This window comes from Thunnus albacares, chromosome 21 (assembly GCF_914725855.1).
Source record: "Thunnus albacares chromosome 21, fThuAlb1.1, whole genome shotgun sequence".
In the NCBI taxonomy this organism is placed as follows: domain Eukaryota; kingdom Metazoa; phylum Chordata; class Actinopteri; order Scombriformes; family Scombridae; genus Thunnus; species Thunnus albacares.
In genome coordinates, this window is record NC_058126.1 from 22,641,624 (window position 1) to 22,785,802 (window position 144,179).

Here is a 144,179-nt window from a genome sequence, read left to right on the forward strand (position 1 = left end):
CACCCTTCTTATAGGAGGACGCATTGCCTGAGCAAATTTCAAATTGGCCATCTGTTGAGACTAGGGTTTGGTTATGATAGAGTGTATCCTTTTGGATCTGGTTCCGCATTTGTAAAATATCTGGATTTGTTGTTTCAAATTGCATGTACAGTTTTTGAAATGATTACAATTATTTATATTTTTCATATAATTTTCATCCAAACCAAGGCAAATATATTTCATTATAATTCTGGTCTGTTTCTGTTTCACTCTCAACACACCTCTTTTTTTTTAACCACTTAACAAGTTAACATTTCAACTGCTGTCACTGCTTACATACCAACAGACACTTCAACTGTTTACACTTCAACTTTCCCCTGCACTTCAGCTTCAGCTGAAACTTCAATTAGTCTTATGATTTACAGCTCACCTGAGATTTCTGTTCTATACACTTTTGACTTTTTGATGTACCGATGTGCACGTTTAACCGTAGTTATACGTGTAAGTAATGGTTAATTAATTAATTAATTAATGGTCAGTGGTACCAAATGCTTTTGCATAACTATCCAGATTGCTTTCTTGACAGTTTTCTTGATAAGCACATGGCTTATGTAAGTATTGTAATAAAGCTTTCTTTAAATTCATCTTACTATCCTGTGGTTGTCTTGCACACCAGAGTTTGGTTAGAACCAGACCAAGACCCACCTTTTCAACTGGTCTCTGTGCAGTTGTTTAGTCTACATTGAAGTTTAAATGATAGCTTTCCCGCCAGCCTAAATAACCCTAAACTAAACTAAGCAAACATACCACAGTTAGTTTAAATCACACACAACAGGTTTGGTGTGAAAGCACCCTGAATATCATTCTTTGTGTTTTAGTTCATAAATATTAAGTAATTTCTACATTTCTTGAAGGGATTTGAAAGAATCATAGACAGTATATAAAGATGGATGTAGCAAGGTGTGACGTCACATGTTGGTTTGTATTGTTGCCAGGTTGAAGCCCAGAGTTACTGCTTATGGTTGGCACCATCTTTCTGTTGTACCCAGGACCTTCCAAATAAGGAGAGCGGGGTAGGTGTGAGGTTTAGACTGAGGAGCTCTGACTACTGTGGACCTATAACAAGTATTTGTTTAATGTATAGGCCTAATGCTCATTTTGTCCAAGACGACAGGTCTTACACCTGCATTACCCTTCAGTAGTAGACTTATCTAAAGATATAACTAAAAAATGCAAGTGTGTGGATACTTGGTTGTGAGAGGTCCTATCCACAACATACATAATCACAACAAGGAAACTGCAATGGCTTCAACCGTTTACCAGTCATAATGTATTTATAGGCCCCTGTATTAAGACAACCAAACACACAAACCTGAATTTGAACAGTTTTGTATTTTTGAGCAGTGGTACTACATGTGTAACAGATTATCATTCAAGAATTTTCTTTGGGCAGTGCAAAACAACAGTTTTCACTTTTATAGTAGCCTAAAAATAATCACAGTGTATGTATCAACCAGATTTGGGTTTAAAAAATTGACATGATATATTATACATACTTTATATTATACTATATTTATTATTATACATACCGTATCAGCCACAGGTGAGCCAACTGTCAGTCACAGCTGTCAATCAATACCTTCAAAGCTTCAGGCTCTTCAAATCTTAACAGAGCAGTAATTTCCAAAATGACCACCAACATATTTATTAGAGGGCCTGAATTTAGCGAGTGAGACCAGAATGACTCGTTGAAAAAAAAAAAAGACTTAATATTTCTAGAGAGAATTGATGCTTTTTGAAAAGGAGTCAGTTGAAGCCAAGGGTCTTTTGGAGCCAACATCGAACGGCTGTCAGTGGCATTGCACTGTAAGGTACTTCCACATTGGCTTCTGCCTCAAGTCTTAGTAGTTGCTGCTTGGAAAGAGCCCAAGTTTGATGAGTGGATTGGATGCTGGATTCATATTCTATAAAACGCTATCAAATCCCAACCCTTAAAACTCAGCATACCTGTCCCTCTGTGGCTTTTCAAACGTCGTCTCAGCAGTAAAGCAGCAACTCCATATTCAAATCTGCTGAGTTGTCACTGACATATTGCGAAGAACATAGTGTTTCTGAACACACCATTTTTACTCTTAAAGGTCAAAGGGCACATAGAAGAATCTGTTTGCTGCGTACTGAAATCCCATCATGTCTAGTAAAAGACATCAAACAACATTGCAAATGGAGTTTTAGCCTCGGTTTCCCTCCCTCAAACTCCCTTTATGTGTGCATATGAATATCTTTACCTTTCATTCTCTACCCCCCTGTCTGAATTTATGGCCGTGGAGCAGAGACTTGGGCTCTGTTATGTGTCTGCAGAGACAGCATGGCCGCACGCACTGGATCCCTCCGCCACTCTCTCGCCAGACAAGACGGATATCTATCCTGAGGGATGCCATAAATCTGAAGTTTATTTCTAAGAGAGCTGTGAAAGAGCCTAGAGCAGAAGATGAGCCCTGCTAATGCTTCTTTCTTTCTTTATTTCTCTGTGTTCTCCCTCTTTTCTGAGAGACTTTTCCAACTGTGGAGGTGATGCAGCCATTTAGGACATTTCTCCTAGCAGACCTGTCGGGATGCCTTTACGCGCTAGAGGTCATTTTAAGTGCAAACATGGACTGTCTGGAAGTGTTTATCTAATAATGACCCACTGACTGGCTGCACATGTGAGCTTGTCCAGGCTGAAATAGCATCCACTTTGAATGTGGAGCTGACTGAACATCTGGGGGGATGATTAGTGGAGAGGTGTGGCTCTGTTATTATGATATTAAACATAACCTGCCTGGTTCTTGGTGCTGTTTAATTTCATCATCCCGAATGCCTTTCTTGCAGTGTTTGACATGTTAGCTTACGATATATTAGCCTGATACTGACATTGTTATTAGAATTATCATTATATTAACAAATTAATATTTGACTGATTTATACACTGTACAAACTGACACTTCAAATATTTACAGTGTGCACTCTTAAAGTATCTTCGGTGCTTTAACCTAAATTTAATTTTCAAATGCTTTTATTGTTTATAGTCCAACTGACACCTTTTAACTGCTTTCATCTCACTCTTACAATGACAGTTCAACTGCTTTCATCTCTTGTTCTTTAACTGTTCAACCACATTCAGTTCTTATGTACAAACTAAGAATGTTACTGCTTGCACTTTCAAATACTCAGTGAGCACACTTCAACTTATGTTAACTGCTTTCAGATTTTACAACTTTATCTGATGATTCTACTGCTGTCAGTGCTTAGATATCAGCTGACATTTCAGTTCTTTTCTTGGCTTAGACATTCACTGATGGTTCAGCTGCTTTCAGCTCTTACTTTTCAAATGCTAATTTAACTATTTTCAGCACCGACATACAAACTGACACCCTAAATGCTTTCATGTATTACAGTGATTTCAGCTGCTTTTAGCTGTATAACTGACACTTCAAACCCTTTCAGTACTTCAATTTGAACTGACACTTCAACTGCTTAAAATGATGTATCATGCACATTTTCAGGTCTATATTTATATACTGGGGCTCTACTGGAATATCTTTGGATTTACAGTTTAAAATTAAAAAAAAAAATCCTTATTTATCTTATACTGGTCCTTTTTATGAAGGCCCTCAGTTCAGCATCTGTCTGAAACAGGCTGTTATAGCTCCTGTTTGAGGAGGCCCCCCTCCTGGTGAGCCCACTCTGTTCTGATTGGTCAGCTCCTGGAGGCTGCCCCTCAGCATATATACTTCTCACATACATAAATACATACATACATACATGGTAGAGCCTGAATCCAATCTGAAATATTCGAATGGGCAAGGCAAACAGCCCGTGGAACAACCAAAGCAACAAAAGCTACAGAACGGACAGCCAATTGTGGACATGGGCAAACAATCTGTCAGTTTCTTGGGGAAATAGAGGAAAGATTGCACATGAAGCACCCAGAGCAAGCTGAGCCCTGGCTTTTGACATGAAGTTGGCATTTTTACATGCTCAAGTTTTGGAACTTTGATTATGTTTAACATAGACATCTGACATAATAACAGTATATAATTGACAGAAATTCACAAAAAGCATGTTAGGTCCCCTTTAAGTGTTTTAACTTACGTTATAACTCTCATTCAATATCTAACATATAAACAATTAACATTTTAAGACATTTTCAGTGTAAGCTGTAGTTGTATGTTGTGTTTGGGAAGTTCAAAAAATTAGGTTAGGTTAGGAAATCATCAAAACACAGTTGAATCCCACATAAGAATGCATGAATGTATTGCTTTGACCTTTGGTTTCAATGTTTCATTTTATTGTCACATCATCTAAATGTTGTTTCAAAGACTGAAAAGAACAAAAGCCTGGGGCAAACACTGAATGCTTGCATGTACTGGCATGAAAATTTCACTGCTAAAGCCTTTGAACATCAACATAAGTTATTGTCAACTGGCAGTTTTAACCCAAACATATTGGTACTGTAAAGGCCTATAACAACAAATTAATATTTGACTGATTTATACACTGTACAAACTGACACTTCAAATATTTACAGTGTGCACTCTTAAAGTATCTTCGGTGCTTTAACCTAAATTTAATTTTCAAATGCTTTTATTGTTTATAGTCCAACTGACACCTTTTAACTGCTTTCATCTCACTCTTACAATGACAGTTCAACTGCTTTCATCTCTTGTTCTTTAACTGTTCAACCACATTCAGTTCTTATGTACAAACTAAGAATGTTACTGCTTGCACTTTCAAATACTCAGTGAGCACACTTCAACTTATGTTAACTGCTTTCAGATTTTACAACTTTATCTGATGATTCTACTGCTGTCAGTGCTTAGATATCAGCTGACATTTCAGTTCTTTTCTTGGCTTAGACATTCACTGATGGTTCAGCTGCTTTCAGCTCTTACTTTTCAAATGCTAATTTAACTATTTTCAGCACCGACATACAAACTGACACCCTAAATGCTTTCATGTATTACAGTGATTTCAGCTGCTTTTAGCTGTATAACTGACACTTCAAACCCTTTCAGTACTTCAATTTGAACTGACACTTCAACTGCTTAAAATGATGTATCATGCACATTTTCAGGTCTATATTTATATACTGGGGCTCTACTGGAATATCTTTGGATTTACAGTTTAAAATTAAAAAAAGAAATTCACAAAAAGCATGTTAGGTCCCCTTTAAGTGTTTTAACTTACGTTATAACTCTCATTCAATATCTAACATATAAACAATTAACATTTTAAGACATTTTCAGTGTAAGCTGTAGTTGTATGTTGTGTTTGGGAAGTTCAAAAAATTAGGTTAGGTTAGGAAATCATCAAAACACAGTTGAATCCCACATAAGAATGCATGAATGTATTGCTTTGACCTTTGGTTTCAATGTTTCATTTTATTGTCACATCATCTAAATGTTGTTTCAAAGACTGAAAAGAACAAAAGCCTGGGGCAAACACTGAATGCTTGCATGTACTGGCATGAAAATTTCACTGCTAAAGCCTTTGAACATCAACATAAGTTATTGTCAACTGGCAGTTTTAACCCAAACATATTGGTACTGTAAAGGCCTTCAAAACCTATATGGGTCTCACTCTAGTTTCTTGGAAAGCTCTCCTTAAATGGATATAGTTTTCCTGGGATATATCCGTTTCACCACTTTGTCAAGTTGTGTAGTTTGCCAACAGAGATGGCTTCAGCTTTCATTTTTATTGACCTTTGATCCAGTTTCTGGTCTCTGTGCTTTCATTCCTCTAACCATTTTAGGCTTGTCAAATGTATAAGCACTTACACAAGCAAATGTATATCAATTCCCACAGAGTTCCTAAATAAAGTCTATGGTCCCCTTATGGAAAGGTTTGTCTGGGGTTAATAAGATGCATTGGATTTAAAGGATCTCAAATTGTTAAAAAAGGAGTGTTTGAAAGCTCCACTTCACAGCCAAACTCTACCCAGTTAGATGTAAATTTGCACCATTTGTTTTCAATTGCACAGTTAATATCAGGGCCTCAGTTTGTTTGCAAATGGTTTCCTGTTTGACTCTTTGGCTGTGATGTGAAGCAAACGTAATCCCTCTTAATGCAGTACCCCACATGCTCACATTCCTCATACCTGCAGCAGCAGAGTCGCTAATTGTCACTCATTATGTGAGCAAAGGGATGAATGCGAAATATATAGTATACCAGTTATTTTAAGTCCACTTGCTTGTTTGCTTATGTCCATGTCTTTTCTCCGGGGAGCCTATATTACTGTCTGCATAAATCCTACAATCCACCACAAAGATTAGAGAACAAGAACAGCGTTACATCATTGCAGCAACCTGTAAGGTCTTGTCCATCCTTAGCAGTAAAGTCTCATCATTGTTAATAACAGGGTAGTAACCGTGGTTTTGTAGGTCTGATCTCATCCCTGTGACAGATGAGTCAAAGAAACAAACATTACCTACAAATCAGCCGGCCAGATGGTAGACGGTGGTAGGTGCAGAGGCGATGATGACAGCTTGGATTGTAAGCCCTGCTTTGGTTTGGGTTTACTTAAAATCATCAGTGATCATATTTTATGCCATTAAAGGTGCTTCGTCAATCATTTTGCCACCCAGGGGTGAGAGAATTGGGATAGAAAAGATGACAAAACGTATTGCTGCCACATAAAATAACATTTTTTAAAGATACTTTTCTGTACTCCAAGTATAGTTTTACTGCTCATAAAGGCTTATGTCTTATGAGGAAAATTTAAATGTGCTTGTCTTTGCTGAAGAGATGCAAACAAACCAGTGTAAAAAAGTTAAAATGTCTTAAAATGTAAATTCTTGCATGTGAAATATTGTATTTTGGAGATGTGGTTTAAGTTGAAGCACTGAAATAGTTTGAAATGCATAAGTGCATTTGCTGAAAGTTTTGCATTTGCTGAAAGTTTTGAGTTTAAGCCCTGTTGGTAGTTGAGTGGTCAGTCTGTAAATGCCCTGAACAAGTAACTAACACTTAAAACAGTAGGAGATGAAAACAGTTGAAATGTCAGTCTACATGTAAGCACCCAAAGCAGCTGAAATGTCAACGTAAGTGTCAGTTGGTATGTAAGCAGTGACAGCTGAACAAATGTTAATAAAACGTTAAATTTAATGAAAAAAATACCAGTTTCAGGCTATTAGGATGTATTATGAAGCTAACATGTCAAGTGTTAGAAATTTCAAGTGTAAATCTGATGCAGGTGTCAGTTTATATGTTAAAGCAGTTGAACTGTGAAGTATAAGAGATGAAAGCAGCTGAAATGTCAGTTGAAGTTTAGAAGAGCAGGAAGAGCAGGAGATGAAAGTTTTTGGACAAAAAAAAGTTGAAATTCAAATGTAACCATCAGAAAAGGTAAACACAGGTTGTCTACATGAGCTGCCTGTGGTGATTGGTCACAAGCAAAAGTTGTGTTAAATGGTTGCAAGCCAAAAAGATTGAATTTAACTTTGCAGATAGAGACAACTCAATATGTCCTAGACCACCTCTGGACAGCACCATCAACTCAATCAGACCAAACCAAATTATAAACAATCAGAAAGAAAAATATATTGCATATTGGAAAGAAACAGCCAAAATACAGAGTAAATTACAATGTTATCTGGCCCTCAAAAGAGAATTCACATTAGCAAATTACCTAATCACAATTAAAAACTCCTAAACTATGAAAAGTCTGGACAACTTACAGAGTCAGTGAACAGCAGCCATAGACAGAGCTGGCTGCCAGAGGAGGAGAGACTCTGCTCCCAGTGTGACACAGGACAGGTAGAGACAGAGCTACACTTTTCCAAACTTTAAGGGAGAAACATTTCCCAAATATAACCAAAATATATCCTGAATTTGAAAAGTTGAAAGTTGAATTGAATTTTGTTCTCATTTATTTACATCAAAACAAGACCCATTAATAACTTATTTGTGATAATAATCATGATTATTATTATTATTTGTTCTTTTAATGATTATTTCTTGCTTATATACACACAGATGCAAAATCACACACTTGAACACACACAGAGCAAGTTTTAATGATACTGTGCTACTCTTTTCTTGTTTTATTTTATGAAATGTATTTATTTTGTTTTATTGATTCTTGATGCTTTGGCAATATTGATGTTGTGACATTCATGCCAATAAAGCAAATTTGAATTGAATTGAATTGATATACCATTTACAAACTACTCCAATTTGCATTAAGCACCAGATAGACTCAAATGATAATCAATAACTACACATTACATTATGAATCATCTGCTGTGAGTCTGACTATAGTTTGATGATTTACGCTGTTATCCCTCGAAGGCTTGTGTTGAAAGTAACAGAGTTATAGTGTTGCGTGCAGGTAGCGCTCTTCCCGTCCGCTCACCCTCGGTGTGAAATGACAGGTTTGTGATGTATTCTCTATGTGTGTGCATAAGTGTGTGAATGCACACAGTTCACATGCTGAGCCAGATGAGCTCATCTCAGAAAAGGATCCAAACATGCCATCTCTGAAGTTTACACACCCCAGTGAGTGAGTCAGGCAGGCTGCATCTTGATACACCTGGGTAGCCCTTGATGGTGAGGCTTGATAGATTTATGAGATTTAACAAATGTTATGATGTAATAAGTCTGTTCTGCGTTGGTGCTTTTGAAATAGTCCAACAACCTGGCTCACATTTATAGGAAGTTTAGAAGAAGTCCGCTGAGATCAATGTTTTCTGTGTTTCTCTGACTGCTATTCTTGTCATTCTGCAGCCACCGAATTGACAACCTGACATTTGCGACTACTTCTCTCCACTAGATCTGCTTTATGTTGATGCCTGCATGTTTGGCGGTGACAGGTTTTTCCCTCTGTATGCTGCAGAAAGATAAGATACTGCTCACTGTTTTCCCAGCAGTGTCTGAAAAACAGCGTCGGGCTCTGCGCCAGCCTCCCTGCAGTGCCCTCTCAGTACAATGATAAACGCATCATCGTCACATTGATGCATAGGTGAAGTGTGTGTGTGTGTGTGCATGTGCTCGTGTCTTGTTCTTGGTGTTCACTCGCAGCATAATCACACTAGGAAATGGGTTTATACACACCATGACTCACGGGGAATATCGGTTTATGTGTGCTTTGGGACGCGCAAACACTTTTGATGAGTGTGTTAAAAGGACTGTCTATAAATCAGCCTGTTTTTCTTCCCCTTCTACCCCTTTTCAGCTGTTCTAGGAAGAACCACAGTGTTTAGCATATTGATAGCGTTACTCCTAAGCAGCTGTACCAGAACTGGCATTCTGTTTCCCTCATTATCGGTGCATGCTCCCTCTTGCTGCATTGGTTTCACTATTGCTATCTTTCTTACCTTCTCTTTGTCCCTCCCGCCTCCTCTCTCTCTCTCTCTCTCTCTTGCTCGCTCCCTCTCTCTCTCTCTCTCTCTCTTTCTCTCTCTGTGCTCTGTTCCTTTTATTTTGTCCCTTCTGAGAGATGACTGGAATTTCTCATCTTGCTGAGAGGGTCATTTTAACTTTCTCCTCTCCCCCTGCTCACTTTATTTCCACTCCCATCCACCCACCCTGCGCACTTTTCTCTCACCGCCCATGCCACCCCCACCCCCCACCCCCCCACCCCCCTTTTCTGATGCTCTGCACCGGTTTCTTTGGCATCCCGCTCGTGTGTGTGAGCCAAGGGAAGGCAGCACTCTCCTGGGACACTCACTAACTATCTCTGTCTCTTAAACACACACACAATCTTTTTTCCTTTCTCTGTGTCTGTGAGGCTCATTCTGTAGCATGCAGGACACTTTGCTCCAATCTGGTAGCATAGTAAGGATGGGGGCCTAATTTGCTTGTCTTGGTTAATGAGCTTACCCAGTTCTGAGCAGCTTTTAGCCCTGCAGGTTGTTGTTGTAGTGGGCACTGGTTAGCTCTCGTCTAGTGAGAGGAACCAGAGCGGAGGAGTGGATATCAAAGGGGCAGAGCTGCAGCCACAGCTTCACCACTCCTCTGTTTGCCTACCAGGACCACCTCTGCTTGTACCAGCACTGCGGCTGGGACTCACTCTTACTCTCTCTTGCTCTCTCTCTCTCTCCTCCCTCCCTCCCTCCTCTGACTCTCTCTAACGCTACCTGACTCCCTTCTCTCTCCCTCCCTGCCTGTCCCAGAGCACTGACAAACTGCTTTTGTAGCTGCATCACCTCTTGCGCAGCTGCCTTTCTGCTACCCTTCTTTTCTACCCTGTGTTTCCATCTCCTTCACTTCTTTCCTGTCTTATCCTCTCCCCCTGACTTTACTGCCAAAATGTACCGGAACCCGTGGATCTCAAATTACCTGAGTCACGTCAAGTTTTGCAGCCAAGGTAAGAGCAGAGACTTGGGACTCTGCAGCTTGGGGCAGAGCTGAGATTTGGAGCTCAGGCTGAGAGCTGGGGACAGGTTACTCGTGTTGTGGAGCTAGGAATCTGAGCTCTTGGGAGTTGGCAGGCAACAAACTGCAGACTCCCTTCCTCTCTGCTCACTGTCCTGCTTTCCAGCCAGCTGTCCTTGCACTGCAGCTGTAGCCTCCAAGGACACAACGAAGCAGAGATAAGGGACTCTTAACAGTTCAGGCTGCTGTTTCAGGGAGGCGACTATTTCTGAGCCCCACAGCTACTTGGACTCGGACTTAGTTAGGAAAGTGTAGATGCATGTATGGATGTATTCTCAGACTTTGTTGCCATCATGGCTGTGTATGTGTGCACTGGGGCTGGATGAGCGACATTATGAATGTCTTAACGACCTACATTTACTCTCATTGCAGTTTATAATAAAAAATCTAAAGGACTTGTCACACCAGTTTTTTAAAATGGCGAAAATTGGCAATGAAATCTGTTAATTTCAATAGTTTGACTTGCGGGAACAAAGTAATTCTGAAATTTTTGCGTCAGGTTCAAGTCGACAGTCCTGAGTCCAAAATGCTTAAATTAATGAACTTATCGTAGCTTGTTAGCTGTGTCGCACCATCCACTTTTATTTTACCCCCACTCCACAAAAGAGGCATACTTTTAGACAGTTAGGAGACAGGAGCAAGCTAGCTAGTTTCACCCCCTTTTCAAAAACTCTCCATTGAATGAAATGATGTAAAATCCTGAGAATAAAATGCCAGGGGAGAGTAAATGGCGCACTAGAAAGAGGCCAGGAGACTTACTGTGACTGACTAGCTTATTCTCGGTTTGCTAGCATGTCGTTAGCTCAACAGCTACAGTAATTCATAAACTAGCCCTGCGAGTAGTCCCTGTGTCACCGAGCTTTTAGAGCTTCTATTTCATGAAGACACGCCAATTATTTTCATTCATTACATTCATTAATCAGAGCAAACACATCAGAGGTGAGTCAGCATGAGAAAGGAAATATCATGACTTCATACTTCTCCTTACGTTAATGGTTACTGAGATAAATCTAACATCATTTATCTGTCATCCAGCCCCAGTGTAACCAACATTTCTGTGCGTCTACTGATTATACAGTGCTGACTTGCCACAGGTCCATGTCTGCTTCTCTGTAAATGCTTCTAATTCCCACCATTCTCTGTAATATTTTGTGAGTGAGAAGTGAGTGTTGAGATCTGGCTTCTCCATGCTTAACTGGCTGGGAATCCACAACAGGTGGCCCACAGTTCCAGGCTTTTATGTGAGCATGGAGACCTTTTGGGGGAAGGGGTTGTGTATTGAAGCGTGTTTGGGAGTTTAAGTCATAGCTACGCCAGCGTACCTGTCCTTTGCCCTGAGTTTCCTCCACAGGATTCAGTTTGAGACTGAGCTGCTTGTATACTACTCATTGATATTAGTGTTAAAGACATAATTGGCTTATTGTCACATCCTTTTGTTAAGTCCACTGTTTGTAGTCTTGGTCTTACCTAATTTCTGATTCCCCATCTGTTTTTCAATGCTTTACTTCTTAAGCCTCTCTCAGTGAGGCTTTAGTCACAACTTGATTCTCCTAGAAAGCAGGGTGAAGGCAGAGTAGGTGGGCAACTTTAGGAGTAGTAGAGATTTACGCATGCACAAACACAAACACACACACACACACACACACACACACATACACACACACACAGCGTGATGTAATGCAGACGGTTAAAGAGTGACACATTTCCTTTTGGGCCTGCTGTAATCCCAGGCATCGAAGTTAATCCTGTATCTCAATTTGGACATATGCTCAGCCCCTGATGCCTCTTTGGTTACCACTCTGGGTGTGTTTGTGTGTTAAAGGACCAGTGTATAGGATTCAGTGACATCTAGCGATGAGGTTGCAGATTGCAAGGAACTGAATGCCCCCACCCCACCCCACCCCACCACACCACACCCCCAGCCGCCCACCCCTTCCAAGCATACAGGACAACGTACAGTGGCCGCAAACCTTGCGAAAAACGTGAAAGGCCCTCTCTAGAGCCAGTGTTTGGTTTGTCCATTCTGGGCTACTGTAGAAACATGGCGGTGCGACATGGCGGGCTCTGTTGAAGGAGATGCACTCCTTATGTAGATATAAAGGGCTCATTCCAAGGTAACGAAAACACAACGATTCTTATTTTCAGGTGATTATATACTAATTAAAACATACTTATGAATATTATATTCCATTTCTGCCAATTCCGTTCTGCTAGATGCCACTAAATTCCACACACTGCACACAAGACGTTGGAGTAAGCCTCTGTGTTTGATTGGTACTTACTCAAATTTTCTTGAAATTTGGCCCCCAGTTATTAATAATGCAGTTAACCTGTTTGACCTTAGCTTTAAGTGAAAGTTGAGTTTATCGGAGCAGAGCGTTCCCAAAGACAACTTTGTTTCTTTGTGTACAGACAGTGTAATACATTCTTTGTGCTTCACACCTTTGATACCATCACATAAAAGGCTTTCCTCACTTCAGAGCCTGAATGACCCTCCACTGAATCATTAAATCATTTTATCCCCATATTTTATCAGTGTCAAGCCGCTTTTACAGCCTCATCAACACACACCAGGGCATGGTGCAGAGGAATTCCTGACACATTCCCTCGCAGCTATAGCAACCATAGTTTTTCTGTAGATTACAGCCAGCATCAAAGGCTCTGCGACATCTGTGATCATTGTGAAGGTTTTTATGCCTGTGTCTGGAATGATGAATGTATTGGGGCACTTGGGCTTTTTGAAGGGTCGCCCCTGATGGCTCACATGCCGCTACATATAGGCTGTATGAGGTGTAAAAGGAATACAGGTCTGGGTTTTGGATAACGTTAGACCTTACAAAAGCCTCAGACAGCTGCCCCCCCCGAGGGACAAATACTTTTGTTATTTTGACACTAGCAGCTAATTAACCTTTACTTTGGCATCTGGTTTTGTTTCACACTCAAATACCAATTAAAGGGACATTCTGGTATTTGCCAACTTGTGTGTTGTTTTTACATTTTTGACATTTATGAGTATTGGTCATGATAACATTCTACTTGCCACCTGCATTGTAGAGATCTGGGAAACACGGTCTCTGGCAAGGAGCACGAGCCTCCTACCTCTTATCAAAGACCTTTTTAATTCAGCAGAATTCATATCAAACACTCTTTGAGTCCTTTTACCAGAAGTAAAGAAAGTTATCCCCTGGAAAGCTTTAGCTTGAAAACTGCACAGCAATTGCATCTTAGTTAGCCCCAACTGGACGTCTTCATTTATTGTGTAATGGTTTAAAAACTGTATATTTTATCATTGAATTTTTGCAACTTTGAAACTTGCAAACAAGAGACATCTTGTTGCCTCTGCTACTTCTCTAACAAGCACACAAGCTATATAGCTGCTTCACATTAACATAAACAGACCGGTGTGCATGCATGAAGGCAGGTAAATCACCTGCTAAGTTGTCAAGTAAGTGGATCCGTTGTGCCTATACTAACTTCAAAGCCTATAAAGGTCATGGCAAGTGAAATGTTATTGTGACTAATTGTTATAATGGCCAAAAATATGAGAATTAGAAACAGATTGACAAATACCAGAATTTCTCATGCAAGTCTGCTTAGGTCCTATTTTGTCCTTCAACCAATTTGTGTCAAAATTTGCGAGAATCAGCGTGACTTATTCTTTCTAGTTTTAGATCTGAAATGTCAATTAAGGATAAGTAGATACATTTGAAATATTTATATTTGAAATTTATATGTTAATTTATGCAGAGTAAGTTTTGTTTGCCCGGGGCTTATGAGACTCATTCTGGTAGCAGATACTTTTTTTCAATTCTTAGTAAGACAATTCCTCACAGAGATGAGATTTTCATCTGTTATGAACACATGGGTAAGTGTTTGAGGTTGCTGCGTAATATGTTGTTGTCTCAGTTAGAAAAGATGTGTGCTCAGGTTTTCTCTAACTTTTTTTTGTACTTTGAAATATCTACTAGAATGGTGTCAACCTAATCTTTGGATCGTTGTCAAAGGAAAACACAATCAGCTTAGATAACCAGGATTATCATTCAAGGCTTGCAAGGAATGAGCCGTGTTTTCACCAGCTATATTCCACCCAGCTGAAACAATACACGACTATCCCCAAACACATCCAGGCATACTGCTCTCTCCAAATAAGCCTTCTTTCTTCTCAAATTATGTTTTGCTTAAGTAGGAGGGATTTAAAGCATCAACCCAAACATCCTTAATAAGGACTAACAGATCTGGAATGGGGGGTTAGGGGTGGGCAGCCTCGGGGGAGAGGTTAGGAGTTTGGGTGGAGCAGTGGGGGAGCTGGGGCGTCACTCGGCCCTGAGGTGAACTTAGAGGGGATGGAAGTGGGACCACATGTTTGTCCCAAAATTGCACAGCTATGGCCATTCTTAGGTCCAGGGCAGCCAAAACTGCACGTTTGAGGTTTGGAGTCAATAAGTAAAGCAGACGCAGACATTCTTTAAAGAGATATTCTACAGAACCCGCATTCTTTGCATGACTGTTTATGATGCTTAATACCCACTAATGTCTTTTTCTTGGTAATGAGGCTATATTTCTCTGTAGGCAGGTGTTTATGTCCTGTTTTTTCTTCGTTTACTGACTTTGGCCGTTTTCCTAATAGACACCAGACTTTAATAGGTTTGTTAACTCTCGTGTCTAATTGAGATTTATCACATAGCTTCATAATAGTGTGTTTGTGTGGTTTTAGGAATTGGACAGTATGGTTTCTCTGTCTCTTCATGCTGTCCCCTATCTGTATTCATGCCGGGTATAGAAGTGCTGCCCAGCGACAATGATGTGCTTGGCTCTTCCTGGCATCGTCCCAGCTGCACTGCAAGGCAACCTTGACGTGTGATCAGACTTTACAGCGCCTGGACACACAGACAGTCACTCCTCTATCAAACGCTTTGAGCTATGACCTCATTCACGGCACATAGACTGATACTTAAGATGGAGACAGTCAGTGTCTCTGGATGTATGCGCAGTAATGATTTGTGTGTCTGTTGCAATTGTGGGGATGGGTGGGGGTGGAGGTTGGGGGAGCTGCAAGCCTTTTAACTCTACAGATCACTTATTGTTTGATCTGATTCATTAAGGCAGGCAGATTATTGTTTTCCACATCATTTGTTTTCTCTGTTGAAGTCCACTTAATTAATGTGGTTCTGTGCCAAGGACCTGCAGACAGACTGGCTGGTTCACCTTTAGATGCTGAGTTGCAGTGTGTGTCTGGACAGCAGCGCCTTCAGTTTCAGGTTTTAATGAACAGAGTTGGAGTCAGTCAGTGAGCAGTGTGATGTGACTAAATATTACACTCTTTTCTTGTGTTCTCAGGACTTGGGAGTGACACCCCCATTAAACTTGGCAATCCCAGATTGCTACAGAAGAGAGCTCTGAGGTAAGATGTTCAAAAAGACATGGTTTTTACACATTTCATCATGTTTTCATTCCTTTTTTTTGTGATCAACTTTTCTATTTCTCTTTCTCATTTTGGTGAGGTTAAAGGAACAGAACCCAAAAGAGACTGAATGCCCCCATACAATGCACTCAAAAAATTTATATTAGCATACAATCTCATCAAAACACAGATGAGATGGCTCAACATCTCTGTCCAGGGTCTTGACAATATCGTAAAAACAAAACAAAAGACTGACAAAATTGTACACATGGGGGCTTTAATTTTGAAATGTTAGTCTAAGCACCATAAACGGATGAGATGAGATCATTTCCAAGAAGGGTGACCCTCTTTTACTGCCTTCTCTGTATAAATACATTGTGTGGCAACTGATGTGACTGGGTGGGGAATCTGCTGAACAAAGAACTAGAGATGAGATTTTGAAGGCAAAAGATGGAAAGGACATGAAGAAAAGGACGATCAATGTCCTGCACAAACCAACCTAAAAGTCTAAGAGGATCTTGCAAAGGCGGATAGTGGAAGTAAAGTAAAGAGGGGAAGAGAAAACAAATGCACCAATAGTAAAAATGTGTATGTGTGTATGTATGTATATATGTATATATATATATAGCAATACTTAGTAACCTTTGCCAGATAGCAGTCCCTGTAGCCACAAGTGATAAAGGATAAGTGGTATGGAATAATGGTAAATGCTTAACACTTTAACAGCAAACCCTTGTACGAATTGAACTGAGGGTACGTTTTATTGCTTATGAACTCAGCATTTTATTTGTAACATAAAGAATGTGCTATTTATTTTTCAAAAGACACATAGTCTCACTTTAAGGCTGATTTCCTTGACAGGAATAAAGTTCTATCTGGGACGAAAACAATACTGAATCGAGATATCTGTTAAACACATCCTTACTGTAATACTTTGACTGCGGAAATAAACAGACAAGGTATCAGACAAAGCTTGGGTGCTTTGAACAGGTCAAGTGTCCAAGCTTAGTGAGATAGTAAAAGATAAGCTCACTTAGCTGCTTGCCAGTGTAAAACCGCCCTGCTGCAGAATTAGCAGGATTGCTCAGCATCATTTTGTTGGCTGGGTGTCAAACACTCCACCAGGCCTACATGTTAGCCTCTAATCTATGAAGTTTCCTTTAGTAGCAGTGAGGACATCAGGCATAGTGACTCCAATTTGATGCCAAACTCTGTGAGTGTGTCATGTAGGAATCAGATGTTGGAAAATATTTTGTCATGAAAACTGATTCTGTTATGATAGAGAAGGATCTACAATGTCTTTGTATATCAGTGTGTTCACAACTCTGTGGTTGCTGGAATGGACAAAACCACAAAGTCATATTTTCCCAATTCTTGACTGTTTCTTCACACCAATAATCTACTGCCAGTTCTTTTTTTTATAGTTGTCTTGTAACATTGTGGTTTTGAATTAAATCCATAAATGACTTCAGTATGTTTCTGAGAGAGAGAGATTTGTTGTGCATCTGTGTAGGAGGGTGTATCAGCATTAAAACCTCATAATTTCTAGATAAATATTTGGGGATTCAAAACATGATGAAATTTACAGATTGAATACCAAAATGTATTGTTTGTATGATTGATTGCTTGTTTTTGTAGCTTCCTCCATAATCTATTGGATGATTAACTAGATTCTTGACTGTCATTTAAATTATCCTGTTTCCAAGCAGAATTTTATTTGGACTATTTGATCAAATTCAGATTGATTCAGTGAGCCCTTTACAACTGCTTACACTGTCAGTCTATAAACAAACCCAGTTTCCCACAGTTAAGCCCTGTTCTCAATAACAGTTGGTATTTTTCCTGCACCCCTCAGCTTCCAGAAAGAATTCTCCTTTGACGAAAAAGACGACCCAGCCAAAAGCACCAAGGATATAGATGTTAGTCTCTTGTCCAATCTCCCCAAAGGTGAGTTTGTAAGTTTTATTTGTGCTTGCTTGCAGATGACCCTCACCATGTCACCTTTCTCAGGGTTTATGAAAGTTGCTGTTGTGCAACAGCAGCCTCTTTGCCAGGTGGATTCATGTCCAGATTTGTCTTAAATCACTTTTTCTACAAGAACAGTCCTCACATATTGTACAATATGACTGCAGTTTTTATTGTCTTGACAGGCTCTATCTACTAAAGGAAGGAATCTCTGTCTGTATGTCTGTCTGTATGTATGTCCTTCACGTATCTCTTGAACCGTTCATCCAAATGACTCCACATTGGGCTGGGGACTCAAGGGAGTGCAGTGTTTTGGTGCAATTTTGACACGTGATGCGTTTAATATTAATAAACTTTGAATAAACCAGTGATCAGCGAGCTGCTCTTCTCTGTGCAGTTGCAGGGCGGAACTTCAGGGCTCTGCCGAATTAAACAAGCATGTCAGGGAGAGACCAGAGACGAGGCGTGACACAAGTCAGAGAAAAGTGCTCTAAAGAGAGAAAAGTAGACAGCAAAAACAGAGCTTTTGATCAAGAATGGACATTCTTACCCCATGTCTAGACAGAAAGCATAGTGTTAACAGCACATTTAGCAGATCAGCAGCAAGTGATTACATAGGAGGAGTTCAGGTGCATTGTGTACAATGACTGTAGTCACGGAGCAAATACTTTCCACGGGCAGTTCAAAACCAGTTTGTCTCATATGTTCCGAGATTGTGGTGATTGTGAAGTGCCACTACAGACAAAGCACAAATATTTGGAGCAAACATGGTGTGAGCAGCATGTTTAGCCAATCAGCAGCAGCAGCAACAAGTGAACTGCTGGCTATCTAAACTCTGGCTATCTACTGATACCAAATACCATTTTGATACCAACACTCTCTTTTCCAAAATTTGAGATTTGTATACTTCATTGCATGGAACTTTTTGGAATTGTTTTTATGTGATGTAACATGACACAAGGGATTGCTGTGTCCCTAAAAACTGCAACTGAATGAATGTAACTGATGGTGGAAACTTAATTTTATAATGACACTGCTAAAAAAGGTGTATTTAATGTGAATCCATGCCGTCATGTCGGATACCGTTTTTCTTAATAAGTATCATTGAGTCCTTTGGGCTTCTGCGTTATTGGACCCATAGAACATACACAGAAGAATCTTCATCTGGCTTATTTTTGGCCAGCGTGTGTCATGTGACCTGCAATACTGACTGTGGCCACTTCACCAAAACTATACCCCAGTGTTGTTCCTGGGGACCGACTTTGTGGTTCAACTTTAATCTACCATACTTTCTATAGTTGTGCACACTCATGGTTTTACTGAGCAATGAAGGATTATTAGCGTTGTTACAGTTGTGCTCACCTTCAGGTTTACCTAAAAATAAGGTGGTTACAAAATCTGGCTAAACTGCTGGCTGTTTTACAACCTGCATTATTGTGAGAATGCCTGTGCTTGTCACCTGTGAATACCCATAATTGTCTTTTTATGGAACATTATTTTTATTTTCATAAGACAGCACAGCTGAGAGATTGTTTTTGTTGTTTTACTGACAGAAGTATTTTATGTATTCTCCCTTTAGTCTCTGAGTTGAGGAAACGATTTGAAGGCATTACCACAAGCGCAAGTGACTGGGAAATGAACAGGTGAGGTGATGATTGTGTATAAAAAGGCTGCAAGCGTTCTTGATAATGATAATGTTAAGGAGGATAATAACATGTCTGAGGCTGACTACTTCTTCCTTCCTGCCTGTGTGTGTGTGTGTAGAAAGGAGCGTATTGCTCGACGCTTGGAGGGCATAGAAGGCGAGGTGCATCCATCTTTGCTGCCTAGCTTGGTGGCCAACCGGCTTCTGGAGGAGGATACACCACGATACACCAGGGCCTCTGACCCCTTTGAGCCCTGTGGTGGTGAGACATGTAGAGTAATGAGGCAGTATTTTTTATTTATTTTGTGTGCTTGTATAGGAATAACCAAATTACTGCTTTCTGTTCTTTTGTCTGCCGTATAGTCACAGTCCAGCGGTATGGCATGGAGGGATTTGAAAGCCCAGAAATGCAGGTGACTGCTCCAGAGCGACAGTCCAGAGCTCGATGCAGGCCCGATCCTCAGTCCTCCATCCACACAGAGCCGGTCTACCGTTCAGGCTCCACCAACAGTGCCCCGGAGCTGGAGTCCAAGGCCGAACGCATTGCCCGCTACAAGGCGGAGCGGCGCCGGCAGCTAGCTGAGCGCTATGGTATCTCTTTGGATCACGAACCAGATGTGGATATTCCCTCCCGCTACACTCGCACCCAAAAAGAGTTTGAAGGCTCAGAGAGACGTAATAGAGGGGAGTCAGTTGAGGAGGAAGGGAGAGACATCACCCTGAGTTCCTACAACAGCACCTCTGCCACTAGCCCAAGGGCAGGACGCACAGTGCCCCAGCAAGGCCACTTTGACCCAGGCTATGAGATGGGTAGAGTAAGAGTGGACTCATTCTCAGAGAGAGAGAGGTTGATGAACCTGGAAAATCAACGCAGGGCTGCTCCTCCTGAGCTGCCAGCCTCTTCCTCATACATGGATGTGACATCACAGTCCTCCACTGCTAGGGTGCCTGCTAAGGACTATTCAGTCACAGGGGTGCCACCCAGTTCACCGAAGCTGAGCAGGCATGCTTCCCTCTCCTCACCTAAACATGGTGTGTCTCCTGGGGACCTATTCATCGAGCAACAGGCCCACAACATCCTCAGCAGACAGGGGTGAGTGGTCTTGATGCTTTTTTCCTTTCTGGCCTTTTTGACCTTTTTTCATCTATAATTGTCCCCCAAGTAGTTTTCTCTGTCTGGCTTTACAAAATCTCAAACATAGTAGAGTACATATTAAGTCTTTATGGAAAAATGGTCAGTCCTCAATTTGTGTATTTGATATCTCATTAGCAGATCGTTTTTGTTCTAGGGTCCAGGCCCCAGCTTCCCTTCAAATTCATATACACAGGGTTCAAACATGGTTTCCATGTGGACCAGAACACTGCTGTATCATTGTCTTTTAAAAGACTGACTCGCTGTGACAGCGTTATGCGTCTGACTGACTCACCCTCCCATGCTCTATCTCTGTCTCTGTCCCTTTTCTCGGTCATGCATGTCCAAGGTCAACCTGTTGGCAGGACTGTGGTTTCATACCAGGTCAGGCAACCTGAGCTTGTTCTGGAACTATCCTTGAGTTAGGCCAAGTCCCACTGAGATCTACAGCTGGGCTTGCAGAAAACAGGGAGAATAATACAAAATGTTTGTGTTTATACATAAAATAAAATAAATAATAAAAGGAACTCTTTGCTAAGAGCTATTTCAGAGGCTGTTTGGATGAAGTAACTGGCTATGGAGTTAATCCCACATTCTGAAACAGAATTGCTCCTCAGGAGTGTTCAAACCTGTAAGTGGTTTGCTGTGGTCTGAATCAGTGGATGAGTAAACAAAAATATTCAAGCAAAGCAAAATGCAGGACTGAATTCCACATGATAATGTTCACTCCGGTCATTGGTTAGTTGTATCTGGGGTGGGAATAAGAATGTAAACACTGGAAGAAGGTTCTGAAGAAGGTCCTATCAAGGTAACGTACTTGGTTGTTAGTCCAGTTCAGATTTCGATTCACTCTCTGGCTAGCTGCTAGCGACTACAAATTTCGCTCATCCATATCCCAGCTCATTTGCATCTGGCTACATGAGCCTTTTAGCTCAAACTTACAGAGAAGGCCTTTTAGTTGGGTCAGATCGAGGTTGGATCGTGTTCTCCCTACAGACAAACCACTCCAGAATTTGTTTGTATCCGGACTGAGACCACTTCCTCAAAAGGGGCTTGTGTTTGTTTTGGTCCGCACCCAAGTATGATTACGGTGTCCAGATCTGGCCAAACAAATCACACCAAGAAGGAAAATGAACAAGAGTCCAATGCAACCGGACTAAACAACACAGGTCTTACAACACCTACAGACTCCTTGAAGTTCACCAGTGCTGATCAGAGCACTAAATGCTACCTTAGAGAATAGTTTTAGTTTATTACAAGTTTAGTCCTGTTTGTGTAGTTTTTATTACCCTGGTTCAACTTTGGCCCTGGCAAAAGCCACACAGTTTCCTGAGCAATGAGAGATTAAATCTAAATTATACTTAGCTCACGCTGACAAAGAGCCCTTGCTTCATACTTAGTAGCATCTGATTGTGGCATCGGAAAGACAGACAGCAGCAGATGTTTATAACCGTAAAGGGATTGTATGAAAAAGTAAGTGGTGTTATCTGCTGCAGAGGATGAGTACTAAGGAGTGTTTTGGCTCCAGTGCTGATAATACATAGTATCAGCACATGCACCTCTTTACTGTATATCTCTCTTCCTTATTTTTAATGCATCAACCAGCTGGTCGAGCCCAGGTCAGCTACAGGCTATGGCCTTATGGTCTGCTGTTGCTAACGAACAGATAAGATGTGTTCTCGACTCTACACCCGACCAGGCTGTCATTCCCTATCGGTCTCTGTTCCTGTATGCATCACCCCCACTCTCTCTTCCTCAGTCCCTCTCTCAGGTTTCAAAACTTGGCTGGGTGTGTGTCGGTGGTGCAGGAAGGGTGGCTCAGTGTGACTCCACGGTCACATCTCTGACCCACAGCTGGGCCTGATCAAGCCCAGTGAGGCCTGAGGGGAAGAAACAAATAGGAGAGAGTTCCGTTTTTTGAGGGTATCTCCTGGTCCTTAACAATTTTCAGTCTGACAAGTCTGACATGAACGGTTATATTTGAGCAATAATAAAATGTCATGAACAAAAGTCACACTTTTGCCCTCGAGTTCCTAAGCTCAATCTTGACCTTAGAAACAGCAGTTGACAAAACAATCTCACCTCAAAGTCCATTTATTAGCTGTGTAGTGTAATTGGGTAGATCCAGGCTTTTTTTAGAAGCAGTTGCATGCACAGAATTAAGAGTTTCTAGGAAAAGAAAAGCTCTCCGCCTGGAGACTGTAGGTCATTATCGTTACCCTGATATTTTAAAAGCATAACAAAAGACAGCATGTAGCATGCATTTTAAAATTACTGGTAGAAACTAGTCATAGAAAAGATCAAACAAAACCTTTTTATTGCTTTATTCAGTTATGCTCACATGATGTATACCTTTTGGTGTTGTTTGATTTTAATTTGGTCTTAAATATAAAGTCCTATATTTGCCATTGTGAAATGCAGATATAATGCTTCCTCCCAGCACCCTCTTTCTGTACTTATGGCAGAGGACCTTTCTCCTTGATTTTGTTGAACCCAGGCTTGTGCAGAACAACTCCAGCTATTTGTCTTTATACAGCATCAGAGGCCCAGCATGACCCATCTGTCTTTTGGCTCTGGTGGTGTTAGATGGCATTTCCTCTGAATATCTGCTTCAGTGGATAAGACCTCACTCTGACTTTAGTGAACATTTTTTCTAGATATAACGATGCACTGATAACATAAGTGCAGTCTGTGGCCAAATCTGATGTAATATAAGTAAACTGAGATATTGTGTTTTTGTAGCCATTTCTCTTCATTTAATAAACATTAAACAAGAGATTTATTATTCATATTTCATTGCATGTGATGCCTCTCCCAACACCACAATAACAATGAAATGTCTCACCAGAGAGTTGAACTTGTATTCTTAGCAGGATCCTGCTGGTGGCCAAGCCTATTCTCATTCTGGTCAAGCTCAATGTGAAGTCAGTGGTGTGTGTAATGCAGTTATGTGTCTGTGTGTGCACCAAGAAAAAAAAAAAGCTGAATCTAAACTATTACACACACTCACTCACTCACTCACTCACTCATATAGTCACTCACTCACATCTCCCACCGGGTTTCCATTGGTACAGTGCCAGAGCGAAAATGAACACTGATTGGTTCCTCCAGACTGATGCTGAGGGCGACACCCACTCTCTCATCAACTGGCCGTCGAGGTACAACCAGGCTGGTCGTGTCTCACCCCAAAATCACTTGCCATGTTCCCATTCGGCTGGATTTCGCAAAACCTGTCAAGCCTTATGAGCAGTGCTTCTTAAACCACAGATCAGGACAGGACCCAGTACTATTCCCCACAACACCACCATCTCTCTTTTAATTACCTTATCTTTTAGGGTGAAAATACATTTACTGAGTCGGGGGTCCTGAGCTGATTGAAAGACATGCGTGTTTAAGAACCTCTGCTTTTGAGCTTTGACAGTCAGCTGACATTATCCTCATCCTCATTGTCACAAGCTCAACTTCCCTTGGCTTCAGACCATAACTTAATTTCCCATGCACATGTTGCTGTGTTCAATTTAATCCCTGTGTTAAAATTTAATTTAAGCAGCATATCGTATTAAACATAATGTAATAAACGCAGGATAAAACAAATAGTGAAGTTGCTGTGTTGTTTCTTTTCCAAGATTAACAGTGGCTTTATATCATTGACTGTAGTTTTGGGGCTTGTGCTTAAAGTATGCATCTTCCACTCTGTTCTCTTCTTTGATTCTCTTCTCTCTTTCTCTGCCACTCATTTATTTATCAAGAATCAGGTGAGGTAGATGCTATCTCAAATACGGCTGGGTGTCATTTAAATATGTTCAATACCAGTGCTAATACACAATGAGCTTTTGGTACCTAGGCCGAAATTCACTTGTTTCAATTATAGCTGAAAATCATCATGTTTGGCAGTTTCTTTCAGTATCAAAAGTAATGCAGTTATAGTTATCTGTACATCCATGGTTAAAGTGCAAACAGGAACTGCCAATAGCTAATTCAGCAGCCTTTTCAGGGTGAAAATGTTTCAAAACTTGAACAAATATGGGCTAAAAAATACTGTAGTTCCAAAACTTTGAGTATGAGTATCCCAAATAGAAGTAAGCAAAGGAATAATCAACAGGAATAAGAAAATTCAATAAAATTATCTGTTTTTATTGGACTATTTACTAAGGCTTTTGTAGCCTCAAAAAAGCCTAGGATTCTAAGGGAGTTGATTGACAATGAAAATAAAAACATATTTTTCTACCAATTTTTGCAGTGCATCAGCATTTAAAGATGCCCTGTGGAGTTTTCTTGTAAACACTTAGTTTAGACTCAGAAAAGTTAGGATTTAAATCATTGTTTGATCAAACAAGGCTAAAAATCTGACCAAGCATTCAATGAAAACTTTCAGTATTTCCCCTTTGAGGCAGAATTGTGGTTTTGGGCTGAATAAATAAAATTGACTTGACTTGACAGTTCTTGATACTCTGTTCTACAGATGCATTACTGATCTTACTCAAAACGTATTGAGGTTCAATACCCAGCTCTAACATCAAACAAATCACAGAATCAGTTCCCCTCTTCATGCTAATAGGCATAATAACAAGAGATGGTCAAGAGTACGAGTTGAGTGCTGTGTTTTGCTCTTTTTTTGTTTTGTAAGCCAATTTTGATTGTAATCTTTTTGAGTTGAAGACAATTAAGCTGTGTATGTTCATGTAGTACAAATGTTAACCCACACTTTGTCTCCCTGAAGAATCAGAGTTAGGGAGAGGTTTGTGAGGGAGGAAGGTCGCCAGAGGAGCCCAGAGCTGGGAAACGTTACGGACGCCCCAATGTACCGCAGACAATTTCAACACCCGTCCCAGACCTCTACACGCTACCACACAGACCCTCCAAGCCCCCAGCAGGTCTACTCTCACCACCAACCCCACCATCACCCCCAGTCTCAGATCACCCGATCTGGGCCACCAGGAGGACAAGAAGTTGGCGGTTATCCCAGTTACCTGTCCATGACCTCTGGAGCTCCAACCAGAGCCGGGCAACAGCAGGAGGAAGAGACTGAGGAGTCAGAGGGTGTGAAGACAGAGGGCCTTCTGAAGAGTAGGAAAGCAGTGCTGCCCTCAGAGATCCGCCGCAGGGAGAGGAGCATTGACGACCCACGGAGAGGAAGGGGGGAAGAGGAGCTGGGGATGTCCAGGCTGCAGGCTGAGACAGAAGATCCTGTAAGAGGAGGACGCAGAGGCAGGTGGGAGGAAACAGCTGAACCACCCAGGCACACAGAGCACACCACCCATCTGCAACCAGCGGAGAACAGGCCGAGAGAGCGGGAAAATGCCATTTATATCCACAAAGGGGTCGCCACCACCCACATCCAACCCAGAGCGGCACATGCAGGCCAAGGAAGCTCCACCTCCAGCACAGTGTTGAACCGCTCTTTGTCAGATGCTGGAGGTCCACGAGCGCCCAGTCAGAGGAACCTGCATCAGCAGACCCAGGATCCCCGAGAGGTCAAGGAGGGTGAAGGTTACAGTAATGGAGAGAGTCACCAGGACGCACGAGTGTCTGTGGCCCAGCTCAGACATTCCTACATGGAGAGCACCACCACCCCCCCAACCAGCCGCAGGTCCGAACTGTACGTTGCAAAGTAAGACACTGCACCTCCGATGCTCGCTGGCTGGCTGCTGTGGAACTCACACTGATGCTTGTTACCTAACATGGGCTGCTACTGAATGACTAACAAGCAACCAAGTCTGGTGTTACGTTAACATCAAAGCGCAATGATTCTATCAGTTGCTAATCAGTAGAAATGGCATTCATGCATTAATTGCCTAACTCTAAGCTTCCTATGATGTTTGTTTTTTGTTCTTTACTGGCACTGTGACTTCTCTGGGAGGCCAGTGAACATGCACATGCCTTAACCGCTAATAAATTTGCTTGGTCATGCTCACATACTTGACTTAAAAACCAGGGGTGTGACTGAATATTCAAACTTTTCACCTCTGTTTTTTAACAGTTCCATTGTTGTTACCCATCTCTCTCTATCTCTCCCTCACCGCACTGTATTTTCTCTTTCCTTTGGGTACTCTATCTGTTGGTCTCTCTCCTGTGTGGGCTCTCCAGTGAGATGGAGGGCGACAGGGCACTTGCAGGCTACGAGGCCCCATGGAGAGGGGAGAGGGACAAGGGGCGTAGGCCCCGACAGTATATCTATCCAGGGGAGAGTAGAAAGACTTCAGAGAGGTTTAGGACACAGCCCATCACTTCTGCTGAGCGCCAGGAGACTGATAGGTACTGCTCTGGATTCAGGAATGCATGGCTGAGAGTGAAGAATGCTATAAAATGTCCATATGATCATGCATGTCAAGGAAATCATCACACAGTGGTAATTTTAGTATAAATGTTTGCTTTTTAGTATACAATAAATAATTCTATAGTATGCATTAAGTCCGTAATCAGATTAATCCCACAAGCTGGATCATAGTTCACCACAGGCTGATTGCTGTGACACACAAACACACACACACACACACATACATACACACACACACACACACACTCACACAAACATGCACACAAACATGCATACATATATGTACATGGACACACTCACTTTATCCTTGATTTTGCCCCTCGCTTTAACAACATTAGCAAACAGGGAAGCTTAAAGGCCAAAGGTCCCTCTGATTGGGCCTTGGCAGTGGTCATCACATGTGACCATACCAATGAAGCATGAATTGGCCTTTGTTGGTAATCACTCCCTGAGACCATGGAGCTGAACAGACTTCTGTAATGCTGTCTAATTCTCAAGCTTAGTCTGCTTTACCGACTGTTTCCCTTTTTTTTTCATTTCTTCTCCTAACACTCCATACTCCAAACCATAAACGACTGCTTCTTACTGAAACTCTTCAGTTCTCTCTGTGCCCTAGCTTTCTCTCGCTCCTGTTCCTAACAACTCGTCACCCTTTGATAATAATCAGGTATGTATTGTTGCATGGATATTTGCAGGTTTTACTGATTATCTTTTTCTTTTTTTGCACTTTTTGAAGGTCCTGTGTGAGTTCAGAGTTTGTTTCCACTGAAGGTAAGTAGTTTTCTTTTTACTGTGACTCGCAAAGATTTGACAGTTTTAGGATAGAACTTGATTTTCAGAATATATATCTGTAGCAGTAAGTGGACATAAAACACTAACACATTGACATAAATAGGTAGAATGCAAGCATATTTTTTGGTTATAGACATTTAGATTTATTGCACCAAACACTTTTTCCACAAACACATGTAGTGTACATACATCAAGTAAGAAGTACAGATCATGAGCTGCTGTAGCCTCCCTCCTTACATGTGTGTTAAGTAATGGATTAAGTACAGCTAGCTTTAGTGGAATTATTAGCATTACTGTTTTATGTGTTTGACCAATCAGATTGCAGTTGCATAATGGAGGGTGGCATATTTATAGCAGTGAAAAGTGCTACAGTTATGTTTGGGGATAGTGAATCATATGGGGAGTATGTTTTTAGTTTTATGGTATAATTTTGACTTATGAGCTAATGCTAACAAAAGCAAACATTCACACTATATTTAAGTTCTTTTAAAGGGTAAGAATGTCACCAAAACCCAACTAGAGGAGTCGTAACTCTCAGATATTACCACAGCTCTCTGAGAAAATTGAGTTTCATCAGCCCTTTGTCTAGAGTTGATGAGATCACGGTGATGTTAAAAGCATCTCATTAAGTTTATGCTTCAGTTTTGTTGCTTACCACTTACTACTCTGAATCATACTCGCAGTATGTCAGGGATATCATCTGTTCAAAGGTCAGTACTTCAACTACGCTGAATAATATCTAGATTGTACATTTGCCGATTAAAAACAACATGACTGACATGATTATCTTGAGCCTCACAGTTAAAGTCGACCACAAATGAATAAAATGTGACTTTCCAGCAGCCTTATATCAAAGCTCCACAAATAGACTTGAGGGTTTAGGCCAAATGACTCAAATCTCCTTTTTTAAAGCATTATTTTTTTTAACAGGAAAGCACAACATTTGTAGTGGTGTTTATAGAGTCATTACTGGTGCTCACAGTAGCATAACAGCGCAGCTCCGCAGAGGGCAGAACCAACTCATCTGCTTTTTATAAGCACACACTCAGCCGGGCCGCTTTTTGTACTGAGAATTAGAGGGGGCAGAGCTCAGCACAGCGGCGTCAGTCAAAGGGAATAGTTGTTTGATGATGTCATGTCATATGTCTTGCAGAGATGTCTTGCACACACAGAGTGAGTGTGTGTGTGTGTGTGTGTGTGTGTGAGTGAGAGAGTGAGTGCAAGTGCAATCGTGCCTCTCACACCTGTCTAGCTCTGCATAGTCTCCCCAATGACGCCAGTCACAGGTTTGGTGGTTTATCTTTGCTCCCAGCTATGAAGCCAGATGGTGTCTAATGATGAAGTGAACACAATGATGGTGATCAGAGGTTTTTTTTACTACATTACACTTAACAATTGTTGCTCAGGGGAAAGAAAGTCTTCTTGTATCACAATAGATTAAACATTTCTTGCACAGTTGAGGTGCAACACTCCAAAATTCATTTGCTGTTATGTATTGGTATAATTCAAGTTGCCCAAAAGAGGGTGTTACAGTTAAAACTTTAAAAAAAAAAAAATTAATAAATGTATTGTGTCTACTTGTTATAAAAAGTTGTGTTTTAAGCAAGGAGTATGCACTGTACCTTTTTTATTTGTATTTTAAGGAGTTCTCCGGAGATTTGGTATTGCACCATCCATAATGTCGAGGAACTCACAAGACATTATCAAAATCAACACCGTGGAGGCTGAGATTTTTTTTTTTTTTTTTTACAACTTTGACTAATCAGAGCAGGAGAATGGACACACTTCTGCACATACATTACAGCTTCATAATTAAATCATAAAACAGGGACAAAATAAAAAAAAAAAAAAGAGATCACAAGACTTATAAGATCAAGAGTTTTTGTTTTGTGCTCTGTGCGTTTTGGTTTCATGCCTCCTTTCTTCTCTGCCTCTCTCTCTCTCTGTAGCTGATGAAGAGAAGCTAGATGACCGGGCCAAGCTGAGCGTGGCAGCCAAGCGCTCTCTCTTCAGGGTGAGCTTCAGTTTCAGCCTGGTTGTCCTCTCATTTCTTTGACCTTTTACGCACATGCATACAGGTGGTGAGTGAGCATTCCTCTTCCACCGCATACAGTATGTCAGCTGATCACATGCTGGTTCTGGACACTAAGCACCAGAAAAATGTGCTTCTAATCAAGGACTGATTTTTCTTTTCTGCCCTCTCGTCACTGCGAGGAGCTAAAAACTTGGAAACGATTAAGTTTCATCGCAAGCGTGGATCGGACTACAAGAACCATACAACAAGTGTTTTATTGGAACACTGCACATGTGTGAAATCGACCCCAAGCATGCTCTGTAGTCCTGATTGCTTGAGCTCAATTCAGTCGATACTTAAATTTCCAAACAGCTTTGGTAACAGATGTGATCTTAATGCGCTCAGTCATCTGTCTTTAATCACAGTTATGCAAATTTTTTGACACATTCATCTCCTCTAGAAGCCAATTCAGTCATCAAACCCTCTGTCTCTTTGCATGCAAAAATTCCCTTGTCAAAAGTTTGTACTCATGTTTCAGTGTTGACCCAACCACAGAGCAACTGAGTTAACTCTCCCCCGGGATTATTCTAGGGTTAAGGTGAACTTAGATATTCCAGTGATTTATAATGATTTTCCATGTTTACCCCAACATTCCCATCCAGGAGCTGGAGAAGAGCATCGATGGTGGAGCTCCTAAACCACGGTCTAGGAATGCAGCGGTGGACAGGAGGCTAAGACGTACACAAGACCGATCCAGAACTCAGCCAGTCACCACTGAGGAGGTGGTCATCGCTGCCACGTAAGTCTTTTATTTAATGCTGTTAAGTAAGTTAAAGGAATAGTTTGACATGTTTGGAAATTGGTTAGCTTAGTTTAGCATAAACACTGGAAAACTGGAAGTCAATGGCCTTGCCAAAAAATAGATACAGCACGTAACTCCTGATCAGTGGTGGAAGAAGTACTCAGATCCTTTGCTTAAGTAAAAGTACCACAATGTCAAAATACTGCAATTTTACAGGTAAAAGTCCAAGTGTTGTATTTTATAAGCTTAACATATTTGTTTTTAATATAAAATCTTAATCTGAAAAGAAATAGCTATAGCTATCAAATAGGTGTAGTGGAGTAAAATGTACAATATTTCCCTCTGTAGTGGGAAATGGCATAAAATGGTAATACTCAAGTAAAGTACCTCAAATTTGTACTTAAGTGCAGTACTTGGGTAAATGTACTTCTTTTTATATTTCTGGTTGTGTATCGGTTAAACAAATGAGACATAACATCTGAATTAGTGAGCTTTAGAGCTAGTAGCCAGTAGGTATATTTTTGAACTTTGGACAGAGTCAGGCTAGTTGTTTCCCTGTTTCCAGTCTACACTAAGCCAATCACTATCTCTTGTCAAGTGTATTTCCCAAAATGGCAAGTATTCTTTTAAATCAAGCACACCTATGGTGCTTTAAAGGGGTCAGTTCACCAAAAGAAAAAAATAGATATTCTAGTTAACTGGTATCTAACCTTCCAGATTGGTTTGATTTTTAGTTTTCCCAGATTACTCATAGTAAAAGGTGACACTAACTGTGGAAAGACAAGTTGCTTTTGATTTGTTTTTCTACATAATCTTTCAGTGCAGTGAGCCAAAACCTTTCCATTCACCTCCATTGTATTGAGATGGAGGCAGAAATCTAAGACTAATAAACTATCTGCAGTGACTAGACACCAGTGGGATTAAGGGAGACAAAATGTTTTTTATAATTTACTTGAACCTACCCTCCAAGTATTTGAAACTTTTATGAACAAGCTCTTTGATGTAGCAACATTTCCTCACTTTGTCAACCTGAAACATAATCCATCACCCTTTCTGTCCTGGAAGTGATTCAAAGTTTCATTTTTGTATGAAATTCTCCATGAATACTGAAATGAAATTTTTGGTTTAAGCCTCCAGCCATCTCTCTGAACACCTCAACATCCTTTTATATTCTTGTGTCTGCTTGAATTACCCTTTTTCTTCATCACCTAGAGGTCATCTGGTTCATTCCCTCTGTCACCTGTGTTCTCTCTGTCACCTATCTGTATGTGTGTGTGTGTGATTATGTCCCTGTCCTTGACTATTGTAGCATCCCCTCTCACGTGCCACAAACGGTGACTGTTCACACTGCTGTAGCACGCGTCCCTAGCCCCACCCTAGTTTGCAGTACTCTCCCACCAAACAGGTACACGGCACATGCGTGTGCACGAACGCTCACACCGAGCTACCAGTGTGTGACTAACATGATTGATCTTCCCTGAATGCTGCTCATTCACCACAGCATCGTTGTCATCCCAGAGTGGTACTGATGTATTATGAGGTTTTCCTTTAAGTAATGAATAGAGTCCTAATGCACAGTTTTTTGACGTTTTGGTGCCCTCCTGTGTGACTGGAGGAAACTACATGACCTTTACACCAATATGACTTCAACTCTACTTGATGTCACAGTTCTGTTTGTAGTGGGCATGACTCATCCTGCATGTGTAACAACATATTTAAGCTGAAGGTTTAAACTTCTGTTAGATGTCCTTGTCATAATTATCTCCACAAAGCTGCCTGATACGCAGCATGCCACTTGCTAGCTTGCATGAGCTTACCAGAAGTCTCCATTTCTTCTACCTCTTTGTCTACTGGGTGTCATCCTCCCCTCAGCCTGCAGGCATCCTCGCAGCAGAACGGCGCAGCCAGGGAGCAGGCGCGGGAGGCCCGGCAGGCGCAGGAACCCCAGGAGGCTCAGGGCTCCAAGCAGGTGTCCAAAATGGAGGGAAAAGACCAGAGTCAGGGTCAGAGTCAGGGTCAGAGTCAGGACGAGCCTGACCTCTGCACCCTCAGCCTGGCAGAGAAGATGGCGCTGTTTAACCGGCTGGCTCAGCCTCCCAGCAGGGTTACTCGCACCAGAGGGGACACACGCCAGCGCAGGGCCAACGCTCGCTACCAGACGCAACCTATCACACTGGGAGATATGGAGCAGGTGGGGCAGAAGCAGGATGATTAACAGTTTTCTTTTCTTTCCATAGGTATGTAGTTTACTTGAAGTTTGAATCTAAACTTACTCATGGTAATTCTGTGTACCTTAAGGCTGGGATATGCTTGAAACAAACTACTCTGTACAGTATCATCTGACCACATCTAACAGGAAAGTGTTTATAACTCTCCACCCTCTCACCTCTATACATATGGCCAATTGCTGTGTAAAATGGTCATGATTTTCTGATTATCAGTTTTTGAAAGTTGCAGTAGTAGCACAGAAGCACAGATAACTACAAAAGTCTATTAAAGGCTGTGTGCATAAGTCAGCCTCAAGATGTGACACTGAGAAGTTCTCCCTGGCATAAATGTTTACTCAACATAAGTGTGACAGAGCATCGACATTTCACTCTTTTCTTGTAACAAATGTCAATATTAAAGCCCTGAAACATTAGGGAGCAGTGCATCAGATATTGAATCCTGCTAATTAGACATTTTTAGCATGCTTAACTAAAATAGTGAACATGGTTGACATTACACCTGCTAAACATCACCATGAGCACTGGTATTATCATTCTGTCTTGTTGTTATTTAGCACTTCTCATGAACTTTATCCACAAAAGGTTACAAGGAATTTTGTGGTGCTGTAAATTAGTAGTTGTGGAATGTTAATTTTTCTTTAAAAGAAGAAAATATCCTTTTAATTAAATTGATAATAATAGCATGTTACACTGTTTGTCTCTGAGTCAAGAGTACAAGTGGATTGTGGTCTGAATATACTACTGTGGTCAGTGTTATCCACCGTCACAGAAGTCTGGTGGGAGTGGGTTTCAAAAGCCGTCCCATGAACCGATAAGCACTTGATTTGAAGCATACTGACACCTTTGCACTAATGTGAACATGTCTCTTTTTCTTTTGTTTATAAAATTTTAGGGTCATTTCAACATATTGCTGCATTTTGTGGCCACAGTATGTCTTTTTATGCTGTGTACACTTGGCTTTACAACTTACTGTACTCCATGTCTTTCTTTAGACTTTTCAAAAAGAAAAAGAAAGAGAAAAGTCCACAATAAGATAAGCTCACAAAAAAAACTTTAATGGGGGGAAAAATGGAGACATGGAAAGAGCAATACAAGAGGGATCTCTTTTCTACAACAGACACATGCAATAGATATGTACAGACTAGACAGAAGTAGCTATGGTAACTGAATAAAATATAAAGTAAATAAAGTGTTGAATATATGATAAGTAAATGTGTACTAAATTTCAGGCCGGTACAAAATAATCCGTTCCTTTTATCAAGACAGAAAATACATGAATCAAGCATTGTAGCGTGTGCGTGTCTCTGCTCCAGGAGCCCTCAGACATAGACATCAGAGATGAACAGGAGCTATGTGAGAGACCGGTAGAACACCCACAAGTAAGGTTCCTCTGAACAATCGCCATGCACTTGCCTGAGACACAGGAGGCTGACGCAGCTGCGGCACTTCTCAGAAATGGCCATACATTTCTGTGAACATCACGTGCTGTGTGTATGGCATCTCATGTTTGGGCCCATCTCCGCGTTGTGTGATTTCATTATGAATGTACAGTGCATGGCCCGGCTTCTGAGTGAGTTGTGACTCAGTGCTCATCATCCCGCTGTGTCAGTGAGGAGGCTGCGGGGGGTTGTGGTGGAGGAGAGGAGAACAAAAGCAGTCCAACTCTTGTTCACCACCACATGGACTGAAAGCAGCTATTTGTCATTAGCTTATTGGAAACCAGCAACTGTTTGAGGGAGAGCAAGCATGAGGATGAAGATGGAAGCAAAAGTTTAAAGGAGTAAAAGGACTCTACAGTATTTATATAAAAGATATTGCAAGATTTTTCTCAACAGTTTTGCGCTTTCCATGGATGTTAAATGTTGCTTCTCATTCATTACTCAACAAGAGTGTAAGGTTAGTTCACGTGTATTTAATGTAAAGTCATTTTCAGACTGTGTGTTTTTAGGCTACAGCTGGATGCATTGTGTGTAGGGGGGTAAGCTGGCATGGCTTTGTGATGTGGGCTGATGCTGACCGGCAAGATAGGCTGCCCTTTGATGCTCAGGAAGTGCAGTGAGTCAGGCAGGCGGTGATTAGTCAGCATGATTCTCTGCAATTTTGTGTGTATGTCTGTGTGCACTTTGCCCGAGCTGTTTCTCAGCCTCTGTGGCCGACTGACCCACTTCTTTCCTTGTCTGCGTCTCTTTACCTCCCTGTTCCACAGCTTCAAAACAGTGCCGGTTCTCGGTTTGGACATCTCCCCTCTTCATCATCCTCCTCTGCTCTGAGAGCCGGAGGCACTGTCTCTACTGACCACGCCGGAGACATCCACATACCCCGAGCAGCAGCCCGGGTTGAGGCCGCCCCTCCTAGCTCTGACAGGTCTCTGCCCCCTCCCCAAGCAGACGGCTCGGCCTGGAGGCCCCAGGAGTCCGCGGAGCAGCAGAAGCAGTCTTACCAGATAGCGCCCCAGGAAGAAGAAGGAGCTGATCTGGGAGGAGGGAAGAGGAAGCTGGCCTCTCCTGAGGGAGCGATCAGGCAGGCAGCTCTGCCCCAGCCTCAGTCTGGAAGAGAGAGGAGGGAGGAGGAGGAGGAGGAGGAGGAGGAGGTGGTGGAGGTGGAGCAGTGGCTGGCCAGACAGAGGGGAGACAGAGCCTTGCAGAGCTCAGAGAGCCACATGGTAGAGGAGAGGCAGGAGCAGAGGGAGTATCTGAGGGAGGAGGCACACTACCCAGCCAGGACCATCAGTGGAGGTGAGGACAGAGAAGGGTGTCAGCTTATAGAACAGTATTTTTTTGTTAATTTACTTCATTTACTTTTTTCTAGTTTACTTGTTCGCTGTGAACAATTGTGAACTATTGATATCTCTTTGAGAGTTTAACAAATTGCATTATTTGAAAGTGATATTCCGCTTTTCCACTAGTTATTCAATATCATCTCTCATCAGTCTCACTTTGCAGACTTATGAACCACAGTCACTATTACAGCATCAGACTTTGACACTAGAAAAAACAACACTGACCTAATCTGTTTTCAGATTTAGTCATTGTTGATCTATTTGCAGAAGTTCTACATTTATTTTTAATGTAGCATTCTTTTTTTTAATATAGATTATTATTATTACTGTTATTATACATTATTGCTTTATGCATATAGGAAGATGTTTTTAAAAATCTGTTTTCATGTATCTGCAAGAACAAATCTTTTGAAATATGTCTGATAATTCTCTAACTTTGGCATCCTGACACACTAAGATAGTAAACATGGTAAACATTATACCCACTAAACTTTAGCAACATTAGCATTGCCATTATCATTTTTCTCATGTTAGCATTTAGCTTAGCATTTAAAAATCAGATTTCTCATGTATTTTATCCACATAACGATACAAGGGTTTTTTTTTTTCATAATATTGGATGCTAACATGCTAAACTAAGATGGTGAACATGTACCTGATGAAAATCACCATGTTTTGTGCTACGTATAGCAAATGTTAGCATGCTAACATGCTATACTAAGATGACAAACATGGTCAACATGTTGGTGTTGTCATGATCATTACTGTCTTGTTAGCATTTAGCATTTATATATCAGGTTTTTCATGTAATTTTTCCACAAAAAAGTACAAGGAATTTTGTGATAAATGGTTGCAGGATGTTAGCTTTCTTTAACGGGACAAAATCTTAAATTTAAAAAAAAAAAACAACCCAAAAAACGAAACAAAAACAACTGAGATATGTTTAAAGAGGCGACTGTAAGACTTAATAAACACCACAGTTAATTTCAGTCGACAGTCAAAAATTTCTCATTCAACCACATTTCCTGTCTGTGAAAATGTTACATTCAGTTTGTGGTTTTCAGGCTTCCTTTTCGTCTGAGCGGCAGTTACTCTGAACCAAACGCTTTGATTGTGTCTATATCAGTGCACAACCTGTCTGGGAAAGCACAGAAATCAGTCGGATGAACAACAAATTCAAATCTGTCATTGCTGGTTTATGGAGTGGGTGATGATAGAGCAGAATAGATGAACAGACAAAGAACAGGCAGTTGTGCTTCAGCCAAAGAGCTCCACTGTGGGTTATTTGATTACAACTGTGGAAGGGAGGTTTAAAGCTGTGAAAACTGCTTCTCACAGGCCGATGAGAGCCTCTTGGTAAGCATGAAAGATGTTTGCTCCCACGCCGTTTTGTGCTGCTTAGTTTGCACTTTGAGAGCAATGACTGTACTTTTATGCAAAGCCCCTTAGTTATGGAATTTCTGGAATATTGTGCTTTCTAGAGGGGTTTACCCTAGACTGGATAGATGAATCATTTTACAGAATAATAGCATAATGTATTTGTCTCACTTTTTTTTTTCTTCATTTCAGCTCTTCCTAATGTAATTTCACATCTAAGCCACTGTGGGAACCTTTTTATACAGTTGCTGTCCGGTTATTGATTTTGCTCACTCATACTCGTCCTATGTGTGTCTGTCTGTTGTAGAGCTGCCGGAGCCCACTGTGGTGACACCCAGAGCACCATCTGGTTCACCCAGGAGTGTGTGTCAGCCTCCGGCAGCGGACACACACGCGGACGGTGGTGGACAAACAGCCAGCCTGTTTCAGCCTGAGTTGGACGACGAGCTAAGCGACATGATGACGGCCAGACACATGTCCATCAAAGAGAGGTGAGGCTGGTGGTGTGGTCAGCAGTCATTGATTTGAAGCTTAATTGGAGTGGGTAGAATTGGTGTTTTCTTTACATATTGTGTATTCAGGATGTTGTTTTACTGCACGTATGACTATGTGCAAGTACCACTCAACTTCTCATTTGATCTGAATGCAGTTTACATCAGCTTGGCTTAAAATATACTCCTTTTTGGATCAGCTGGTCAGTAAATAAAGCCAACGAAATCAAGGCTGAATGAAAAGGAGAGTCACTTTCATTGTCTTGGCTTGAAATGTGGGTTAAATGGGGAAAAGGAAATGAGATCATGAGGAGGAGACAGAGTGAGTTAGTGGGTTTTTAGGGCTTGTTATTTTCAGCCATAACAGCAGCACAGTGTACTCGGGATCTTAAATCACAGAGATGGATAGAACGAACATTTCCATTCATACTGAAGCTCTTGATTTGCTATTTGGACTCTGATGCATGAGGTTCAAAAACTAATTTAATATAATAATTAAATAAATAATAAATTTAATATAATAACATCTCACAGGCGGTCCTGTGTGCCAACACAAGGGATGACACATAAACATCAAAGCAAAGCAAAAGTTTCTGCGCTTTTTAAATGTGCTTGTTCATCATTTCAGTGGAATCCAAGTTTGACTTCTAACTGAAGCTCAGTATTGGATTCCCAACAATGAAAGGGTTACATAAATCAAGTTATGTCACATTTTGTAGCCTGCTGGTTCCACTGGTAAACACACCAGATGGTGATGACATTCTATATTGATTGATGACATAATGGAAATACATGTAAACTTGCGTTAAAGGGTGTATGCTGACGTCTTTGAGCCTCTCCCATTTTCAAATGATTTTACTAGATGCAGTATCTGTATGGCAGATACAATTGGCCACTTCTATTCAGTGTCATTTTCATCCTGTTTGTTGGCATTGTAATGGAGCCCTCGGGGTAGAACAGGACTTTCCCTCACTGGGTCACAGAGGAGTGGTTGTGAGAGGGTCAGAGGGCACTGCCAGCACCCAGACCCCTCCCCTATGGGTCTTGTCTGCTGCCCTCTGAGACATGAGAGATTCATAATTGAATCTCTGTTCTTGTTGCACCACACTTCAATATGTGGTTTCATAATCCTCCATGTGCTTTATATGTAATCACAGTTTTCCACAACTACTCATTTAAAAGACTATAAATCAAAATATTCCTCTTGCATCACTGTTCTGCCTAAATTTACAAGCTAAAAATTACAGCACCTTTTTCTATTGCGTTAATTCCCTGTTTAATCCAAAGCCTGTCAAATACAGTCTCAGCTCCATTTACACCGACTGACATCTCCAAGTGATGATTACGTCTAATTGTACTCTGGCTGTCACCAATCTGTTTATCCATTATCCAGAACTGAACATTATTTCTAAGTGTGGCTGCTAAATGACACACTGGCTGCCTCTGCTTAGTGTCTTCACTGCAAACACTAGATGAGACTGAAAGGAGGCTTGGAAACAATACTGTTTGTTGTTGTTCAGGGTTGTGACAGGTTGTGTTAAAAGCTTCAGGGAAGCAAGGCTGAGGCACTTTCTAACCTAGCAGTAACCTTGTGCCGAGCACAGTCTGTCTTATTTTATGCACTGTTATATCAGCTCTACACCAAAGTATCTGAGTGTGATAACAAGAGCCCATTTTGGAAAATAAGCTCATTTGCTTTTTTGCTGAGTAGCCCAAGATTTTACGTTTTGGTTTGTGTACAGATCAAACAAACAAGAACAATCTGTTAATTACAACATTAAGATTTATAGGTGCTGTTAAGTATATGAGATTTTAATAGTTTGGTGAGTTTTATGGACACCAAAGATCTTTTATAGGAGTTCTAGAAGTTGATTGTTGGTGTAACTAACAACAGATAACAACAACAGATTCTTTTTCAATTTGGAAATGGCTCACGTTATTACATTGTCATCGTCAGATAAAAGCCACAAAAACTATGTTTTGGCAAAAATGAGGTTTGCATTGTACGTCTTCCCTGTTCTCAAAAGTAAAGCTGTGGCTTACTGGAGTGCGGGGCTCAGAAAAAAACTCATCATTGAGAAGCTGGAACCAGTAAATGTTTTTCTAAAAATAAGGTTAATTAATTGTTTCAGTTCTGTTTTATACACATACAAACAGACAATGTAAATAATTAACTCACTGAACATTGCCACTTCTGTAAATGTAACTCACATAAGCTCAGTAATAAAAACAATAATAATAATTTGGTTAATTTAATATTAATACATTTTACTTTTAATCACTATTTAATTTAAATTTTTTATGTGTTTATATTTATTAATATTTTGTTTGAACCTCTTCCCTCTTCGCTTTCTCTCCCTCCTCAGAGTGGCCTTGTTAAAGAAGAGCGGCGAGGAGGACTGGAGGAACAGGATCAATAAGAAGCAGGATGTGGTGAAGACTGCTGTGGGCGAACAGCACGCTCAGCTCTGGGAGGTGGAGCAGAGCTTCAAGAAGAAGGTAACCACCTGACCTGCACACTCACTGCTGACTGAACACATCAACAGACAAGACACACAGTCGTCTGCCTGTGGCGGTTATGTTTTCTCACGTCATGTATAGTTATGGCAGTACGCTGCATACAGATCATGTTGAAAAGATGGTAGATATGTTATTTACTCCCTGCTTATCAGGAGCAACCAAACTGTACTTTAGACTCAAATCATTGCATCTTCAAACAAGTTTAATCACATGAACCTCCAAGGAATTACTTTGAACTGTCAAGTCACACCAGCATTTTATACCCATCAGAGTTGAATGCAACACTAATACAGAGGGAGCGACATGCCACTGACAGTGTGGCTTTATAATAGCAAGTATTTCCTGTATCAAGTTTTGGAGGTGTTCTTGATCTTTTCTGTGGCTGACATGTAACTCTAGAGGGATATCAGAAGACAATCAGAAGCCAATAAATAATAAGCTTTGAATATCTCTAAACAGAGAGGTTGTGTATTGTCAATGTCTGTATCTTTTGAGCTCTTTGTCTCTTTTCTCTGTTCTGCCTGATAAACATCTGTTGCATGTTTTGTGCTTGGACTCTATCAAGAGTTTTTCTGCATTTATTCTAGTCATGGCTGTAGAATAATACTGTAGTATCTGGATCAGTTGCACATTTTTTATGGTGCACACTGTTTTCATTTGTATGGAAGTCTTTGGCTGTCAAAATTTAAATGACACAATTTAATGAAACTGAAAAGTTGTTTTCCATTCCTGTCTGCAAGAAAATCACATTTAGGTCACAACTTAAAATCCAGTTTCTGCATTTGCATAATTACTGCCAAAATTAATGTAAAATTCTGTTACTGACAATGATAATGTAAATGAATGTGAAATGGACTTAATTTAAAAACTGGAGGACAACATGCAACCTAAACTTGAAAATGAAATGACAAACTGGACTTTTGCTTTGAATTTGAATTACCTCACAATTTTAAGCTAATTTCTAATAACAGTTCAATTCATAATGTGGCATCCATGACACATGAGAATGAAAATTGAAATTTTATTATTTATACATTTTGTTCATAATGCACACACATTGCACACATTGCATTTACACACATTTTTATAATTTACACAAAAAAAGCTGAATTACCATGTTAGACATCCATTCTTGTCCTTCTCCATCATAAAAAAATATCCAGAATCTATGAAGATGCAAATATTTTAAATTTCAAAAGTACTAGAGTACTAACTACTAGACACAAGATATCTCCTATTTCACTGTAAAGTCCATTATCGATGTATGTACGCTGGGGTATCAAGTTTCCATATAACACTTGTATAAGTTGCATACTGGACCAAACTAGTCGTGACAAATGGACAAAATCATCTTGTATGTACACGTCTTAAACTTTTCTCCTTCAGTAGATGAATGTGAAAACTAACTGCACATATTTCATTCTACATGGTAAAACATCCAAGTAAAGTAACAATAAGCAAAACATATTTTTAAATTGAGGGGGGTTTAAATAATTTCATTTATTGGCAGCCATAAACTTCCATACATAGCAGCTTTATTTGTCTCTTTAGTATCTGATGTATATTTGTTATGGTTGTTTTGAGACAATCAAGATTTGAGTACATTAAGCCAAACTTTAAAGCCTAATTCTGCCTAAATTACACACACATTGAGATGTAAAGTTTAGTTTAGTTAATTGCTGTATGTGCACCTTTTGAGACAACAACTGTTCAACCAACTGTCAAGTGTCAGTGACAGTAATGACTAACTGTCTGGTGTCTGGCTTCAACCTTTCTTTCCACTGAACTGCATGTTACATGTAATCTTTCATTCTTCTGTTTGCCTTTGTCTCTGTTTGCATGTCCCTTTCCTTAAAAAAAAAATAAACCTCATTTCATCCTCTGCATGTGGAACGTGTCTCTATGTTTGCATCCAGGGTGTGTTTTTAACAGGGGTTGGGTGGGACGCTACACATACCTCTCTGTTTAGACATATTCACAACAGCTACTATCCAGCTGTTTTTATTTCCAGCTGCTTATCAGAGTTTGTTCAGCCTCACTCCACAGCTCTGCCCATGCATATTCTCATTTTGGGTTTTCAGGTTATTTAAGGTCAGGAAGAGCTTTGCTTTGATTTCTTTGATACCATTTTGAATGGTCAGATCTGCTGTGTTTCAATTGCCCTTTCTGTATTTTTTTTTTGCACAAAATATCAAATCAGGAAAAACAAAAGTTCCTTTACTCAAGTTGAAAGGCTGGCTAAGTGGAGGTCAGGGGGAAGGACAGTTGATGTTGCTCGTCATGTTTTCATCCTCCCATTCATCAGTCCGTCGACACAATTCAGTCAATTTCCTGTTTTTGATCAAAGAGGTGCAACACTAAAGATCAGGCAGAGCCATAACTGCACAGTCAAGCAAATGCCAGCAGCAGAACACATAAAGACTCCCATTGTTCCACCCAAGGACACTGTTTTTTTGATGAAAGTGCCGTTCGTGTTACACCACCCATGCTGTAGACTTGATATTTACCCGAAAAGTACCGTCTCTGGAGGGAGTCTTGAAAGGAAGGGAAGTTTAGAGAGGTCCAAATGGTGTATCAAAACTTCAAGATATGATTGTCGCAACACTTGAGCCTTCAAAAAAACATGTCCCTTCTCTCCTGCGGCTGCTTGTCTGCAGGACGATGAAGCACTGATGATGATTGATGACTTTGCTGTTTCCGACCAGCTATGGGTAAGGCCAGTGTGCAAGGCCAGAATCACACACACACACGCTCAGCTGTGGTATTTATCAAGTGCATTTAAATTGGATTAGTGATCTAAATTTTACATCCTTAACTGTGTTTCCTGGCTGCTACAGTAACACGCCCTCTTGATAAATCCACCCTGCAGCAAACTGTTAGTGTGTGTGTAATGTGGTGGTATTGGTGGTGGTACTGTGTTTGTCTATTTTACGATCATGGTGATGGTGTGCTGATGGTGTGTGCTTCTCTAATCCATCCCACCTCTGCTCGTTGGGTTTCAGATTTATGATCTCACAATCTGTGAATGTGGTTTTTTTATGTGTATATGTTTTTAAAGTTTCATTTTTGGTTGTGCAGTTTAAACTTAATTTGTCTTTAATCAACAAGACTCTGCCAGAATGATTTATTGGTAATGTGAGAATTCATTGAAAGTCAGAGTAGGGCTATACCACTTATCCCATTTCCGAAATCTCAAGGTCTAAAATTGTAGTTGATTAATGACATTTGGCACACATCTCTACTCTGCTTCCCGTTTCCTCTCCATTCCAGCTGCTCAGGGCCACAGCTACTGTTGAGGACACTTGGGTCATATCCTCTGTAATATTTCTGGAAATTTAGGGTGATATAAAATTTGACCTTTTTTGAGAAAAACTAAATAAATTAAAGTGGCACTAAGTGATATTTTATATGAAAAATGGATCAAATGACTATGTGTAATGTAAAGCGGGCTGCTCATAGTGACAAACCCAGAGAATTATCACCTGACTCTGCAGTTCCTCTCTCATAAACCCACTGTACATTACCTGGACAGCACCAGACGACAGACAGACAAAGTAAGTAACTAGCTGGTGAACATAGTGGAGCACTTAGAGCAGCTGAAGAACCAGATATTTTTCTCAGGAGACTAAAACAGCTATAGGAGCATGAATATTGGACTTTGCATTTGTCAGGTGGACAGAAGCATGACTCCAAATGAATGCTAATGTTGTTCTGCATCTGCTGGCTGTGTAAATAGGCAGTTGTTTGCTAACACATTCACCATAACAACTTAATGGCAAATATGTTACAAAATGTCAATGTTCTGTTCACAACTTGTTTCGCTGCCTCAAGATGGCAGGAAAAAAAACCATTGTATTCTGGCGGGATAGACAAGGCTTTAAAAACCACATTTGCACCAGTTTAACCAGAATGTAGGGCGATACTTTAGATAAACTATAAATGAACAGTGAAAAGAATTAATAAAATGTGATTGTTTTGAAGGGGTTCTATGATTGTGAGGAAAGGTCAAAATCAAAGCAGCAGGAGATGTCTTGACATTTAGTTCCTAGCATGAATAAAGCTTCAAAACCACTGAATCCTACACTTCCCATAATGCAACTCTATAGTGTCTTTCATTAAAACCTCCTGGCCCCATAACCTCCCGGTATATAATGGAGGCTTGTTGATCTTCATGTGTAAAATTGGTGAAGTGACCCTTTAAAAGTGCTGAAATATTCCTCGCTATTTCTAAAATCCTGGCCGTGGCCCTACAGCTGCTGTACACTTGATTATGTCCTCTGTCTTTCCTCTGCTCATGGCCGTGCCACTATAGGAGCCAGTCTTTTCCTCTACTTTCTCCCCTCCTCCTGAACCTCCTTTCCATACTCCTTCCCCTGATGAGTCAGCCAGCCAGGTAGGAAGTTGCATCAGGTCTTTGCTGCCTTCACTGCTTGCCCTTTGCCCGCCTACACACAAATCACAAACCCCTATTTTTGAACATGCACAGTCATTCATTGATTTTAAATTACTAGTTTATGGAGACTCTGTAGCCATGGCTGGTGGTTAATCGGCACTGTCAATACTGTGTACAGTACTCTGACAAAGCCCCATCCCCCATCCCGCACCCTCTCATGTTAAAGAGCCCTTCACCTCAAGCCTTTCTGCTTTCTTAGCTGCCACAACAGTTACAGCAACAGCCATTCTGCTCCTATTTCATATCACAAAATATTCACCCCTTTCCCAAAGCTTTGTCACTTAGTCAATTTGTCACTGCTAGCATAGCAGCCGCTGCAGCTTCTAGCTCGTGGAGAGTTTTCTACTGTCTCATCATTCAATCCTCATCTCTTCACCTTCAACCTGTCTTACTTTCCTCATTCCCTCCCTCTGGTTGTGAAGGCCACCAGATCTCCCAGACCCATGCAGGTGGATGAGAGACACCCCTGGAGACGGAAGGTGACCCTGTCAATACTGTGTACAGCGCTCATGCAAACCCCCCCCCCCCCACCCTCCAACCCCCTCACCCAGTGGCTGCCTTTGCACACTTTACAGCTGTATTTTGCTCCTCAGAATTTGCACCAAATGAGTCACAACATAGTTGGTGACTAAACATTTGTCATCGTCTGCTATTGTTCTTTTTCTTTGGTTTCACTTTAACTAATATTTCTTTTATTTTAACCTCATGGGTGACACATCTCTGAAGTCATGTGCACCCACAGTCAATCAGTTTTGCTTTGGATGTTAGTAATGGGTGTGTTTTCAATGTGAGGCAGGGATTAATGTGCTTCATGTGTATTAGTTACCCCCCATTGATGTCCTTGTTTTGCTTGGCTACTTTGTCTGTTTGTGAATGTATCCCACTGTTAAAGGAAAAGTCCACTTTAAACACTTTAACACGGTTCAAAAAGAACTGTTATCAATGTAACATGCAGTCCTGATTCTATTTTGTGAATGTTGGTGGTGCATTTTTCTTTTCCCTGTGGTTAATTGGTCAAATATTTCCATGATAGAGCTTACCTCATATATGATGCAAGCTCAAGATTCAAGAGTCTTATAAAGACAAACGAATCCCACAAAAATCAGAGAGACAAGTTTGTTTTATGTATTTTTGTGCTTCCTGCCCATGTCAGTTCAGGAAAATTCTAGATTAAATCACATTGCCTACTCACAAATTAATTCCTGGAATGCATCTAACATCACAAACTGATGATATATTACAGTGTACAAATTCCCTTAGAGTGGATTGTTCCTTTAACATTCAGTCCAAATGAAGAATTCAGAATGACTGACATAACCTCTCTGTCTTCTCTTCTGTTTTTCCAGAGAATTGCTGAGATGGAGTGTCAGCAGATCGATGCTCACATGTCCATCCAGGAGAGGAAACAGCAGATAGTGGCCCAAGAGGAGGCCTGGAAAAGTAAAGGCCATGGAGCCGCCAACGACTCCACCCAGTTCACTGTGGCTGCACGCATGGTGAAAAAAGGTCAGAGGACAGCACACACACACACATACATAAACACAAACATATACACATTCTCTACAGTCCTCTTTCTCCATCTCTCATAAGAGTTTAGCCTTCAGTTCAGTCTCAGCTCTGTACCCCAAATCCTCCAAAGCCTCTTTCTCAGTGAGCAGTTTGGGGAAAATGACTCTGCTTTTCCCTCCATCAAGCCCAGACGCATCGGGCCAGAGTAGCAGCTCAGAGGTCTCTGCTCAGGCAGAAAATGATTTAATGGTTGCTGTTTTTCCCCTATTAGCTGGTCCAGAGGGGGCTGCTGATGGAGGGTTTCCTTTGTGTTTTGGTGAAGTCGGTGGGTTGGGCCAGATTATAGCTAATGGAGAGTGGCATGGGAAGGATTAGCATCCTTAAACTAGCTTCACAGATGTCTTACAGTGCCTCTGTAGCTTTGGCAGCCTTAGAGGCTAATGATGACACTAGTTCCACTGAGTCTTTACTACATCTTAACTACAAAATTGAACATAAGGAGACTTTTACTACTGTGGAAGTGCCATCAGTGAGATAGTGTCTCATTTATAGAGCATATGACACCTGTTGAAACGCACAAGGTGACATCAAGACACGCCACTGGCCTTTTTACCATCATCGACACACATCAATGCATCAGAGAAGAAACACTGGTACCGCTTTATTTTACAGGTCCTTTAATTTTGTATTAATTTCCTGGAAATTTCCTGAGTAATTTGCAGGTATTTAACGATTAATCTTTAGGGTGGTGTAATTTGGTACAAATTATAAGAAATGAGTGGAAAATAATAATAAATAAAATTAAAGGACCTTTAACATAAAGTGTTACTGAAACATTTTATCACATTTGCTCTCTGGATTGGCACATCCCACTAATGCTCCATGACTACTTCATCTGTCTGTACAGGCCTAGTAAGCCTAACGACAGTAATTGAGCAGCAACACTTGTCTGAACCAGTGAAATGAAACTGGAGAATCAGTAATGACATATTTGGATATTTCACATATTGTAAATGTACCAGATAGAGATCAGAATATCCATGTTATGCTTTTTGGGCTATGGGTGGTTAATGCCTTTCTGTTTTCATGCATCAGGTTTGGCCTCCCCCACTGCCCTGCAGTCTCCAGTGCTGTCCAAACCCAAGAACAGCAGCCCTGCCATCTCCAAACCACAAGAAGGTCAGTTCTGTCCTGCTGTCTCATTCCTTTACTCTGCTTTATACTCTATACTCTCTATATCTACTTTTTATACTCCCTTATACTCACTACACCCTTGTATCCTCTTGTTACCTGTTATGTCACATTGCTATCATGTGGAGCACTTAAGTTCATTTGGCAGGAGTAATGAAGACTAGAGGGCTCAGCAGTAGCAATCTGATTTAGACTTAATGACAGTGGTGTACTGGTCATAGGGCGTACCGGGACAAATCCCGATGGGCCACCGCATTGGTGGGCCAGTGGACCGTCAGAAAAATCCATAGAGTATTCACCGGCCCTGTCTGTCTCCTTACCAGCCCTCTCTGTGTGCCCGGGGTGCACATGAGAGCATGCTGCGTGCGTGTCCCTGGACTGGGCTCACGGCCGGTCCCAGCGAATAAGTCAGGGCTGAATTTCTTTCTCAGTACACCCCTGCTTAATGACATGACTTTCATACATCCTTAACTGTCACAAACATTCTCCAAAACCAACCGCACATATGGTTAAATAACTGAAATTTTGGAATGTAGTTGGATTCTTGTGTATAATATAATATCTGATTCTGAGTCACTGAGCTGAAGGTTTGTCCATTTGGACACTGTGTAATTGATTGTCTTTGCTTCTCTTTCAAAAGACATGGACGAGATGTCTGATATCGAAGGTGTATTCCCTTTTTTTTTTTTGGTGTTGCACTCTGCAATGTCCATCATCATCAAAACCACAAACATCATCAACACTAATGTGGCTGATGTTGCTGTGATTCTTCTATTAGGTCAAAGCCTAATAGAATATTAATCATGGGATAGTGTTTACTTGGATGCAAATGCATGAGTCTGAAGTGCAGAAGAATTAATATTTAGTGGCTGTTAACTGTTGAATGCTTGTGACTGACAGCTGTGGTCATGAATAAATATATTCAGGTTAGCTTCATTGTGACCGTTCAGAGTCAACAACAGCATCAGTGGTGACGTGTGTGACAGAACCTCAAGCTGCTCTGCCTGTCCAGAGATGGGATCTGTGCTAAAATCAAACACAGTATAAATTTATGCCTCTAACAGCTGTGTGTGGGTGTGTGGGTGTGCGATTGTGCAGAGATCAAGGCCGTACCAGATCTGAACCTGGAGTCAGACTTGAAGCTGGATAAACTGGAGTCATTCCTGGGCAAGCTCAACAGTAAAGGTCAGTCTTGTTCGGCACGCTGTCTACAAGTTCACCATACTTCAGCTTGGCACTATAGTTGCTCACTGGGTGTGGAAACGGGCCTTTCACACACATGATTACATGATGAGGAAAATGCTTCCATCTCTTTCTTAACTGATGTGTTTGCTTCTGTTCTGATCCTTAAAGCTGCACTAGTCAGTAATTTTACATTAACATTCATAAGTGTAATGGGAAATAGCATTAGCTATAATGACAGTGTCTGAGCTTCTCTCAGCTCACTGTTTTCATTTTATGACTTACAGCTAACTGTTTTGGGTTCACTCTCATCACTCTCATTAACCTTCTTTCCAGACAAACCTGGCAGCTGTTGTGGTGATAAAACACTAATAAACACAATGTACGCTATGTGCCCAGCACGGCAAAGTCTGCAAAAGGTGAACCTATTGGAACATTTGGAAGCTAAAAATTCAGATGTTTCCTTCAGGAGTTGGTGGAGACCCAACCAGAGCAAAAATGAGAGAGAATCTTTAACTAAAGCACGACTCCAAATGAACACTAATGCTGCAATAAATAAGCAGTTCTTAGTACTTTGACTTCAATACATGAGCCCAGTGAGACTTGCACAGGCTTTGGAAAATAGTTCATAGAAGTAATTAGAATGTATTCTTGATTATGTCTGATCCTGACACTACCCTGTCTTGTCCCTCCACAGTGCCTGGACTGCCAGAAGCTACCATCACAGTGACAGAGAAGAAGGTAAAGGAAGTGATGAGCCTTGAAGATGAAACCTTCTCCAAGTTCTACCGCCACGTGGAGGAGCTGCCCGCCATCACCAACAAGGTGGAGATAGACGACAACTTTGATGCCATCTTTGGTCCCCAGGTGGCAAAGTAAGCTCTCCCTGCCAGAGTTTTTTTTTTTTTTTTTTTTTAAAGCAACAACCCTGACTGAGTCATGATTGTGTGAACTATAACCCATCACCTCTGGCCTCCCCTCAGGCTGACATCAGAGATGGTGCAGCACAAGCGAGCGGTGCGCCCGGCGCGTAACGTCCAGGCATCCAGGAACCCTCTGAAGATGTTGGCTGCCAGAGAGGACATCAGACACGAGTACACAGAGCAGAGACTCAACATTGGCCTGCTGGAGAGCAAGAGGATGAAGGCAGAGAAGAGTGAGTGAGGATGATGAGGAGCCGGAGAGTGTGTGAGACGAAAACACTCAGGGATACAACTCTTTATATTATTAAACCTATCATGTGAAATCTGTATGCTCTCAAGCTATGTGTATTCGGTCCAATTTGTGTAAAAGTGTTCAAATTGTTGCTCCCAATCTGGCCAATCACATGGAGCAGTTTGCACATTTTCACTGAACTGCTGTACACGCTTCTGTGGATGTGACCCTGCAGAAATACAGTGATGAACAGCTTGAGCTTCTTGTGACAGCAGAATGAGAATCATTGTAATCACTGAGTGCAATAAATTTCTGTCTTTATGATACTGGCATAAAGATGTATTGACCCTTCATACTGACATCCAGTGTTTGGAACTAATGGTTTCCACTTCCACTGTGAAATAGGGAGGAAGAACATATGTCTTAATCACAGATACACAAGTAACTGTCAATGATATCACACAGCTGTGAATTAACTTACACAAGCTACTTTGGGACTTTGCAGTCCCAGATGTAGGTCAGGTAGACAGTTTCCTGCCTTTGTAAAGAGCAGTCTTCAAAATCTATGCATTGTTTTTAAGCTGCACGTAGTCTGCAGCTTGTTTTGAGAGTGACATCAGAGAACCAACGAAGTTACTCCTCTAACTTCCTCCCTCGTGGTGTCTGACAGCATGAAACCACTTAAACTATCTCTGGAGTGTTCTATATTAGTTGCGGTTATATAGAGACCTTTAGTGTCGGAACTGGAAGGTCATTTACACAATGTGTCTGGCTGTTGTCTCCTTACTTATCTGCATATAGGGGTTAAATGTAATGAATTACAGTACTGTATGTCCTGTTCTTTCTGTCTCATGTCCCTTCTCTCTGTGCTCTGTTCTGTTCACTGCAGTGAATAAGAACTCTGGTTTCTCTGAGGTGGCCCTGGCTGGTCTCGCCAGTAAGGAGAACTTCAGTAATGTCAACCTGCGCAGCGTCAACATCTCCGAGCACATGTCCAACAACAGCGCTGTGCCTTACAAGAAACTCATGCTCTTGCAGATCAAAGGTCAGTTGAGTCAATAGGGCCTCTCTGACCATACACAAACAGTTGGTTGAACAGTTGTGGTTGTTGTCTTATGAGAGATTTGTGTATTCTGTCTGTGCTCGTCTCACTGGTTTGAAGTGGGTTCAGCTCAGTGGGAAAAAGATGATGTCACGCACAGTAACTCCACATACCGCCTATCAGGATTTGGCAATATTTAAATCCTGATGAAGCAAGTTATCTGAGTGTGAAACTCCTATAATAATACATTAGGATGTTTTTTTTTCCTTTTTATTGTTTCTTATTTTATACCATTATATATTATCTAGTCTATTTTAGTTATGGTTTTAAATTTTGCCTTTTAATTGTAATTGTTTCTCAACTACCTCCATTTGTTTATTGTGATTTGTAAGACATAGCTGCTGTAACACTGAAATTTCCCTTTGGTATTAATAAAATACTCTATCTCCAGTAGACAGTATATCTATATATCTAATAATCAAGACCAGAGACTTTAAAATCAGTCAAAAAACATTAAAGGTATATATACAGTAGTTAATAAACTCAGGCTTATTCTGATTTTACCACAGTTTTTACATAACATAACATAACAAGTCAGTTGGCGTAATAAAAAGAACAGCTGCTTTTCTGAAAAAGAGAAGTCATCGTCTAAGAAGGTTTCAAGCCGTCCTGTACTTCACTGCATAAAAGATATTGAATTATTTTTAAAAACTGTTGTAGTGTAAATAAAACCACATGTAATCCATCCTGTTATACTGCAGCCATGTTTTGGGATGAGGTAACACTCACTACTTACTCTGCAACAGGTAATTTAAGGTTCTTGCTTTTCAAAATGTCATTATTGAAATAAATGTTTGTGACCCACCAGTTGGGAACCACTGGTTTAGACATCGGCCAGATGTCAGACAGGCACCTTACAGAACACATACAGTGGTACATGTGCTGTCTGGTGGGGAGCTGATGAGCCTTTTTTCTCAGAGAGTTCATTCTGAGGCTATCATATTATACCTTGATGCTGAAAGTGTTCTTAGAAAGTAAAACTGAAGGGACCTTCCTCCAATACAAACACTTGAGGATACCAAGCCAAGCAGAAAAGTACAAAACCTCAGTCTTAGTCTTTTTTCTAATCTTTTAAACTATCATGTTTGTTTTTTGAAGACATACAATCTGCCAGGTGTCTTCGGCAGCAGTTACATTCAGTTGTGCAACAGGTTGTAAAAACAAATAGCTATCGTTTTACACAAAGCTTTGGAGGATGCTGCTTCAGTGTTGTCCTTTCCAGAGGATATCTAAAATGGGAGACGAGAGACGGTCTATTTTGGTGTCTTTGCACCTCCTCCATGCGTCTGTTGGTGACAGCTGTGGTTTTAAATCATTCTCCCCAGGTCACCTCACGCTATCCTGGGCTGATCCTCTCCTCCATACCCCACTGTGTGTAATCCAGACCAAATCCACTAAAGCAGGGGTACTGCTCTGTTAGGAGGTTAACTGTTCCAACCTGACAGTGTTGCTTTTAGAATAGCTTCTACTGGTTTCTTCTTGGATCACCTGAAGAGCCAATGAGATCCTGAGCCAACAAGACCCCTTGAGTTTGTTTTTAGACAAATTTATGATAAACTGCTGCTAAGCTGTCCCGGCTCCATTCATAAGTTGGAAATCAAGACATTTTTAATACAAAGATGTTGGTACGTGACAGGGCTGATGCATGTACATATATGTCCAGGGTTAAATGGTGATGGCTGGCACATCGTCACCACCGACACCCCTAGCATGATAATCCAGGCATGCTGATAGTGATAATCAGAGCTGTCAATGATAAGTCACCTGTCTGTGTGTTTGTGTGCGTGTGTGCGACACCAGGCCGCCGGCACGTCCAGACCAGGCTGGTGGAACCCAGAGCGTCCTCCTTGAACAGCGGCGATTGTTTCCTGCTCATCACTCCTCACTTCTGCTTCATCTGGACCGGAGAGTTTGCCAACGTCATCGAGAAGAACAAGGTGAGTCTTGGCTCTGGAGCACCGGTTCTCGACAACAGCTGATTGGAGTAAGGGTGCTGTTACATGGGGCAGGCTTCACGTGCAGGATGTAAACACAGCGTTGGGAGGAAGCAACAGTGGCACAGCACAGGAAGAATTGTGTGAGGATACAGAGGAAAGGAGTGTGTGTGTGGCTAGAGGTTGCTGCAGGAAACTGACACAAAACAAAGCTATTGTTCAAAGCCCAGACTGGTCTGATGACCTTTAATTGGCCGAACAGAGCGCTGACCTCAATCTGACAAAAAGAAAAGCTCTGAGTCATGACCCACATTACTTATTGAGGGCTTGTTTGTTCAGCTCATTACAAAGTTTTGTCCCTTGGTTGACATAAAGTTTATGCAGACATTCTCTTACTTTAGAGATACTGAGAAATGTATTTCCCCCAAAATTATATTTAGGTTTCAAGAATCTGATGTGTTTTTGGAATAAGATGAACAGAATTCATCAGTATTATGTTGTTCTTTCAGGCTTCAGAGTTGGCCAATTTCATCCAGAGCAAGAGAGATTTGGGTTGCCGTTCTAACTACGTCCAGATCATCGAGGAGGGCAACAACACGCACAACCACACCGCCAAAGAGTTCTGGAAGATCCTAGGAGGCCAGACGAGTTATCAGTGTAAGGGTTAATATCTGATATCTAAACAAGCTGATGCCTATCTAAATGCCAGTATAACAGTAGTTGCCTCTGTGTCATTCTCACTGTAGCGGCTGGAACACCAGATGAAGATGAGCTGTATGAAGGTGCCATTGTGGAGACAAACTGTATTTACCGTCTGATGGATGACAAACTGGTCCCAGATGATGATTTTTGGGCCAAGATGCCCCGCTGCTCCCTGCTCAACCCAAAGGAGGTCAGAATCCCTCCTTCTCACTTCTTACTAAACAAAAGTCTATTTCAAAATAGACATTCAATATTCATCATCGTAGGTTGAAAACTTTCAATTTTTTCTGTGCAGGTTTTGGTTTTTGACTTTGGAAGTGAGATGTACATATGGCACGGGAAGGAAGTGACGCTGGCACAGAGGAAGGTGGCCTTCCAGCTTGCGAAGCACCTGTGGAACGGCACCTTCGACTACACAAACTGTGACATCAACCCACTCGACCCGGGAGAGTGCAACCCACTCATTCCTAAGTATGGAAGCACATTCACAGATTAAACTAATAACATTAACAATATCTCAGTTACATTTAAATGGCCCAGGAAATGATGATGGTGAACCAACATCCACAAACAGCATACACCCTGGAACTGGCAAAACTAAATAGGATGCTGCTATTACAAATCTCCTTACGTCTGTGCTTTTCCTGTTATGCCAAGGCAAAATATGCTGTACAAAAGGTCCATCTTCTGCATAAGCCTCAATATCTCAATATCAAACATCTATACAAATTAGCGCAAGATTTATCTGTAATGTATTCAGTGTATTTGTACAACACTGGCGCATTTTGATTGATTAGCTTTAACTTAAATGCAGTTATGCATGCAATAGTTCACCCTACAATTGAATAAGCTGGTAAAGATGCTGCTAAGCCACTCAAAAGAATGTCATTAGTCATTAGTTTTAGTGTTTCAGTCACCTTTGATCTCTTTTGATATTTGTCCTTTGCAAGAAAATACTACAGATAATCACTGAAACTAGAACAGTGCAGCAAGAACATTGTCATGGATTGAGTTACTGTTATTGTGTTGTTGACTTGTTGTTGTTGACTTGACATTGTATCTTCACCTGCAGGAAAGGCCAGGGTCGTCCTGATTGGGCAGTGTTCGGCAGACTGACTCAACACAATGAAACCACCCTGTTCAAAGAAAAGTTCCTGGACTGGAGCGACTCCAGGAAAACACCCAGCCCCACAAAAAACATCAATGACCACATCACTGATCAGAAGGTATCAAAAAGTACTTCAGTACCATAAAATATGGTATTATAGTATTTTGCACAAAGCTGTCGCTTACTTCTGCCCTTCACTTTAATCCTCATCCCAGGAGCAGTCCACCTCCGATCAGCCCCGTGCGTACGACGCCTCCCTGATGCTGCCCCTCCATCAAGCACCAGTCTGCACCATATTGGACGGGTTCAATGTGGGGCGAGGCTATGGCCTGGTGGAGGGGGAGGAGTGGCGGAGCTATGAGGTCAGCACGCTGGCGGTGGAGGTGTGGCACATCCTGGAGTTTGACTACAGCCGCCTGCCGCGCCAGAGCATCGGCCAGTTCCACGAGGGCGACACCTACGTGGTGAAGTGGAAGTACATGGTCAGCACGGCAGGTCAGTACTGAGTTCCTGTGTTGTACATGGGATATTTTCATGTATGCATTGTCACTTATACACATTCTTATCAACACACACATTTGAGGATCCCATTGCTACATGTTGTTTTTAGTCTCCTCTTATGCTATTTGCTTATGCTTATTTCAGTCTTTAATGACACCTGTTGTGAACTTTACAGGGCTGGGTTTTAAACACACTGCAAGCCCAGCTGCAGTGAAGTATAAGAATAAGAAGATACAAAATATAATGTACAGTATATAACATTATTATATTTTTTTTCAAATTTAAGGAATGTTTCTGAATGTCAACAAATGCCATGAAATGACCAAACCATCAATGAATTGATCTACTAAAAAGTATTGTCTGTATAAACAAAGCCTGATAAATCTTATTCCCCTGTGCCCTGGAGCTCCAAAACTATTAAAACACTGGAACACAAAATGTGTATTAATCCGCAGCTGAAAATAGTCCCCAACAAATATACCATTTACTCCCGTCTGAGAAATGTTTGCTAAAAACTACAGTGCCCACCTGTTTTAGGATAACATTTAGCCTTTTTAAAAAATGAAACTTTATATTTGTTACACATTTTTAAAAATGTATGACTTCAGTAGGAACATGTTGGTTTTGATCTTTTTATTGGATATTGGTCAGTGACAGTAGGTCCTATCCTTTTGAGAGGAAATTTGAGGAAAATGTTGAGAGTTTGAGTGGTTAATTACAAAACATCTCTGTATTCATCAAGCGTTAGCAGTTCATTGACTTAGATTGACTATTGACTGTTTTAATTTTCTTGACACCCGTGCCTTGCCACTATAGACACAATAAAATAACTAGAGTATGCAAATCTGCAGAACAAGATTTCAAGAGTTATAGTCTCTTACTTTAGTATCTTTCTTACAATCTCTCTCCATCAGTTGGGAGGAGACAGAACCCGGAGCAGCTGAAGACGGCGGGGCCTGGGAAGGAGAAGTGCTGCTACTTCTTCTGGCAGGGCCGCAACGCTACTGTCAGCGAGAAAGGAACATCGGCATTAATGACAGTGGAGCTGGATGAGGAGCGGGGAGCACAGGTACATGAAAGCGCAAGGCGTCTCTTCATGTGTCCATATCTGTCTGTACATAATTCTGTAAGCTTCACTTCTCCTCCTGCTTCTTTCATCATCCTCCAGGTTCAAGTTCAGCAAGGTAAGGAGCCTCCATGTTTCCTGCAGTGCTTCAAAGGAGGGATGGTCGTTCACTCAGGGAAGAGAGAAGAGGAGGAGGAAAACTCACCGAGTAAGTCCACAGTACTGCTTTAACATAGTCCTCAATATGACAGATAAAGGCTGTGTGTGTTCTCTGCGGCTCTTTAGTGTAGCTTAGATGAAGAATGATGGAATTGGATGTGAAGAATAGAAACCATCTGAAGGGATAAACACATCTTAGGCTGCAGGTCTTAAGTTAGGCAGTTTTCTTCCTCTACATTTGTGGATTTGAGCATCAGCTAAATGCCCAAAAATTCTCATCTCCTCTTCTTTCCAGATGACTGGCGTCTGTATTGTGTGCGGGGCGAGGTGGATGTGGAGGGCCACCTGCTGGAGGTGGCCTGTCACTGCAGCAGCCTGCGCTCAAGGGTCTCGATGGTGCTGCTGAGTGTCAGCCAGGCCCTCATCTACCTTTGGCACGGCTGCAAGTCTCAGACTCACACACGGGAGGTTGCGCACACCGCCGCCAACAAGATCAAAGAACAGTGAGTTTTATCCCAAAAAAGTATTTAGTGAGTACAAGAGGGTTTTCTTTTTTTTGTTTTGTTTTGTGTTCATATCACCATCATCATCAATCAGTGTGACACCTTTGTCTTTGTGCAGTTGTCCTCTGGAAGCAGGTCTCCACAGCAGCAGCAAGGTGACCATCCGGGAATGTGATGAGGGAGCAGAGCCCACGGGATTCTGGGAAGCCCTTGGGAGGAGGGACAGAAAAGCGTATGACTGCATGCTGCAAGGTGGGTGAAGCAAAGAGCATCAAACTCGACTCAGTTAACTTTACCAAAGACCTGTTTTACATCAGAAACTTTCTTATTTTTCAGTAGTTACAAATTTCTGTTTGACATCTGTTATTTGGGTTCAACAAATGATCAAATTACGTTTTATGGCACTGAGTACAAATAGTAGCACTGTATGAGAAGCATAAATCTAACTTCAAAATATTCTTACGTCTAACTTCAGTCACAGACACCTCAGCTGTGTATCTGTTCTGTAAAGGCTGTGGATGATGTAATTAACTAGTGTCCTTGGTTATGTGTTTGACTCTCAGACCCAGGCAGGTTTAACTTCACACCTCGTCTATACCAGCTGAGCAGCAGCTCTGGAGAGTTTGCAGCTGTGGAGTTTCTCTATCCGGCCAGAGAACCCAGGCAGGTCAACAGTATGCCTTTCCTGCAGGAGGACCTGTATGCAGCTTCCCAACCAGGTACATAGTGCAGATGTGAGTGTGGTAACACTTTACTTTATGGGTCTGTAATTTCCAAACATTTCCTGGAAAGAACTATAAAATTTGGTACTAATTATAAGGAAAATGGAGACTGTATTCAGCACTTCTGATTAATTAGAAGCAGTTAATTGCTAGTCTAACTTATAACTGAAAATTTATAAGGAACCCAGGAAGAATAATGAATATATTTACTTGGTTTAAATGGATTTATTTCAAGGAAAAACATGTTGTCCCTGTGATTACTACCCCATTTCTTTTCAGGAAGCTCCCTGCAAAATTATTTGAAAATTATTGGAAAGCTATGGACCCATAAAATAAAGTGTTACCATGAGTAAGATACTCCAACATGCTTTTCACAGCAAGCAAAAAATGAAACAAGACACTTATGTCCCATTGACTAAACCAGTTTCTTAAAACTAATCTTAATCTTAAAGAAATTAAAGCTTTTGGGAGGATTTGTTTTCCATAAACCCTCAGAACTACATAATTATCTCCTACCATAACCAAAACAAATTCTAACCATAACGTAGCCACTTAAAAAAACAAATGAGAAGCCAATTAAAACTGAGACCAACAGAAAGAAGGGAAAGAGCACAGACACACAATGTTTGTCTCTTAGCTTTACAGTGTCAAAAAAAAAAGAGAAAAGAGATCTCTATAAACCTTAAAAATATGTTAATCTACTGTATGTACAGCGTCATTATCTTGTTTTCTCTGTCCTCTGTTCAGCCCTGTTCCTGGTGGACAACCACCATGAGGTGTACTTGTGGCAGGGCTGGTGGCCTCAGGACAGCGAAAGCACCGGCTCCGCTCAAATCCGCTGGGACTCAGACAGGAAGTGTGCCATGGAGACAGTGCTGCAGTACTGTAGAGGTATTCCACTTCATTCTTAATATGACTTGATACACACAAGCACTATTTTTGCTGCTCTCTGTCACTGATGAATAAAACATTGTAGTTATTCCTTCCATGACCAGTTCATGTTAGATGTGGAACATTCTCAGACCACACCATGATTCATGTTGAAGTGTATTGCAAAACAACTACAGCAATGACCAGACTTGAATTTTTTTTAAAAATTAATTAAAAAAAGACAAAATCATTGCTGATTTACTGATCTGCTCTTGCTTTGTTTCCACAGAAAAGAATGACAAAAAGCCTCCCAAAGCGTATCTGATCCACGCTGGTCTGGAGCCACTCACCTTCACCAACATGTTCCCCAGCTGGGAGCACAGAGAGGACATCGCTGAGATCACTGAGAGGGTGTGTGGTAGAAATTCTATTATCTGATTACTCCCAGCTCCATAATCTGATATGAAGCAGTGTCTGCTTGAAGCCATCAGTATACACTCATACACGTGCACTTACAGTACAGTATTGTGCAAAACAGAAGACTTATTATTTTCATGAAGTACAGGTCTGCCCAGGTGTAAGCCATTATCTCTTATTGGTTTTCCTAATTAGATTTATTATCTACTATCCAACTCTCTGCATGCTTTTTCTATTGAAACCGTGTTGTGTGTGTGTGTGTGTGTGTGTGCTGTCAGGAGGCAGAGGTGTGTAACCAGATTATCTTGGTGGAGGATGTGTTGGCCAGGCTGTGTAAGACCACATACCCTCTGGCAGATCTTGTAGCCCGGCCGCTGCCCGAGGGTGTCGACCCTCTTCGCCTGGAGGTCTACCTGTCTGATGAGGACTTTGAGGTAAGAACCTGAAGTGTCTCTAATGTGACTTTAAAGGTGCTACATGTTTCTCTTTAACACAGATAATCATACATACATGTTTTTAGCTAGTAAAATGAAGAGACATTTTGAACAGACACAGCAAAACACTACTGATTATGTGGGAATTTGCATTTTAAAGCAGCATAAATCAATTTTTTTGTCCACTTGGAGGTGACCATTAAGTTGTAAACAGAAGTGACATTATTGTCATCTTTATAAAGTTGTTTTGGCTTACGCGTTAGCAAACAGTTTCCTGTTTACACATGAAGCCGACATGGAGCAACATTAGCATTTATTTGGAGTCGTGTTTTTTGCCACATGTAGATCCACTATGTACTTTCAGTAGTTTTTTGATCTAGCGCCAACATCTCACCATCAATTGGATATTAGAAAACATTTCTACATGTGATATATTATTTTAAAAAATGATACGTTTGGCACCTTTTAAAGGTTAAGGCTGGTGTTATTCTGTATTTTCTTATTGCAAATAATCCATATCCTGTCAGACACCCAGCCCTAAACTAATTTGTTCCTACTGAAGACATACATCTTTAAAATTGGCTCACGAATATAGTTTCATTTTGTAAAAAGGTTAAATAATTTCCTGAAACAGGTGGGCACTGTAGTTTTTAGTAAGCGTTGCTCAAACAGGAGTAAATGGTGCATTTGTATGGGACTCTTTTCAGCAGTGGATTAATACTCATTTACTGCTCTAGTGAGTGTTTACTGCAGCAGGACAGTGTTTAAGTCAAAATAAACTACAGTGTGTGTGCTCATGGTAATGAAGAGACATCAGTCACCCAGTGAAACAGTGTCAGACTTTATGGTGTTTCTCTGTCGCTTTCTGGAAAATCTCGTATGTTCATTCGAACTTGTATTAATCATTCAGCCTTCAGATTTCCTTCTTTTTCATCCCTCCCTTCCTCTTTTCTTCATCTTGTGCAGACGTTTTTCATTATGTGCTGTCATCCTATCTCCATCCTCTTGTCTTTTTGTAAACTTATCTGTTTGATTCATTCCACCCTCCAGGGTGTAGGGGCATATGGAGAGGTGAGTCATCTGATATGAGCATGGATGACCTGAACTATTGCTCATGTTGTACAGCATCCTTACTCAACTTTACCATAATCCATTTTGGTCCAACTCTACTTCATCACTTTTTAAAAAATTTTCTCAGTAATAAAACATCTAACTTCTCCGATTTGTTCAGCATGCTGTTCACTCACAATCTATAAGCTGGTGTGGACATCATACTGAGACCTGGAGATATGAGTCAAACTTGAAACAGACTATTATTTTGTGGGGATGTGAATTGAAGAATGATGGATTTGTTTTTAATCCTACTGACACATGAGTGTGTTCTCGAGATTACTTATTCCTCACCATGCAGGCTGCAGGATTTGTTTGCTTACAGTGTCGTATGCTTGATGCTGATTGTGTGCATGGCTGTTCCCACAGAAAGCCCTGGACATGACCAGAGAGGAGTACGGGGGTTTGCCCAGCTGGAAGCAGGTGAACTTGAAGAAAGCTAAAGGACTTTTCTAAAGGTTTGAAACAGAGAGCTGACCTGAAGACATCAGGAAAAAAAAGCCACCAAGATGTTGTTCTGTCTCCTCTTTTGTTTACGGGTCACAACAAAGGCTCAGGGGCTGCCTCTCCTGAGTCGACCCTGTATTGGAGGGTTGAGGATTGGACGAGAGGAGTTACGAAGGCGCGGAGGAGACGATCAGAAGACGAGAGGTGTGCCAGCTTCTTGTCTCAGTTTCTGTCTCCTCTGCTTTTGGTGTTGGTGTTTTGGTTCTGCAAGTTGGAGACAAATGTAAGTGGATGCAACTCTGAGTGGATGTGTTAATAGCGCTTCTTTAAAGTCACACTATTAATGTATTGTACATATGTACCATACCCAGGACAGCCAGTGCCCTTACATTGTCATGCAGCCATCTGTTGGAGTTGCAGCAGGTCTGCTAGCCTGTTTGACACACTCCTCATCAGACTCTCTGCTATACCTGTATGTAGGTTTGTGCATTAAAAATAATTTATATTTATATCAAATCCATATAGGAGTTTTTTTTTTAAAAGCTTCCTGAATAATCACTGAGCTAAATAAATTGTATAATTAATATTGAGGAAACTTGTGTCATATGTTGTTAAATATTGGATATGAAGGTAATCCTCTCTTGCTGTACAGTTCACCATTTGCCACTTACAAATCAACATGATGCAGCTTCATTTGGATGCCGCTAGTGTCATTGTTTCAGATAGAAGAAAGGACGTAGGCTTGATTAAAGGCAAAGATAGGCAGTGATTCTGAAATGTATTTGATTTTTAAATCCTACAGTGTATAGTGCCTTGCTTGTGTACAGTTTATATACAGACCCTAGTCTGCATTTTGAAGACTCTTTGTGATATAAATAACTATTAGAGGAATAAACCCTGCAAGTTGGATATCAGAATACTTGTTGCATTTCGTCATCTTTATCTGTCATACAGTTAGCTATTCTACACAGTACTGACAATTTCCTCATTGTACAAAATTCATTTCTTGCATCACTCTTCTATGCATTATTATGGTTTATAGTCTTTAGATTCACTGCTACTACTGTCTGGTAGCGTTGAGCACCAGTAGAGGGCAGTATAGCACTAATTTCTGTGGACTGATACAGAAACTCAGATGGTGAGATAGATTCATAGTGAGTCAGGTTTACATAACGTAACTATATTACTCAACAACACTGAACACACTGTATTTGCACCGGTATTCTATAGTCAAATACCGCATGCATGATGTAGACTAATCTTTTTCTGTGGTTCACCATTGAGAATTGACTAAATAGAGCTCATATTACACATGATATATATAGTATTAATAGGAATATACAATATAAGATATATAGTAACAGTAACCAGGAGGTCAGGGTCGCAAGACAAATTTGAGGGGTTATGAAATTGACTTTACCTCAACATCATTTAAACGAAACAAGGAAAAAAAAGTCACTCCATGGTCAGAGCGGGGGGAAAATAGACATCACTTCATTCTTAGGGGTTGCGAGCCAAATACTGTAGGTTGGAAACTACTGGTGCGGCTCATGTTTGTCAGTGTAGAACACACTGTATGGGGAAAATGTATTTTTCTGTCCACTCCTTTAAAACTACCGTCTGGGTCACTGCTTCCCAAACCGCAGGGTACTGAGCCGTTGTAGCACTCACATGAGCAGAGAGGAAAGACGCAGAGCAGAACAAAATGAGAATGAAACTGATTCACAGCAGACAATTCTACTTGTCATAGTAGGGAAAGCACAGGTGTAACAATGACTCTGCTCTATAAGCAGCTAAATAGAATTCAGCCATCATTTGTTCTGTTATTACACCTGCACTTTGCTTACTGTGACATGTCAAAAGGTCTTCTGGGGAAAAGGACTGCTTCAGAACGATAAAGAAACAAAAGTGTTCTGATGCTAGCAATCAACATTCAGTTACCAAATGTACAAAATGGAAAAGCAGTCATATTCATAGATCAAGCACAACAGTCAAATCCAAAATATGTTTTCTGTCAGTATGGAGGAAGAGCTTTGTGTCGTTTGCTTTTAAAAACTCCAGCATTTTTTGCAAACTTAAACTTTTCAATAAATAAGGAACATGCACAAAAAGAAACATTTCACTTTTCTGGTAATGTTTAGACTTTAAATAGAATTCAAGTTGTTTTTTTTAACTCCAGTTTCTTTACCAGTTGATAAAAATTCAATTGGGGAGGGAAGAGGAATGGAGGAGACTTAACATTTTTTCCTCTTCCATGTAAGAAAACCACTGGTCTATTATTTCTTCCAGTGACTTTGGAACATGATGAGAAGAGAAAGTCATACCTATCTGTATAAATGAGCTCAGCAGGTAGAGCCGGTCATCCATCGACTGCCCTCTGTCCACATATGGAAGTGTCCACGGGCAAGACGTTGAACCCCAAATTACTCAATGTTACGATGGTTTTATAAATACAGTCCATTTACCAAGTCAGTGCAGGCCTTTACTCATTTTCTCTGTGCTGCTGCAGCAGTAATACTGAGTCACTATGAGTTCATGTTATTCTCTTATTAACACCTCTGTAAGTGGCTGTGATCACCACTGCTGCTATGGGTTTTTATATGCAGTAACAACCTACCATTTGATGTGTATGGGCCCCATATGGCTGCATTATGGATTCAGTTGAAAGGATGTAAAAGCTCAATTACCTTATGTGAAGTCACATACACACAGGTGAAAGCTACAATCAGCCGTCCAACCTGTCAAAGCTCACGGCCTCATTTTCCAGGCTGTCCTCCAACTCCACACACACACACACACACACACACACACTCACACACACACACATGCTGAAAGCTCTCAGATGTTCTCAATATCAGCCGTTGGCCTGTGTCAAGGAACAAGAGCAATTAGAGGGGAATTTCATGCAATCACAGTAGAACAATATACACAGCAGGTTTCTGTCGATCGAGCACTGCTCTGTTCATCCAACTGTTGCTCCAGTGTTGCTCAATATCTTAACAGCCTCACTGAAAGCCTGTCCCGAAACAGCAACAAGAGAAAGAAGAAGCTGTTGCCTTTTTTTCCAAAAAGGTTGGCAAGGCACTGCGTGGTTCTCGCTGTTTTTCATCTGCTCGCCCTCTCTTGCATGCTAAATTGTTGGATGCTGAGCCTGTGCTGGATTATTCTGTTACACATGCCTCCTCTGAACTCCTCTGGCCTGCGAGGAGTTTGATGTGCGACACGGTGCGTATCCGCCCACCCACTCCTCCCCACCCACTCAGTGCAACATGCTACAACCCCCCAACCAACCAACCCCCCCCGCCTGCTCTCTCCATCCCTCCCCTCTCTGTCTCCAGGAAGACAGTGGGATGTACAGTACGTTGCTGCACACGCACACACACACACACACACTCTGCCAGGTGTGTGTAGTATCTGTGAGCCCATTTTGACTCGGATCCCAGTTTCTGCGCTCAGCTCCAACCAGCTTTTCCTTTGATACAATCCCTTTACATGAGGCAAATACATGAATGCAAAACACTATAAAACAAACACACATGTACAGTACAATATGTAAATACACGCACACAGTTTCTGCTGTTATATTCCTACAGTGCAGTATGTATATAGTAGACATAATAATATGAATAATAATAATAGAATACAGTGCAAAGTAAATGTTAATCATGAAAAACAAAGAGCACATTTTGACTTTTTTATATTACTGACTGAAAATTGCTCTTTGTATTGCAGTTGTCGTCTGCTGATTGGCTGAGTTTTTTAAGTTAGTATTACTTTACGAGGTACATGTCTGATAAGAATCACAAAGAAAACTTGAAAAACAGGGAAATTGTAATCTTGTCATCAGTGGTGGAAAGTAATCAAGAACATTTATTGTAAGTGCTCTACTTACAGGGTCAGTTCACCCAAATTACAAAAAAAACATATTTTCTCACTTTTCTCACTGTACCTCATGTGATATCTAACCATGCGGATAGTTTTGGTTTTAGTTGCTCGGGTTTTTGAGATTTCTGCCTCCATTTGTTCTGCTCGTGTTTTTCTCTAAACAATGTCCTGGTTTCTCTGGATCAGCACAGAACACACTGTCAACAGTTGTTAAAGGGATTATTTCTTTGGTAGTAACCAGTTAAATAATTTCATCATATTCCTCTGAAATGTGAAATTTTATCACTTGGTTATGCAACACCTCCTCCATTGTCTCATGCAAATATGTTTTTCTAAATTGGATGAACCAGCCCCAGTATAGTTCTGAGATATTTGTACTTTAATTAAGTATTTGAGTGTTTCCCATGGTAGTTCATACGTTTACTCCACTACATTTTGGGGAGAAATATTATCCATTACATATCACTTTACATTAAAATACATCTGCAAAAACCCACAGACACAGGTAGTGTACGCATGAACTGTAACTCTCAAGAGCCTGAGAACACAGATATGAGTTCATCATGCAGTTGGTTAGAGAGCACGACCAAAGTAAACAAAAGCCCCTTCACAACATCTGGAGCTTCCAGTATTCTTGGTCCGATTAGAAAACCACGTGCACATCCACCTCAGGTGGGATTTTGAAGTTGATTCTGTATTGTATTAGTGTTTTGTTTGGGTAACCCAGAAAAGATAGCATTACAGTAGTCCAGCATGGTTGAGATATAAATCCTAACTTTAGTTTCTAATTTATGACAAGAGACCAAAATAACTCTGGGTTTCATAACTTCCGTATAGTTTCTAGTTACATACAAAATATGTGACGAGTTTATAAAATATGATGCAATACTATAGCCTTAACTACACATTATATAACATTATATAAAGTAGTTGTAAAATTGTCTCTTCCTTAATCAGTTGTAATATGATACTTCTTTTAATTTGATTTAAAGCAATAGTTCAACGTTTTGGGCAATAAGCTTATTCGCTCTCTTGCCTTTTTTATGATATTTAAGTACATATAAGTACATTTTTGAATGTTTATACTGTAGTATTGAACCTTGTACTGACGTGAATGATCTGAATACTGGAGCATACTATCAAAGTAAATGGAAGCTGGACAAAAACATCCTTGATAGTATGTGACAGCCATTCATACTGAGACTCTCAGAGTGGAGCTCTGCACCTATGCAGCAGCGCTGGGTAAAGGTGAAACTGTAATGTTTGAGATTAATTATTAGATTATGCAAAGGGTAATTAAAATATCAGTCAATATTTACTGGGCCATATGCCACGGGCGCTTTTGCAGCCGTGGCTCGCCTGTGAATTCTAATAGCCCAAACAGGGGGTGAAAAGCGCCCTTTGGCAGGTATCTCCCTAATGCTCTTAACCATCTGTCGACGCTCAGCCTACTTCCACTGTAACATAATGTTTTGTTTATGATAACAGTGTTAATTCAACACAGGCTTAGGTGCGAAGTGGCACAGTTGAGCTTTAGCATCATTTAGTCTGCAGTATTTGCATTTGGCAGCGTGCCTGCCCAACAACACTCCTCCCCTCTCCTGCTCTCCTCAATCCACAGAATATGACAAGCAGCGAACAATGAGAGTCCAAATAAGGCTTAGCACATATTCTTCTGCATGCTGTGTTTCAGTTTTGTTCAGAGTTTCTATTTATGTGAAGATTATCACTTGCTCTCAGCATCACAATATCACAATAGGGCCATGGGTTCCTCCTCTTCTCTCCTCTTCTTTCCTCTCCTCTCCTCTCCTCTTCTCTCCTCTCCTCTTCTCTCCTCTCCTCTCCTCTCCACACCTCTCCTCTCCTCTAACCCCCTGCCCCCCCTCCTCTCCTCTCTCCCTCTTTAGGTTGGAAAAAACTCTAAGCCTCACACTTCCTGTCCAAAGTCTAAGAAAGCCACTTCAAGGACTCTGGACCGAGATGATTTATGGGAAATGAATTTTACTTTTTTTTTTCTTTTCTGGTGCCCTGGGCTCTTAGTGGTAAGCTCTGCTTGTTAACCCAGATTTAGATCTCTACCCTGATGGAGCCCATAAAAGTGGTGTGGATTTATATAATATGGAGCACAGCCACGTGCCTCAGGTCCCCTCGCTTGCTTTTTCTCTCCTGTCTCCTGTCCAATTTAGACCTGGACGGACCCTTTTAAAGCTGGATGGAGTCTCTGCACCACCTGAGGCTCCTCAGCTGAAGGAGAAAGGGACCACACACTACAGTTTGAGCTCTACTGAAGTTTAGATTCACTCTACAGGTTTATGATGGAATTAACGTTCTGTCTCTGCAGCCACTTGTGACATCTACATGGAAAATAATACAGTAGACGAGGGTAGAACTGCAGTCAATGATTATTTTTTATATACAATCTTGGCAGCTGCTGCTAAATACACAGATTAATTTTTTCATGAATACATGTCTTCTAAACTGGTTCTATCCCTATGTATATAAACCTAAATGAGATGTCCACCACAGACAATAATAATCCTAATAATCTTTTAGGAAGATTCCAAGAGAACCATGTAAAGAACATTTTCATTCATGATTCATTTATTATTGGCTATGTTAGCAACTGATTGTAGTTAATTACCTGGAAGTGTACCAACTCAGCACTGTCTCTTTTTCCCATAATTAGTACCATATTACATAGTCTTTCCAGAAAAGTTATCACAACATTGTGAACCCAAAAAATACCATAAACCTTCAATTACTGAAGACCATGATGATCAATCTACTGATGAAGACAAAGCTCAAAAGCACAAACCTAGTAAGTGAACTTTGAGTTGTACGATCACTTTGTCAAACTACTATTTCCAATGTCAAGAATGTTCTTGATTTTTACTTTGCACTTAATGATTAAGGATTATTTTCATGTTGATCAGTTGATTAGTTTTTTTTTAATGATGAATCAAATCATTTAGTCTATAAAATGTCAGACATTTGTGAAAAATCTCCATCACAATTTCACAGCATCCACTGTAACATCACCAAATTGCTGGTTTTATCCAACAAAATCGAAAGACATTCAGTTTACAAAAATATAACACAATAATACTCACATTTGAGGAGCTGGAACATTCAAAATATTCACTGTCAAATGACTAAATACTTAATACTGAGTGTTTTATTTATCCTTTATTTAACTTAAATGCTTTTTTAAATATTCATTTTAGTGTTTTCCTCTTATGTTCAATTCTTTTATTCATTATCTCTCTGTGCTCCGTTGCTCTGTGCAGCACTTTGTAACTATTGTTTAAAAAAGAGCTATACAAATAAAGTTATTATAAATGAATCATTTTAAAATTATTATTAACCGTCTTAGTGTTGACAAACCCTTGGCAAGAGTTTTACTGTCCATGTGTAGGCACTCTCAAAAGCTGAGCGTGTTGGCATTCATTTCCTGTTTTGTTGTTCCAGTGTGAGCACACATCCTGGTTAGAGCATTTACTATGAAATTTGGATGAAAGTTGGGAGGCAGCAGTCTGGGTTATATTATTTCCTCCATCCAGACTGATGAAGTGTAACTGCTGTTCTTGAAGATTCTGCCAATCACAGAATCAATCAAAAGTACCTTGGCCTTTTACAGTGAGAGCTGCTGTGTGTTTGTGTGTGTGTGCACTTCCAAGTGCGCACCACACCTCCAAATCGAAGCCTTTGGACCGGAGTCAAGAGACTGCCCTCCCTCCGCCACCTGGCATCATTAGAGCCTCTGATCCTCTAATCAACCCCAACAAACACACTCCCCTCCCTCCTCTTGCCCCTTCATCCATCCTCTCCTCCACCTCTCCATCCTGTGGCCCAGCCCCCGGGTCTGGCAGCCTGCTGTGGAGAGCAGACTAGTTGATGGTTATTTTGGGGATGGGGGAGGGTGGGGTTATGGGCTGCTAACCAGGTGGGTGATGATGAGAGTGGACTGGGCTGCTCTTCTGCAGACAGCATGCTGGGTGGTGGTGGGGATTTGGAGAAGATTTACAGAAGGGGAGCAGTTGACTAAAATTGCTTCTCCACTGGCATACGTGACATGTGTGGTTGTTTTCCGTTCACAAGCTTACTCCAGAGGTTATTTTCTGCTAGACTAGTAAGCCAGAGGTTTGGATTTGTGAAGCAGGAAGAGGTTGCTTGTGTCATGTAGAAAACATGCACATGTGGAGTTTGCCGGTCAGAACTCAAATGAGTTCGACATCAAACGTTTTTGGTGTGTATTTGCAAGGAAAAGAGGAGGATCAGGTGTATAATTTGAGAGATCCAAACAAAAACACAAAGCGGCGTAACCAAGAGGAGAGAGTGACTCAGTGCCTCAAGACTCGCTTTCCTTGCTGTCGTGCTCTCCAAAAACCCAAAGCTGGGGAAACAAAAACACTGCTCCTCTCTTTATTTCAACTCCAAATGGACGCCTGTTCCAACTGCTTAGAGTGATGAGGAGACAAGGTGAAAACTCTTGGGCCCACATTTCCATCACTGTTACAGCACAGTTCACCCTCAGGTGACAAACAGGCTCATTTAATCCCCCCCCCGCACCCCCCCTCTCCAACCCACACATACACATCAACACACTCGCATGCTAACTGGAGGGAATGCTGCAGTGTGCAAACAGCTGGCTGCTGTCTGAAGCATAATTAGTGGTTAATAAAAGAGGCTAATAAGGACTTACCTTCAATAGTCAATAGCTAAATGAAATTAATCAGAGAAGAGGAGAGGATCAGCAGTGTCTGGGAGGTTGATTGGACTGATAAAATGTGTGACCTCCACCTGTCCTCCAAAGCAGTTGGAGGACAGGAGGAAACTTTTATGTTAAAGAAGTGGAAATGGAAATGTTCTGACAGAACGTTGAATGTAATTTCTGTGGAGTTGCACTATAATGCAACATACAATGTAAGAAAGCAAAATCATATTATTTAGCTCTTGGTGTGCAAACACAAGATTCATTTCATTCTCCGTATTACTTTTTATTCATGCTACCAGCATGGCTTCTAAGTCTGACCATCACTTTGTACTCAACAGTTACTGGATGGATTGAAATCTTATACAGACATTCTTGGTGCCCAGAGGGTGAATTCTAGTGACTTTGGTGATATCCTGACAGCTCCTCTTGCACCACCATGAGGTTTGCAGTTGTGGTTGAAATATCTCAACATGTTATCAGATGGCTTGTAATAACTTTGATGATTTGTCGTTTTCAAAACTTATTGTAAACGTATTGATATCTTCCAGAGTTTTTTGTACTTGATGTTTCTCTGCATATATTCTTGTGTCACACATACATGTAGGCTGCTGTAACTGCTCAATGACTTGCATTTACCAAACACAAAAGTACAGTAACTGCAAAATATAATCACTGTCTTGTAGTCATTGCAACATGGATGTGTGCGCTGCAATCAAACTGACGATCTCTGAGCTGGCATGATATACTCACTGTCAAAATCTGCCACTGAATTATCTCACTTATCACTTGCCATCACCTGCTAACTGCATAATGTTCACGAAAATTATGACACTCCCACATAGCTCAGGAGTTGAGGTAGGTGCTATAAACTTTTTTGAGAAATAAAGATTTTGACATTGACACAAAAACACTTCTAACAAAAAATGAACAGTTTGAGTAACAAAGGGAAGTTGAGGGCTTAACTGAATTAAATGAAGGAATAAGACTGGGTGTAATATGGTTCTGGGTCTGTAAAGTACAGTAAGCATTCAAGTAAAATCAGTGAATCTTATTTAGCAAATAATTATTAAAAACCATAAGACTGAAATCCACCTCATGTCACAACGTCAGCACATGGCTGTTATTTTTAACATATTGTGTTCTGTTAACTTATTTCAGTCACTATGATATAAATCTACAGTCTTTCATCTCAGCTTCATTTTTGTGATACTCCTTGCTGTTTTTTGGGTTTTTTTGTGGACATGTTCACACTGATTTAAGATTTCTCTTATCTGTGTATCAGTATGAGTCACTTACATTAATTGCAGTACACTACAGTGTCCTATTCTCTGACTATATGGCCACAGTCCCAGCCTCACAAACACTTCAACTAAAGCTGCTTTTTGTTCGTCATTGTCCGTAAAATAAAATCCAAGTTATTGACTATTAAGATATCAAATTACATCTCATCTTTCAGTTTCTGCATCTATTGCAGTTCTATGAAATACAGTATATACAGTTAAACCTGATCCTGTCCACTGCCATGCTATCATCAGTGACCTCATCTCAGCCACACCGCATCTCTACTCTGTGTGTTCAGCTCTGTGTGCTACCTAGCCTGGTGTGCTCACTGTAGCTACGGCCTCCTCACAGCCTGATCACTGCTGTGATTTATCCTCAGTGCCTGAGGGCCAGAACACATAAATATATATTTAAAACCTGTAAACTCCTACCATCCATAAAAATGATTAAAGTCCCTATTTTGGTTAACTCCGTGCCCTCCCACCACAACTGGGTTTGATTTGTCAGTGTAAACCAAATGCAGGTGAAGTTTCGTGCTCTCTTCCAGGGATATAGTAAATCAAAACCAGGACAGGGCTGAATCTGATGAGATCTGCGACGAACCTGACACCCACTCAGGTCTTGGCCAGGACCTGTAGACATACCTGTGGGCTTAGGGCTATAGGTTCCCTGGAGTCCACGCTGTGCTGTCTTCATCCTGAAGTCAATGTTACAGCTCGCAGTTGCTTTATTACCACCCAGTAAGCACTAATTCAGCCAGAGACGCAAAATGATGCAAGCCAAAGCAATCCGCTGAGTGTGGGTAGTGTTTGTCACATTTCCATTTACCAGATAGCTGTGATCCTGCCTTGTCAGCTTTATAAAGCTTATCAGCAAGGAAGGTACAGGAGCAGTGTTGGGCTTGAGACTCAAAAAATTAAGATACTACTTATTACTTATTTTAATAGTGGTTAATGTTGTAGTTTTTGAAGATGCTTTCTTTTAGCATCCAGAATTTTGTATATGTTGATGTCCCTGTCATTCTTTGCCTGATTGAAATATCAGGGATAGAGAGAGAAAAGCTGTTTTATTTTTACCTTTAAAGCTGAACTAATCAATATATTTATGTTAACAATGGATCTATGTGTAATGTGAATGGTGTCCCTCATAGTGATGAAGCCTCAGAGAATTATCACCTAACTCTGCAGTTCATCTCAGCTTTCTTGTGTTTTAGTATCTTTCAGCTCATTGTTTTGGTTTTATGGTGTGAAACTTCACTGTTTTGGTTGAGTCTTACTGCTCTCATCTACCCTGTTTTCAACAACAGCAGCAGCCAGCAGAAAAAAATATATATATACCATATATACCATATACATAAACCCACTGTACATGACCTGCCCAGCACCAAATGGCACACAGTCAAAGTTAGCAACTAGCTAATGAACATAAGAACATTTAGCAGCTAAAGAGCCCTTTATTCACTCATGAGTTGATGGAGATAACCAGAGATAAAAGTAGAGTGGATATTGGATATTTGCCAGTTGAGCAGAACCACAACTCCAAATGAATGCTAATGTAGCTCCATGTCTGCTAGTGAGTACCAACTGCAGCCACATGCTATAAGATGTTCACAACATCAACTTAATAAGGTGTCACGTCTGAGTTTATAGCTTGTGCAGATGCCCCCACTTGACCAAAAACAAAATCTATTAATGCTGCTTTAAGATAATTCAACCTTTAAAAGTCTAATGCTGATGAGGGTGATAAGAAAAGGAGACGATAAGTGATATTTCCCCACATAAGAGCTGGTTTATTAGCAAAATGTGCCATTGATAAAAGACTTCAGAAATGTACTTGAGATCAAAGAAGTAAATACAATCTAGAATAACTAGAAAAATGTAGGCAGGATGCCACCGGCCAAATGGCTGGCGAATGTTCAAATTTTGCCAGCCACTCAATAGATTACCATTGTTTTTTGGCTGGTGAGTGAAGCAAATCTACCAGCCACTTGCATATTTTACCAGCATTTGTCTGGTGGTTGATGGTAATTTTGTGCCCTGAATGTAGGCGCTTGTAAGGAGCATCTTAGCTGTGATATGTGCTGCTCATCTTGTGTTTTTAGTCAGTCTAAATTGAGACATCCTGTTTCACAGAAAGGTGCCACTCGCAAATCACACTGCTCTCATGAATAGGGAATCTGGCCAGTATCAACATCCACCCATTCAGATCATTTTTAAAATCCTTTTTTTTTTTTTTTTTTTGTGAAGAACAGTTTGTGTTTTCTTGACACATTTTACTAATTCATGCATGTGTTATTATATCTGTCTGTCAATGTGTAATTAGATGTTTGCCCTGAGAAAGATCAGATACATCATATGCTGTAAATACTACGCTGTCATGTTCTGAGGCGAACGCCTTCCACAAACATGTCAGTCAGTAGAAAAACTGTTTAATGAAAAATGACAGAGAGAACTCCTCAGGCAATAGAAGCAATAGCGTACCCGAATTAACATAAGCATCATTCCAGTTGTCAAGCCCGTCCTCCACTTTATTGGTATTTTTAAATCAGGATAAACCTGAGGAATGGAACAACCATTAAAGCAAACAATGATTCTGTTTTCTCTGGCAGAGAGCTGCTGTTCGGGGGGAAAGAGAAGAAATAGAGAAGAAAAAAGAAGGGGGAAAGAAAACAACCGCGGCTGCTTTTCTGGCAGTGGTGTTTGATGCGGTGGTAGGGAGCCGAGAGCGGTGTCTCGTGCCAGCACATCCACATGTCATCTCTGTTTAGACACACCTTGGAGAATGTGACCTCTTTCCAAGCCTGGCCTGGCAAGGGGTCCACAGTGGGGGGAGGAAAATCCCCGGATTGTGGCTAACCTGTGCCAGAAAGCTGCCTCCCACTGTCTGCATGCATGCATATGTGTGACTCACTACTCGGATGGTATGTGAGCTTTTGCGTGCAAGTTTGCAGCTTAATGACGCTGGTTATGGCATGGCAAGCACTCTCTGGCTCCTTTTATTTTACTGTGAAGCATTGGTGGGCCTTGTCACAGTGTCGCCACCACCGTCTTGGTTGAAAAAATCCCCCCTTCTGCCAAGTTAGACTTATGTTTCAGCATTTGTGGCGCTTGTTTGGAAGCAGAGGTGGCATGAGAGAACACACCCTGCCGATGGTAAAATTCCTGAGGGGAAACCATGTCAGAAATTCCCCGTCACAACAGTGGATTAAAGATGGCAGCTTAACAGTGAGGGGGCACCCGTGGTGTCCCAAGGTTTGTGGGAAGACAGTGGGGGATGAGGTGTATAGTAGACAGGCAGGCAAAAAGGCATTCACCTGTGTACAGGAGGGATAAGCAAGCCGCCAGCAACACAAAGTACAGACACAGCAGAATCCTACTCCCTGCCCACCATTTGGCCTCCAGCAGTGAGGGATAACTGAATTACAGTAGCAGCAAAAAGCTAATCTCACTTCCTCTGTGGGGTTCACAACGTGTGTGCACTTGTACGCCTGTCTGTAGGGTGTTGTGAGTGTTCGTTTGTGAGGCCGTGTGCATTAGTTCAGGCTCAGCATGGATTTTGGAAAGCATGTTACCCTGACAGTGAGAGTGTGTGTTTACTAGATGAAGATGAAGGCTCATATCCAACTGTCCTGCAGGGACCAGAAGGTGAGGAGTAATAGAGGTGCAGGAGCATGCGTGTGTGTGTTTGTGTGCGTGCATGAGAATGTGTGTTAACAGCTTGTTTACATATTCTGTGCATGCGTCCACATGTTAAAGCACCCCTGCACCTGTCACTCAACTTGACAAGCTGTCATCTGACATGAGGCTGAGGCAAAAGCCTCTGTAGATTTTCTAGAAACAGATGGAAAACACAGACAATCTGCACAACAGAAACATTCTAAAAAGCAAGACTGATGGTCAGTGTGGTTTTGAACAGGTTTGTTTTGTTTCTGTCATCGCTGTTGCTAAGACGTTCATAGTCTGTTTGCTAGCCACAACCTCAACACTGGTCATGGCCACAGTAAACAGCATTCTACAAAACATCTCAGTTCATCATTGTCAAGTCCAGTGGTGTACACAAAGTTTGTAAGGGGCAAAGGGCCAAACTGAAAGAAGGGCACCCAGGCAAACTACAGTGGCACTACTGCAGCTCTGTTTCCTTTAAAATATGTTTATAAACTACTAACTTGCTTTTGTTTTAGGTTTTGAGGGAAATGTAATTGCTGTTTTTTCTCCAGAAAGTGTGATTGATATCCTTATATATAAAGTCATAGCAAGGAGGTCAGAGTCAATAAACAATAAACAGAAAGTGAAATGTCATGTGGCGCTGATGATGCAGGATGACAAAACTGTCCAATTAATGATTTATCTGTTAGTTCACATGACTTCATGTTTACTCCTCTCACATCATTTGTAATAAGACAGTATGAACATGACCATCACTAAATGGTAACAATATCTTTTTTCCTTGGTCTGGATTAAAGAACAAAAAAAGACAAGGTTGTGTCCTGAATAAACCAGAAATGTACTTGAGAGGCACTTTTGCAACTCAATCAATGAATGGAAGCGTCGTATTAGTTCAGAAAGTGAACCTCAGCATCCTACTGGTACAGGCAAACACAGGCACTGATTTGGAAAAGTTATATTTTGAACTTTGAGTGTTGCTGTTTCCCATCTGCTCCAGCAGCGTGGTCAGAACCGGCTGACTGGGTTAGACTGGAGCCCAGGTTCTCTTCCAAACCCCTGAGAAGCGTAGCGTGAGTGTGTGTCGTTCCGCCAGAGTCTTGCTGTAGTGTTATCGTGGGTCCGGTGTGTGATGTGGTTGTGATACAGAGGTAGAACACGCTGGCGTTTTCCCACACAGACTCAGCTGTCTGAGATTTGAGTGTTTGTCCATGTGTGAATGCTTGTGTGTGTTCCTGAATACTGTAAGCTGTGATGTTTGCCGCTACGTGTCAGCAGCTGCACATCCTGGACATGAATGACCGGCGGTGAGAACCTCCTGCATTCCAAACCATTTAGTTAGAAAAGATACAGTTGGGCAGTGATTTTACATCTGACTTCTGGAATGTTCAGATATTATGTTAAAATAAGGATTAAACTTACACTGTTGTAGCAGAAATGTGACTGTAGCTGCTAGCAGGCCCACTTATAGCTTCATTCAGAATAATATATGTACAAATGTGTGCAGCCACAGTAGCTACAGTGTGCTCACAAACCTACAATATCCACAAACATTTTTGTTACACGTAACCCCATGAAGCGTGAGTGAGCTATTACACGTCTGTCTAGACAGATGTATTGATTAAAAATGAGGCGTATCTGTTCCGTTAGGCAGGTGTGAAACAAACAAGTAAAAACGTGGGTGAAACTTAGTAGGCAGCCTGTAATGGAAGACGCAGTTGCACCACATTTGTTTTTTTAACTTTAACCATACAAGGGAGAAAAACTCAGGCCTCTGCTGCTTTAATTCTGATCATTCTTTTAACTTTAGGAAAGTACTCCAGTGTTTGCACACTGGAGTACTTTCATAAGAGTGTGCTAATCAGAAGCATTAGTGGCAAAGGATTGTATGTTTTTCCAGCATTACACTTGTAAGAGGCAATTACAGCCTGACCAATACAGATTTTGTAAAGTAGATACCAACACAGATATTTGATAGTTTTAAAAAAAATCCACTACTTATTGGCCGATATACATTCTTTTAAACTTAATATAATAAATAACACACAGGAACATTTTGATAAGGATCATTTCAATTTGTTTCTAAAGAGTTGCTACCAAGATAAGTACCAAACAGGACATTTTACAGCTAAAAAAACAACAACAAACTAGTCACTGCACTATACTACCTCAATCTACATATCTTTATTTCTGACATTTCTTGTTACTTACAGTATGGTCACTATATACGTTGATAATGGCGTACCTGCAATAAATTAATACAGTCAATATGTTGGTTGAGGTCTAGAAAGACTCGCTATTTTAATGATCAAGTTTGGGAAATTCTACTGTGAAAATGTCCCCAGATTAAAAAATAGTGGTTTAAACAAAGGTGGTGTTACACCAAGATCATCTATGACCTGTCAGATTCTCTGACATTGGAGGGTCAACTATGGAAAAAAGACTGGTTGATCTAATATTGATAAGTGAGTAGTTACAGCTCTATAGAGTACATACACTTATACACTACTGTAACTTCCTGCTATTGCAGCTATCACAATTTGTTGCCCAATCTAATTACTGTGCTATTATAATTAAAATTAAATTCAGTTTAGTCACAGAATCTGACAGGTCACAGAATATGGTGTAACATCACATTGCGTGCTGTTGTATTCAGCTGCCCTGGAAACAAAATGCTAATGTGATGGAGGCTCAGTGCTGACACTGAGAGCCTCTAATGGGATGCAAAAGAGTCATGTTCACTTACTGCAGACATGACGCTTTCTGTGCTTGTGTGTTCAATGAAAATATTTCCTTACACAGCGTTTAAAGCATAGCTGTGAGGACAGCACACACACACACACACACACACACACACACACACATACACAGAGTTTGACCTCCACTTTCCTCATCAGTGGGATCAGACTGTTTATCATATGGTCCTATCTGAGTCACACTTGTTTGCACTGCTGGTTATGTTGGCCAGAGGAACAGAGCTCCAATCTGTTCAGCCTGTTTTCAAGCCAGGAGGTGGAAAAAAAATGTCTCCAGGTCGACATTTCTTGTTCTGAAGGTGCAACTTGTGGCATTTTGTGTTCCTCAAAATTAAGGTTAAGAGCAGTAACAGATTTGATATTAAATGATATGCTATCAGTAAACTAAAAGTGGAGCTGGAAAAACACTATGTAAAACAATGTCCTTTTGTGCATTTTTCTTCTAAATCTATCCCAGATAATACAATAGAACAACAGTCTTCAGTGATGGTCTGGTTATGAAAATTATACTAATATCTCTAAATTCACCTAAAAATGATGAATTTAAGTTGTAATGCTGCAGCTCAGATGTTTCCATTCATGCGTACCATACTTCAAAAGACTGGAGGCAGATTTTTTTGTCCATTCACATGATAGAGAAAATTGGATGCAGGAATAGTGAAGGAGGTCTTTTATTTTCTTTTGATTTTTATGCAACATCTTTGTAATCTACTTTTATTCATTTATTTCTTTGTAGATAAAACAGTTTTTGCATTCACAGGTTGATAGTGGGCAAAAGAGTGCTGCTCAGAGAAGCCTTCTGTGTATTTCAAACAGCCAGATTGAAGGCAGAGAAATCACCAGAGGAAGAGAGAGCTAAACCCCGCGCGATAAAAACGTCCTCTTAATCTTACCTTGAAAGCCACGACAGAGGGGAGCCTCCCCTCGGAAAGAAAAACAGGCGGATTATTTCCATTTGAAAGAACATGCCAAATTACACAAACGTGTTTTCAGCCGGTCTTTTCAAAAGTGGCAACAGATGGAGGCCGGTCGGCGTTGTGAGCAGGTTGGAGTTGACGGTCCGCCGCTGCTGCGTTTCCTGTGTCTGCTGCTGTTTATCAGCACACACAGGTAGCCCCAAAATCCATTATACACAGCACAGATCTTATTCAACCACACTCAAAGAGAGATGCATGCCCAGGTGTGTGCTGTCTTTCACAGATGTTTTCTTATTTTCCTGTTTTGAATACAGACTATGGACTTAAAATGTAGCAGCTGCTGCATAACTTATCTCTACAGGAGTTCGGAACAAAGTGCAGCGAGTGACGGGAGAAAGGAAGTTGGGAGCATGGTGAGTGTTGGTGAAGATAAATGTAAGCAGGGGTTTATTTTAGCTTCTGTCAGGTGGCCAAAATGCTTATTTGAGTGTAAAGGTGTAATTCTGAGTTATAGAGCACTGGAGTGTTTTTTTAATCCGTGAATCCCAAACACATACGTACATAACTTGTTAATTTTGGCACCTGATTTTGATTAAAGTTCACAGAACTTGGACATTTCAAATCCGCTTATAAAATTTGACACTGGAAGAATGTTGAAAATACAAACTCAACGGATGGTAGAAGACTGTCTTAGCATCAGCCACTTTACGTTATATTTTGTTTGCTCAAGGTTGCTTTTATTTTTGACTTTCTTTGGGTAACAAATTTCAATCGTGAATTCCCAGTTTAGCTTGGGTTTAGCTTGAGACCAGCAGCTAACATTAAATAACATTAACGCTGTGATATTCCTTAGCTAACATTCCGTTATCGTACGCCTGTTTTCGTGGTTTGTCTTAGCTGTGATATTGTGGCTTGTTGTGTATTTTTCAATGGCATTGTAGATTAGTTTAGTCCATAAATCTGTTCTTTTTTTCCTTGCAAGAACCAGTAACATTAGCTAACATTACTAGCAGGCAACAATGTTGGTGAAGATTCTGCTTATCAGTGCAACAGGTCAAGCAGCCAAATCAACCCCTGGAGAACAGATAGTTTTGGGGTGGTGTACAATACAGATTTACCCAGTGTTACCCACTATTTTCAGCAGAGAGTAGTTAAATGTGCTTGAAAGGTCATTTGATGATATCATGCAAATTTGCATGACCATGATTTCATAACTATTTACATATAACCTAAATATTACGCAATGACAGTAAAAATGTCAAACTAAACTTCACTAGCTTTATCATAAGCTATTATTATTTTTCAAGCTGCAATCGTCTCATCAATATGAATCTTGATACACCTCTCATACCAACAAACATTTTTATGCACTGTTTTATAGACTGTTAAAGTCCCCCCAAAAAGTCACTAGATTTGTTGCTTTTTGGAAAAAAAGAAAAAGTTAAAGGAGTCCTAAAAGTCTCAAAATCTAGTGAGAAAGTTTCTAAATTGGTAACACTGGTTTTCCTGTCAGGAGCATACAATGGTCAATGACTAAGACTGCACAGACAGTAATCACTTCCTTTTCCTGTTTTTATTAAGTTAACAAAAATTCTAATACCTTGTCATACTTTTTGTTTTCAAAGGCTACTTTTTATTTCAGTTTTAGACTTGCTATCATCGTGGATAAAAGGCTGCCGTCTAATTGTTTTCATCATAGTTTTTAGTTAAAATTTTAATTGATACATACAATGTGTTCTCTTGCCCTAGAAGGCCAGTCATTGTTTACAGCAGACACCTCTCTGCACCTCCTGGTTTTAATTATTCCAGGCACACACACAGTTCCCTCTTCTTTGCCCTCCATCCATTCTCTTCACCAGCTTTGGATGAAGAGAAGTAATCAAGAGCTGGCGGCAGACAAGAGGCCATTTACTCAGGTGAGGAGCAGAGAGATGGGGGCCACTTCAGAAGATGCAAAGAGTAGCCCAAGGGTGCCACTCAATCATCTCCAATCAGGAAAACCCCCTGAGAGGTCTCAGAGCAACATATCGCATCCCTGCATTTGTTTAATGTGTTTCTTTTTAAGGTGAAATGCATCTTTTTGATTAACAAGAAGCTGATTCACAAAACTTCTTTTTAATATTTTCCGGTCACACATGGAGAGAGCCGACTGAAAAGAGAAAAAGCAATGAGGGCTTTTCAACAGAGTTGCCCCTGACCACGCTGATGAAGATACAATCCAGAAGAAGCTCTTCTCTTCTCCCTCCTCCTGCTCTCCTCTCACTGTGGCATTTGCCAGGAGAGGAAAGAAGAAGGAAAAAAAGACAGGCATTGAAGTCGATCCCTCTGTGAATAAAGCAGCCTCTGAATCCAATTTCGGTGAAAAGAGACCGAGTCAGCACGAGGGTGGCGCCGTAAAGAGGCAGGTACAGGCAGATGAATCAGGAACAGGAGAAGCCTTGGGTTGGGAGATCAAAGATAGTGTGGAAAAGGAGAAGAAGGAGAGACTGTTGAATTATTTTGGAGGTGTTTGAGGGGTATTTTCCATCTAGCGTGTCTAACCTCAGAGGGGCATGTTCTGCCAGCTCTCTCTGCATGCAAGCTGCACTCACACACGTACACACACTCACACAAAAGGGTTTTAACGTCTGAGTCTTATTTGCATCCCTCTTCTGTTGAGACTTTACCTTTCTCTTTGCAGCAAGTCAAATTTCCTGGACGGCGGGAATGAAGGCTTTTCGAGCCTTTCGAAAGCTCTTTTGACATGCACTCTTCTTGGCTGAAGTCATCGACTGTTACAATAAATACTCAAATCAAATCAAAGCAGGCTGTATACTGAGGGGAGCAGGGTGGGCTGTGTCTGGTTAAATCCTGTTATATGTGTCTAATCTAATGTCAATGAGAAATGAGGCACCTCTGAACCCTGAGTGGAGGTGGTGACCCAGAACGGCCATATGGCACTACAGCACCTATGGCCCTGGAGAAGATCCAACCAGCCGTCATGACTTCCTGTGTGCGTGTGTGTGTGTGTGTGTGTGTGTGTGTGGACAGACTAGCTGTAACAGCTGTCTCCTGCAGAGCTCTCTGGGGAATGGTTGACCTTATGCTACTCAGGTGATGGGAACTCTAGTTATTTTTTCTTTTTTTCAAAGTCTAGAAATACTAAAGTCAGTCATTTTTTCCAACAATTTATTATGGTCTCAATCACTAAATTCAGGTCCCCTAATAAGTGTGCTGATAGTCATTTTGGAAATTATTGCTCTGTTAATAAGATTTGAAGACTTATAGTAGCTTTGATGTCTCCTATGTGGGTGTTGATTGACAGCCGTGATTGACAGTTGGCTCACCTGCTGCTCTCCCCAGCTCCAGGACTCGCGCTGAGTCAGACTGTTGTCGTAATGTTTCAGTAAGTTTAATGTTACTTGATTATGATACCTACCCTGTTAGCACAATTTAGCTAAAGTAGCTAACATTAGCCCAAGTTCGCAGCGCTTAGTGTTCCCAGTAAGCTAGCATTAGCTTGGGTCTGAGGTAGCGGGGCATGTATCCATAGTGTGAAAAGCAACAACCCTGCACTCCTTATTTGGAAGGTCCTGGGTCCAAATGGAAAAGAAGGTGCCAACCATAAGCTGCAACTCTGAGCTTTAAACTGGCTCCAATGCAAACCAATGGATGATGTCACAGTACCAGGTTCTTCCTTATGTTTCTGCTGTAGTTTGCAACCAAGGACATTTCAGAAATAGCGTCATTTTAATGCACTGTTTGGTAGGTGTGGTGCCCACTGCCTTGCTGGGGTCAGCAAAAGCCAACCTTTGGCCTCAAATGGCATCCAGCACCTGGAACCACTTTCTGAGTTTTTCAGTTTGCTCACTGCACGCATTGTGATCCTTTATTTTTCTAGAATCATGATTAATGTTTGAAATTCTTGCCTGCACTGTGTATTTTCCTCATTTTTTCCAGTCACTGAAAAATCATGTGATACACCTCGTCCACAAAGCAAGCAGAGAAGTGGAAACAAAAGCAGAACCTGTAACAATGGCTACGTGTTACGTTTCATTAAGTTCCTGCTAAAGGAAAAGGGCTAACATACACACGCAGTGACTCAAGTATGTAATTACTCAAGTAAAGCCTTTCATTTGTATGATACATCTGAACAAATTTCAATATTTTCTGCCTTCATCTTGTATTTTCTGGCTGCCCTTTGTTCTGAATAAATAATAACCAACCATGACAGTAACCATTTTCTTTTACATAACATATGAGGGTTTTTCAGGGGAACAAGTGGCTTTTTTCCCACTGTCAGACCTTTATGATACAGTCTTTGCTTAGCCCAGTCATTTCAGCGAATAATCATCATTTAGAGGGAGGACAGTCAGCAAATAATATTCTTGTCTAAATAAGTTGCAATATTGTGCTAGCCAATGTATAAGTGCAGACTCTTTTCGCATCCCCATACCACATGCAATGTCTCAGTACAACCAATACAGAGATGCCAACAAAGCTAAGGAGCTGAATTCTGTGAATATATATATAATGCACCAATTGATGGCCAGTATTTCTGGAGGGGTGTTTAACATGATCAAATTTATTTTAGTGAATAAAAGGGTAGATTAAGTCATTTATGCAATTTTATTATTTTGGGAATTACAAGCACATTTAGTAAACTGGTACAATGGAGGAATTACAGCTGAGGATGAATAGAAAAACCGTTCCATTGGCACCTGTATAATGTTTGCTGTTCCAGCTGGGATCTGGTTTGTGTCTTGCCACCACATGGTGTCTCTGTGGTGCAGCCCAGAAAGGTGTGAAGCACGTCAGAGAGGACTGAAAGTCTAACCTCCTTCGTCACCATTCAGAGGCTGCCCATCAAACAGAACATAAGGGGTTAAGCGGATGAAAATTGGACGTGCTTATCTTCAGCTGTGACAAAAGAAAAGGCAGGGGATAGTGGCGCTTTGTTTTTGACTCTCAAGTGTGATTTGGGAATGGGATCCAGTTTCCAGGCCTGGTAGAAAACAGGTGCTCTCGCCAGTTGTTCTTTTGTCCCGTTACACTTCTTGCGGGTTGAAAGTGGAGCCAGCACCTGTTAACATTCCTCAGTGGTTGTGAAAGAAACAGAAATGCGGGAGAATTAAGTAGAAACACTGTGGTAAAACACAAATCTTTCACACAGAAGGAACTGAAATTCCTCAAATTCAAAAGTGAAATAATTATAAGAATTCACCTTCTCTACATATGATCAACTCTGAGATGAAGACTATGTCAAAGTTTGATTCTGGTTGTGGCTACTGTCAATTCTAACAAGCAGTTTCAAACTAACTCCTCTTAAAGCATCAGAACCAGACTTCATTAAATCATCACAGTCTTTCCAGTTAGAAGAGCTTGCTGCATTTCCACAAGAAAACATCGACTCAGCAGGTTTAGCCCATTTGAATTTAGCAAAGCTGCTTTTGTTGACCAATCACAATCCAGGATTGACTCAGTTTTACCTATAACCTAAAACTCACAAGTCATTTGGCTGCATTTTTTTGCAATCACATGGAACTTTTCTTAATTATAAGAGAAATAAAAATGAAAAATGATCATTTAAACCTCTCGGCTGAAGAGGAATCCCACTCGCCTGAGTTGTTGTTCAGGGACAGTGAAGGCAGGGAGGATCCTGGGTGTTGCTCTGCTCTGGCCACAGCTGTGTGCGGCTGTCGAGAGGCTCTGATGTCATGTATAATGGGAGTCCGCAGGGATGCAGGAATGGAGGGATGAGGGAAGAGAGAGAGAGTGAAGGGCTGAAACCAGATCCTTGCCCCTGCGCTGCGCTTCGCTGTGCCTGCTCAGACTTTAGGTGAAGGTTAATGTGGAGCCACCTGCTGCATGCATACTGCACATCTGATACTGTCGCACAAACAGAACGAGAGGATTGGAGTGCGGATAGGGTTTCTTTGTTGATTTTTTTTTCCCATTTTGCATTCTACAAATGCCAATTAAAGAATTAAATTAAAACAGATTAACAGTTTATGCTTCTTGCGTGTGTGTTATAGCTTTTGCATGTGAGTGTGTGTGCAGGAGGAAGCATGAGGAAGGAAGGGGGCTGACAGTTACGGTGACTTAATACCACTTGATATTTCATGGCTGGGGGAATGTGGCGGCACTCCCTGCTTTATGGAGCTGGCCTGGATTATTTAGTTGGATGGAGTCCTGCCCAGAGGAACAGCTGAATGATGTCATGCAACACACACACACACACACACTCGCACACATATACACACACAAGAGTTTTCTGTCCATCCACGCAATGAAGCTGTAGATTCTGATTCTGAGCTGAAGTGTTGCTCTGCAGTTTTCACATTGTTGGAGTGTTTTTGAAGAGGGGGGTGTTGTGTAATTGGGAAGGTGAGCACAAAAAAAGGCAGGTGGGGTTTACTAATAAGAGCCTGGGTGGATTTCACAGAGGGAAATGGGGAGGGGGGGGGGGGGGGTTGATGAGAGGAGAGACGCTGGGGAGCAGATGTGTGTTTGGAGAGCGAGATGAGAGATTGAGGTGGGTGTTTTCAAGGGGCTCTCGGTTTGCCAGTAAGCTGACCTCTCGGGCATATGGTGTGTCCTGTGCAGATGTGTGCGTGCCCATGTGCATGTTTGTTTGTGCATGCATGTTCCGTCTGTGCAAATCAATGTCTGGCTTCACTCTTAATGGAGAGAATCAGGTTCTTCCCCTCCTCCTCATTGCTGAGAAAGGAGCGTGTTAGCATGCGAGGCCCTCGCTTCTCTCCTCCGTATAAGAACCTAAATATGGAAACAGTGATTGGAAATTGTTTAGACAACCTGAAATGGTTTATCCCAGGGCTGTGCACAGCTCGCAGATCAAAGCAGAGGAAACATGAATCATACAGAGTTTCTGTACGGAAACAAACCCTTCGCCTTTCTTCCTTTGACATACACACTGGCACAAATATGAACGTTAAGGAAAACAAAGAGAAAGAGGCAAAGACGTGAGAGAAGAGGCTCTCTGAGTTCAGTAGTGCTGACTTCTTTGTTTGATCATACTGTATTTGACACCGTGTTGCCAGCGACTTCACTCCCACCAGTAGATAGTCTCACATCAATAAAGAGTGCACAGTCACCCCGAGCAACCAGCAGAGAAAAGTCCCAAGAGACGAAACTCTTTGCGGATTTCACCGTTCTTTCTTTTTAAACTCTTCACCTCTCTTCAACAGTCTTCTGCTCCTCTTACCTTCCTTCCTTTCTTCATCCCTTTCTTCATCCCCTTCTTCTTTCCCTCCTCTCCATAAAGAATCAGCTCCACGGCTCTCCAGGGGAGCAGCATCTATCACAGGTTCTGCCTCCCCGGCTCAGCGATAACTGATCCACTGTCTAAAGAGCATCACTCTCCTCCAGCCATCTCCGCTTACTCTCTCCCGGGACAGGCTGGGAGAAATAGTGCACAGCACAGATTGAAAAGCGCCGAATGACAGCATGGAGCTCCTTGCTGGCCAAACCTGAACAAAATGCTCAAATGCTTTCTTTCCCTCTCTGCTTGCCAGTGGTGGAAAGTAAGTATATTTACTCACGTACTGTACGTTGGTACAATTTTGAGTGTTTCCATTTGATGCTACTTCATACTTCCACTCCACCACATTTCAGAGGGAAATATTGTACTTTCTACTCCACTACATTTATTTGACAGCTTTAGTTACTTTTCAAATGAGGATTTGACACAATGGATAATATAACAAGCTTTTAAAATACAACACATTGTTAAAGATGAAACCAGTGGTTTACAACCTTTTTGGCTTTTGCTTCAGCAGCTACGACAGTAACATTCTGCTTATACATTGATGCTTCAGTATTAATAATCTAATGATGTCATATATAATAATATATCAGTCAGAGGGATGAAATCAGTACTTTCACTTTAAAACTTTTTTGATGCTCATACTTATGTACTTTTACTTTGGTAAGATTTTTCATGCAGGACTTTGACTTGTAATTTGTAATGGAGTAATTTTACATTACTTGTACTTTTACTGAAATAAAGGATGTGAATACTTCTTCCACCACTGCTGCTTGTGAAAACTATGAGAGGGTTTTGATTGAGATTTAAAAGTAGACATAACCTTTTCCTCACCTTTCTCACAGTAGTGGAGTCTCTCTGATCTCCTAACCATCGGCTTTCTGTTTGATCAGCTGCAGTTTACTTTTTCTTGCCATCAGTCAAGAAGAAGGTGAAAAGGCAAGTAGGGATTAATGAAATCAGGAAAAAGTGTATCACTTAATGTTTGGATTAAAAATGAGGGCAGAAAATGCTGAATGTGACTGCGGGGTAATAACTCGCCACCTCTTTATTTTTAAAGCCTTTCTGCTTGCCGCTTTTACCTCTCTTTGCATCTCCCCTCGTCAAACAGACAGGGGCGGCTGACTCACTCGTTTCAGGGAAGGGAAGCTACATTGATGTCATTTTGACAGACAGGGCAGTCCAGTAAACACAGCAGGGATGGCGTCAGACCTCAGATGCATCACTCTGGGCTGACAGAGGTGCGAGGTGATGTCAGCGTGTGATGAAATCATTATGCGGGCACATCTTCCAGCGTGTGATGTCAGCACGGCCCTGGCATGACTGAGCTCTGTGGAACTACCCCTCCTCATTACAGAACATGAGCTTGGAAACACATGATGTAAATATCTTGCTTGTGTTTTTATCCATTACACATGGTGAGTTCTCACCGTCTTAACTTACTCAGGTTGGGAAACACCATGGAGAAAGCTGCTGAGCAAAAGAGACCTTCAGTTCTAAAAATGTCCTTTTGCCTTTTATTCAACTTTAACCGAGAGGAAGACTATATTTTTCAGCTCATTTGTCATAACCGCAATCTTTTCCTAAACATAACCACAGTCCAAGTTGGATACATGGTCTTGCAGAACCCATTTTTGAGGTTGGGTGGTGCAGAAATACAACTGGCACCCATTAAACTGCAATTTGAATGAGTTAAATTTGATTAAACTGTCATACTTAAAGCTGCATCAATCAATATTTTTATTTAAACAATGGCTCATATGACTATGTTTGTAATGCAGGGAACTGTACTTGACTACTCATTTCCCTGGCTTTCCCATTTCCCAATGGCTTTCTGCTCTTTTAAAACTGTTTTTTTTCTTTTCCATTTTTACTTTTATTGGACAGTTAAATGTGTGGCAACCATTTGGCTATTGGTGGCGCTCCCTTCATTTCATTATTGTGATTTAACAGCCTGCAACCGCATTGGTTTAGTCTGACTGCTCTTTTCATCTTCATTTGGAGACGCAGCAGGCGTTTTTTTTTTTCTTTTTTTCTTTTTTAAAGCAAAAAAATCTCTTATAAATCCACTGTACAGTACCTGCCCAGGTGAACATGGTAGAGCTGAAGAAAGAGCCAGATGTTTTCTCTGGATTGGTTGGAGAAAAAAAAAGAATTAAAATGAAAAAGATTGCAAATAAATTCTGATGTCGCTCTGCTTCTGCTGGATGTGTAAATAACCAACAGATGGCTAACATCTAATGTGATAATATGTTTAAGTTGTGTTTACAGATTGTTGTTCTACCCCCAAGTGACCCCAAAAACTTAAACGAATGTAGGTTTAATATAATTAGTCTGACATTAAGCAGGGCGGGGGGGTCTGGTATGGGTGATTGTGTGAACATCCCATGCTGTATACCCTTCAAGTGAAGCTCGGGTGAAAAGAAGCAGAAGTAGCACATGGCTACAAGCTCATTCCAAATTGAAAGAAAAAAAGTTGAAAGTACACAAAATCAAACTGAATAGAAAGATACTGTTTAAAGAAGTCACAAATGACACGATTATAACTTCTTGTTTTGAAGGTAATCCTACTATCAACTACATGAAGCAGCATCTTCCAAAAAAGGTGAAATAAATCAAAAGTGTGAATAAGTGAAATCAGGTGAATAGGTGAACAGTGCACTCTCGTTATATTTGTTGCCCAAATCAGGTTGCACCTCGCAGGCAAGCCCTCTCCATGATCTGCACCTCAGACCATATCGTGTGTCGCTTTAAATATACCTCTGCGGATAGTTCATTTCATGGTCACTTGAACATACAAGGCATGCAGGATTTAGCGCCTGATTGTGTCACTTCCCGTGTTGCTCAAGTGAAGCAGGTTGAGCTCTAACCGGCTTAGCGTGGAGAAGAATTTCTCCTTTGTGTCCTCAAGGCCGGCGGCTGAGCCTCACAGAGTCTTGGCCCTGACCCTGGGCAGGTGTGCAGGCCCCCCCTCCTGAAGTTCCCCTACACTCACACACACACACACACACACACACACCTACTACACACACATACTGTACATACTCATAGAGGCTCTCAGGTTCCCCTGAAATGAGAGACTGGCAAAAGATCTATCAACAGAAAAATCACGAGGTAATGACATACTTAACTCCCTGGTGTGTGCGCACATGTGTTCATATGTGTGTGCACAAAATGCAGCCGGGGCAGCCCCCTCCCTCACGCCTCTCCTCAGCCACTCGGCAACTTTTGCCTCGCCTCATTTGCTTCATGGTGAAGAGGCTGATTAAATATTTAAAGTATGGAGTACTTTCCCCTGGCATCAGGTGTAACTCACTCCTGTAATCTCAGCTAGCCTGGTGCACGGCGCAGTAATTATAGTCGAGTTAACCGTGTGAGGCGGAGAGGGTCTGCGACAGGCAAGGCTTTGTTGTTTATGTCTGCTTACAAGTTTATTGGCCTGTTTCTGCTTTCGCTTGCTCCCGTGTGCAGGCATGTGGCCTTTTTGCATCCATTCTCGTAAGAATTATGATACTGCTTTGTTTTTCGAGATGCAAGAGGGCATAGTGGTTGTGTGAACATTATGGAAGGATTGAACAGTTATTTCACCATAACTGCTCACATGTGAAATAATAAGGCACCCTTTGTAAAGGGGTTATGCCATTATTGATGGTTAATAAATCAATTTATAATGCTTTATGGATCTGTTTTAAACCATTAAACAATGATAGTAATGTTATTATATGTTGGTAATCCATTAGGGCTGTCACTCTTAATTTGACATTCCAACAACAATTTTTATATTTGATCTGTAATGATCAGTTCATATTCCAAATATAACAGGCTGTGTCTTGTACTGAAATAGGGGCAGGGTCTGACTCACTGCATGCCCTGTTGCCCTGTCAGTAAACTAGGTTGTTTTTGTTTTCACTATACTAGCAGGCCATGACACAAATCCGTTGAAAATGTAACGTGTGGAAGCATTTTGGGTTCGAAAGGATAGATGGAAAAAATGCATAAAGGTAAGGCTGTTTCCTGATGCCTTAAAATACAACTGTGTTACAGTAGCATAGCTCATCACTCAACTGAGGCAGTGGAGGCTCTGAATGAAGGAAATGTTAATTCTACAAGATATTTTAGGCTACATTGGTTGTGTTCAACTTAATTCAAACTAATTAAGGTTAGTTAAGTTGTATTTTAAAGTGACAACCCTATGATCTGTCAGTAAATCTGTAACTTTCTAATCCTCCATCCATTCTGCAGTTTTACATGTTAATAAGATATTAATAAAGGGATAATGTTCTATCAAGTCTGTTGTACATGTTAATAAGTTAGTGTTATGCTGGAGGAAGTTAAGCACCATGTGCCACCACATTGCAACCCAAATTTATTCTTATAAATAGCTCACAACTGACCCATAAAGCAGAATGAGTTTTTATTAAGTATCAGTCTCATGGTTTTAACCTGACAGTTATAAGATGGATGGACATTTTTCATTGGGGAAAGGGGATGATGAAAGCAATGAATGAAATCCTTTAGTAAAAGTATGAACAAAACTAGGTGACCCAGGTGAGATTCACTGTTTCATGAAAGTACTTTGACTAAACTTATACCCTGTGCCGTGAAGCCTCGCAGACAACCTCCTTTAATCTTTAAAAACAATACCCTTCCAACTGTGAAGCACAACCCAAGAGCCTTTAGAAGAGGAACAATAGATGGCAGTGTTAGGCACCTCCAAATGTCTGAGCCTAAGCTCTGCTGAACAGACAAATCAGGAGCTGTAAGAAAGTCACAGTGGGCGGCTGGTTGAACATCAAAGCATACAGTCACAAAGATACAGTGAAGAGGATACATGCCTAAATGTCTCTTTGTATAAGGAGTGAATTGTGACTTTAATCCATTTAGGTGTGTACCTCCTCCAAAAAAGATCCCTGAATGTAAGATGAGTAATAAAGCAAAAGAAGGCACATCCATGCTTTACCTTAATCCCACACACTCTCATTTTTGTCACTAATCTGACAGATTTACACCCTTTTATTACCTGAATATGCCGCCCTCTGCTTATTTCACCTCTTGGAGAATCCTATTTAGAAATGTTTAAGTTGTAGGAGCATTTCTTCATGGTTTCTGAGAACACGTTATCTCAGACAACAGCTGAATAGATTCTGTGGAAAATGGCGAAACGTTCCCTCAAGTAACAGCAAAGGCCTTTTAACTTTTAGGTCCTGCCAGCTGTTGAGCTGCAATCCTAAATAAAGTTTCTTGGATACAGTTATTATTCCCTCAGGACTTAAAATACAGGCCCCATAATTATCCCTCAGAGGAGCTAATATTGTAAGTTTAGAGAAGATGACAGTAATAACCTGCTAATGCATGAGCCTCGCTGACTTAACACTCATAAGGAGCAGCATAAGGGAGAGTGACAAATTGTGGGTACTCATGTCATGTTCATAAACCTACTCCTGCAAGCATTTAGGTTTAAATATTGCTCTATTTCCATTACAAAATGTGGAAGGTCCCTCTTTCGATCTCTGCTGTTCGTGTTCCGCTGACTGCTTTGTTAATCTGTACCATTGCCAAGGCTATTTATGAGTTTTTGGCTAGTGATGCATTCAAATAAACAAACTCCCTCACTGTTTCCACAGCAGGGAGAGTGCGGCTCCAGAGTGTACTGTAATGATCAATGAGGGTTTCAGTGTCTGACTAAATGCAGGGCCTCGTCATGTGGAGCTGTGCCGCGAGGCCCCTCCGAAACACGGCTCGTGTGGTCGCATTTGGAAACAGTCTAATTTCTTACATGTGTCTGTGAGGGTGTGAATTCACAAACTGTGATTCTCCTTGGCTTGTCTGCTATAGCTTTTATCTTGTGGATTGATGAACTGATTTTAAGGGAATGAAGTAAGTGTTTGACTCTGGTTCTTTCCAGCGGGAACAATGAAGCAGCTCTCTGTCAACGTTTTAGTTTTGCCCTCACTTTTCTGCATCACCTCAAATGCACTGAGAGGTGTTTCTTCACATGTGGTTCAAAAGATGATAGAAAATCTCTCAGGTTGAATTGAGTGGGCGGAGGTGAGTTTTCGTGAAACGGCTGTGTGAGAGGTGCTTGTTTTCCCACAAGTCTTCGGGGATCCCCCTCTCCCCTCTCTGTTGTAAACCAGCATCACCGCACCGCTGATGGACGTCTCTGTTTGGCAGGTGCTCATATACTTGGCGCCTACTGTTGCCCACAGCGATGAGGCTGTCAGGGCAGAATGCCTTCCAAGAGTGCAGGGGAACATTATATTTCACATTATCTCAGAACAATAGGTCATTTCCTGCTCGCTGCAGGCCAGAGAGGCTGATCAGGGGCTGCCAAGCTCCAGGAAGGGAGCGCAGACTTCTGGAGAGGTTGGCGTCTAAAGCGGGGGGGACTGTATGAAGTTGATGAATTGTTAGGTAGGTGGATCCGGAGTGGGTGAAAGCTGAACTTACCTGCCAGTTAGTGTGAACAAGAACAACCACAAAGTGTGTTTCAGGTATGATATGAACAGAAACACGTGTCCATAACTCACCACCAAATTGGCAATATCAGTCATCAATCCACCACTTTTTAAAAAAATATCCAGAGGACTGATCCTGATGACTTTGGTGATCCACTGATGTTTCATCTAGTGCCTCCAGTAGATCAAAATTTTCACTCATCCAGAGAAATATCTCAACATGTATGGGATGGACACATCCTATTGTAATAACTTTAGTGATGCCTTAACTTTTCAGTGAGTGCCGTCATCAGTTCAAAATTTTAATTTGTCCAATATTTTGGTTTATGACTACCTACAAAACTAATAACATTCCCATTCACCTCAGCTGAACTTTGTGTTTACAGCTAATTAGCAAATGTTAGCATGCCAACATCTAAGGTGGTGAACATGATAAACGGTACCTGTTAAACATCAGGACATTAACATTATCAGTGGGGGCATGTTAGCATGCTGACATTAGCATTAAGCTCAATTCACTGCTGTGCCTGAGTCCAGCCTTACGGAGCTGTTAGCATGACTGTAGACTCTTTGGCTACTTTTATCCTGAATTGGTTGGAGGCTGTAAAAATATTGCAATCATTTTTGGAGAGGCTGAGCTAGTTGGTAAATCTCATGGATTTCAACACATTGTGATTACATGGAAACAACTGGGAGGTCAATCGGGGTCACTGGCTCAACTCTCTACCCCACCCGGATCCATTCAACCATTTAGCGCGGGCGCCAAATGCTTTGCAACCTCTGGAAATACCTTTTCACTGAGTGCTCTTTTTCTCCCTCTCACCCCTTTCTTTTGGTTGCGTAACTGCTCTTGTGTTGTATTATTGAAACGTTTGGCTCTGATTAGTGCAGCAGATGAAACGACTAAATGCTAATGTGTGATTTCCCAGGGGGCCGCCCGGCTTCATGGGCTGCAGGTGTTTGCAGGGGAGGAGGAGGGCTTTTTAAGTGCATCAATGCCAATTACGCCTTGCATTGTTTGTATTTTCTATTACTCATCGTGGCAGGTAAACACTCCAGGTTTGCTTCCTAAGTATTTTCGAGGTGCCTTCCGATTCCCCAGTACAGCTGGTATTGAACCCCACCACCCCCTGCCCATGAGGTGTGTGAGCTGTTAAAATCAGTCAGGCATTAAATATGAGAAATGTTGGGAGCACCAGAACCTCTCCTTGGCTCTGCTCTAGCGAATAACATGGTATTGATTATCTTGAACACAAACCCTCCCACATATCAGCCCGAGGTCATAGATCTATTATTTTCTCCTCAATAAAATCTGTGATACCTGAACATTTATTTCAACATTTGAGCATCACAGGTCTAAGGTGATTCTGCTTTGCATTTATGTTGAAAGATGTTTTTACAGCTCTGGCTCGGGAGGAGCGCTGAAGGCTTCCAGCTGCATGATATCCTCTGAGCAAACTCAGCTGCCTTCAGGATCATACACACAAGGTCCAAGGTGAGTAACTCTGTTTTACTGTCCCATTTCACCCTGACACTCCTCTTTCAATACTCCCATCTCCATCCTTCTGGGACGGGCTGTTCTTTTTTTTTTTTGCTGTGCTTAGCAGGCAGGCAGGCAACAGTGCTGAGCCTCCCGGCATCCCTTCTCTTCTCCTTCATTTAATTTTTTTCTACAGTACATCGCCACAGATTTATCACCTTGCACTGTTTTTCTCCCGAAAGCGTTGGAAAAGGAGGGGAATTATTCCTGGGTCCTGACAGGGGGGCCTCAGGGTGGCGGGGAAAGAAGGGGAGTGGGGGGGGGGGGGGGTTATGGGATGGAGAGGTGTGTGCTGTTGTAAAGGAAGGAAGGAGGGAACAAGGGAATGAGACGGGGTCTGAAAAATGTGACTCATGTAAACGCTGCCGAAGAGAAGAGGGGGATGAGTATAATTGATTCTGACGACCCGAGTCGGATGGCAGCCTTCCCCGGGGGGGACGGTGAGCGGATCCCAGCCAGAGTCACCGTTGTGGGGGGAAGGGACACAGGACAAGACAGGGTTGGAGGTGGAGGTGTGGAGAATATCTCTCCATGTCTCTCTCTCTTTCCCCCTCTCTTTCTCTCTCTCTCTCTCTCTCTCACTCACACACACACACACACACACATACTAACTTACCATGTAATCCAACACATCCTCTTCCCATCATGCTTTGGACAAAAAGCACTGAATCCAGACACATGCTACCCTCTTTAATCTACTCAATCTTTATTTAACAGCGTAAGACATTACCTATGCATGAGCTAATTAACCTATCAAATCAGAGATGGGAATTTCCACACTTGTCTCTTTCTTGTCTTAATTGCAGGTGGGAGAGAGAAGAAACAATGGGAGGATGATGGGCCTCAGCTCTTAAATCAAAATCTCTGTCTCTTACACACACACACACACACACACACACACACACATACTTGCATACAATTCTATGCAGAGGAACACTCTTCCTCTTATTAGTCCACGCCCACGACTCCTTGGAGCCAGACTAAATAAATAAATTACCGATTCAGATGCCTGCTTACTTGCTAACCTTGTTAGCTTTTGCACTACAGCAAACAGAAACCTCCTTGTTTGTGTGTGTCTGTCTGGAATAATTGTATTGATGATTGTTGATATCTGTCTGTGTATGCTCATATGAAGGGTCCGTTCATCCTCCAGCAGACCTGATTCATTAACCTTATGTGTAAGACTGCTCAGTAAATGTAGGTTACTGCTCAGGCAGACGTAATTCCCCAAAGGCAAAGAGCAGCATTAGCATCCAGTTATCTCGTCACATTCCCCAGAGCTAAAATGACTCTAGAAAGATGCTCTCTGTCTCGTTTGAATTCTGCACACACACAGGTAGCAGAAATAGAAGCTGATGTGAGAGTGAGGAATGAGGACAGGACAGGGGTAAAATAGGCCCATCTTAACAGAATAAAGGCAACTTGCTGCACTTTTTTATCAGCTCCTGGAGCTTCTGTGCAGATGTTTTGGACTCGAGGTGAGCTGCACTTGAAACACAGGATGGGACAAAATTGGACCTTTATCCTGACAGATCCGAGCCTTTGCATTGAGTGGATCGAGGTTCAGAGACTTTGAGTTATATGAGAAGTGAGGAGAGAATTGGAACAGATGGCAGGAGTCCCTCTGGGCGAACAGCGCCTACCCCACTGAACACTGGGAGCTCTTGACCATCTGGACCAAAAGGCAATGAGCAGCATCCCGTAGCGGATTCCCCATCGAAGCGACATGGAAAGGGAGAGACGGGCTCACTCAGAGCAATGTCACCAACAGACTGTTGTCTGTTGGTGCCATCAGCTCCATGTGAGAATAAAGTGTCCCACATACACACTTGTAGGGTTGAGTTATCAGGTCTGCTCCTGTACAGGAGTGAATGAAGTGCATGCTATGTTTCAGATTGAAATTAAATCCATTTGTCAACCATATCCACCTTTCAACTGCTAACTATTCCTGAAATTTCACACACAGATGAAGCTTTTCTTGAACTCCATCTACTGTAACATCAATTTAAATATGCTTATTGTTGGAGAGATATATCCTATCCTATATATCTGAGGCATCAAAAATGTACGCTGGAATGTAGTTGGAGTGGCTGGTAAAACTTGCTCCTTTGGCAGAAATAATGTCTCTGAAAAATCAAAAGCATATTTTTGATTTGGCTGGATCAGCTGTGCAGTCATCTCTCATGCTGAAGAGCATGAGACTATTGGATCCAGACTGGACTTGGAACAAGAGAGACGGGTATGTATTTACTTAAGGTACTTGATGTGAACCAGTCAGTGTTCTGCTTTCAGCAAACTCATCTTCCTGTGGAGATTGTAGTCTTGAAAGATTTTTCAGAAATTTTTTTCACATATGCAGTAGAACTCCCCAAAACCTGGACACACACTTTGATATGTAAAATTGGTGAAGTCCCCTTTTAAGAGATTACATTAAATGACAAGTTGTTAGTAGTTAGTAATATCAAACCAAATTGTAGGAATAAGCGGAACCGCATACATCTGATTCACTTCTACCGTACAGTGATGGACCAGAGAGGTCAGTGAAGTTGTATCCTTTTCTTTAGTCCAAGGTTTGTGATAATAATTGGCATATGTTGCATTCCTTTGGAGCACTGAGTTGTGCATGTCCACAAGGCAGTAGCTATTATAGAAGACATGTTGTGTTGCATTCTAGGAATTGTAGGATCTGGTGTTTTAAGAGCTTGAGCTATACAAATGAGTAAAAGTCAGTATATCTCGGCCTCTGCTGCTTTGATTTTCACTGTTCTTTGTTAAGTACAATGCTAAACAGCTGGAATGGCCCTTTAGAAATTTGACTATTATTATTACAATTACACATATTTAGCATGTCTTTTAAAGGCTGATTCTGATATTTCTGAGTATGTAAAATGTGAAATTTTGTGATTTTTTTAATTTTTAGAAAATGCTCCTCTTTTCTCTAATCTCACCTTTAGCGGATTTGCTTTTTAAATATTTTTTTATGGATGGGCGATAAAAATAAAAAAATAAAGTACAAGCCTAATAGTTCTTGAACCGAGGTCTGGAAGGTTCCGGGAGATAGTGATCAACAGCTTCAATACTGCACATGCACAATACACACATAATGCAAGCTTTGTTCCATCACTTATTTCCTGTTTTATTATATGGGGATCCTGATGCATGTTTTTCAGAGTATCTGAAACAAAGACTTGGAAGAAGTCCATATATTCCAGAGGTAAGTCTTTATCTCTGAACTCATCATGAAACTGGCACAAGCACTGAATCTGAATCCCTATCAGTCAGTACAGCACAGAGTGTTGCTGTGATGTACCTGCGCCTGCTTATCCTCCTGAGGTGTCTGCTTCTCTGCTCCATTTAGAGCCATAGCCTGGCTAGGATCGATGCCTTTCTCCAGCCGCCCGTCATCAATTATTCACCTGATCAGCCCTGCTGCTCATTAGATGACTAATCTGGGAGGGTGAGGAGAGACGGGACGCTTTGAAACCTGAGACCAAGAGGCGGAAGGGAAGGGCAGATCACATCTCCAGATCGAGAGATGGAGGGAGAGTTCATAGATGTGGGATTACCAATTTGGGCACCTAAATCCTGACATCCAGGAGAGTTTATAAATCTTTGATGAAACCATAGAATCACTTTGATGAATGTGCACACGTATCACCAACATATAGCATGTGCCGACAGAAGCGTCACGGATGTTAGTGTATGAAGACAGACTGGCAACAGAGCATGCATCAACACTGAGAAGTGAGAACGTAGGAGTGGAGCTTGCACTAGCCAAACGATTGCATGTAGCACTCGCATTACACCCCACCTAAGTTGTTCGAGAACATCTGTGGTCAGTGTGGGTCACATTTTTACTGTCCTATAAATCTCCCCCGGCATTCTCCCAGTGACGCCAGTTTTGTTATTCCAAGTCTCCATGTGTGTTGTTTAGCGGTCTTGTTTCCACCCTGCTAGATCTGTACATCAGGGTCAAATGAAAGAGAGACAGCATGTTCAGCACACCAAATAAGTACATTTCTCATGGAAATGTCCAAGATTTCTCTCTAAATAAGTAGTGCAACTGTTTGTCCCTTACCTTCCTTGCAGATTACCTCAATCTAAACACTTCCAGGGTTACGTAGTTGAAGTGGGTGTAGCACAAAGACACCGACCCAAAGAAAGAAAAAAAAGAAAGAGAGCAGCCCCCAGTTCTCCTTCTTTCTCACTGATCATGTACAAGTGGGGGGGTGGCTTTGATCTCCCCTGTCCCCCTGAGAGCCACAGTGAGGTGGGAGTGCGGTGTGACGGCTGTGGTACACGTTAGCTCTGATTAAAAGGAAATATGCATCACCGAATAGCGCTTTCCTTTTTATCTGCGCCTGCGATGTGGTGCGATGGCGACGCTAGATTGGGTCCCAATATGTACTGATGTCGCAGCTTTATCTGTGTTCCACTGCAGCTGAAAGCTACCTGAAGTTGAGTCACTCTCATTTGAAACCTTTGAGTCCTTGTAAAGTAGTTTGAAGAAGTTGAAGCGTTGGCATAAAACCGAGCTGAGGTTGTTTTGTGTCAGAGAGTTGAGGCTTACTTGACTAGCAGCAGAAATCACACCAGAAGTGCCCTTTGACCTTTGATACAGGGTCATGTGCCTCCAAAACAATTAGAGCTGAGGACCTGCATTCCACACTAGTGTGGCAATGACTACCAGGGCCGGGCCTGCAACAGAGCAGGCAGCATTTGGTTCTGACGGTATGGAAAGTGCATTTTCGAGCATACAACTTATTTGCTCTTTTCTGTTGTCTTTGAGAATTTTGAAAAGAGCAGTTTAGTGTTTCTTTTCACTGTAAATGCATCTTGCAAAAGCAAAAGAAAAAAAAGACAAGCAGGCAGATGGGAAACAAAAGATGGAGATCAGTACTAATGTCATCTCCATTCATTAAATATGAAGCCATCACAAGGCATACAGCTATTTTTTTTAACGCTTCTCTCACAACATGGCAACTTCACCTTTCTCTGAACCTCGGCAGTCTTTCAGAATCATGTTGTGTTTTTAAGCCAGTTTTTGCACTGTGGATCACATGCGGTTTATCTAGTAAAAAAGACAGTGAAGCCAAAAGGTAGAAACATTTCCACACATTTATCTTATCTGTAGGTTTGCTTATATTATGATGTTAAAGCAGACAGATGGAAGGTCTGTTGGGAGGGGAGGAGCACAGAGGTACGGCATATGTATGCTCCTAAAAGCCCTTTGGCTAACCCACTTTGCTTGACCCTCACATCCTGCACACATGCACTCACCTTTCTAGACTGAAATATCAATTAATCCCATTCTCTGAATCTCTTCTGATGAGTACACACAAGAGTCCATCCTCCTCACTGCCTCAAACCTCCACTCTAAACCTTCACTCTAACCATCTTAACTGATGGATGAGGCGTTGACGTGTGTAACATATTAAGTGTGTGTGTGGAAGGCTTCATTCTGCATTTCTGCTGTAGACATGTATGCTTACCAGTGACTTATTAAATTAAGGTGGGGGACAGATTTAAGATTTAAGAGACAGATTTTAAAGAGAATGGTCACAATTGAAGCAGTACAGGCCAAAATATCCTGATGCAACAAAGAGAAGAGAGAGAGAGGACGTTGCAGTTCATGTTCTACATCAGATATGTACAGATATACTGATTTATATTTAAATTAATAAATAAAATGTGGATTTTTTTATATTTGAAAGCTGTGTTTTGTGTTTGGACTCATGGCATTTATAAAATCCTGGCTACGGCCTTTGTCAAACTCCAGAAATACTGGATCCTAAATTTCCCATAATGCAACCAATAGGATCTTTTCATTAGACCTTCTCTGCCTAGCAAACAGCCATGTCTTTAAAACTCAGTACTGTCTGTTTGTTATCCAAAATCCAGAATCCATGACTAGTAAACTGAGCTTCATGTGTGTGTTATTGTCTAATAATTGCTTACTTAGTTACAGAAATGTGTTAAATGTATTTATCATCTCATAAGGAAAGACTACAATCACAGTATCATCAACAAAGCATATCTTTAATCTCATAAACATCAGGTTCTTCAGGTACACAAACAGTCACGAGCACAAACACTTTCAGTCTTTTTTTTTTTTTTTTTTGGACACAGTCAACATATTAAGTGAACCAAACACATTAGATTTTCACTTTCTGACTTGTGCTGACAGTCATGTATGTTTCTCATCTAACTGAGGAAAGAAGAGTCTGACCCTTAATTCTGTCACTTCCTGGTTTGTGTTGAGGCTTGAAAATAAAGGACAGCTCACTGATGAACACTCAAACATGGCATTCGATGAACAGTAGCAGAACTGTAGTTTAACCACTCAGTGCGACATAGTATATGCATCAGTGCTTTGCCCTTCATTCACAGTCCTATGTTTTGTGTCAGACACATAAGGACAGCTCTGCATGGCTTTTTGTTGCCAGTTTGTTGGCAATGATATATTCATCTCTTGTTTCCCCCCCTCCACTGTGACAGAACAAAGCAGCTGATTCACTAGTTACTCTATGTAAATATATATATTTTTCTCCATATATCTATATATTCTATCTATAGAATAAGTCTATATAGCATATATATACACTTTTGGTAGGGTTTTTAAAACATTCAGGTACATTCACTTGACCCTGTGATTTTTTTTTTTCTTCATATGAAAGATGAACACAGACAAATGTTAACAGAGCTACTTGCCATGTAGTAATGGCTTCCCAACCAAGAAACAAGACATTAAGCATCCCCCAGAATTAGAAGAAGCAAACATAACAAATGTCTCAGTGCTGGCTCTTTAAGGACCAACCACAAGCATAAATATACTAAAAGACCTCTTTATTAATCTAGAGTATAAAATAGCATATTTTTCTGGACTTGACAACAGTTTATATTAACTCTAATCATAGAGTCTGGGTGCACACAATTCCACAGGTGCGTACACGAGCTGGCAACAACGTATTTACTAACTCAACAAACAGTATTCTGTCAGTGGTTAAAAAGCTTAAATGCAGAACTCACTTCTACAATCACTAGTGTGAATAGACCCTTGGCATGTCACAGAATACACATATAGGCATTAATCAACAAGTCAAGAAGATAGAACTTGGCCTACAGAGGACCATACTGATGATAAGCCACATTACGCATGAACACCGCTTTTTTTTTTTTCAGAAGGCCACAAGGATGTCACTTGGGTGCTGGTTAGGAAAGTGTTCCTTCATGGGTCCAAGTTGACAGAGGACCCTAATACTGCCCTTAATCAGACATGTTTGATTTTCCATTACAGTAGCAATATTACATAAAAGGATTGTACAGATACTTATTTCTTTTAACCTGTAATAATCCAAGGCCAACAGATAAAATTGTCTGCCAGTGTGACAGTTGAAAGTGTGCCCTTGTTATGAGATTTACACTTCTCATTTCACCCAAATTAAAAAAAAAAACACACATCCCCACAGTGGTCTCTGGCCATGCAGATAATCTCAACCCAATATAGTGGAGATGAATAGAATTGTGGTTGTGGTGCTCACAGCATTTAAAAATTACATTTGAAAAATAAACAGTAATTTGTGTTTCAGGAAAAAATGTCCTCCTGGATAATCCAGAGTAACAGCGACATAGATTCTATAAAGAAATGTTGTCGAAAATTTTCAATGCTGTGAGCAACACAAATGAAACTCCATTGCATTACAGAAATCTCAGAGAATATCTCTCTGTAACTAACTGCATGGCTAGATAAAATTAGAATTAAGTGAGAATGTTTTTTTTTTTGTGATTTGGATGGACTGATCCTTAAACAGTTTTACTGCGTCAGCTAGGATATAAATTACCCTTTAATAACATTTAAATAAGCAGTAGAAAAAAATAATCATCTAATTTCCAACAGGATATTAAATACATACCTCCAAACAAAATGAACTCCAAAAAAGAGCAGTGCAATCAAAGTAACATGAAAAAAAATTATTGTTTATAAAATTGGATTCTCTGACCTAGAAAGAATATCCCTTATGAATTGTAACACAAAGATCAATTTTCACCATTGGCTCGATATTCTTTTTTCTTTTTCTTGGACCAAGTCAAATGCCTCAACTGGTGAAAGATGAAACTAGTGTTGAATACATAAGAGAAACTCTACATCCCTGTGCTGCTGATTGTTAGGACTGAGTATGTACAGTATGAGGATGAGCCACAGTGAAAGGCTCCATGCCCATCCGAGGGCTAGGCTGGCTAGTGTGGGCTTGGAGCGGGAGTGTCCAGATCACCTTCTGCCTCACCCTCTTCCTGGCCAGAGTAGGAGCTCAGGGCAGCCCACAGAAGGTTGGGCTGCTCACAGTGGTGGCGACTCCTCCAGTGCTCCATAACCCCCTCTTTAGTGTCCAACACCTCTCTGCAAAGCACACAGTTAAAGGCTGAACCTGCCGCAAGGACCCCGAGGCCCACACTGCTATCTGGTGATGAGAAGTTCCCACTGTCCTCCCCTTCCCTTCCCCGGTGGTGGGACATGATGTGCCTCTTGAGCTTAGAGAAGGAGAAAAACTCCTCGTCGCAGCTGCCACACTTCACCAGGTTGCGCTTCTCGTTGAACTGCCGCCAATAGTGGGCAGCGTGCTTTACCAGCTCATTCTCAGCCTCACGACCACCCCGCGGCGGTTGGCCCTCGTGAAGTCGAACCTGGACCTCCTCCCCATGTACATAAACCAAGTGCATCTTCATGTCAGCAAAGGTGGGAGTGATCGCCTGGCAGCGGCCGCATTTAATCTGCAGCTCCACAGGGTCTTCACGATCCTGCTCGTCAGACGTCTCTGGGGAGTTGGCCCTGGGGGAGAAAATAATTCATTAATTTTTTAATTTGTTTAAATAATTTATCACTTTGTTGACTGTCTGGACAAAGTTCCCTGCTAAGTGACAATTAAGTAGGCACATGTGTTTATGAGTTATCTCAATCAATAATAATCTCACCCCTCAACAGACATGTCATCCTCATGATGGCTAATGGACGGCTCCACGGTCAGCACCACCTTGTGTACCTCTCTCAGATGACTGAAGTACACCCCCACATATCCAAAGGCCTTCTCACAGAACTCGCAGCACAGAGACCGACGTGGGCGTACCTCAGAGTGGTGAAGCTTCATATGGGTGCTAAGGCTGCCAGAGTGAGCGTACGCTTTGCGGCAGACTGAGCATACGTATGGCTGACTGTTGGTGTGACTGTTCATGTGGCTCTGGAGGTGATGCTTGAACTGGAAACAGCGGCTGCAGGTGGGGCAACGGTGGAGCGGACGGCTGCCTATAAATACTCTGGGATGAGAGGCACCTCTCAGGTGGAGGGTTACTGGAGCTGGTTGGGGAGGACAGTCCAGGGTCTTGGTTGTGGTGGGTGTGGGGAGATGATGACCAAGTACAAGCTCCTGTTCTTGGCCATCTGGGGTAATGGCAGGCAAGCTAACCAGCTGAGGAACTGTCTCCATAACCAACATGGGCTTGGGTCGAATGCTGCGGTACTTCTTTGAAATGTCAACTTCCTTTTGTTTGGAGCCTGGAACAACTGCTGGCGGTTTCTCAGGGACCCTTCTACAGAAGAAAGACAAGGACCTCTTCTTTCGGGCCTCAAATGCCAAGATGTCTTCCATTGTCTTTCTCTTCCTCCCTCTTTTCTTACCAGGTGGTTTCTGGAGGGTTCCCAACACAGGCATGAGTGTGGTCTTGGCCTGGGGCTGTAGAGTAGAGTTCGGCACCTGGTTATGACCCAAGGCTTCAGCTGTCTCAAGGGTCTTGGATGTAGGATCTAAGGGGCTGGTGAGTCCTGTCTGGTTTGAGAAACCCTTCTTCTCTGGGGACAAACTGAGCTTGGCAGCTGGTATGAGGGTGCTCTTCATTTTAGAGTAGGGCAGGATGGGAAGTTTACCCTTAGGTGGGGATGGGATAATCTGGACCGCTTTGCTGAAGATGGCAGGGGACAGGACAGTGATACTGCTTGAAGGCTGGGCTGCAGCAGGCTTGGATTGGCACAGCCTCACTGTAGTCTTACTTTGCTCCTGGGTTTTGCCTGGGGAGGTTTTGACAGCAGCAGGGGGGTACTGGAGATTCTTAATAAGGCCAGTTGTAGCAGGTCGTTCAGAGCCATCTGGTGCTCGCTCCAACTGAGAGCCAGGATAGAGGACAGCATTGTCCGGTAGCAGAGCAGTGACAGAGATGTCAGAGGAGGCCGGGTCAATCAGAATTACCTGCTCTGAAGGTTCCTCTTTGGGCACTAGGGTTTCCTTTGTGTTCTTGGACTCCTGTTGATTTTTCTTCATCACTGATGATGCCTTGCTCACCTTTGTTTGTGCTGTCACAGCAACCTTGGAGGCAGTTTTCACTCTAGCAACTAGTGGTGGTGATCTGACCTTATCTGTGGTCCCCTTGCTCCTCACTGGCTGGTATCTGGGAATGGGTAACTTTAGGTTCTTTTGGATTGACTGGGTTTGTTGCGGTTGTTGCTGTGGTGTCTGAGAGGATACAGAAGGGGGCAGCGCCACCAGAGAGAAAGTGCCATCCTGACCTGCTATTTGCATCAGTGCATAGTTTTGGGTGGGCACAATGATGGACTTGGGGCTAGAGGCGGTGGTAGCCTCAGGGAGGGCAGAGGGAGGCTGGCAGGACAGGACCGCGGGGGAGGGGGAGGGCACCACGGCTGGGGCCTTAGGGGCGATGCTCCGGAACTGAAGGCTCTTCATCTGAAGGGCTGAGATTGACTCACTGGGTACCAACTGAAACACAAGCACAAAAATAAGTTTTATTAGTTACTGCGTGGAAACTAGATAACCTTTTCAGCCTTAAATTGCCCTTATAACAGTAACCCTCAAACCCTAATTTTCCACATGAACAATAATTACCAACATTGCAACACTGTGTATGATTGCAGTCTTAAATCTGTTTGATCTAACATACTTAACAGGAATAACTGAGATGGCTACATGACTTCCTGGTCTCTTCTGAAAGTTGCCAAGATCATTAATATAAATATGACCTCACTGCACGAGGCGTTTATTTGATGGTGTCATTAGTGTGCAACCCAAGCAGGAGAGAGTTAAATATACACTGTCAAAAATACAGGCATCTGCACTAGTGTGACAAGCTGTCCTATTACCCATGTCTCTCTGGTGACACACAGCAGACTCTCTCCCCCAGGCTAAGGACAGACTGTCCCCTTTGATTTGGGCTCAGCATGTAGCCGTGGTTCATGCTGGGGCTCTGCGGGGGGCTCCTTGTACCCCCCCCTCACTTCCTGGAAGGATCAGCCAGCGGAGCGTGAAAGCTGCCCAACGGCAGGATCTTTACCAGATGAAGAGGGGCTCCCCTCTCATCTCCCTCTCGACTGACCAGCACTGCAACCTGGCCGAAGGCAATGAGGATGGCCCTGAAAAAAAGCCATGGATTTACTTTATCATCCCCTGTTCACAAATAACATTTCATGGTTATCCACAGGGATGAGGCTTTTCCACACTGTGTCTCACCATTCTGGCTGTGTTGATACAAAATACTGCTGAACTCTATGAGGAAACTATAACCTCAGAGTGAGGTTTTAAACAAGTCTTTATTATCTCAATCTACTGTACAGTTTCCATCCATCAATCAAAAGCCACAGGTATGGCTTTAAAAACAAAGGCAAAATTCCCTTCATTTATATCAATACTGTATCTTTATATCAAAAGGAGGGAGAGATTACAGGGGAATGCTTCAAAGGGCCTAATTGTAAACAGACTCTGAGGTTTGAATTTCACATTATGACCTGATTTCAATAGCAGCATTTGATACAGGCATTGTTCCAGCTCGACTCTATAATACTAATCAGCATAAAGTGCAACAATCTGGAGGTGTCACAAAAGGCAAATATTCAACAACATAATTTCTCAGTACAACCACAAAAAAAGACTACGTTTTGAAAGGAGTCTGGGAAAGAAGCTTTATACATTCAAATGGAGGAAAAGAAAAGAGAAACTGCAAAGGGCATATTGTTTAACAGCTGGAAGTGTTTCTGTGCAGAGAGATTATTTATACAGTACCCCTACCGCATTACGACTCCATAAAACTGGAGATATTCCTTCTCTGTGTGGATAGTTGATTCCAGTTTGACTGTGACTTTGGCTGAACATCGAGTGGAATAAAACCGTGGGATGCGTGTTCCTCCGGGCATTTTATGTGGCTATAGAAAGTGGGAGAATGTGGTACGGGCAACACTTGACGATTCATTCCACCATGTGAAAGTTTACAGTTGGACATGAGGGGGAAAAAAAAGGTGTGTATCAACAGCTGGTGAAGTAGGCAGTAGGCCTATAATCCTTTTGTCACAGATGATTCAGCAGCGACGTCAACTGACGCCAAGTCACTCTACACAAAAACAAGTTCAGCTTTACAATATCTGTTTGTCTCCAAATGGAAAAGTAGGAACAGTAAAAGAGCAGCATGGTCAGTGTAGGAGGATGTTGCATTCAAGCTTCTTCTGAAATCCTAACAATCTCCATGAATTTGATAGGAAACAATAATACATCACCAAATTTTAAGGCAAGAAGCATTCATCACTCATCAAGCCTGTCCCGACAATTTTAAAAAAAAATTGATGCAAATTTGTTCAGAAATTTGAATGTATAAGAACTGGACAAATTTTAATCTTGACCTGTAAAGGGGACTAGATGAAAAGTCAGGGAATCACTAACGTTGTTACAATTCATCTTGCGGGGGACACAAATCTCTGTATCAAACCGATATTACCAATATTCATTCAAAACCATAAATCACTAGATAATGATCACTGAAGCCATCATCTAGGAACCATGAATGCCTGTACAAAATTTTGTGCCAATCCATGTAGTAGATGTTGAGATATTTCACTGTCCAAGTGAACTGGACTGGTGCTGCTACATGAAATGTCAGGGGATCAATCCAAGCGGCAACCTTCAGGACTGAAAAATGAAGCCAATGCCAAAGTGCCAAAAACTTGCAGTTCCTCAAATGGTTATTTAAGGCTGGCTCTAAAAGTGAGTCAATCCCCATGGCCACCATGTTAAAATGCCCAACTCTACAGCAGAAATAAACATGTTTACAGCCTAGTAAAAAAAAAAACAATTTTGGTCTCTATAGCTAATTTCCCTGTTCATGACATCTGTCTGGGAGGTGAATTTTTATTTAACTCACCCATTTAAACTTTATTAAGGTTTAAAGTTATGCATAATTAAGGGAGTGGCTTCTTTGAGTGATAGGTGGGTGCAGTCACAGGGAAGTCACTACCATGGTGATAACATTGGTTAGGTAAAGTAACCATGGCGTAACCCGAGATTCACAGAATACAGGCATAGCCATCGCTATTTGTGTGGGCACAATGTGTGTTTTCAGTTCATGGAAGTTAATTGTAACATTCTGGTTGCCAAAAAAAGCGTTGTTCGGCATTTGGTACTAAAAGACCCTCTTTTCCTGTAAGTACATTTTGTTTTAATGGCTTTAAGTCTGTTTTTTGCTAGCGAAAATTAGCATTAGCACGATCACAGTTAACCATAGACTATAAATGCACCATGCTAACCAAGTTAGCACCTAGCAGATAGCTTTAGGGTCAGCTCCACCCTCTCATCTAAATATGGTCACTTCTGGCCTAAAAAATCCAAGATGGTGACAGTCAAAATGCAAACTCAAGGCATCAAAATGAGAGTCCACAAACCAATGGGTGACATCACAGTGGCTACGTCCATTATTTTTTAAACCAATAGAACAGTCCAAAAGAGGCTTAATTTCAGGCCATATTGTGATGTGTGTAAACCTTTTCAGACACATGACAATAATATTGTTCATTTTTACACAAAATTCTGTTTTTACAATCTGGACAGTTTTCAAATTCTGATGGGAACAGGATGGACTATGGTAAGAAAAAGATGCAAAGACGAACTATGACTGATCTTAGAATGTTTTTCTTCCTAGTACAGCCTGGCACTGATCTCTAGAGGCTCCACAGCTTCCTCTTGTCTTTTAAAGTTAGTTGAAATTTTGAAATTCACGGCTCAAGAGCAAGCAGTGTTGAGGCTGAATCCATCACTATGTCAAACCAGAAAGTCAAAATCAAATATGCAGGACAAGTATGTACGTAACTTCTGTTGTTGGAGTTTGCATCACAGCCAGATGACAAGCAAAGCAGTACACCAGAACTGTTCTAAAGCTAAGCTAGTGACCTCTGGCTACTTTGTGAGGAAACTTAGACACAATCTTACTGTTCTAAAACATCCTTTTGAAATCTCTACTGTGATATAGCAGGTTCTTTCCCTTCATTCAGGATCAGACTACTATATATTGTCTTACGTCTCCAATGGCAACCATTACTCCAGGTAAATATGCGGCATAAGGGAACTTGCATTATTCATTAGGTCCTATCCTGATTGGCTGGGAGTGAATGTGGCGGCCACACCTCCAGCCCATTGGAGTAGGTGGTTATTAATAATGACGATTTTATGTCAATAGTTTCCACATCAGGGCTGTAAGGAAAGATGGATTTAGAGAAATCTAAACAATAGTAGAATAAAATGTCACAGATATGTTTAAAATAGACTCAGTACTTATGAAAATGTTTCAAAAAGGCCATACCAGATCTTTAACAGACACACTGAACTCTACAACAGGAAGTTGTTGCATCAGCATACTGCTGAGTGTCGGTGATGATGAAACAGCCTCAGGCCACATCTGCTTATTCACTATACAGCATGGGCAATCACAAAGTCTACTTTGCTGGTGTAGGTCGACGAATATTAATATTTGAAAAAGCACTGTAAGCTACCCTAGTACACACTCCTCACATCACACAGTCTTTCTATCCTACCTCCAATCTGTCTTTGCATTATTACCCTCTCCTTTCATTCTTCACTTCCTCTCAGTGTGTACCTACATCTGCTTAATGAGCATGTTAACAGCTCTCTCCTTCTCTAGTTTGTCCACATGAAGGCAGAAAAAAGGGAAGAAGAGAGAGGAAGAGAGGAGGACAGACGGGGTGGGGGTTTGTTCACTTGTTGATGCACCAGTGACGGTCAACTTGACCTGCTATCATTCATTCAGGCACAGAGAGACAAAGAGGAAAGAATCAGAGTCAGAAATACATGTTACAGTTGCTCACATATACATGTATGTATATATATATATATATATATATATATATACACACACACACACACACACACATATATATACATATATATGTACATAAAAGAAAAATAGAAAATATGTAAAAGTATGCACATCATACTACAACACATAACAGTATAAATAATAAGGTCGACAAATGAGATCTATAAATGTGTTAAAAGCAAGGATAGTAAATTAAATAAGAAATATTAGTTGAAATACATAGTATAAATGCAATATTAATGCAGTATAAATATGAATAAATATAAATATACACCAGAGTATTGCACAGTAGAATTATTGCACAAAATTACTGTCCTGTTAAAGTCAGTATTGCACAGTTGAAAATATAAATTATGGGGTTATGAAGCTGCTGACAGGAGTTAAATAAGTCCAAAGGGCCAGTCTACTGACTCAGAGTGGAGGAGTTGAAAAGTTTGATGGCCACAGGCAGGAACGACTTCCTGTGTCGCTCTGTGGTGCATCTCGGTGGAATGAGTCTTGCACTGAAAGCACTCTTGTGCTTGACGAGCACGTCATGGAGTGGAGGGAATCTTTTGCCTCATGCTCACAGTCCTTTAAATGTCTTTTGGTTAACTCCAGGAATACTTTCATATGCCTTTTACTCAGGCTCTGAAGCTCTGTTAGAGAGGCCTTTGGGTTCTTGGTAACCTCCCTCACCAAGGCCCTTCTTTCTCTGCTACTGAGTTTGGCCGGATGGCCAACTCTCGCAAGTCCTGGTGGTTCCACACTTCTTCTACTTCACAATCATGAAAACCACAGTGCTCCTAGGAACATTCACACGTCTACAACACAATAAAACTTGCAAAAAGTCGTGTTTGGAAAACCCTCCAAAGCCACTGTAATTCACCTACACAAAATTGGTCTGCAGAAGACTCAGCCAGGTGGTGCTTCAGTCCTGTGTTACACGAGTGTCTAACTGTAACCTTACAGTGATCTAACTGGCCTTGTCTTGATTCTGAGGGGAATTACACATTAAGGCTAGAAGAGAAATGCATGTGGAGGTCACAGATGCTACTCAATCTGCCGCTGGATTTGAAACGCCGACCACTCTAATCTGACTGTGGTCAGAGGTCACGACTAGGGTGACCCCAAAAAACCTGGTTTCTGGAGAGAATGTGAAAGAAAGAGAAGAAAAAAAAGAGTGGGGGTGATCCACAGAGACAGATTATCAGGTAAAGCCAGAGGGTGAGAGGTGAGGATCTGATGTTTATGCTGGAAACAGGTCAGGGTTGAGCAGGAGGGCAGTGTGTATGAAGTGAACTGCACAAGCTACACACACAAAAAAATTCAGCTCACACCCTCAAACACAGGCCTGGGTCACATGCAGAGGTGGTCCCACCAAAACTGACACAACCAGCCTATTGTTAGCCGCTAATATAATTTTGTGAGAGGTGAAAGCGCCGCTCAGTGAAATGTCAAAACATGGAGAGTGCTGTGTTTTGGTAGCATCCCTGATGCATTCTCTGATTCCGCTTTGTTTCACTTTTGGCCAACTACTGTTGAAATTGCAATCCAGCGTTCTGCTCCCAGTCAGTACAGACTGTGGCCTAGGTCCAGCAACAAGTAAGAAAAGTTGGACTATTTAAAAAAACATTCTCAAGTGAAAATATCAGCCTCTGGATAGTGTTTGTTGACAATAGACAATAAAAAAAACTGAGTTTCTTCTTGTGTGTGGTGAGTTTTTAAAAAAAATCAAATCTGACATGTTGTGAGGAAAGCAGAGCAGAGAGCAGAGTAGTGTGAGGTTTGTTATCTCCCTTGTAGGTGAGAGCAATGCTCATCTGGGACTCAAAGATAGAGGCTGGAGATGGAGGGGGTCTGGAATGAAGTGTGTGTGTGTGTGTGTTTGTGTGTGTGCGTGTGTGTGTTCGTTCATGGGAGGGAGGTCTAAAAACCCAGCAGAGGCCAACCTCCCCCAGGTTTTAGCCCAGATGAAAGGCCAAGATCTGGGCTAGATAAGAGGGCAGATCACGGGGGGTCGGGGCCAGCCGGCTGTGAGAAGCCATGTCCAGCGGCCATCTTTCACCAACCTCCTCCCTCTCTTTCTCTCACACAAACACACACACACACACAGCATGTGGAATTGGTGAACGTGTGAGAGAGGTAGTAAAGAATAAAAAAATAAATGAATTCTGTTGCTTTTTGAAGGCAACATAATAAAATTACAAAGGAGCACTCAGTGGATCTTGCTGTCCGAGAGGAAATCAGATCATTCCATTTTTTTTTTCCACCTGAGTGAACTTAAGTGTTATCTGTGCTCGATTGCTTCTTCCTGCATGCATGCTAACTGCTCATCTTTACTCTGTAGGGGAAAACACTCTCCAGCCTAAGGTGTACATGTGTGTATGTGTGTATGTGTGCATGGATGCGTGTGTGCACGGGAGCTAGGTTCTCTGTGTCTGGAGCAAGGGCGGTCATGGGGAAAATGAAATCAGTGTTTGCAGAGGTCCTAGCTTCATCCAACAGCTCGTGCTGAATGAAAGGGCCAACGAGTGGGAGAGTGGGCGCGCGCACAAACGCACGTGCGTGCACAATGACTAGCGATTTGGTAGTGTCCAGCTGCTCCTTTTGACTTTTCATCAGATAACAAACAGTGAAAGGTATTGCAAGGGAGAATATTACAGCACCATATGGTATGCATGGCATGTGCACAAACACACACACACACACACACACACACACACACGCAACCGTATGTCATCCACTGTCACCTGAGAAAATCAATGCAAGGCAGAAATCCATTCCAATTAGGACCCCGCCGTTCTGCCCTGCATGTGGATGTAGATTAATCGATAGAGAAATCCCACTGCTCACCCGCCATTCCTCACATAGAATACCTTAAACTGAGACTATGGTTGTTTTACTTTCATTGACTTACATCACAGAAATAAGGAAATAAACTAACACATTCATTTGCATCTTACTTGTTTTCCAGGTATAAATATTCAAAGGTAAGGCAGAAAACATTCCTTCAATGGCTTACGGATTTCAGTGAGGTGGTCACTGCAGAAAGGCTGGACTCTCAATAAAAACAAAACAAAAAACAAAAAAAAACAGGTGCTGCCTTTTGAAGGCAGGATGCTGTAAACCCCTGACAACCAACGACCTTTGACCCGATGTCCAGCAAGGCCATGTGTCATCCCCTGGAAGTTGTAACGTCTTCAATCATCCGTGCTCAAAGATGAACCAAATGAGCATATGAGCGCAAGATAACACACACACACACACACACACACACACACACACACAAACAGATGACATGGCTGCTGGCTCAGAGCTGAGTGGCGTCGACGTGGAGTGGAGGTGACAGCAGTGTGTGTCGGAGTGCGCGTATGTGTGTGTAGAGGTGTGTGTTCAAGGTCTCAAGTGTTAATGCGCTCCCCCTCCTCAGGCAGCCAGAACTGTGTTAGCCGTCCAGACTTTGCTCAACACTAAACCTTTACCTGACCTTTCCCTCTGCCGTGACATTTGGACCCTTCTGAATAGGTCAAACAGCACTAAAGAGTGTGGTGGAAAAATGGAAGGGAGCTAGAGGAGAGAAAGAATAAAAGAGGAGAGGGACGAGGGCTGTGAGGAGTCAGTGCAGGAAGATGACAGTGAGTGTGTTTGGGAGTGTCTAAGAGAAACAGCAATGACTCGAAAAATTTCCAAAATTTCTCAAATTCACATGACTGAACCTGCCTGCAGAGCGAGGACTTTTTCATGATTTTGCCATCCCAGAACAAATTTTGTCATTTTTTGGATACAACTTTTGGTTGTTAACAGCAGCAGGCCTTCATTCAGTATGACAACATGTGAGGATGGGCAATGTAAAATGCCACTTTGCTGAATTCAAGTCTGTGAAAAAGTACTGGCAGCGTCAGATATTTTGTTTCATAAATGTGCACAGTCACTGAGGTCAGGGAGTTGCTGCGAGTTCAATTTGCTAACTGACCATCGTGTACAAGGCAGGAAATGATGACATGCTTTTAAGATTGCTACAGAGGTAGATAACACACGAGAGAAAGAGAATTCTGGTGGATGTACGACAAAGGATGTAAAATATAGGATGCAGGACATACAGGACGCTGATAACAACATGTTGAACTCAAACAGGAGGACAGTGTCGGATACAGGATGTGGGATAAAACCAGAAACAAACAATAGTCCCAGGGTTTTAGTGCACAAGTAATTAATAAACATGCCCAACTGTCTCTGAAAGCTCTATGAGCCTGCCCATGCTGCAGCATGTTTACTGTTCACTGCGGTTTACCCAGTGGACAAATACATCTAACCAGAAAACCACCAGGGCATTCGATATAAAACAAGGTAACCCCTGGCTACCCCAGTATTTATTTTCTCATATGTAAGTTACACATATCTTGCTTGCTTGAAATTCCCAGAGATGGAACAATGAGACCAGCTGATTTCCTAGAGTGGACAGAAACAGATACACTAAATATCAAGATCATGATTCCCGTACCAGAAGCACAAAGAATCCAGACAAAACAAAGTTCCGTTGGACCATCAGCTGATCACACAGACCAAGAAGCCACATGCAGTTGGTCTTCAATGTCTGAAATTTTGAGAGTCGTGCTAGATCTGTGGAAAAGTTACAATTACGTAATTGTTGAGGATTTCAGTGGCATGCACAAGAAAGCATAGACCAAATAAAGGCATCCAATGGACCTAAAGGCTTCAGTGGGCTTTAAACCAAGTGCTTGTCACTGGGTATACGCCAATCGACTTTTTCTTTTCAGTCCTTACTTTATACCAAATTTAAAATCTATACCACACTGTGTGAGTCTCATAGGGATAATTTAACATAAGGCAAGGGATTGCAGTAGCAGTAAAAACTGAGTTGGCAGCCTACCTTGACTTAATGAATGAACAGATTTGTGCTTCCTTCTTGTCATATTGTCAGACAGCATCATAAACCTTTTCTCCACCCTTACTGAAACACGTGCGGTGATGTAACGCACTGGTGCACATACACTCAACTTTTTAAATAAACACTCAGACACGCCAACGGATGAGGATTATAGAGAATATCTGTTCCCCTCATCACTGTTGAGGAAAAGTGATGCCACTGCAACCTCGACTGGGACACTAAGATAACACCTGCATTCCCAGTCCCACCTTAATGATCACTCATCGCAATGGGAGAACTTTAATGGGGACCCTGGAAGGAAGGAAGGAAGGAAGCTGCCAGCTTGCTAATTTTAGGCACTCTGCATCTCAGATGAAACGCTGGAAAAGGCAGAGAGGAGGCGTGGAGAGGCAGGAAAGTTCTCTGTCTCTCACTTTCTCGACTTTCTGCCTCATGTCTTCTTAACTATCATTACCCTCTGCATCCGCTATGAGAGAGTCTCATAGCCCTTTGATTCTCTGAATCATTTCTCCCTCTCTTCCTGTTCCCAGCCCTCCCGCTCCCTCTTCCTCTTCCTGGCTTTCTCTGTCTCATTCTCCCTTTTTTCAGACTCTCTCTTTCATTCTCCCCTCCCTCCCCTTCTGTCGGTACCTGAGTAAATAAACAGTGTTGTGTGGGATGCTAATTAGAGCAGGTTCAGGGACGTGACGGGCCCAGAGACAGATAAACAGCAAGGTGGGGAGGAGAAGGGAGATGAGATGGAGGGGGTGGGGGCTGGAAGTAACCCACCCCAAGGGCAACACAACACAGACACAAACACGTCAGCGTTGCGGTGAAGGACAGACAAGAGTGGTTTTGGCTTTCAACCCAACTTAGGGCGGCTGTGAAGTGAAGGGCAGTTGCAGGGTAGAAGACTTTTAAGGGGCTGCGATGGAGTGAAGGGCGCTAGCAAGGAAGAGGGCATGAGGTAGAGCTTTAGCCATGATGAGGAGGAAGAGGGAACGTCGTGAAGACTTCCTTAATGACGGCTGCTCCTAGAGACCCGGTGCGAGATCAAAAGAATATGCAGATGATCCCAACAGTTCTCCTGTTGAGGTGAGCCTGGGCTTCTAAAAGCAGGTCAATGCCAGGCAGCGTGTTCTTATTTAACATAAGATGGCCTTTCTGGGGGGAATAAACTGCTGGGTATGCAGGTGAGAAAGTGATGTTACAAAGGAGAGATGAAAACAAACAAGTATGCTTGAACTTGGTAGTAACTCGTAACTCTACACTGTCAAAGCTAAATATCATCGCATCAGCCAGGCAGCAAGCTGACTTTGGAATCACTAACAGGAGGATCTTAATGGGCTCTTAAAGTATATTTCTCTGCTTCATCTGTCTTTCATTTTTTCATGCTGTGTTATGTCCTGTTGTGTTTGTTGTGGTCGTTTTTGTTGTGATATGCGTGCTTGACCAATCGCTATTGACAGCATTTCCGGCAAACCTTGAAAGTGCCTGTAACATGCATTTAGTATCCTTCTTTAGTTCCAAGTAGTCATCCCCAAAGTGAACAGTGGAAACAAAAGCAGAATCTGTGACGACAGTAACACGTTATGATTCGTGAAGTCCCTGTAGTAGAAAAGAGCAATTGGCCTTGACTGCTGTGAGAGTTGTATCTCGTAAGACTGGACTTGAGATTCGAAAGCAAAAACAGTGAAGTAAAAACAGTCAAGTTTGACCTGATAAAATCTCAGTACCGCCACATTCCTTGAGTATTTCATTACAAGGCCTATATAAACAGCATTATTAACACAGCTTTTAGAGAAAATATTTGAATATCATTTCCTTTTAATAGTCAGAGACCTGAAACACCTGTAACTGGCTTGCACTTTGCTTGCTAAAACATGTGAATTGACTTGAACTTGGCCTCAATAACTTGAGACTTGCATTGACAAGACTTGACTTGTACATGTTGAAAATGGCTTGAAACTTGCCTTGAACTTGCTCCAACTGAGCAACTTAACTCAAAATCAACTTTTTTGAGGAATTAAATTCTGCATACAGTCACTTTACTACACCTTCATTTGATCCTGGTCCCTGTCTATAATGTTCGTAACAACATAGGTTATTTTTTTTTATTTAAAATTTTTTTGGGGGTGTATTTTACACCTTTATTATAGGGACAATGGAGAGATGTCAGGAATTGAAGGGAGAGAGTGATGGAGGGTGACATGCAACAAAGGTCCGCAGCCAGATTCCAACTGTAGACAGTGCATTTATATGACATGCGTCTTAACCAGTAGGCCACATGGATGCACCTCAACATAGCTTATTTGCCTTTTTTTCAGAGAAGAACCAGTTCTTCTGTCCTTTAGACCAAAACAAATGAAAAATCCATGATGTTGCCTGGTATTCCAGCCCTCGAAATGACATTCACATTCCACACGCTCCCTCACCCCCCAATTACCACCGTACATTTAAACTCTATTTTTTGAAAATGGTTGCACACAGTTATTGTTATTTATCATTATCTATACTGTAATTATTGTTGCTTCAGTGCCTCGAGCTGCTCCGGTGGAGTGGCTTAGTGGCCATCAGTACTGCGCTTGTATAAACACCTCCCAGGGGTGACTATGTGTTACACTGTGAATGTAAAAGAAGGATTTACTGAAAAACAGCGTGAACGCTCAATCACCTTTTTTCTAAATAAAGTCTTATGAAAACAGCTTTTTTTCCTGAAGATTTGGGTGAGGTGAATACTTTATGTATGTCGACCTCTCTCTTTGAATAAATTGTAAATAAATAAATAAATAAATAAATAAAGTCCACAAATTGAGCATCTGCTAAGGTGTCTTTGTTGGGTTATTAAAACCGTAGGAAACGCTGTCTGGCAGGATCAAAGCCAGCCTTGGACTGTAATGATCAGTGATGCTGCTGTTAAATTAACCAGACATGAGCGCTGTTCACTCTAATGGGGAGATTTCGCTCCACTTGCAAAGGAGGTGAAGAGATGCAGTGAACCAGGTAGAAGAGAAGAGAGGAAGCCCAAGGAAGTGCTGGAGTGACTTGTAACAACTACCTCACCAAGAGCCACTGTTAACAGATCATGTAAACACTGTCTTTAATGTTATCCAGTTCCTCGATTAAAAAGACATCTTATGATCCCAGATTATAGCTAGATTGGTAATGACAGGTGCAGGGGAAACCTTGCCGTTACAAAGACTTGCATAAGCTTTTAATCTCACGTTAAGTCCGGAGCAAACACTGATAGAGAGACACGGAGGGGAAAGTGGAAGGTAGAGAGGATCACGGTATATAAGAGATTGCGGAGGAGAGGGGAAATGGAGGGAAATATGATGGCTGGATAGATGAGCTATTTTTATAATGAGGTCAGTGTGAGCTGTGGGATTTCATTCTCCTGGGAGACACACATACACGCACACAGAGGAACTGTGGCGATGCATCGCTCCTGCTGAGCGGGGCTGCCTCAGTCAACAAAAGGAAGAAGAAGAAGAAGAAGAAGTGGTGGAGGAGGACATGGAGAGGAGATGTGGACAAACCCAGATGTCAGGTGGAGGTTTTAAAGGATTTTGATCATAACCGCATTGGTCAGAGAGGTCTTCTTATTTGCTGCTTCTAGGACTAGAACATGAAGACTGACGGTTAATTATTGAACAAGACTGACATCCCATCTTCTTGCTTTTCTTTTAGAAAAAACTAATAGATTCAGCTGCTCCCACAACTTCATCTCTAATCCTCTAACTTTTTGAAAGCATAATGACAGAAAATAATGCTAACACTGCTCTCTCTACACACGCAAGCACAAATACCCCAAATCATTCCCTCAAGTACAATTTATGATTCAAGATGACATTTTTGTATATATAGTATTTAGTTTTTTCATGATTCATTTGAATATAGTAGATGTGCATAATATACACAGGATGTTAGTTTAAAAACTAGAAATACTGCCTTGTGGTTGCATGCCTCCGCCAACCAGTCAAGTTGCAAGTTTACATCCATGTCTTTCCAGACTCATAATATTTGTAGTGAGGACTTTGAAGGAATTTAATAAAGAGGTATTTAGTGTATTTTCCTTGTATGTGTTCACATGCTTGGCCAATAAAGCTGATCCTGATAGAACACAAAGTTGTAGCCATGACAGTAGACAAAGCTTCAGATATGGATGTTGCCACACAGAAGCTACAAATTCTAAAATGTGGATACTTCACATGTCTTCAAGCCGGCAGTACAGAAGATCTAAACAAGTTTCAAGGTGAGTGCCCAAGATTAGTGTCACCAATTCAGTATCTGACCAAATGTGAAATATGGTGACAATCTGCCCTTCTGTTTCTGAGTTATGGAGTTGAGTAATGGCCAGAAAAGTGTTTTTGCAGAACATTATGATGTCACAGTGAAGCTGACCTTTGACCTTTTGAATATAAAATGTCATGACTTCATCATTTTATCCCATTAGACATTAGTGTGAAACTTTGTCATAATTGGCATATAAATTCTTGAATTATGGCCGGTGGCTGGTGCTGTGACAATATTCCTGCGTGTGATCAATACAACTGAACTCGTATTCACTGAAAAACTAAAAGTTACATTTTGGACTTCAATTAAAGATGAAACTAAAAGTCTGTCACTTTTACTTCCACTTCCACTTAACTTGACTGAAAAATGTTCTTACATGTCAGACATCTGCAGAGGTCAGTTAAGTTGCTTCAGAGTAGATCCTAGATAACTGCGGTGCAGATAGAGAGCCGAGCATGCCTCAGTTTCCTGTCTGATTGTACTAAATATTACGGTCATGGTAAATAATACATTGCTAGAGCTGTATAATCAAGAATAGAGTGGTTTTGACACAGTCTGAACATTTGATAGGATGTTAAACCCCTTTTTCTCTTTCTCTTTATATTTATCCAAACCAACAGCATGAATAAATCTGGCACTCATTTAGTTTGCAATTACTTTCTAAGCAACTTCATTGTCTGCACTTGCTGTGACACTCAAGTCTCCTTAGTATATAATTTCTCTTACGTACCTCATCTACCAACAGCAGAATGTCACACAGCACAATTTTGTTTCCATTTCGACCAACTTCCTATTATTTCATCCAAGTGTACAGTATATATGTACACATTATAAATGCATTAGATTGTTGTTCATTTGGTATGTTAATTATTCCTGAAGATTTAAACATTTCACACAAATAAACAAACTGTTATATGATAAAATATATCATAACAAAATTATGATTATATATGTTCTTGCAGAATAACATCACTGAATAAACTGTAAGACTGTACAATACAGCAGATGTAAGGTCAATCCATATCTCTTATTGGCTTTTCCTTTATGTGATCAATCATGTGATCTCTTGAGAGTTGCTCTTAAAAGTTACTTTTACACTTGGCTTTAAGTAGGAGTAAGTCACTTGATAAATGTTTCTTATTGCTCACACTCAGCCAATAACTTTTTTACTCAGCTGGTTCTTTAGAGAATACTTAAAGCTGCAATACACGACATTCAACCACTAGATGTCGCACTACAGCGCCAACTTCTCAGACCAAAAGAAACGTGTGTGACGCTTACTCAATAAAGTTGAGGGAAAAAAAAGAAAGCCGACAACTCACGAAACTCAGATCAAACTGTCAAACTAGGCAGTGCTGATCAAATATGGATCAAGACTGTTAGTGCATTTCCTATTTCTCACCTCAAATGTTTTTAGAAACATATTTTAGTGTACCGTTTAGCTGTAATTTAAGAAAGTTTGTGACGTGGCTGCCATCTTGGAATCAGACGTGGAGGACACGGAGGGATTCACATGCACGCTCACATGCACTAACATGCATGCGCGGCCAGTGCAGCTACCAGAAGAGAACAGAGAAGCTCGGATAACAACACACACAGAGGGAGTGTGACTTCATTCACTGCTCAGGTCGCCATTATTCCACTATATCCTTACATAGCAAATAGTTGTTTGCTGACATCCAGTGAGGCTCAGTGTCATTTATTGGACCTTTAAAGGACCAGTGCATAGAATTTGTGGTATCTAACGGAACGGACTTGGCAGAGATGCAATATAATAGTATGTTTTAATCAGTGTATAATCCATGGAAATAAGAACTGTTGTGTTTTCGTTGTCACAGAGTGATCCCTTTCTTTATATCTACATAGGGAGCGGGTCCTCTTCCACGGAGGTCACCATGTTGCACGGCTACGTTTCTACAGTAGCCCACAACAGACAAACCAAACACTGGCTCTAGAGATGTTTTCGTTGAGTTTCGCGGCCAACGTAGGTTCTCCCACATGCTCGGAAGGGGAGGGGGATGGGGAGGGAGGGGTAATCAGTTAGTTGCAATCTGCAACCTCACCACTAGAAGCCACTAAATCCTACACACTGGACTTTTAAGTGTCATTCTTACAAGTTTGATATACAGGTTTCCAACCAAACAATGTTTACCTATGGGATGATTCCTTCCTCCTCAGCTGCTCCCTCGCTCCTCCTCTTTCTGGGTGGTGCCCGGGTTGTGGTCCTGTCCCCCCCTCGCCGCACTCCCCCTGTAAAAACGTCAAACATTAACACTTAAACTGAAACTGTTAAACAAGGGGTTGGGAAGGGGGGGGGGGGGGGGCAATCACAATGCTGATTCAATAAAAAGGTACCTAAATGTTGCATTCATCAGATGATCCTATCCAGTGAGTTCAGCAGTAAAATAAACATTGATTTATTCCATAAATTCCTGGAAACATTCTTAAAATAGGAGAGGGGTCTCTCATGTGATCCGTCTGCATCAAAGTATAAAGAGTAACATGGTGCGACGACAGAGTACATTCTGCGGCGACATGATTCACACACCAGCACAACTCTGCATGGCCTGTTTCACAAGCACATACACACAATCTACAAACACTTTCTCTCTCTCTCTCATGTACACCTCCTTCCTCTCTCTAAATGCCTGTCGCTTTGGCCCTCCATTAAGCCCAGCGAGCTCTCGTTTAGCCAACAGTATCTCGGCAGTTGGGGACGCAGACTGCCCACTCAGTCAGATCCAGCCGTATTAAATAAATAAGGAGCGCTCTTCTGTGTAAATTATTCATTTAACACGCTTTATCCTCTTCCAACAACCTTGTTAGAGCAACTCGGGAGTGGAGAGGGGGGGTTAGCGTGGGGAGGGGGGGGGGGCAAAGGAGGGAAAAGCAGAGGGGAAGAGGTAGACACTGCGGCTCATGTGCGACTCAGCAGAACCTGTGGTGCATCTCTAAGCTCTCTGGGCGTTCAGTCGTAGGGGGGGCTAATTCGCCCTGACACCTCCTTTGTTTCAGGCGGAAAAGAGCTGCATACACCCAGCTACGCATTCACTCACATGCACACACACACACTTGAGCACACACTGACATGCACAAACTTAAGAGAGAAAGAACACAAGAAAGGAATTTTAGTGCATATTCATAGAATAATCATTCTACTTGTCTAGATAAATTATTGAGGAATGGGAGTCCAGGACACGCAATGCTGGAATTTGCAGAGGCTGTTTTCTGTGCCGCCTGAACTCAAATCAGACAACACAGCAAGTCATCGACTCTAAACAAGCTGATTCTAATGATCCGGGATGGGGACGGATAGGAAAATGCTTATCTTGAACAAAACCACTGCTCTGGATATTAACCTTGAGGACAAATGCATGACAGTACGCTGGCATACTGTATTCATGCCACCAATGAGAAAACATTTATCTAAGGTGACTTAGTCAGACTAAAATTGGCCTATAGCTGCACATTTCAGTGTTTTTATCTTTATGTGACACTCTAGATATCAACTTCAGGATAGGATCCCAGAAGCTGCATTCAAATAAGGGTGAATTTACAGCCTAATACTTGTCCACTGATGATACCGAACCGTCAAACCTCACAGTGCATTGTAATTCATTCCAGGTATGACGGGGGATTCGATGTAAAAGCAGTCTTTCATACTGTAAGCCAGAGTTAATGTGAGTTACCTGGAGCTCCACTGAGCCCTGTGATCACGTATCACAGTGAAGGCATTTCGGAGAAAAGGAAATTTGAATTTAAAAAAGAGAAATTGGGCTTCCCCTTTTTTTCTATTACCACACATTACAGCCCAGCGCTAGACTGATTTAGGTGAGCTCTGACTGCCAGTCAGCTAAAATTTCCAAATACCAGACCAATGGCCAAAACACAGCAGAATATGAGTTCAATACTGAATTTACAGATAGTCCCAGGATCACCCAGGATCATCCAACACAGACCGAACCTGCTCGCTCTGTGTGTGTGTGTGTCTGACTCCAGTGTGCAGCCCCAGAGCGGGAGGTTGTTATGTCAACTCTGACAGTGCTCATTACCAGCTTCTACGCTCTGAATTAGAGTTAACAGGCTTTGGCCCAGGCAGAGGCCAGCTAGACCCGACTGGTACAATGGGATCAGAGTGTGAGTGTGTGTGTGTGTGTGAGTGTGTGTGTGTTTGCGCTTAGAGTTAATCACAAAACACTTTCATTTCGAAATCACACCCCGAGGCCACTGTACATTATAGAAGCAGTGATACACAATGTGCAATGTTATCTACAGCTTATTTTCATTTTCACACACAATCTCCTCCATATGAGAGCTGATCACAGCACCCTGCTGCCAAGAAGCTTGTGTTTGAGTTTGTAAACGAATCACTGCTGCTGGGCAGCATTTCTGTTTTATCACTGAACATTTCTCACAGTTAGCACATCAGACGATCCTCTGGTCTAAATGATAAAACAAAAACACTTTAAAGATCCAACACAAACTCACATATTAGTACAGCGATAACATGTCCATTTTTTATGATGTGAAGCATCTCGTAGAGCTTTAGAACTTTGTAACTTATGAAAAAACGTTACATTTTGCAGGCTGCAGATTTACCAGAAGGGAGAATCTTTTTTCAATTACTATTGGACCAGTTCTATACAAAGGAAAGTACGGCTGCATTCAGACCAAGCAGCAACAACCACAGCTTGAGGCTAAAGTAAATGTGGAAGAACCTCAAAGTGCCACCAGCAGCCACTAGATGCTCCAAATGACTTTTATTCAAAAAGTGTCAACTTCTCTCTAGAAATACTAAGTCATGAGTCATCATGGTTTCATTCGTTCAGTTCAGGCCCTCTAAGTGTGCTGGTAGTCATTTTGGAAATGATTGCTCCATTAATAAAATGTGAAGACTTACAGTAGCTTTGATGTTTATGATGATAATGATGATGATAATGTTACTTGCTCATGATACCTGCCCTGTTAGCACAATTTAGCTAAAATAGCTAACGATAGCCAAGGTGTGTAGCGCTCCATGTTCCCAGTAAGCTGGCATTAGCTTGGGTCCGAGGTAGTGGGGCATGTTTCCAGAATGTGAAACGCAACATCCTACACTCCTTATTTGGAAGGTCCTGACTCCAAATGGAAATGATGGTGCTGACCATAAACTGCAACTCTGAGCTTTAAACCAGTTCCAATGCAAACCAACAGGTGACATCACAGCTCGTCCATCTTTATATACAGTCTATGATTAAGACCAAAAGCAGTCATGTGTTAAAACAATGCAAGGGGCTGTGTTGGTGGGGGCATGTTGTTTAATGTACCAGTGAAACTATGAAATATGATCCAGGAAGTCCAGTTGGAGACGGATTAATACATATAAGGGGCTATCAGACGCCAAAATACTGCACAGCTGTTTGTAAGACTCACAGACAGGATTTTACAACTCTTGAAAAGTTATTTTCATCGCAACAACCATGAGGTCAACAGTAGAAACACAGCATTCATGTTATAAAGTAATCTTGCTTGATTGAGTGGGGCAAGTAAAATGCCACATCGGCATCAGGCTAGTAAATCTAGCAACTCACTTGCCTGATCAGGCAAGTGCTAAATTTTTTTTTTTTTAAAGTTGAAAAAAAACCAAAACCCTTCCTTTGCACACGTCGGAGAATACTGGCACACGCTGTTGGCCGATCAAGAATTGAGTAGACTAGTAGCGTGATGCGTTAAACAAACATCCCTCAGGATTATGTGAGCACTGTCAAATAGAGGAATCAGTGGAGCGTGTCATTTTTCACTACCATAAATACTCTTGAGAATGAGAAACATTAAAGAGGGAAATCAGGAAGCTTGGAGTGGAAGAAATGAGTCTAAAAAATGTATTTGCCATCGGATTAGGGAGTCTTTTCCATTATTTGAAAGAAACTGGGCTGATCAAAAGAATTTAGCGTTCAGTGAAATATAGTAGCCTGGGAACCAGACAAATCTACCGAGCTCATGTTTTATTTGCTCTGGCAGATGCGTCTGGCCCCTCTCCTATTCAGACAGATTTCCACTCGGCCTGGAACCGGACGGGCCAATCACAACCGTTTATCTAATATGGGGCAGGGATACGATGTCTGACAGTCTGCAGGTCCAGGAATTGTCATCGTTTGACTATTGTCAATAGAGTCTCCAGAGCGCAACACAACAGGCTCACGAAACTCCGATCAAACTGTCAAACTAGGCAGTGCTGATCAAATATGAATCAAGATTCTGTTACTGCATTGTCTATTTTCCGCCTCAAATGTTTTCAGAAACATATTTCAGTGTACTGTTTAGCTGTAATTTGAGAAAGTTTGTGAGCTGGTCACCATGTTCAAAAAAAGACAAGCCAAAACCAAGCACTGTCCAACTTGCATATCTCAGCGCTGCGTCACACATTCTGTTGCTCTGATTGGTTGTAGGTCTATCCAATTGCGCCCAGAGGCATTTTGGTCTACCTGTTGATAACGCCCCATGGAAATCGAAAATCAACTGAGAGGTTCCAGACTAATACGCATTTGCAAATTAGTCCAGTGATGCCAGACTAGAAATATAGGGGATGGATCATATCCCCTATCATATATCATGTTTGTTGCTTTGCATCTTTGACACTGTGTCCTTGTTATGTTTCATTTACTTACTTTAATCTTTGCTGTTTTTTGATAACAGCTGATAAATATAACAATCTCTATAGGGGCAAGTAACAACTGACTTTGGGCAAGTAGATTTCTGACCCACTTGCCTATCTGGGCAAGTGAAAAAACCCATTAACGTTGAACCCTGACCAGAAATGTGTATTTGCATGTATGCGTTTCCTTGCCGGATTACATCATATTGCAACAAAACTTGAACCTGGTTGAACTTTTTTACGTAAAGACCCTGTGTTGTTTTGTCGGAGACCCCTGCATCTGCATCCCACTGCTTCTACACACCGCCCCTCATCAAAAGAATGAGACGGCTGCGTTATTTCATGCAGACCTAATGTTGGTCTGAACAGTCGGTATGTAGACATGGTTTTGATGTGTATTTACTTATTCATTTGACGATTTTGTCCATTAGTGGACATTCAGACTAAATTTGATAAAAAAATTAATACAAAAGGATTGCCAAATGTTGGGAGTTTGAAGACTTATCAGGTGCCAAAATGCTGCAGAGCCTTTTACAGAACATGAGAGGATTTTGCAATTGTGGTTGAGATGAATCTCCACGATTGTGAGGTGAACAGTGGAAATATCTTGTTCATGTTACTAAGTAATCTACCAAAAAGGTGAGCTTGCACATATTTGAGTGACTAACACATTGTACTGCTGGATGAAGTTGAACAGCCTCTCTGCGAAAGTTGAGAGAAATTTTTATGGAAAGACCTTTTGTTTTGTTTTTTACTTGAACCTTGAAAAACGAGCCAGCACTGCCCACCACTACTCATATACTCCAAAGTGTAGATGTGGTGGTGTCGAGAGAAGTTTGATTTAATGCAATGTCCTCTGATGGGCAGGAGAGACAATTAATTCAGCTCATTTTTGATTATCTTGTGAAACAGAAGCACATAGATGTCTTCTACTCCGCTCTATGTAAAAGTAATGCAAACAAATAGAGGAAAAGCTGATTGTTGCGGCCAATGGCTTACCAACGATAAAACTATGATGAGTTACTGGGTCTTGGGATAAGAATCGTGACGCATGGAAATGCATTGCTCGAAAAATAACCGTCTTTGTTGTGTGCCGGTATAACATGAGAAAATAAACTGCCCGTTTGGAGCAGAATATGTAAATTGTGTGCTCAGTGCAAACATGCATTATCTTTAGCCGCATGTGGATCGAAAGTGCGCCTGCCTCTTTGTCCGTATGTGTGAACGCATTGTGTTGTGAATTATTTACACTTATGGGATTTAAATATTTGACAAGGTGTTAAGAAGCTCATAGATATTGAAGAGGGAAAAATAAGTATGAGATTGCTTTTTAGTGTTAGTGGATACTTGATGCTGTAGCACTGGTCTGAGAAATCGAAAAGTAGCTTTGAGCTGTTTGTAGTTTACACTTAGAGACAACATATAACGGTCTTCTGAGGGTCTTTCATAGCTCATCTTGTCCTCTGTTACTATCAGGTATCTCAGCAGGCCTGGCCCACCAAGCTGCTGGTATCCACGGCCTCTCCTGCCCCTCCTCTCTCAGGCCGGTAACCAACCGAGCTATGTCAATGATTACACATGTGATTAAAGCTTTCCACTTCAAACGGGCCTGATGTTTATACAGACCCTGATATGGCGGATGGGATAAAGAGCAGGTAGAGCTCTATGTTTGTGTCGGTGTGCATGTGTATGTGTGTTTGCCTAGATGGGAGGATGAATGTCATTACGCCCAGGCTCTGTGGACATACAATCATAATGACATGCACTGAATGCCATTCTGCATATTACAGCTTCCTCCCGCTCTTACTCCGCCACCTACATAGGCCTATATAAACTGTATCATGCTGCATACATATGTTGTTCGGTATAGCTCTTTAGCAGGGAGAACAGCTTTATTTCTTCAAGGGTTATTTAACAACTTTGGTCATTTTGCAACAGACACTGGAAAAAATATTACTGAAAAGTTTAATTTCCAGTTCAAGCTTTTATTGGAAGAAATGTTCCAGATCTTTTAATGTCTCAATCGACAGTTTATTGACTAATGCTTTAGTCTATCAGTCCTACTGTAAGTCTGAATCTGGGCAAGGCCAAAGTCCTTTGCATAACTTCATAAACAAGCTGCTTTTTCCATATTTTTTATTTTATTTCTGGGCAGAATGAAAAGGACAAAAGTGTGAGGTGTCCCACAGCTGCAGCACTGCAACCTAAATTAGCCCGGACCACATGAAAAGCTGTCGTCTCTATTCCAGGGCCGGGGCGGGAAAATTACAGCCCTGCTCACTCTACTCTAGCATTAAACCTCAATTAGTGCACAACTTCACCGATGATGTCATCACCGAGGGACCTGAGAGCCCTGAAAATAAGGGGTGCTTTGCTTTACAGCGACAGACGCTCAACAACTGAGCCGCCTCAAACTTTCAGGTTCTTTCTAGAAGAGCTCAACGGGCTGAGAAAAGTTGTTGAACTCATCCGACTGGCAAGAATTTAGGTGATGTTCGTTTGATATGGCCTGAAAAAGCAAAAACACGAGAACCTGTGGCCTGGTTTGGCTAATTTTACCAGGAATTTTAATCCTAAGTCATGACTGGAGTTTTTCCCAAGAGAAGAGAGGTCAGTGAGGTAGGACAAGAAAAACTCCTGTTTGACCTCCAGTGACCCGACGGGAGACAGAGGAGGAGGAGGAGGGTGAGAGGGCCTGGCTCCTGTCCAAACACTGACCATGTCTCTACAACCCATACCTCATCAAACCTCTATTACACGACAAACACATAAGATTTCACTCATGGGTCTTTAAAGGAAATTAAGTTTTACTACTACTTATTTTCATAAATGTGGGCATCGTTTTATTGGGGATAAGGACTGGGCATCACTCTGTACTACCGAGTATGGAAAAATGCAGTCATTAAACACTTAGGTAGGCAATCTTATCAGAGTAGGGATGCCCCCGAAACCTGATTCTTAATTGAGACCTGCTCTAAATGACTAAAAACCTGTATTGTAGCAGCTGATTGCACTGAGATAACCAGGTGAGAGTGAGAGGAATGGAAAACATGGTTTTAGTGCACAATTTCACTCAAACTCATTGCCCTAGGTGCAACATTACTAGCAAATAAGGAAGAGAGTGCAAGCAATTCATGAAAAGACCTGTTTGAACAAACATAACATAAATTCAATTCAATTTTATTTATATAGCGCCAAATCACAACAAAAGTCATCGCAGGGCATAAATGTGCCATATGGAGCTCCTTAGGCTAACAGCATTTTTTGTGAACAAGCTAACTGTATCAGATTACCCTAATTAGGCATGTATGTTAAAGGAATAGTTTGATATTTTGGGAAATATGCCCACTCACTTTTTTGCTGACAGATGGGAAGATCAATACTGCTCTCATGTCTGTGTATTGACTATGAATCTAGAGCTGGGAGTCAATTAGCTTGGCTAGCTTGGGGAAACAGCTAGCCAACTTTGTCCAAAGCTCAAAAACTTGCCAACCAACACCTCTACAGCTCTCCAATCAACACCTTACATCCTATTTGTTTAATTAGATCTCTGGAATCAATCTTCTCATCTAACTCTTGGCAACAAAGTGAATACGTTTATTTCCAAAAATGTCACATTTTTCCCTTAAAATTTAGTAAAACCTTACAGACTTTGAAGCCAACCAGCCCCTACAGCAGTGAATCACTTAACATAACTCATAAGTTATTAACATAACTTTTTTTCTTTTTCTTGCGCCAAAATCAAAAGGAACTAATAAAACACCAGACCATTAAGCACTATCTATAAGAGCAGTTATATCAATAAATCCTTACAATAACCAATCCCACAAAACAGTGATGTAAAATAAAATAAAATAAAATAATTGGGATTATTTAAAAGTTTGGCAAGTATCAAAAAGAAGTATCGTTAGGATCTCGAATCAGTATTGGTACCAGTAGTGATAATTGTGGCTAAACTGGCTTGTTTGTTATAGCGAGGTAACAGTGTTCCAAGATCACAGCTTTTACTTTAGTGTGTAAAACGTCTTCATCTCCAACAGAAATGATGGCCAAAACTACTAAAATAAGACCCAAGTAGTAATAATCCAGAATTATCCTTGAAGAGTGCTCTTGGTTTCCAACAAAAACATGAAACCCTGGACAAAGCACTCCCTGGTTGGTTATTGTAGGCTAATGTAGTCCTTGTTGCTGCGGGGCTGCTGTTCCTTCATACTGTACAAAGGAGGGAGTGACTTTAACACAGCTCAGCATGGGAACGCTCCCGGGCACCATCACGTAGCTTTCTACTCTTTGTAACAGAGAGAGCGCTTCGCCACACTGTGAATTATGCATCGCAGCTCCCAGCAACTTCTCACCAGTTGTACAAGTGAGCTGCCCGAGGACCGCGAGTCCTCGTCGGTGTACCTCCACCTGAAGAGACGGATCGCTCTCACATCTTCAAAGAGAAGTCAATCACACCATAGATTGTTAGTACCACCCAGTGGGTTTACAAAACTTTTACTCAGTCTCTCACAGGTGCAAAGAAAGGGGATGGGGCCCACATTTCTCAGAAAGTGGAACAGAATTTTTTTTTTTTTTTCAGAGCCAAGCTCTGACAAAAACTTCGAGCAGGGGTGGGTTGGTAAGGGGGGGGGGTGGGTTGAGATCAAAAGCCTGCAAGTTCCTGGCGAGCGGACCCAATCAGCCGAGAGGGCCAAGGAGAGGAGGAGAGACAAGCGCTTCCCTTTTAAATTGATCCCACTGAGACCCTCAAGGTTCCCCTCGCAGGACTCGCAGAAAAGCGATAAAAATCTGGCCCTGTGGATCTGACGAGGAACTGGGAGGGGAGAGGCGAAGAAGAAAGACAGTGTCGAGGGGAGGAGGTGGGGGGGATACACAGAAAGAACAGAGAGGAACTGCGGGGGGAGAGGAGCTGGTTGAGGTAGATCAAGGGAGACGAGGGAGACAAGAAGGGTGGGCTCATTCTCCGAGGGTGCATCCAGGCATCGTTGTGTGCCAGCACAGAGGCAGAGCAGGGGAGGACTGGTGCTATCAACTATCAAACCCGTGTTGTATGTCTGATGATGTGCTCAACCAATCAACCACGGGTGTATCTTTATTCTGCCCGGGTCTTGGCAGCTGAGACTCTGGATCGTTTCACGCTGGCCTGAGATCAGACTCTGGACGAGGCCGGTGTCGTTATCCACAGCATGTTGGGGCCTCAAAGGAACAGCCGCTATCAGAGCAACCCAGAGACCCCGCAGCTTGCCAGACACACCGCAGACCTGTTCAGTCGCCAACAGGAGCACACAAACACTCAACAAGGTGGCATGCGTGTGTGTGTATGTGTGTGTGTGTGTGGGAGTCCTGTTCGATTCCATGGATTTATTTTATGGTCAAAGTCATTTTCATCCCCTATCATCAAAGAAGGAAAATCCAACAACAAATTCACTCCTGTGCTGTCAAACATCATGACCAAAACCACATGAGAAAATTATCTGAAAATCATATTTATTTCCCGTGACTTTTCAGAACAGAGTTGAACCACTTCCATGACCTAAAAAGTTGATTTCCTCCTGGTTTGTTAATGCTGTTTGTCAGCTGATAATGTATTAAGGAGGCGAACAGCCAGGTTTCCACTACAGTTGGGTTGTGTCAGAGAGGGAAAAAAAATATGTAGGCAAAATTGCAGAAAAACATAATATAATCCAATTAATGTGCAGAGCATATTTTAAATACATTCTTGTATTTCTGAAAGAGGACCTTCATATAAAAAATCTTAGATATTCCTAACATTTTGTGTTATTTCCTGACTAGAATAGGACTTTATATGACATGATATTCCAGAAACTTAAATAACAAAAAGGGACCATGAATCATATTTTTCTTTTTGATTAGCTGACATCCAGCATTCATACGTTTCACAAGGAGAGATTTAGAAGGTCAAGGGTCCAATGTCAATGTCTGTGTGCTGCTGGTAAAAACAGGAGATATTCTCTACAGTTTGTCCTTTGAAGCTGGATCTCCTTAGTGGGCATTTTGACTACAAAGAGCCCAGCTTTAAAAATTGCATCTGGCAATTTTTGTAACTTTCCAAAAAAAAAAAAATCCAATTTCAAGCTTTATTTTTCCATTCTTCACACAACTACTTCCATCACTTTTCATGTGCAACACCATAAATGCCTTCAAGGAGAAACTGTATGAAAGTGTGCACCATAACCCCCCTAAAGGTTAGAGAAGCAAGCTTGTGACCATAAAGTCGTCAGTTCAAGTCAGCAGATCAGACTGTGGTTGTACTGGGCAGCTTCCAGGTGTGACTGTGCCGGGTTTCCTCAAGTGTACTGTGAGCCCGGCAGCCCGCTGGGCCTAAGCATTAGGGGAATTTTTTTAATGTATTTTTAAGATGTTTTTGAAACTAAAAATGTGTTATACAAGTAGCGTAGCTCCTTTAAGGAATAGCTCAATGCGTAGGTTGCGTGCCTAGTGAGTGTACAGGGAGAGAGAGAGAGAGAGAGCAAGCAGGTGTGTGACAGTAAGGCTGGAGCAGAGAGTATGAAGTTAGCAGTATAGTTTTAAACTTTAGCTTTGTGCATTGTGTGTACAGTTGAAGCTATTTGTCAGTGAATAAATGCTACAACTTCTCAAGCTCAGGCTCTCTTACGGTGGACCAGCTGTTCTCCTTTTAGTGACAATCTCAGTCGCTCCTCCGAGTTTTGCTCAGGCAAGACATTTGGCCGCCAGGCCTAACAACTTTTCTGGCAGAGAACATGCTGTGTGTAACTGTATGAACGATTGAAGAGGCAGCCAGGAGGACACTATAATTTTTGCCTGTCAACATAGTCGGACGACTCGTATACAATCTAGTTTGTTTGAAGCAAACTGAAGCCTTTAGAGGGAGCTAGAAGAGGAGGCAGATGGGAGGTGCAACACCAAAAACATCGGTCTCTGCCTGCAGCAGGCAGCATTCCTCCACACGTCAGATACTGAAGGCAGGTCAGAGGAAGCGAGAGTGGAGGAACATTAAAAACAAACAAACAAAAAAAACATGTCTGCTGCATGCAGCACTGAAAGAAGAGCAGCAGGTCAATCAACATTTAAATCCTGTATTCAATCTGATTGACAAGACACTAAAAATTAAACTAACATTTTCAAATATTTGATTATCTGATACTCTGGTAGCACATTACTTAGCTCTGTGATGGTTACAGGCTACAGTAAACCAACTTAGCCTTGATGGATAGCCAGTGCTGCTCATGAATAACTTACAGCCTCATAAATAAGCAGATCTCTACTAATATCATTAAAGTGGCCTCTGGGCAGACACACCCCCTTATCCGTGTGCACCACCTCCAGCAGCCACCCTCCTCTCCCTATGACAAATGCCCTGAAATCACGTAACTATTCGACATCAATATTTTGACATTTCATTCAGCTGACTCTCCAGACGGAGCCATTTATTTAATTAGCTGAATAAAAATTGGCAGGAGAGGCAAATTCAAAGTTACGTGACCGGGGCTCAGTTGCCACAGGTAACCTTTTTGGAGGGACTTAGTGTGGCAAATTGATTGCTGAGAGCGCAGACTCATCATGAGTGCTAATTTTCAGAAGCAGTGCACAGCGGAGCGGGGAAATAAGAGGCTCTATTTATAATAGAGGGAAACAGGAGAGGGGGATTAGCTTGTCATTAGAATAAAGAGCGTAGAAGAAGAATCATTTTCAGGGTTTAAAAAGCTGACAAACACAGTTCACTTGTTCTTTCTCTCCCTCCTTCTCTGCCTCTGGCTCTGAGCTCACCTTTTTTAAAAGTACAGCCTACGACCTACAAGAAATAGAGTTTTTGAGGAGGCAAGCTCAGGTTTCAACCTTCAAGATAACTCACCCATGTCTAGCCTGATTAGTTTCTTTTAAACTCAACAACAGTTTAAACATGATAGTGAGTTCTTTGGTTGAGTCAAAGTTTACCAAAGAATCACACACAGCCAGATAATACTAACAAGCCTGTCATCATCACTGTTAAATCTCTGTGACATGATCCACATTGTTACTACATTTTAGAGTGCTGAATGCTGCACTTAGATCCTGCACAGACACCATCAGAGACAGTTTCTATGTAGATGGGCTACTTGATATGTTCGGAGCGAGAAAACACTTGAAAATTCAAAAGATGGTCAATCAAGGTAGAACATGTCATACAAGTGGGAACTACAGCGACAACTTCTGTACCAAATTCTTCAAAATTCATTATATTTAATAACTCTTTAGAATTGATATGACAGCAAGTGAACAGGACTGCAGCACAACACTGACCATTGTAATCTCACTAGTCTCCAGATGAAATGTGTACAAGCATCAGGGAGAAATATTAACACTCCTTAAATGAGTAAAATTTAGTGGCAATCCTTAATATGAAATGTATATGATATGTACTGTATGTCTGAGTTGACATGATTTCCCATTGAAAGAGAGGCTAGACTGCTTAGTCACAGGATGACTGTCAATTGATGTTAATGCTTCAGTATGCTTGAAACAAACTTGGTCGAACAACATGACATAACATTGCCTCCCTGATCTCTTTCCAAGAATTCTGTGCACTTCTGCAGTCTTGTGGCAATGAATCTGACAAATATGGATAATGGCACACACACACACACACAGACTGTCTCCTCTAAGGCACTCACAGTTGCACTTAGTTGTACAGAAGTGAAGTAATAAAAAATATTAAAAGACAACTTCAGAGAGAAGTTTAAAACCTACCTACATTCACATCTCTGCATCTACACACCTGGCCTATCACAGGATTGTCTGTTTTTGGAAAGTTAGAAAACTTGTTAGATGCAGCTCCAGTGATTGTGATGTCAGAAACACTGCCCATGCTGCATACATAATACTACAGCTCTTATTTGCTGCTATACTGGTGTACAGTACTCACTTATTATTTGCTCCTTTTCTGTAATAGCCAAACAATACACCTCATGTTGTAAATTTTCATAACTGTCACTCCACCTGGTCTCAACCCAGGTGTGCATAATGGAAAAGGCCTTGAAAAGACCAAGTTTCCCAGCATACCTTTGGGAGCTAGACCAGGAAGGAAGCTTGGGGCTGCTTATCAGGCAGACAGGCAACCTCTCAATGAGCCCGACCTGTTCGTCCTAGCATCCCCTCACCACAAAACCCTCACCTCCTGACCCATGCCATCATGTGCCCGCTGTTTAACCAGGGGCAAGTCTCGGGACAGGAACCACACAGGAAACAGCATAACTGTACACGAACAGTAACACACGCAGAAGCTCACAAACACACACACAGACACACACACAGGAGGAGTTGGTGAGAACCGAATACCACAGAGCACAAAGTAAACTTTTCCACCAACGCCACGTTACAGCTAAGGAGAGTTTAGCAGGGCAGAGGCTCTGGTGCATTTCTCTTTTCAGCGGAGGTTAGGCCCACATAAAGCAGCTAAGCTGGCTGTAGGATGCAGCTGTGGAGGGATTTACCATTCACAAGGGCCTGCTCAATAGCAGGGATGAACTGAAGACAACCCAGCGATGTCGCCTGTAGAGGATGCTGCCAAACCTCTTCACATTACTGATCCAGTAGCAGGGAAACATATTCAATTAATACACTACAACAGACAGTAATACTGGACTCTACAATCCGCTTACAGAACACTTAATAGCATACGAGGAGGAAGCATATTGTGCTAATTTGTCTTGTCTGTGGAGCGCACTGACAGCCCCATTGATGCTGACATCTCTTTAACATGAGGTTAGTGGGTGTTTGGCCTCCCCTCCAGTCGTTTGTGAGCTGCAGAGCCTGGAAATGATTAGGCCTGGGAGGGCAATTAGCCTGAGCATCGCTGGGCTAAATATAGTCCGGCTTGGCCCAGCTCTGCTCCTGGGTCATATCCACGCCGCAGCCTCCTCACAGGCATGTTAGCTCAATCTGGATTGTTTTATGACTGATGTGAAGGCTCCGCTGACTCAGACGAGATAACATAACTCAGCCGTCGATCAGGTGTCTCGAGAGGAAAGGAAGGGAGTGGGAAGGAGCCGAGGAAGGAAAATTAAAGGAATGACGTTTGAAAAGGAAACAGACGTTTGAGTTTGAGAAGCTTGTTCCGATGACAACTGAGGTTGACTAACTCATATTTATGTATTCCATCACACTTTATAATTAGACTACAGGCTGCGTGCCCTGCTTTCTCACAATCCAACTTCCAGTCTGGATGCCGCCTTCTTTCACAAGAAACACCGTCTTAAACGTAGCGTGGTTGGGAAAACATGCTTTCCCACAGCCTTACGCCAACTAAACGGAATGCAAAGAAAGAATGCTTTCCCATCACACAACTCCCTGCCCCTCCAGTCCCCGTATCTCCCACCCCCTGTGAGAAAAAAAAAATTGTAGAGATTTTATCCTTAAAAACAGGAGGTTCGCCCACTCGTTCACCTGGGACGGCTCTTGGACGACGGAGGCAAGTTAGAAGGTTATAGGAGCCTGGGAATGTTTAACATCAAGAAAGCAATCAGAACGTAGCTGGAGCTCTGGGAATTGGACAGGAAACATGGAGAGTAACCCCTTCCTGCCCGAGAGGAAAGAGAAAAGGAAGTGATTTGGGTTATGTGACGGATTTTTACTGTAACCTGAAAGTGAGCCTCTTGGCATTTATAGGTAAACTACATTTTTACAAATGCTATATTTAGCCATTTCACATCAAGACTTTTTAAGAAACTGAAAATAACCAGTTTCACTTCTCTGGCATGTAACACTTCTGACTTTGAGAGCCTGATCTCAACCTACAACAGCACTCTGAAAGGTGATGTGTGAAGTCCCAGGGCTTAAATGCAATACAAGAAAAGCAGTGAAAAAAAAAAAGGTATTGGCTTCTAACTCAACATAGACTCGCTTGAATTTCCCCATCAGTGACTCGACCCAGAGTGTTTTTTTCGGCAAAGCATATAGACTGAGGTGAAACTTAAGTGGAAATGTTCTGGCACAATACTGAACTCAGCACAAATTGCACAAGACAGCTCAGGAAACAGGGGTTTGCTTTGTACCTTGAACAGAGAACACTCATCATCAGTAAGTCCCAGTGACCAAGACCAAAAGTCTACAGCTACACTAGCAGATCTGTGAAGCTTAAGAAAACCAAGATGGATAAAAGTTGAGATCCAAAGTTTGTTTTTGAAGCTAATAAAAATGGTGTTACAGTGTACACAGGCAGAATTCAAAGTGAATTTCAGAGGCGACACAATTGCATAAAATCAATGCAAAGACATGAGTCAAGGCGAACAAACAAATTTACAACTCTGTGTGAGTTCATGTATCCTGGAGCTTTATTCCACTTCATGGACAATGTAGAAACAATCCCGTAGTCAAATTTATGTGAGTATTGTAAGTTGAAAATTGGTTTTGTCTTCAGTTTGAACACACCTTTAGAGTCGGGGTCATTATACTGCACACAAAGTGCTTGTCAGATTGCCGAACAGTGTCTGAAACCCCCTCCCCTCATACCTTTCCATCAGAGTAGGCGGCCTGCATCCAGCAATTTTGGTTTCTTTCCAAAACAGACAATCCGACAAGCACACCCACTTCACACTGCGACAGGCTGGAGGTGAGAATTACACAACTACTTTTTGTACAAATGAATACAACATAATGTAGACCTTTGAGGAGATAGTGCCCCTTCAAAACGGACCAATTTCTCAACAACTAGAGAGAACAGTGCCCGTCCCCTGAACGCCTCTCATGCAGACTATCGGTAGACACTACAATTTACTGATGTTCTCTGAACGCCTCACACGCAGGCTATCGGTAGAAGCTATAATTTACCCATGTTCCCTAAAAATGCCTCACATGCAGAATATCTGGATGCTACAATTTTGATTTGAACTGAAGTCGATCGGATGAACAGTAGTGCCCGTTCAATACGAGCCTGAGACATCCTGCACTGAGTCTTGAACATACAGGCCAAGTAATGTTACACAGTTCAACAGCAGAACTTAAGTCTCTTAAATGTTTTCAAGTCATTAACACTATGGATGTAATAACACCTCCGACCGCAATGTGGGTTGCAATTGCACAAACTCCACAGGCAGAAGAGGAAGCAAATCAACGTTGTAGAAGCAACGTTGTTTATGAGGTATTTTTATACATTTCTCGAGAACCGCTCAACTTCACACATCAACATTGCACTTCTTCGTTTACCCAGCAATCCACCTGCCAGGTATGAAGCAGATCGCATGAACGGTTCTTGAGATATGCGAAGGACAAACATACATACAGACTTACAGATAGATATAGAGAGATTACAACATCTCACACCTCTCTATGACGGCAGGATTATCAAACCACCTTCCAATGTTATATAAAATCAACATTGTGCCCTCAGATGTGATTGGATGATATGTCATATGATCTGCTTTGTTTCAAGCAGGCTTTCATGCCTTTGGAAACCTTTATCAAAAGAGTTTATTATGCTGTGAGTGTGAACGTGTTAAGAGTCATGTGGCACTATTGCATAGTACATGTGTGAAGATGTGAAAGCAGAACGGCCAATGTGTAATAACTATACATATCATCACCAAAAGGTATTTTAATTCATTCTCTGGGGAACATGTCTGAACAAAAATCCATCCGACAGAGGATACAAAATTTCAACCCGTTAGTCGTGCTAGATGATAGTCAGGGGACCACCAAAGTCATTGAAATACAACCTATGGGAACCATATTTGTCATTTGTCACATTTCACAACAATCTAACAAATAGTTGTTGAGATATTTACCTCTGGACCATGTGACAATGCCATGCCTGTAGACATGAAGCTGCCAAGACAAAAAAAAAAAAAAAAGAAAAACACAATCTAACATGCTTCTTGTTCTAATTGACTTCAATAGACAAATGTAATAAAATGTTGTGTCTGCTTTGTGGAAATCAACCACTAAATGAGACAGTTTACGAGACATTAGAGAGCGCTGCGGCACTTGAAACAGTCTATTTCGAGAAGCGGCTCAGGGAGACGATAGAGCATTTAAGTCAATGCAGTAGATGACAGCACAACCTAAATACTGCCTACCAGAAAAAGACCAGTGGACTTAATCTGAGCCATAAATCCCATCCACTGTGTACCCACTATATGAAATTCTCTGTAAGCCCTAACATTACGACTGTACCCATAGATATCCTTGCAGCTTGTAGCGGCGGAGTAAAACTGGAAAAATACATCCATCATAAAGAGAGGTTATTCTGGCAGTGTGCGGCGATGATAAAACTGCGGACATGCTCGGTGCCCTGTTTATAAACTGTTTGTTAATCTATCATTTGCCACAAGAGGAATGAGATAACAATATGGTGTGGCTTACAGTCGGCGTGGCTGCCCCCGGAAAGATCGAAGCGTGTCCTTGGAGTGACATTTATTGAAATAAATTCACTCGAGCTGAAATATGTATAGCGAATGCATTATGAACAGTGCTTCTGATGGAGCAGCGTTGGCTTTAACTCGCCGTAACATTGGCTTGCTCTTTTCAACAGATGTCCCTTGTGTGACACACGGCGGGGATAATAGAAAGGAAAGGGTCTGAACGCTTTAATTTACCCCTTTCATGAATGGAAGGGATTTCCTTTTGATGGCCTGTTTGAATGTATAGACAATTTAGAGTCCTTCTCTGAGCGGAGATTCTGATCTTAATTACTTCGTTAATTAGCTGTGATTCACAGGGAGAAGCCTTGCCCTATCCAGAGTCCCTCTGCATTGCTGAGGGGGGCTCCTTAGAAGCTCTCACATCCTCTCTTCCATTTTAAAAGCACCAATCCTGCACTTGTGACACTGATTTGCAAGTCTGCCTTTGCTGAAAGTGGGCTTTTTTTTTTTTTTTCTTCCTTCAAATGTCAGCAAACCCCACAGAGCTCCGGCTCTCTGATTCTACTGCCTGAGGAAAGCGGAGCATATCAGGTTTTTCCCCCCCCCCCGCTTTCCCCTCCTCCTCCTCCTCCTTGGTCTGCCGTAGACTTATATCACACGGACGCATTCCACAGATTTATGTTTATCGTTTTCCAATGAAAGAGGGAAAGCCGGTGCAACATCCTGCATGCTCCTCTCGTTCTATGATAAATATGGCTCCCTCGCTCCGGGTGCCTCAACTTGGTGGATCGATGGAGCATTTAGCTAATCACAGACGAAAGCCGCTGTAGGAAGAATAAAAAGGATTGTCATAAGCAGTAGGTGTTGAGTGAACTCGCTGGGCAAACAATGATGCTTTTCATTCGTTCGTGATGTTTACTCCAACACTGCTCCGTTCATCAAGGTGGATCAAGCTTTTTCTTGTACTTCATCCCTGATTACCAACCACCTACAGCTGTTGGTATCCTGAACAGCCAGTGGAGAAGTTGAGCTAAAGTAGGCGTATTGGTATGAAGGCTAGCTTGAGAGAGCAGCAGGCCGACAGAAAGGAAAGGTAAGGTCCAGCTGAGGCAGCTGCTTGCTATTACTCCACCTCAGCCCCCCCCCCCCACCCCTCCCCTCCTCTGGCAGGAAATGAGCAATCATTTAGTACTGACAGGTACATGCTGAACCATTGCTATCTCTGCTCTGAAACCAACCAAATAATGGATTACAGCAGTTTAGTATTAACCTTAAGCCTCTCAAGTATCTTTGCCAAGGTTAGTCAGATTCATACCTTTCAGAGTGTGAGCGTATATTTTCCTGAGTGGGATAAAACATGAAGTAATAATGGTGTGGCCCTTGCACGTGAGTATATGTGAGAGAGAGACCTTACCTCTGACTTTTGAACAGCAAAGAGAGTATTAGTTTGCACAAGCTGAGATATCAGAAACCATTTCAGTGTGTATGTAGTTGCCTCTGAGACAGGAAAAACATAACAGCAAACAAAGAGAAATCTTTCCTCAAATCCTCCTCAAACATGTGAGGTGCTTTTCTGGTCATGAAAAGCAGTAATTTAGAGGTCTCTGGTGAGCTGTAGAGGGCTTAGCGTGTCCAACTGGATCTGGAGTGTAGCTGCAGACCTGCCTTAATGCACTGCCAGGTCACCGTTACTGTGTGAAAATGGCAATACAGGGCCAGTATGGTTGCTTGCAGCTTCAGGCAAATAAACAGGGTGGCAGTAGAAGCAAAAAGCTAAGAAAATAGACTATATACTTCATGCCACTGCCCTTAGTGTTTCTACCACTCTGGCAGTGTATTAAGCCAGGGCAACCTGAAGACTCTTCTCTATACATGAGGGCTATGGAACTATATCAAAAGTCAGTCACTGATTCTTTTTGTGGTAGATTAACAATTAAATAATCAAAAGTTGTTTGGATTAGTGTTATTAGTTTTTATTGGCACTAAACGACAAACGTCATTTCTGTTGCTTCATCATTTACTCACACATCTGCCACGTATGTGGAGATATCGGTGTGTATAACATTGCCAATGCACTAAACCAAATTTTATTAAGCAGGTACATGTTTTGCTACTGGTTTAGTGTTAATTATCAGGCCATGCAGCCTAATATAACTGCATTTTCCTTAAAGAGGAACTCCAAAGAGTTTACACATCAAAGTGTGTTTACAGGTCTTAGGGAATGCTACTACATATGTGTAAGAAGTTATCTGTTTTCAAGTTATAGTTATTCAGGCTGTCTGCCATTGGAACTAATGTGCTGTGGTACTGCACATAACTGTGGAACTGTGCATGAGAGACCTAGCATTGAGTGAAAGGTTCTGGCACAATTTAGGGGTAAAATAAAGGTCGTGATTGGTGAGGTCATAGTACCCATACCTGCCAAAGTGTTACTGAGCAACATACGCGGTATCTGCTGCATCAAAATTGATGCAGCAGAACCAGAGATATGGATGTGGATTTTATTCCACACGTTTGTCTGCCTTGTCAAAACCATGTGCCTGTGGGTGTGTTATTCGAAGCAGCTAACGAAGGCTAACGAAGCCACGAGCCACTAGCCTCAAGCAGAGAAGTCTGGTAATGTCATTCCGTCCTAACTCCACACCCCACATTTTCTCCATTTTCCAACTTATAGTCTTTAGCTCTAAACAATGCTTCATACTGAGGTGTAATAGTGACGTAGTACTTTATTAATCTAACAGCTAAGCCAGTTGAAAGGACAGTTCACCCCAAAACACATGGAATCTGCATTTCCTCTCACCAAAGTTCCAACATATCCATTCAGATTACTTTGATTTGACTTCCTGAGGTTTGAATATACCAGTTGTTGGTTAAAATAATATACAGACCAAGTTGTGAACAGATTCTTCGGTCTACATGGAGAACTGACAGCCCGGTGAACTTTGGTAAAATAGTTCTCAATACAAATTCACAACGAGGTCCGCGGTTTACCACAAACTGAATGTCACGCTGAGGTGACCGTGGGCTGATACATTAAAACCTCGGCCAACTAAACCGTTGGCAAATAGGACGGCACTTTGGGTAAGAGGAGGAATATGATTCTATTGTGTTCTGCTTGCTAGAACAGCTGTCATGACACTGTGCTATACAGCGACCTGGACCTATGACAGAGTGTGACCTCTTGACCTCTGACTCCCACACTGCTGGTGTGTGTGAACGCTCAAGTTGTATGGCTGTTAGGACTAAGATTACATCTACACTAATATGTTTTCATTTTAAAACAAAAACGAACACCATTTCAGGAATAATCTCCGTCCATACTAAGACGCCTGAAAATGCATATCACATGACTATTCACATACACTGGGTATCTGTGGACCAGTGTAAAAAAGGAAGCAGATTGTCTACTCTGCAGTCGGTTGCTTAGTTGCAGAAAATACTATGGAGGATTAACAGCAACGGTGAAAAGTAAGACCAGAGATTTAACTGCACAACAGCTGCTGGCATTGACGACAAGGTCAGCAACACCTGTAATTTGTTATCCATGTTGAATGAACCACTGGCAGTCAAGGCTGATGTTGTTTGTTTTCTTCCTGAAATGGGTCACGTGATGAATCACGGAAGGACACGTTGCGATTGATAAGACTCAATCAGGAAGTGAATGTGGGTGTCTGCATCGTCGCTTTCAAAACTCTCCGTTTCCGCCCTTCAAGACTAAAATGCAAAGTTTTTCAACCTAAAAACGGAGTCAGCAGCGTTTTCATAAGTCTCCACTTCAGGGGGTTGAAAACATCAGAGTAGTGAGGATACTGGGCATAAACATAGCAAAAGTTATGCATCTTAAAATGAAAATGTATAAATGTGGATGTAGCCTGAGTGTGGCCAGAGAGTGCTGGGGCTCCAAAATAAATGGACCCTCTATTTGTAATATTATTGCAGACAACTATAAGTCTCACTACACTTGCAATAACAGCCTTTGTGGCCTGATGATATCAAGAAAAAGAAAAAAAAAAAAGGCCAAGACAGGAAATGTAGGCCTTATATTAGTAGACTCTCTCTTCTGGGCAATAAATGTTCTGTTTTACCCTTAAATAGCCTTACCCTTGTCCTAAATATCCCACATTTATTGTTCTTTCCAATAAAATAATCTAATCTAACATTAGCATGGCAAATGAGACTGTGCCCGGGCAGCGTTAGGGCCAAATGAAATGCCCACATCGAGACAGAAGTAAACAAGCAGTCAGCCCTGTTGTTTTGTCTGTGACAGCCCTGCAGGCCCTCTGGCTCAGGAGCAGTTTCTCCCTCTACAAACAGCTCAGTTCTGCAGCCCCAGATGTCTCATTACTGTAAAACAAGCAGAGGGATGAGCGACATACAAGCCACTGGCCCACAACGCTGCCTCCCTTTCAATTAGAAAGGATTAGCCTAGCCTGAGCGGGCCTTCCTGTGCTGCGATATGCTACCTTGCGTCGCACAGGACAGCCATATGTCAAACTTAAATAAATTACTGAGGAGCTGAAAAGAATGGTGATAGCACAAAGGGAGTTATGGCTCCGCTACAGTGCACAACGGGCTTAATAGCAGGAGGATGCTGTAGCCTCTATAAAACTTTATACCCTATGAAAGGGTATGGCAGAGACGCGGGTACACACCTTACCTCGGTGACTCTCGTAAATTAAACCTATAGGATCCCGCAGTTCTTCAGTAGATTTAGTAGCTTTACTCAGCGTGCATTAATCAAGTGATAAAGCCGAGCCAGTGAAATTTCTGCAGTGTCATGTTTTGGCTAAGCCGACTGGAAAGATCCCATCCTGTCCCATGACATGTAATGTAGAAAGGGAGACCAACCTTAACGGGATAGCAGGGCCCTCATACCGCTGCCTGCATCACTCACTTTTATGGGAATAGGGCGGCGTGGGGTTTAACAAGACGTTTTACTCATCAAGGGAACCGACATTACATAACCATAAAACGATGAGGACCACAAATCACCAGTCGACTTGTGACGCATGGAAGGGCTGGGCAGTGAGTATTTGTGGGTGGAAGGGTAAACACCAGAAACAAAACAAGGATTCTTACAGATTTCAAACATACTATGCTTGTCCTACAACCAGATGAAAGCAGCCTATATGCTTGGTTTTCCTCCAGCCCACTTTGAAATTGAAAATGCAGCTCCAAACCTACAACTAACCCAGCTGCCTGCCACTCACTCAATAATTTTTCCAGAGAGTCTGTGCCATAGCTGGAGCGACTCCACTGACCAGGGGCGTCTGTGGTTGAACTGCGCTAGTCAACAGGTCCGGAGAGGCAGGCAGCGAGCAGGCAGGCAGGCAGGCAGGCTCCACTACGCCTGACATGGAGCACCCTCGCGGGGGGAACGACTGAGTAATGGCAGGGTAACATGATCCAGGGTTGGGAGGGAGTCTGAGCAACCCTGACGCCTAAATCATAGCTGTGGGATGGAGAGAGGGAGACACACAAATGTGTTTGCAAGAAAGATACGCAGGGAGATGAGAGGCTGAGGAGACAGTGGGTGGGACAAGGAGAGATATGAGCAGCAGGGGGGGGGAGGAGGGAGGGGGGTGAGATGGTATATTTGGGAAGCGGCCAAATGACAGGGGATGAAAGTGAACGCCTCTCTGCTGCCTTTCATGCACGTGCCGCACCCACCGCTAGGGTGGGAGGGACCCCAGAGGAATGACAAGGCGTGGGCTTGGGTTTCAAATTCACAAGCCTGTCTCAGACAGAATAAACATGCATAGACCCAAATGAGTTACATTTTCCCTGCTGTCTAGAGCTAATTAAGAAATTTAGACTGGTAGACATAAATAAATGTATCCTTCTCCATATAGGCCAAAACATTTAACCAGGAATTAACCTGCTCCATAGGCTAAAGCAGAATCACTTTACATCTACATTTTAATTGATTTTATTTCTTAAAGCCTACATATTGTTTTCATTCCACTTTTTGCTATGTTGGTTTCCAGGTTATGCCAAACCAAGGGGCGTTGTAAAAGTGAAATAAAAGTAAGACTATAAAGAACCAGTAAGTAAGTAAGTAAGTAAGCTCCAGGCCTAGTGTGTGTCAACAGATTTGAGCTATTTGACTGAAAATGTGTTTGTGAATATGTAACATTAACATGATAAGGACTTCCAGGTGGGGGGTTCTGCTTTCCTGTCCTGTCCTGGTTAATCCAGCTTTGTTGAACTGTCAAGTTGACTAGAACTAATAAAAATCAAAAAGGAAAACTTCTTAGTATTTAATTGGAACTTATGTAAACTGTAATCTGACAGTTATTTCCACAGTTCATCATTTTGTCAAAAAATAGTTTCAAATGTTCTTCATCTTTGGCTTATTTTGTCAGAGCAACAGTGGAAAACTCAAAGAAATTCAGTCTCATTTGAGTCAAAAAGAAGCAGCAAATCTTCAGATTTGAGAAGCCAATTTTTCTTTAAAAAAAAATGACTAACAGTGACTTTTAAGCAAATATTTACTGAAAAATTGGAACTGGAAAAATGTTTTTTCTGTGACTAGTCATATCATTTGTAGTGTGCATTACACATTGTTAACAATCCCTGTTAAAGAAAAACAGAGCTTTACAGAAATACCCTGCCCAAAAACAAAAATTCCAAATGCTTCGGAAAATACATTTAAAAAAACAACCATATAAAAATAGAATATGATATAAACCCCGTGAACACAATAACACTAGTAGCTGGGTGGAGCCACTTATCCACTTTTTTCGAGACAACTTCCTTTTTTCAAAGCCTTCATTCACTGAGCACGAGTGGTCTTTTACAGGAAAACCTACACCACATCAGACGGCACACAATCAGATCCTTGAAACCACAACCTTATCTATTGCTGGCCACTAAGCAGCTCCCCTATAACAGTTGAGGGGGGGTGGGGGGGTTTAGGGTCTTGCTCAAGGGCACCTGAGCGAGAATAATGAGCCCTGTGGTCCAGGGATAAAAATAAATATAAAAAAAAGCAAAGCCAGCGTTTACAGAACTCCATTTCAGGAACTGTCT

The 144,179-nt window shown here is 41.6% G+C and overlaps 2 protein-coding genes and 1 long non-coding RNA gene across 23 annotated transcripts in view; 2 read left to right on the forward strand and 1 right to left on the reverse strand.

Annotated features, from left to right (window-relative positions):
• The first annotated feature begins 10,112 nt into the window (after positions 1-10,112).
• On the forward strand, positions 10,113-61,297 carry svila (supervillin a). Of its 18 annotated transcripts, none has more exons than XM_044340078.1 (44): positions 10,113-10,324; positions 15,730-15,793; positions 17,649-17,740; positions 19,338-19,401; positions 19,523-19,665; positions 19,767-20,496; positions 23,610-23,693; positions 25,256-26,146; positions 26,623-26,790; positions 27,549-27,583; positions 29,554-29,618; positions 30,281-30,417; positions 31,730-31,825; positions 32,293-32,611; positions 33,962-34,027; positions 34,855-35,383; positions 37,112-37,295; positions 39,662-39,794; positions 42,473-42,526; positions 44,128-44,208; positions 44,691-44,747; positions 45,615-45,774; positions 46,873-46,956; positions 47,609-47,635; positions 48,067-48,153; positions 48,848-49,025; positions 49,134-49,306; positions 50,195-50,350; positions 52,208-52,344; positions 52,851-52,998; positions 53,088-53,233; positions 53,339-53,514; positions 54,116-54,269; positions 54,367-54,646; positions 55,567-55,721; positions 55,821-55,926; positions 56,173-56,380; positions 56,499-56,632; positions 56,944-57,099; positions 57,850-57,993; positions 58,262-58,383; positions 58,668-58,823; positions 59,874-59,894; positions 60,303-61,297. In XM_044340078.1, exons 1-44 carry the CDS (start codon positions 10,267-10,269, stop codon positions 60,387-60,389), a joined length of 7,245 nt encoding a protein of 2,414 aa, XP_044196013.1. In that variant the 5' UTR covers positions 10,113-10,266; the 3' UTR covers positions 60,390-61,297. The 18 variants fall into 18 exon arrangements, with proteins under 18 accessions (XP_044196013.1, XP_044196014.1, XP_044196016.1 ...); XM_044340079.1 differs by having other exon boundaries at positions 25,256-26,134; XM_044340081.1 differs by having other exon boundaries at positions 25,256-26,125.
• A 14,530-nt stretch (positions 61,298-75,827) lies between these two features.
• Positions 75,828-94,844, forward strand: LOC122972891. Of its 2 annotated transcripts, none has more exons than XR_006399869.1 (4): positions 75,828-77,788; positions 77,910-78,008; positions 92,720-92,812; positions 93,664-94,844. It is a non-coding gene; the product is annotated as an uncharacterized LOC122972891 (long non-coding RNA). The 2 variants fall into 2 exon arrangements; XR_006399870.1 differs by lacking the exons at positions 75,828-77,788; positions 77,910-78,008 and adding exons at positions 85,031-85,118; positions 85,705-88,860.
• Positions 94,845-98,875: 4,031 nt separating this feature from the next.
• The window catches only part of znf438 (zinc finger protein 438), a 52,651-nt gene continuing 7,347 nt past the window's right edge, over positions 98,876-144,179 (reverse strand). The window contains exons 2-6 of one of the 3 annotated variants that reach the window (XM_044339763.1): positions 136,572-136,611; positions 119,326-119,423; positions 103,998-104,267; positions 101,828-103,617; positions 98,876-101,684 (exon numbers count right to left, since the gene is read on the reverse strand). In XM_044339763.1, coding sequence (XP_044195698.1) covers positions 101,096-101,684; positions 101,828-103,584 — 2,346 coding nt within the window. In that variant the 5' untranslated portion in view covers positions 103,585-103,617; positions 103,998-104,267; positions 119,326-119,423; positions 136,572-136,611 and the 3' untranslated portion in view covers positions 98,876-101,095. The remainder of the gene's footprint in view (positions 101,685-101,827; positions 103,618-103,997; positions 104,268-119,325; positions 119,424-136,571; positions 136,612-144,179) is intronic. The other 2 variants (XM_044339761.1, XM_044339762.1) reach the window with 2 other exon arrangements.

Coding starts and splice junctions, on each gene's coding strand:
- svila (XM_044340078.1), top strand. CDS start 10,267: ATGTACCGGAACCCGTGGATCTCAAATTACCTGAGTCACGTCAAGTTT. Junction 19,402..19,522: donor AGTGACTGGGAAATGAACAG/GTGAGGTGATGA, acceptor GTGTGTGTGTAG/AAAGGAGCGTATTGCTCGAC. Junction 44,209..44,690: donor CTGATGAGTCAGCCAGCCAG/GTAGGAAGTTGC, acceptor CTGGTTGTGAAG/GCCACCAGATCTCCCAGACC.